The 114,761-nt window shown below is 42.4% G+C and overlaps 10 protein-coding genes across 11 annotated transcripts; 4 read left to right on the plus strand and 6 right to left on the minus strand.

The window, feature by feature from the left end:
* Nucleotides 1–7,815: 7,815 nt before the first annotated feature.
* On the plus strand, nucleotides 7,816–13,531 carry alx3 (ALX homeobox 3). Its single transcript, XM_076742026.1, has 4 exons — nucleotides 7,816–8,270; nucleotides 12,283–12,557; nucleotides 12,692–12,814; nucleotides 12,983–13,531. The coding sequence occupies exons 1-4, from the start codon at nucleotides 7,820–7,822 to the stop codon at nucleotides 13,328–13,330; spliced, it is 1,197 nt and encodes a 398-aa protein (XP_076598141.1). The 5' UTR covers nucleotides 7,816–7,819; the 3' UTR covers nucleotides 13,331–13,531.
* A 3,086-nt stretch (nucleotides 13,532–16,617) lies between these two features.
* Nucleotides 16,618–21,391, plus strand: rbm15 (RNA binding motif protein 15). Its single transcript, XM_076740406.1, has one exon. The coding sequence runs from the start codon at nucleotides 16,762–16,764 to the stop codon at nucleotides 19,309–19,311; it is 2,550 nt and encodes an 849-aa protein (XP_076596521.1). The 5' UTR covers nucleotides 16,618–16,761; the 3' UTR covers nucleotides 19,312–21,391.
* Nucleotides 21,392–25,822: 4,431 nt separating this feature from the next.
* On the minus strand, nucleotides 25,823–49,197 carry slc16a4 (solute carrier family 16 member 4). Its single transcript, XM_076740407.1, has 11 exons — nucleotides 48,941–49,197; nucleotides 48,548–48,698; nucleotides 47,013–47,149; nucleotides 39,700–39,832; nucleotides 39,214–39,346; nucleotides 38,816–38,959; nucleotides 38,445–38,606; nucleotides 37,639–38,289; nucleotides 33,115–33,326; nucleotides 30,834–30,927; nucleotides 25,823–28,588 (listed from the first exon to the last, which is right to left on the minus strand). The coding sequence occupies exons 4-11, from the start codon at nucleotides 39,814–39,816 to the stop codon at nucleotides 28,380–28,382; spliced, it is 1,722 nt and encodes a 573-aa protein (XP_076596522.1). The 5' UTR covers nucleotides 39,817–39,832; nucleotides 47,013–47,149; nucleotides 48,548–48,698; nucleotides 48,941–49,197; the 3' UTR covers nucleotides 25,823–28,379.
* Nucleotides 49,198–49,701: 504 nt separating this feature from the next.
* lamtor5 (late endosomal/lysosomal adaptor, MAPK and MTOR activator 5) lies at nucleotides 49,702–52,813 on the minus strand. Its single transcript, XM_076740010.1, has 4 exons — nucleotides 52,674–52,813; nucleotides 52,518–52,579; nucleotides 51,131–51,248; nucleotides 49,702–50,132 (listed from the first exon to the last, which is right to left on the minus strand). Exons 1-4 carry the CDS (start codon nucleotides 52,706–52,708, stop codon nucleotides 50,072–50,074), a joined length of 276 nt encoding a protein of 91 aa, XP_076596125.1. The 5' UTR covers nucleotides 52,709–52,813; the 3' UTR covers nucleotides 49,702–50,071.
* A 2,190-nt stretch (nucleotides 52,814–55,003) lies between these two features.
* prok1 (prokineticin 1) lies at nucleotides 55,004–57,346 on the plus strand. Its single transcript, XM_076742100.1, has 3 exons — nucleotides 55,004–55,186; nucleotides 56,215–56,340; nucleotides 57,227–57,346. The coding sequence occupies exons 1-3, from the start codon at nucleotides 55,004–55,006 to the stop codon at nucleotides 57,344–57,346; spliced, it is 429 nt and encodes a 142-aa protein (XP_076598215.1).
* A 1,946-nt stretch (nucleotides 57,347–59,292) lies between these two features.
* Nucleotides 59,293–61,984, plus strand: LOC143326897 (pepsin A-like). Its single transcript, XM_076740934.1, has 9 exons — nucleotides 59,293–59,391; nucleotides 59,663–59,801; nucleotides 60,022–60,139; nucleotides 60,570–60,688; nucleotides 60,792–60,988; nucleotides 61,078–61,194; nucleotides 61,287–61,431; nucleotides 61,647–61,745; nucleotides 61,847–61,984. The coding sequence occupies exons 1-9, from the start codon at nucleotides 59,333–59,335 to the stop codon at nucleotides 61,982–61,984; spliced, it is 1,131 nt and encodes a 376-aa protein (XP_076597049.1). The 5' UTR covers nucleotides 59,293–59,332.
* A 585-nt stretch (nucleotides 61,985–62,569) lies between these two features.
* On the minus strand, nucleotides 62,570–64,570 carry LOC143327579 (uncharacterized). The gene is made up of 6 exons (XM_076742014.1): nucleotides 64,521–64,570; nucleotides 64,126–64,437; nucleotides 63,768–63,894; nucleotides 63,542–63,660; nucleotides 63,407–63,453; nucleotides 62,570–63,279 (listed from the first exon to the last, which is right to left on the minus strand). Exons 1-6 carry the CDS (start codon nucleotides 64,552–64,554, stop codon nucleotides 63,109–63,111), a joined length of 810 nt encoding a protein of 269 aa, XP_076598129.1. The 5' UTR covers nucleotides 64,555–64,570; the 3' UTR covers nucleotides 62,570–63,108.
* A 634-nt stretch (nucleotides 64,571–65,204) lies between these two features.
* Nucleotides 65,205–77,353, minus strand: LOC143327576 (zinc finger protein 335-like). Its single transcript, XM_076742009.1, has 28 exons — nucleotides 77,224–77,353; nucleotides 75,293–75,486; nucleotides 74,852–75,128; nucleotides 74,656–74,733; nucleotides 73,234–74,358; nucleotides 72,939–73,121; nucleotides 72,675–72,839; nucleotides 72,290–72,548; nucleotides 72,023–72,200; nucleotides 71,814–71,926; nucleotides 71,678–71,696; nucleotides 71,385–71,501; nucleotides 70,887–70,963; nucleotides 70,547–70,707; nucleotides 70,217–70,437; nucleotides 70,023–70,122; nucleotides 69,829–69,917; nucleotides 69,476–69,732; nucleotides 69,224–69,338; nucleotides 68,935–69,132; nucleotides 67,883–68,025; nucleotides 67,600–67,739; nucleotides 67,333–67,430; nucleotides 67,139–67,225; nucleotides 66,920–67,003; nucleotides 66,766–66,825; nucleotides 66,543–66,648; nucleotides 65,205–65,944 (listed from the first exon to the last, which is right to left on the minus strand). Exons 2-28 carry the CDS (start codon nucleotides 75,482–75,484, stop codon nucleotides 65,823–65,825), a joined length of 4,764 nt encoding a protein of 1,587 aa, XP_076598124.1. The 5' UTR covers nucleotides 75,485–75,486; nucleotides 77,224–77,353; the 3' UTR covers nucleotides 65,205–65,822.
* A 430-nt stretch (nucleotides 77,354–77,783) lies between these two features.
* On the minus strand, nucleotides 77,784–82,160 carry mmp9 (matrix metallopeptidase 9). The gene is made up of 13 exons (XM_076742010.1): nucleotides 81,821–82,160; nucleotides 81,341–81,579; nucleotides 81,013–81,161; nucleotides 80,755–80,883; nucleotides 80,467–80,640; nucleotides 80,165–80,338; nucleotides 79,886–80,059; nucleotides 79,628–79,783; nucleotides 79,308–79,530; nucleotides 79,077–79,216; nucleotides 78,837–78,987; nucleotides 78,620–78,723; nucleotides 77,784–78,513 (listed from the first exon to the last, which is right to left on the minus strand). The coding sequence occupies exons 1-13, from the start codon at nucleotides 81,956–81,958 to the stop codon at nucleotides 78,392–78,394; spliced, it is 2,073 nt and encodes a 690-aa protein (XP_076598125.1). The 5' UTR covers nucleotides 81,959–82,160; the 3' UTR covers nucleotides 77,784–78,391.
* Nucleotides 82,161–91,519: 9,359 nt separating this feature from the next.
* Nucleotides 91,520–97,828, minus strand: adora1b (adenosine A1 receptor b). Of its 2 annotated transcripts, none has more exons than XM_076742012.1 (2): nucleotides 96,660–97,828; nucleotides 91,520–95,023 (listed from the first exon to the last, which is right to left on the minus strand). In XM_076742012.1, exons 1-2 carry the CDS (start codon nucleotides 96,998–97,000, stop codon nucleotides 94,222–94,224), a joined length of 1,143 nt encoding a protein of 380 aa, XP_076598127.1. In that variant the 5' UTR covers nucleotides 97,001–97,828; the 3' UTR covers nucleotides 91,520–94,221. The 2 variants fall into 2 exon arrangements, with proteins under 2 accessions (XP_076598127.1, XP_076598128.1); XM_076742013.1 differs by lacking the exon at nucleotides 96,660–97,828 and adding an exon at nucleotides 95,462–95,571.
* Between the last annotated feature and the right edge of the window lie 16,933 nt (nucleotides 97,829–114,761).

Below are 114,761 nucleotides of genomic sequence, written 5' to 3' on the forward strand. Positions count from 1 at the left end.
CCAAAATATGTGAGAAAGCTGGTCGGCTACCGGAGACCTCCTGTGCGTCAGGAGTTTTCTCATTTGATGCGCTGGAGACGGAGGCCGCTGCCAAAGCCGCAGGTCCTGTCTGGAGCCTCAGGATTACAGACCTGTGAGTGTCTGTCTGTCAGTATGTCTGTCTGTCACAATGCCAGAGCAATCAGACACACTGTCACACTCACCGATGGAAAGGCTGCGACCTTGAGTGGGAACAAGACAACTGATCACCAATATCAGTAGTCACTTGTGCTTTTAGAAAAGGCCGTCTTCCCCCGTCAGAGATCACCTTTGTAGTTTTATATAGTTAACTGTAAATTTATATTTAGGTAAAAAGTTGTTTCTATTTTTAAAGCTGTCTTTGCCTTGTCTATAATATTCCGTAAAATAAAAAAAATGAAGACAAAATAGTTTATTCCCATGCATTTTTAACCAGAGAGTAGTTTATTATACTGTTTTTATTTTTATTTTATTTTGCAATGTCGTCCGCTTTAACAACTTTTTGCGAACACAGAACAGAAGAATAATTTCACTTGTGTTGTATTTCGTTTAGTTATAGGTTTCTAATGAATAAATTAGAATTTATGTCACTGCAGGCCACTAAACGTTTCAGAGTGAATATCTCCTCTCCGTTCTTCGTCTTGAAATAATTAGCTGACAATAATCTGATTTTTTCCTCTGTGAAAATCACAGAACAGATCATTCAATTTTATATATGCGCCTATGAAAAATGTCATGTTAATCCGTTGTTCGTTGTCTTGCTTTAATCCATCATCACGCAATGGAAATGCAGCATGTTTGGCACAAAGCTTTGAGATGATATGTGAATTTCCGATCCCGCGGTCAAAAATCAGTAAAGAAACTCGTTTCCTTTAATCAACAATGAAAAACTGTCTTCACTTATCTCCAGAAAATAATGCCAAAATTGATCTATACTGGGGATGAAACAAAAGGGCAGAAAAAATGTGTTCTGCGTCCAACGTTCTGCTTTTGTTTTGCTGAGATAGAAACGATGGAAATAAAGAGAAACTGGTCAGTAACGCTTGTTAAAGTATCATTAAACCAAACTGATAACGAAGACGGACTCATTGAGTTTTTTTTTGCACACTTTAAATATCTATTTATTAGTTAGTCCATCATTGTGTATGTACTTATTTTGCAGAACACTCGAGATTTACTTAAGTGGAAAAAAAATCAGGAGTAAATTGGTTAAGTGATGCAGCTTAATTTAATTCAGTTTGGATATACTAAGTATGATAAATACATAAATAAATAGGTCTAAATGCTACAACGATGTTGATTTAAATTCTCCATTATTATACAATGATTAATTTATTTTTCTAGTTTTTTTTTTGTTTTTTTTTATTAAATAATTTGTGTTTAAATGTATTTTTGAACAGCCTACGTCTAAGCGTGCACTGTTCTTGTCTGACAGGTGGACGTCACCTGTTTCCGGGCAGTGCTTACCTTCCACATGCACACAGGTGCTGCGGACGGTCTGCTCACCGGAAACCCGCAGTGGCTGCAGGACACGCGGGCCCGGAGAGGAGAGCATCCTGTCCTGTCCCTCTGAGTAACCAAAGTCTCATGATCTTCACTGCGTGCGGTTTGTCACTAGTCGACCATCCCTAATTCAATCCCAGACCCCGGGTCACGGGCAAAACACGAAAACAGCATCAAAGATTAGAGCTGAAGTGACCCCACAGTTCAACCGACGTTTGGGCTTGCGTTAGCCCACTTTCCCCTCAATGTCTTGGCGGATATCAGTCAGAAATAGGCTCATTTATTACATCAACCTTAACCCTCGCCAATAATGGTCACGACAAACAAATAGGCGATGCTATAATGTTCCCAAAAATCCAGGTTCTACTTCCACCTGAAGGAAATATCCATTATTGACCATTTCTAATCTAATGTTAGTTTATTTTAACCTGCGTCATTAAAGATGATGATCACGAGCTAGCTTAAGTGACATCAATATCTTAGGTTACATAAAATAGAGCAGATGAGATCTAGGATAAGAGTGGGAGTTTGATGGGCCTATGGAGCTATAGAAATTAAATTTAACATTTAGCCACATATGCTAACAGTTAACAAAAGCAACGGCCTAAAATCGTTTTAACGGAAACTGCGGGCTGACGCATGCGTCACGGCGCGTCAGGGTCTCTTCGTCAACGGCTCTCCGTCCGCTCTGAACACATTTAGGGATTGTTTATTTTTAGCTCTGGCGTGTGTCTGCGTATCGGGGGCCGAGCTGATACATCCAGATGGTTTTGCTAAGGTGCGTGTTTACGGATTCCTGGAGATTGTGAGTAAGGAGCGAGGCTGCACTGGTCTGTCCTTCATTAAGAGCCAGTCAGAGCAGAGAGGCATTTATCACGACAGACCGGGCTTTCATAACCCGGTGTTCCCGCACACACAGAGCATTTCTTTGCCTGAGCTACTGTGCCGAGCAGGCCTGCTCGTTCAGCTCTCTGTAGCCAATATAAAAGAGGTTAAGTGCTACCTGTGCGGTGCCCTCAGCTTCCTGCCATGACAAGCCCAGTGAGTGCAGTGTGGCAGAGCAGTTCGCTGCTGGTATGTACAAAACCGGCCAACAGTTCTCACATCATAGCTGTGTTTAAGGTAAAATGTGCAACTAACAATTATTTTCATTCTAGATTCATCTGTCTGTTATTTCCTCGATTAATCCGTTCGTTGTTTGGTGGACAGAATGTCAGAAAATGGTGAGAAATGTCCATCAGTGTTTCCCAAAGCCCAGGATGACGTGCTGAGATGTTTTGTTTCGTCCGCAACCCAAGGATATTTAGCTTAGGTTTAAAGAAAACAATATACACCTTTAAGAAGCTGGAATCCGAGCATTTTCACCTTTTTTCCTGGACAAATTACTCAAAATGATTAATTGATTATCAGCCTAGTTGGTGACCATTTTCATAGCTGTCAGATAATCGATTACTTGTCGCAGCTGCAGTGCTGGCTAGTAAAACTGGCAGTTTTCATTTACTGCACTGTCTGTCCTGGGCCTTGTCAGCCTTTGTGGTTCTCCTGTCTTGGATTTGAAGTAAGTGCTCCCAATTTCTAGAACTGCAGTAAGAAAGTAACACGCAGCATGTGTTGCAGCAGAAAATCTTTCATGATAAATCAACCATAGGAGAGCTAAGTCCAAATTTAAATTAACAAAGGGTGCTGGACTTGTCATTGTTAGTTTGTCTACACTGTCAAACATCAAGGTCCTCTGGTTTGAAGAACCACCAGGGGGTTAATTGAGTAGCTTAATATGTCACGATCTTTCCAGCAGTGAAATGAATGGAAAAAACTTTTCCTTTTCAATCTTTAATGCTCTTGCAGAGCAGCGTGGAAAATAATATTATCATACAGTAAAGTTCTAAGCAAAACAAAACATGTACCATCTATTATGAGAAACTTTTTTTTTTTCCTCCAACAGATATGCGCCCAGCTCATCTCGTGTGTGTTGTGGCTGTGGATCCTGACTTGCAGCTAACACTCACTGGGCTCCAGTGTGCTCCGTGACGCCTCATACGAGGTCAGACAGAGGACAGCAACCCCACTTCCCATTTCCCTTCAAAACCTCAACCCCCATCGCCACAGCGGACCGGCTTAAGCTTCCCAGAATGCACCTCTTCCAGCCGACTGACCCTGGGGTCGGCAGCTGTCAATCACGTCCTCAGCTGGCTCTGCAGCTTCTGGACACAGACTGGAGGATGTGAAGGAGGCCTCTGAGAGGAGCCCTGGCTCTGCATATGGGATCATCTCTGTGCATTCATGGCGGGTAATTAAATTAGCTATCCTTCTCCTATTCTAATGCAAACCTCAGGTTGAATCGCCACCCTGTACGTGAGAGGAAAGGCCCCAGGCAGTGATAGCCAGACAAAGACAGCCAGCTTGTATGAAGCACAGAGTTGTACTTCATCCTAGCTGGCTGTCTACGTTCATGTGGCAGGTCGCTCTTAATAACTTCTCCATCTTTGTGCTGATCACACAGACAGTCACTGGAAAAGGTCAGATCTTTGTTTACTCTCTACACCCATGATCATTTGCTTTTAGAAAATCACTTATTATTATAGAAACTTTTATAGAAACTTTTAAAACTCTGATTTTGTGTTGTAAAGAAGATGAGTGCCCAGTTGCTTAATTCATTTGATCACGGATGCGTGCTCACATGCAAACCTGTGCTCATATGCCATTAAGTATACTTGTGTAAGACAGAGGATGTAAGGTGTAACTGGGTGTGACAAAGCCCTGCAGACTGACAGCCAGGCCGAGAGGATGTAGCGGAGGGAGGGGTGGAAGCGGCTCTCTAACTCGAGGGCCGCAGGGTGCGCGGTGAGAGTGCAGGGTCACCTTTATCCACGCTGTCTGTGCCCAGAGCCGGGGGGGCGGAGGGGGGAGACCTGGGACTCCCAACAGACTGAACTGATTTCCTGTGCAGGGTCATGCCCAGGACAGGCTTGGGGGGACAAGGGTTTAGGACCACGGGGAACAGCGAGGGGAGCTGGTCATGGTATGGACAGCGGGTTGTTGCTATTTTCTGCCATTTCCCTGCTTTTAACCACTGCCTCTTTCCCTGCGAGTGGATGAAGATAAAGCGCACACGTCTTTGTCCGAGGTAGGATTCAGTCTGACTTTTGGATAATGTGCTTATTTCATAAAGGACACTGCTCTGTTCTGTTTGATGTGGCAGAGATGTCAATGTCTATTTTACCCTGAAAGTTAGCCTTTTCAGTGCATGAATGGACTGCCCCCCCCCCCCCAAAGTATAATTAAGGAAGCCACAGCACCCAAACGTTCACATAGGAGACTTTGATTCCTCAGCAAAAAACATAACCCATAATCCTCCACATCTTCTGCTCTCTTGATGCAGTATTCATATAAACACTGTTACCTGCGGCGGCTCGGAGATCATAGCGCAGACGTTCTTCCTCTTGCCCACATTTCTGGAATGCATTTACTCAGCTGGGTTTGTGAATTCAAGAGTGCTCCGCTGCCTCGGGCCACAGAGGACATGCTTGTCACGAGATTTGAGAAACATATCCGTGTCCCCCCTGTGTGCACATCTTAAAACGCATGCTCCCCTCTAACAGAATTATAAGGTTTTTAATGGTGGTCAGCCAGACAGCTTGATAAATGCTGGCAGCTACACCTAGGCTGAAGTTTACGGGCTTGAATACGCTCAAGAGTGTGCGAGGGTAAAAGGTGGTCACTGTGGTTGTGATTAACATGACAGCGTGGTCTTTTTCAGCCCCTATGCTCTACTGACCCAAACATGTTAATCGAAGTCATGCTACTCATAAATGTCATTAGCTCTTATATCTCAGGTCACTAATCATTTTAAACTTGAAGGAGCTCTTCTTTTCCATGCAGGCAGCCTCGTCAGCCATGCAATTTGTGTGCAGATGAAGACTGGAATTTTCTTTTTGTTCATGACTGCACTTTTATGAGCCTCTTGGTAAAGAGAGGAATGTGGCGTCAGAGTATTAATCCGCACATTGGAGCGCCGAGAAGATCGCCATTAGAATTAAAAAATGTTGAATATTAAATTAACGGCCGTTTTTTGACAAGAACAGCTGTTTTCTCGCTTTTGCTGCTGTTTGTTATTTGAATTGGGATGTGAATCAGTCTTTGTGCAGATAACGCTGTGTGTTGGAGCTCACTTGGGGCCATCATTCATAACTCCACTTTTCTTTCTCCTTCCACTTGGATCTGAAACGTACGCTGTGGACACTTTGATACTTCAGAGCTCCAAATGGAATCAAATGGGGCTTATAAGGCCTCTAAGCCCAAATGGACCTCATGTTTACACACTTGTCCATCAGCTGAGCGGCGTGCAGCCTCAGGTATCCAGAGAGATGGTGAGATGTCCCCGAAGCCAGCGGTACCATGTCTGAACCTGGTAAGTGCACTGTGTTTAGACGAGGTTTGTCTAGATCGGAGATAACGTGTCAGTATCAAAAGCCTTCTATCTGACTCTTTCTGAGGACATTCAGTCAGTTTTCGAGCTGCATGGTAAAAGAATTAGTAACACATTTTGTGCTCTGTTCTATGGACAAAGCGTATTTTTTTCTGCTTTTGCTTTAGATATTTTTATTTTGACTCTTATCAAAATACTTGTCAAGTAAAAATCCCGCAAAGATTTAAGAATTATTGCATTAATTAAAACTGCATTTCACTGCAGGCAGAGACATGGTTTGACCTTCATAACTATTGTTAGGCCGTTTCCATCATTTCTGAAAGGCATTCAGTGTTGTTCAGTTCAACCGCAGGAAATGGGTTAGCATAGTTTAGAGCTGACCGACAGGGCGACATCAATCACTGCCGGGCGCAGCGTCGATAATCTGAAGTAACGAAGCGGGTTTGGATTTAATCTGTTCATCAGTATATTCATGATAACTTGTATTTCGGCATGTTATTGTTTTTCTGAGGTGTAAAGATTGCCGATCTAATGATCCTTAAAAAAAAAAAAAAAAAAAAGACGCTCCGACTCTGAGTTTAAAATTAATATAATTTGTAGAACAGTTTCCAAAATCCCCAAATTATAAAGTTAGCTGCACATCTAAATATGTTTTGATAAAATTCATTTTGATATATTTTTAGATACTTATTTGTTGAATGCGGCATTTTCAGCGAAAACTAGCAGAGGAAAAATCGCAGTGTGGACAGTGAAATGATGTTAATAAAGTTTCTTATTAGTTTATACTAATCAGCATGTTTGGTGATGAGGTTTGCTTATTGATTGGTGTGTAATTTATTATCCACATTGTTTGACCTCCGCATTGATTCCCATGCTTTGTGTTTGCAGGAGTATTTTTCATCTTTCATTTTTACACGAGCCTTTTCTTTCTTTCTTTCTTTCTTTCTTTCTTTCTTTGATGATCATTAATTCTCACCCAGCAGGGGAATTGGTATTTTTTCCGTAACATGTAGACTGAGCCTTCTCTGCTTTAGCGGCGGAAGGACGCGTGTTTATCCGCAGTAGAATAATGCATGAAAATCCAATCAGGAAAACAAATCTGAGTTATTTAAAAGGTTGAACACTTTATTGTGCACGCAAAGAAAAGTTCAGTAAATGAAGGAATTATCAGTCTGATTTGGCTGGCCTACAAGCACAGAAAAAAGGATTTAGGCCTGTTCGTTATATCCGACTGTGAGAAATAAAACAAATTCAAATCAAATCAAATGCTGCATGAAAAAGTTAAAAACAAACAGACAAAAATAACAGACATTGTCAGGATGGCTTTCAGTAAAGGTGTGCTTTTATTCGGCCTTTCTGAGCGTAAACGTGTGTGTGTGTGTGTGTGTGTGTGTGTGTGTGTGTGTGTGTGTGTGTGTGTGTGTGAGAGAGTGAGAGTGTGTGAGAGGGTGAGTGTGTGTGTGTGTGTGTGTGTGTGTGTGTGTGTGTGTGTGAGGGAGAGAGAGAGTGAGCGCGCGCGCCTGCTGTCTGCTTCTCCTGTCCTGCTTCATTTGCTGATTAGACCCATAACAGTATATGAAATAGGAATTAAATGGTTAATTGGACGGACAGAAACCACACGTGATTGAATTTTTGGCGGATTATATCAGACTGCTGCATGCTGTAATAGACATCCCGACACACACACACACACACACACACACACACACACACACACACACACACACAGAGCTTCTCTCACACAGACACACAGGCAGCCTCTCTCTCTCTCTCTCATTCACTCACACACACTCTCACACACACATCCTCACACAGTCCAGTCCCGGTTTCACGGGTCTTTGTTTCTGATCTGTTAAATCCCACCCACTTGACATGAACACACAGGAGAGGAAAAAAAAGCTCTCACTCCGGCGCCCACACCATCAGCGCCCAGTCGCTGTTGTCTCTGCTGCCTGCTGGACCCGTGAGATGGACACGGACAGTTGTTTGCCTTTCTCTTCGCAGACCAGCAGGAGGACACCGGAACACTCTCCGAGGCTGGAGCACGGCGGCTCCGGCTCCTTCCTCCCTTGCGATGAGCTGCAGAAACCCTCGCACCTTCCTCCTCCTCTCCCTCACCGCCTCAGCCTGCGCGGGGATCTGTACTCCGCCGCCGCCATGGGCAGGTTTGGGGATGCTGCGGCGGACTTCACGCACGGCGCTGCCGCGGCGAACCCGCCCGCCTCGCCCTCCAAACACAGCAAGTTCTTGGACAGTATAAACCAGGATCAGAAGGGGACGGCGATAAGCGGCAAGCCGGCGTTTTATGACAGCAACTCGGAAGGTAAGTTAGAAATGAAGCCTTTCATATATCTAAGAAATAACCGAGAAGTAAGTGAAGGAGCAACACAGCTCCATAAAAATATAACGATCTTTATGCTTGTTTTTATATTTTAATTACCCCTGTATGAAAACTAAGCACAACTGATTGACAATACACAGGACATTTATACTTAATGGGCATTAAAGTTAAAGTATTTTATGCAGACATTTCTCTAGTGTTGAAGACAATCCTTACATGAGCTTATTTAAAAAAAAAAAAAAAAAAAAAAAATGACATTTCAAAAATAATATTATGGCCTTCCTGCACAGGATAAGCCAGTGTAAAAATATATGTATATATATGGAGGAATAATATCTGAGAATAATCTTTATCCTTTCAACAAATGTCAATAATGGACTGACGAATCCAGATGATCATTTGAACAGTTTTTTTTTTTTTTTTTTCCAGTTTGCAAGCTTCATAAATGTGTCATTTCAACTAATAACTACACAGAAGTGTTACGTGGTTTTTACAGGCTATGCAAATGAAAGCGCCGCTGTGATAAAAATGTCAACAAGTTTTCTTTCACCTGACAGTCCTTGATGGAAAGTGAGGGAGGTTAAAGGTCAGCTTGGCAGCAAGTTGGGTGTGTCATTGGACTCGTAGTCAGCCGTCCACTTTGTAGGCCTGTATTCAACTCTATGTGTCTGTGTTTTAGCCCTGAACCTCTTTCTCAGTCGCTCCTTATTCTCCTGTTATGCACCTTTTTGTCACGTAAAACCTCAAAATCGATGTTGAATTTCACAAGCAGGCGTGTGCTCAAAGGCTGTCAGATATATTACCCTGGAAATGTCCGTCTTAGAAAAGTTACAGCTGAATGCGTTGACCCGAAGCCTGAGGAAATGATGTGGTCTTTCACTTTATTTATTGGTGTTGATGAATCTGCAAAGCAACAGAGGATATGAGCGCTGATAAGGTCTTTGAGATATCAGTGTCCAGAATAATATACAACAGCTTGATTCATGTTACTGCCAAAGACAGCCGATGGACTTTTTTCCACAATTAGTTATGATAATGATATCAGCTCTCCTGGCTGAAAGTGAACTTTCATTACTTTTCTTTTAAATTCTGTTTAAAGAAGCCAAGCGAGACATGTATGCTTTCCTCATTCCTCTGTAGCACACGCACGTACGCACACATGCACACACACAAATGCATGCTTGTGCACTGACAATTTTTCAGTGTTAGTTTATTTTGTAAATTACTGGCTTTATTGCTGTAAGTGAATAAGACTTTGCATGTATGCGTGTGCAGAATGGATACTCTGTGTGTGTGTATGTGTGTGTGTGTGTGTGTGTGTGTGTGTGTGTGTCCGTGTCCACCCATACTACTCAATTTGTGTGTTTTTAAATTTGGGTTTGTGCACCTTCAAAGGCAGACACGTCTTCCTGTTTTGTCGACAGTGGGAGGAAAGTTTAGTGACGGCCATGACAGGCCAACGCATTTCAAACCTTTCACTCACCTGTGCAGACTTTGAAGTTTTAAATTAGTTTTGCAATGTTTTCTTTTTTCTTTTCTTTTTTTTTTTGCAATAAATGTTAGCAGATTTACAGAATTACAATATTTTAATCAGCGGTTGAGCTGATTTCTGTAAAATCGTTTCTTTTTGTAATGCAGACTTCTATTTTTTCCAACGAATGGACCCAAAGGTTTCTCAGGTTTTTTTCCAAATGAAAGGGGGTCAGAATGTGAAAACACATCTTTTGTGTTTACTCACACTTGGATGACTTTGTTATGATGTTTCATGCTATTTTTGCTATATTGCCAAATTCTGGTTTATATGTATGATGTTCCCAGTGGGAGATTTGTTTTTTTATTTGTATATGTGTTTGCCAATATTTATCCCAGATAAAATGTATCCAAGGGTACAATACACGTCTTACATTATTCATATTTTCTGTTATATTTCTGATACACATTTCTTATTTCACCGTCAAAATAAAAAATCTCTCTTTTGTTTGTGAATTCAGCAGCATAAACTCTAGCTCAAACCTTGCTGTTAGGGGCTGAGATCACTTCATATTTAATTATCGTCACTTTTATTATTTGTCTTTATTAACTATAACACATGAATTTAAAACCAGGGAATATTCTACATCCATTTAAGAAACGAGATGAACATATGTTTGAAAGACTGAAGTGCCGTTTTGCTCAAATTGAATATGTTAATGTACAGAGCAACAGGCCTGGAAAAGACGCAGCTTAAGTTTCTACCACGACTATTTCAGTGTATTAGAATTGATCCCTGCGCTCACAGCATGACACTCCTACCTACACATTTTTTATTTATCCTCTATTTGCCTTTTCCCGTATTTCACATAGATCTCCAGTTACACTGGAGTGGAGGCAGAGCGGATGTGGGTGTTTGACAGGGTAAAAGCTATACAATGTCCTGCGGCCCCAGTTTGCGAGCTTACCGGAGAATATTTTCAGCATGAGCGGCGGTGTGAGGTGGGATCTAATGGACACGAGGAAATTAATGTTGCAATGAAAAGTGCTCTCTGTTGGGTCCCATATTGAATTAGGGGAATAGCAAAGTAGTGTCTCAGTTGTCCCCAGTGAGTGAGTTCCTGCAGATAGATGGAGAGTGAGTTTTGTTTTGGAGCTCTGGGTTAAATTTAATGAACATGGACAACAACATCAAAACACTGCAGGAGGGACCAGCCCTTTCCATGGTCTGTTAACAGGAAGGGGAAACCATGCTTTCAGATGTCTCCTTATAGCACAATGTAAAGGACACGATGTATATTATTAATTCAAACAATCTTGTGCTTTATTGGGTAGAAATATGTCAAATAGTTCAGCGCTGTGTTCTTGTTTTCTATGTAGGAATATTTGGACGTGGACAGTAGAATATGTTGATGTCAGTTTGGAAGGCGACACTTAACATTTCTGTTTTTCCAAATGAAACAAATCAGATCTTGTTTTTCACTTACTGCCTTGTGGGTTTAATTCAAGCCAAAACACTGAGAGTTCACGGCTTTAATATGGGTTGCCCGAAATAATCGAATTAAAATGCTGTTTGGTTGGATTAGTGTTGTGTGTTGCTTTTCTCAGGCGTCTCGCAGCTCAGCCTCTTATGGAGCTTTGAGTTTGGGAATCAAATTGAGAGGCACAGAAAAATAAGCACGAGGTGAGCGGTTTTCAGTGACACTTCACAAACAAAACGCTTGACGTGATCTCCTGTTTAAATTCATTCTGTGTGTAGAATTAGTATGTGTTGTTCTTAAAATCTGTCAGCAGAAACACATCCAGGTCAAAATGTGCTGGTTAAAAAAGGGACTGAAACTATTTCTCTGCTAGTGAAACTGGGAGTGGTTCATCGTTCTGTTGTTTGCTGAGCGCTGACCTTTTCTATCCAAGAGCTGCGCGTGTCTCATCCTCGTGTTTGAGATTTCCTCACAATTTGAAAAGATATTTGCGTTGGCTGTATTTATGACTGATTATCTATATTTATCCTTTAAAGGCGGCTGATCGTTCGTTGTGTCTCTTGGGGTCATGTCCAATCTTTCTGCAACCCTACAAAATAAATTAAGAAGGAGCAATTAAAAACAATTGTTATAAAATTTTAATTTTACTAAACCTTTAACCACAAAACATTCACTGACATCAAAAATATTTTTTTCTTTAAGTATTTTTTTTTTTGGTCAAGAGCGTCTGTCAGCGACCACAACACGCTCTCAACGAACAAAGTGAAACAGATTCCACAAAATTTTTCACAGATCAGACTTTAAACAGTGTGAAAATCTTAGTGGCTGAAAGAAAAATCTTAATCTTGTAGCTAATGATTGCAAAATCTTAAGTAAAGCCAACACCCTGGAAAAAGACAGTGTTGACAGCAGTCTAAACCCATCAAACAGTAAATAAACGCTGATGAATTGACAAGAAATAGCTAAAATTTGCATATGAATTTCTGTTCATTTTGAAATATATACAAGTGTCTACCTTTCTCTGTGTGCCCTCCACGCCTCAGTCAGAGAGAAAGGAGCTCCAAAGACCATGGGCTATCCTGGCATTGGCACAGACTGTTGTGGAAAGCTGAAAGAGCCAGGCGGCAGTTTACACGGGGACTCTATCGCCGACTCCATCGACCTATCAGGCAAGAACAAGAAGCGGCGCAATCGCACCACCTTCAGCACCTTTCAGCTGGAGGAGCTGGAGAAAGTGTTCCAAAAGACACACTACCCTGACGTGTACGCCCGGGAGCAGCTGGCCCTGAGGACCGAGCTCACCGAGGCGCGGGTTCAGGTGTGTGGTAGGGCGGCAACCTCGCATTTTACACCTTTCATTTTATAAGTATATGCAGAGGAGAGTTTATGACCTGAACAAGACCTGTTGTCTTCTGGAACTTTCCTGTTCAACGGTCTTTTTCTATTTGAAAGGTTTGGTTCCAGAATCGTAGAGCCAAGTGGAGGAAACGGGAACGCTATGGGAAAATCCAGGAGGTCCGCAACCACTTTGCTACATATGATATCTCTCTTCTCCCTCGCCATGACACGTACCAGGTAGGCCGCTGCAGATCTTCAATGACAGGTTGTTTTTTTTTTTTTTTTCAAGCGCAAGCAGACCTTTGCTGATATTATGTCTTGCTTTGGTGTTCACCGTATGAAGGATTTCCATATTTGCTCCATCAAATTCCAAATGTGTCCTGTCTGAAATCTCTCCTGGTCCAGATGCAGGGCAACCTGTGGCCGGGGGCAGCTTCAGGAGGAGGCGGAGGTTCAGGTGCCGGCTGCGTCCTAGGAGCTGACTCCATCCCCTCGTCCTGCATGAGTCCGTACCCTCACCCCCACAGCAATCTGCAGGGCTTCATGGGAATGCCCCCATCCTCCGGCCATCCCCATCACCACCACCCGCCTCACCATCCGGGCATCAACGGCCTCTACTCGCTCCACAGCTTCCCGGGAGGCCTCGGGTCCCCTTCCATCGAAGGGCCTGAGACCGAATACAAGCCAACGGGCCTGGTGGCGCTGCGGATGAAAGCCAAAGAGCCAGGCAGCATCCTCTCCTGGCCTACATGACCACAACAGTGCCAGCTCCCCATTATGCACTGACTGAGCCAAAGCATATTACATTCCTGACCCATAGACAGTCCCCGGTGTGCACACCCACCTCAGCATATGACTCAGATATTTCCTCTTAGCGTTTATATAAGCCAATTTGGAGACTTTTCACAGTTCACAAGATCCTGGAATTTCATGAACATCGAGAGCAACTCGAGCCTCTTGCACGAAAACCCAGCGTATTCATAGGAACTTTATTGTTTTCAGTTGTAGTTTGATGTCACAAAGCTGAGACCAAAGAGGAAAAATTATTTAAGCATGTAAAAATTGTAATTATCATATTAATCATTGTTTTTTGTCTGTTGTGCTTTATAGTGTGACCAGTAATAAAGGCCTCCATCTAAAGCATCTGTCTTATTCAGTAGGAAACTATTTTTTGGGGAAAGAAAGTAAGAAAATGGAGCAAAAGCAATCTCAGCCAGAATTATTTTAGCCCTAACGTGACTCTTTAAAAGAAAAAAATAAAAAAAAGAAGAGAAGAAACGACAAGCAAGAGAGTTAACCAAAAGTCTGTGTCGCAAATTTAACTGGGAATGTGGTCGTGAGGCAGAAATGCTTCGCAGACTGTGGTTGCCGTAAACACAAAGATTTCTGCTGTGCGGGAAGTGAGCTTCTTTGTATTCAGGAAGCGCGCTGAGAGACCGTGCATGTGCAGCCTGCTTGGCCTCGCTTCAAGAGGCCTTCAGGTGGCACCTCATGTATCAGGAGCAGTGGCAGGTTCATTAATGGAGAGCTAAGTGAGTGACCACACTTCACTATTGATGATAAAGCAGAGAGCCTCACATCTGGCATCAGGGCTAAACCTGACCAACTGGGTAATGGGTTTCGGTTTCATTGAAGAAGTCGGGGCTACCATGGCCCACAGCGTATTTGTTTGGTAATATTATTCACTGAAGCCAGTTCATCTGCTTTCTGTTTTTATTTACAAATATGTGTGTTCATTTATTATCTTTTTAAAGAAGAATATGATATAAATAAGCTGCTGTGGCATACTTGCTCTCACATGTATTCTGAATGCATTCCTAATAATTGTTTTCAGGAAATCTCCTTGTTGTGCTCTACCCCAAACAATTTACTTTATTGTCAAGGAAACACTGAATTGCATGGTACCATCCCATCTGGTGTAAATTACTAAATACCAACATATTCATGTCAGATGTGCAAACATTTCAATCTGTGTGAGACTGAAAATGCAACTTGAACAGAGGAAAAAAAAAAAGAGAGTTCCACTGGTGGACAAAGCCCTCCCAAGCTCCACTTACTCCCCAGGAGTGTACATGGCTTACGGCGGAATATATTGGCTCTCCTTTCCCCTTTGCTTGCTTCACCATGACAGCCATGCTGGGGTGGATTAGCTGCCATTCCCTCGGTCTGTGCCGGGGTTTTGTGCGAGCCACTAACATGTGGTTCCAATAGAGGAATGCACAAACCCATCAGAAACACTTTCCACACCCACAGCTTCAAATTCCAGCCAGGCCCTGGGAGACGGCAGCCCTTACTGCAGTTACATAGCCCCCCTGATTAAATCCCAGATTAAGTAGAGAAGATAAGAAGACCTGTCAGTAGGGATAAGGGATTGAGGCGATGGCCATCTTTAGGAAAGCTGAAGAAATAGCAGATGGTGGATCAGTGTTCAATTTTAATATTTATTTTCAGATAGGGAGCAGGTTACACGCAGATACATTTTATCTGTCCACATACAAAAGAGGAGTCGCAGTGGACTCACTTCATCTTAAATGCAAACTTTATTGCACTTAAAAAAGGACCAATTACCTTATTTGACAGTAGGCAGTACAAGCTTTGACCGTTATTAAAGTTACAGTGGTGTGGCAGAAGCTTTGATCTATATCGACTCAATATATCAGGCTACAGAGGCCTTATGTGATTTGTCAGAAAAGAAACGAAAAATGTTGAGTTGCCGGTTGTGCGATACTGGGGGCAGTTATTAACTCAGTATCACTGTGTGTGTCAGGGTCATTGGGTGAAGACTGTCACTGGAAATTACACTACCCCTTAGCCTCATTAATGGACACAAAAAATGATTTAATGCTCATTAAAATCTGCAAAGCTGCCTGCTGGCCACTGTTCTGAGCTTTGATCTCAACAAGATTTATCTTGGCCTTGAAGTGCAGCTATTGTGACACAACAGATCCGTGTATTTGAAGCAGTCGAACAGCATTAACATGTCCCACTAAGCTAAACAATGTGGTAGCACAGTCAAACAGTGGAGTGAGGCAAGTTCAACACAGTCTGTCGTGAAGTATTTGGCTGCTTCCAGACATTTATCGGTAGAACTTCATTTTGCAGTTCATCATCTGTAGGGAAAGAAAGAGAAAAACCCTGCCACACTGACTTTTTGGATTTAATTATACAATGTGCACAAAATGTTTGTACATTTCCACGTGCAAAAAGCTGTTGGAAGCTCAGTGTTATTGCTTCAAGCAGTTTGACTCAGGAAGAGGGAGAAAATAAATCTGACAAATGGCAGCCAGATAACACTGGTGTATTTTTCTTATTTTACTTTTGATTTATACCTCTAAAGGCAACCAGAGTATTCAGAAGTAATCTATTAAAAGACATGAATTAATATAGTGGCCTAAACTCTATCCAATTAACCTCCAGTACTTAACAAAGCTCATTAATTACTTATTAACTCAAAGGCTATTATTTCCATTTTCATCAGTAAACTACAGTCATGAGTGACGCTTGGCCTCTGTATACTTATTACAAAATACATACATACGGAGAAACACCGTGTGCCTGTCTTAAGTCATTTTTAAGGATTACTTCAGGGTTTATCGGCTACTGTAGGTTTATATAGCCTCTGTACAAATACTGCCATCTTGTGGTTTGGGTTGAGTTGTGTACAATGTTTCACCATCACTCCCTGCTGGGAAAAGATACAGTTACTGTCACGAAATCGGGTAATTTTACACATTTAGTGTGCGCACTGTCCATAATAGTAAAGTCACGTAACCAAATAAAACCAAAACCAAAAAAAATGCATTCACATAACCCTGCCATAAGTGTAAATGTCTAAATAAATAATACCTTGTCATGCTCATAATGTTTAATATTGTGACACCGTGGAAGATTTCGTCCACCGCCTTCATTTAGTTATAATTTGTGAAAAACACATAAATTATTTTCACGTAAATGTCTCAGTGGATGATTGACGTGCACTTTTAAGTTTCCCACCCACTTTTTTAACCAATCAGGTAGAAGGGGAGGACCTTGTCAGTAATCTTTACAAAATGGCGACTGTTGTTGTTTAGCCGCAGGGGCACTGAATAAATCCGTTTTTCATTTCAATAATTTTCTGCACTCAATTGCAGAAACAGCACCAAAAAAGCCCAGACGTCCCAGGGGTCGGCTCCGTGTGGACTGAAATGAAAGGTAAAGAGCGGTCGCCGATTAAAAAACGCTCCCGGGCCTTGGACGATATTCGAGACAGGGGAGGATGCCACCCGACCAGCAAGAAAATGGGGGCTATCTCCGTCTCCAGTGGGAGTAATAATGGAAATAGCTCTACCAAAAGCGACGGCGGTTCGGCGAGAAGGAGTCTGCTCGGCGAAAAAAGAGACCGAGATTTCGACGGTCACAGTCGGACAGGAAATAATCACAGTTTGTCTGCCGCCGCAACCTCCGTCGGCAAAAACCACAACCTGAGCCTGACGCTGGATTTAGCCTCACCGAGGACCGCTTCACGGGGGGAGCAGCGGGTTCAGCCGCCCGGCGCCGAGAGTGAGTACAAAACCCTAAAAATAAGCGACCTCGGCGCCCAATTGAGCGACGAAGACATAGAGGACGGACTCTTTCACGAATTTAAAAAATTTGGAGATGTGAGCGTGAAGATAAGCCGCAGCAACGACGAGCGGATAGCGTTCGTGAATTTCAGGAAGCCGGAGGACGCCAGAGCCGCGAAGCACGCCAGGGGCCGGCTGGTGCTGTACGACCGACCGCTGAAAATCGAGGCGGTGTACATCAACAGGAGGAGAAGCCGCTCCCCTGTGGAGAGAGACTTGTATGGTGCAGCTCAAAGCCACAGACATTTGCAGAGACCCCTCTCGCCCACCGGGCTCGGATACAGAGACTACCGGCTGCAGCAGCTGGCTTTGGGACGGCTCCCCCCTCCCCCGCCGCCCCCTTTACCCAGAGAGCTGGAGCGGGACAGAGAGTTTGCCCTGTTTGAAGCCAGGGCACGTCCAGCTTTCATTGCGGAGCGAGCAGCTTTTCGTGAGGAGGATTTTATATCTCCAGAAGATGACCAAAGAGCCAACAGGACGTTGTTTTTAGGCAATCTAGACATAACTGTTACAGAGGCGGACCTGCGGAGAGCTTTTGACAGGTTTGGGGTCATATCAGAAGTGGACATTAAAAGACCCACGAGGGGACAAATCAGCACATATGGATTTCTGAAATTTGAGAACCTTGACATGGCTCACCGCGCTAAGCTTAGTATGTCTGGAAAAGTAGTGGGCCGGAACCCTATAAAGATAGGTTATGGGAAAGCAACTCCCACCACGCGCCTGTGGGTGGGTGGACTTGGACCCTGGGTTCCTTTAGCTGCCCTGGCGAGAGAGTTTGATCGTTTTGGCACTATACGGACCATAGACTACAGAAAGGGGGACACTTGGGCTTACATTCAGTATGAAAGTTTGGACGCTGCACAAGCAGCATGCACACACATGAGGGGCTTCCCGCTGGGAGGTCCAGAGAGGAGACTGAGAGTTGACTTTGCTGACACTGAGCATCGTTACCAGCAGCAGTTCCTGCAGCCTCTCCCAATACCACCGTTTGACATGGTGGCAGAGTCGTTTGTCCACCGTGCCACTCCTGAACCTCTGAGGGTCAGGGAACGGACTCCACCGCCGCTTCACTTCAGGGAAAGAGAGCTCTTTCCTGGAACTGAGTGGCCCAACCCAGCGATTCGTGATCGGGTACGAGCCTCACCCTTTGAGCCCCTGGAGCACTTGGAGCGCGAGAGGCGGGCACGGGAGCCCTGGTCTTTGGAACGAGAGCTGCAGGGACGGGAAGCCGTACGCAAGCGGCGTGTAATGGAGGACGGGCGCCATATAGACCACTCTCCTGACAGCACTGAGAGGACAGTAAGGCGTAGGCGTGCTTCTCCAGATGCTAGTCCTGGAGGTAGCAGCAGAGATGGAGGACGCTTCAGTGACTCAGAGCGCCCTGTGCGGGGTGAGAGGCCTTCCCCCACACGAGAACATCACAGCGCACTGGAAAGAGGTGGGGCTGAACGGAGACTCAAAAATCAGAGCCTCTCTGACAAGGGACCTCCAAGCAGCAGTGTTTTGGCTGTTGGGGAGCGCAAGCGCAAAGCAGGTGATGGCGGCAAGGGGATGAACAAAAGAGAACGTTCTGAGGGCAGCGCCAAGGGAGGCCAGCCATCCAAACCAGACGGCACGAAACTCGGTTTGGCCTGGCACGGCATGCTGTTGCTCAAGAATAGCAACTTCCCAGCCAACATGCACCTGCTGGAGGGTGACCACAACGTGGCCAGCGACCTGCTTGTTGACGGCACAACGGGGAGGCAGGTGAGCGAGCTAAAGATCACCCAGCGTCTCCGTCTGGACCAGCCCAAGCTCGACGAGGTGTCCCGGCGCATCAAGGTGGCGGGTCCCGGCGGCTACGCCATCCTGCTGGCAGTTCCTGGTGCCACAGAGGATACATCTTCAACTGACCCTGCAGCCTCAACTCAGCGGCCGCTTCGCAACCTGGTGTCCTACCTCAACCAAAAACAAGCAGCTGGAGTCATCAGTCTGCCTGTGGGGGGGAGCAGAGATAAAGACAACACAGGGGTTCTTCATGCTTTCCCTCCCTGTGATTTCTCCCAGCAGTTCCTGGATTCCTCTGCCAAAGCTCTGGCTAAAAGTGAAGAGGACTATCTGGTCATGATTGTGGTTCGCGGAGCATCTTGAAAAAGTCAGAACACACTAAGTTCAAGTGGTGTTAAAAAAAAAAAAAAAGAAAAAAAGAAAAAGAAAGAAATGTCTGCTGTATGTCAGTAACTATTGCATGCTGTGTGTTCTGCATTATGGGGTACACTAGTATGGTTCTTGAGTACTTTGTATGTTGCCATGTAATCCACTCTAAGGACAAACGGTGCCCTCCCACAAAACTAAAAGGAAGTGTGTTTTTGAAATTCTTCTTTTAAGGGAGAATGACATGCTCTCCAGGTCATAAACCTGCAGTAATTCAGTACTGTAAAACAGTAAAATATGAGGAGCATTTGTTGAATAAATTTCAGTTTCATTTAAGAAACAGGTTTCACAGGTTTAAAATCTTAGCTTCCCAACTCGACTACAAGAAAACTGGCAAATTTAGAAATGCGGTGAGCAGACACAGTAACACCTCCACTACAATAAAATGGGCCTCACAAGCTATTAGTGCTGAAGCCACATCTCTCTGATGCAGTCTTAACAAAAGCTGAAAATTACAAGCTGAACAAAGGTCACGTTTGTTTCTGGGCTAATGTGCTGTATCACCTGAGACTGTGTCGGTGTTATTGTGTCTACCTGCTGCACAGGTATTTACTCAAGGGAAACAGAAAACATCCAATTTCAAAGCTTTGAATTGCAATGCAATAATATGTCTACTATAATCACTTTCTGATGGATGGAGACAAAGGTGTGCATGACATTTTCTGAGCTGGAGGTTTTGCTGAAGGTGTAGTGAAGGATTTGGTACTGCAGTTTCAAAGCTCATCTCTTTGGAGAAAGACTCCTGGTAACATTTTGAAGGTCAAAACATGTTGTACCACAACTCCACACCACACTCAATTCACCAGATGAGGGTTTTTTTTTGTTTTTTTTGCCCCTCTCGCCTTCCCCGGCTAACCACCTGATGACAACAATATGGCTGACAAAGCCTGGTGAATGGAGTGTGGTGCACTGAAGAAGAGTTGTGAGCTGCAGACTTTAAAACCTCTCTAGATAAACATGACACATTTCAGTTACTTGTGTTGTGACTTGTGTTTGAAGAATGACAAATTATGACCAGGATCATGATTTGAATTCGAGCAAATCTTCAATTAATGTGTTCCTCAACATCGGAATACCAAATTGCAGGATAGACAATGAAGCGGGTGTGTGTCCACTGGTAAAACTAAATTAAGTCACCTCGATGTGGAATGCCGAATACTAACAGATGTGAGATTTTTGCCCAGGGAACAGCCCATAACACGATACGCATAGCATAGTGAAGCAAATACTAACATGTTTTTCATATTTTTTACTTCGCATTTTACTTTGTGCATCCCTACCTTAGAAATGGTTGTGTAATGTGATCTATGAAAAACTACAGTAGTAATGGATAAAAAGCTTAGAGAGTTTTGTGTTGTTTCATTTATTTCTCTGAAACCAGTAGCTCCTCCGAGAATAATGACATTCAGTATCAGTAAAACGTTGGTTCAAAGCAACAGAACTCTGCTATTTGTTCAGTAGGTTCGGTTTGTGTCATTTTACAGTTTTAGAAACATTTTTACAGTTAATATTTAAAGTTAAAAGGTCTAAATTGGACAGTATTTTACTCATGCCTGCCAACATGTTCCCAAGGCCGACTTACCGTATTTTGTTCTGCCACTGTATGTTTGTCATGCAATAGTAACCCACCCTGAGTTATAATTTGCTGAGTTTTTTTTTAATATGTATTGAAAACAAATATGTCGAAAAATTGTCATGTGTGAACGTCGCACCCACTTCACCGCTGGACTCCAGAGGAGACGAGTGCAGAGCTGAGATGCTCTGCACAGAAGGCAACCTAGTGTTTGTGGGTCCTCACTAATGAGGCAACTTTTAAGTTGTGTGTCCCATCTGCACCTGTGATGACTTCTGTTTTAAATGGAAAATTGAGCAATGTACACTTTGATGTCATGGGAAAGGAAAATCCGTAGAGCCCATGCGAAGCTGTTCACATACCTGCAAGTGCATTTGGGCACTTAATGTGACCGATTATCAATAAATTGTTCATTTGAAGGGAATCATGTTTCTTCGATGGAAGTGAATTGAAGAAACAAGCTGCCATGCCTTATTGTGTTTCGAAGGAGTTGTCACTTGAAATTTTGTTTCTGCACACCAAAAAGGGAGACGATTTGCAGTTTGTTTAGCACCAGTGACGAGAGACCTCTGTGCTGCGCGAGGATCGCTGTTTGCTGACAGGCCTGTTCTGAGCTCCTAAGTTGGCCATCTTAAATTACTCCCCCACGAGCCACTGTTAAACCCTCAACTGTTCCTGTTGGCATGTGAACACCTGCTCAAGACGGAGGAGCCGCTGCCGCCGCCGCCGCCGACACCCCTTGTTTCCGGCCAGAAATCCAGTTTACAGTGTGAAATGGTGGCAGAGGCAGACGGCGGTGCAGTTCGGGGATCGAGGGCCGGAGCAAACAGCAGCACGCGGCGGTATCCTGTTGTCTTCCTCTGGTCAGTGCTCTAAAGGTTTCATGTGCATTGTTCCTGGTTCTGAGTAGGAGCTGAGGAAATCCCGCCACCACGCCACACACTCCACTCGGGAGATTGTGGGTGACACCGCTCTGAAATTTCCATAGCACCTACAGTTCAGGCTGTCTCGCTGCAGACGCCAACCTGAACCACTGGGCTGATTTGTCTTTATTATACTTTGCCCAGTTATGATTTGATTTGACTTAAAGTTTGGCTCAGGCAAGAGGATTGGCCCAAACCTCAGCTAGGAATATTGTTTGCTCCCATCTTTGTGTTCTCCTCTGAACCCTCTCCGAGGAGACGAGTGAAGACGCGTTTGCTGCGCTGAAGCTGTGTTCCATCGTCATCTGAGGTCTGCTGCAGCTTGGAAATGAAACCAACGGGGAAAAGTGTCCCTGTACCCTTTTTGACACCGCTGGAAGGAATCCACACTGCGGACCACACCCCTCCCCCAGATTCTTCTAGGAGACCTGTTTCATTTAAGTTTATGGCCACTTTACACAGGAAAGAAAGTTTCCATTTCCTCCTGCCATCCATTTTAGTCATATTAGTGTGAAAACAAATGCTGTGTTCTGTGCTGAGAAGGACCGCTCACTTCACTAGAGAAACATTGCCATCTTCAGGACCACGGAGCTCCTGCTTTCCTCTCTCACAGTCTACCTGACAAATCACACTCATGCACACCAGACAGCGAGGACAGAGCTGCTCTCACTGTACGGCTGCTGTGTAGAAACGGCGTGAGGGTGAGTAAAGAGGAAAAGTGCTGCCTGCCAGCTCTGTATCGGTGGCTGAAGCAGCAGTGGTAAGTATGAAGTGTCAACACCATGTTTTCAATAACATGCAGAACACTGTTTTCAGCCAAAGTCATTACTGACGTTATTACAGATGTTACTTCCACCTTATTGGCATCAGTGCAGTTGTGTAAGCTAATGCGTCGTTTACTGCCCACAGTAACCCATTGCAGCTTTGATCAGCAGTTATAAAATCAGCAGACCAAACTGATGAGCAGTTGTCTAAAACAGCAAACATTTTAATGTCCAGATTTAAACCTTTTGGTTAAGACACTCCTGCAGAAGCTTTTGTTTGCATTCACTGCAATTTTGATGTGAAGGGTTGAGTTATAATTTGGTGAGTTTTTATAGTTTACGTTTAAAAACACTGCACATTTAGCTGTTTTTGAAGCCGTAGTGGAGATGTGAAATCGAATGGGGATTATTATCATTCACTTAAAGATTGATCGTGTCTCTGTTGGAGAAGGATGCAGGCAAAGTTAATGTGATGTGGTCTGTGAGAAAAGTGGCCTAATTGCTTGACGGCCATCCAAACAGCAGCTTCAAACCACTGCAGTCTCTCTTTACACTCACATTCATGCTTAAGGTTGTCAGTAAGCCATTAATGGTCATAGATAATGTTATTGATTGGTTGTGCTAAAAGAAACCTTTATTAGATTAAAGCGTTATTATCAGTTCGCAGCTGGTCAGCTGTGATTTAAAGGAATCATGATGACATAAGAAAATGACTTCTGCCGCAGAACTGTCTTTGCATCAGGAGATGTTCATGATTACAGGCCACAAATGATGCTAACCTCCAGTTAATGAATGGACACTATTAAGGCAAGGTAGAAAGGAGGTCCGGCCTGCAGCCTATGCCTCGATCACATGCCCCCAGTATAGCTCGTGAAAATGAAATCAATATTTTCAATCTGGCTGCCAGCACTTTACTGATACCAGTATGGCTTTTACTGTGCTCCCACTATATTATACATGCTATTTGTTACACTGTGTCAAATAATCACAACCAGCTAAATATTTACTCATCAGTATGAGCAGAAATACACACTTGGCAAAGTGTTTTGTTCAAAAATGAGATATTCACAATTTAAGGTAAATATGTACATAAAAAGAAACTTTTAGTTTTTAATTGTTTTTAGTTCAACCGTCAGTTAATTTAGTCATCGACTTACAGGCTGACGTTTGGACAGCCTTTGTCTCCACACACAGTGTTAAGAAAAAAAGACCATTTTTATTGACTTAATGCAAGGAATTGGGTTGTTACCTATACCATAAGATATCGTAACATTTTACAAATGTACAATCCTGATTTCAAAAAGGTTTGACTGTGATCATTTGCTCATTCTTTTTGACATACTCAACTAAAAACAGTGCAAAGATAATATATTTAATGTTGAACCTCATCAGCTTCACTGATTATTGTAAATACCTGATTATTCTGAATTTGATGCAGCAACACATTTCAAACATGTTGGAACAGGAGCAACTAAAGACTGGGAAAGATGTTGAACGCTCCAAAAACACCTGTCTGGAACATTCCACAGGTAAACAGGTTGATTGGTAACAGGTGATAGTATCATGATCGGGGATGAAAGGGGCATCCTGGAAAGGCTCACAAGCGAGGATGGAGAGAGGTGCACCACTTTGTGAACACATGAGTGTATAAAGGAGATTATTACATGGACTCAAGAACACGTCAGAAATCTGTTGTCAGTAAACACAGTTTGTTTGTAAATGACTGCATTCTGTTTTTATTTGTTTCACACAGAGTCTCCACTTGTTTGGAATCTGGTTTGAAGATTGGTGTGCAGCGTGGTATTGTATAATCACCCCAGTTCAACATGACATAATATTTGCTGTGATGAAGATTATCTGATTTACTGGTCAACACACAGTTTAGTTTATAAAAGCCACAAATTACAATTTCACACTTGATTTGCTCCCCATGCTGATTTCAGTGCAGTCCATCGCAGTATAAAGCACTCACTTGGATATCATGTCAAACAGCATTTGAATTCCTAATAACAGGTTGCACAGAAACTTGTACTGACAAGCATTTTCAAACACTGTCAAGATGAAAATACATTTGTTTGTGTCTTTCGCAGAGTTCTGCTGGACAGGTGCATCCGTTTGTTTCCAGGCTGCCCGTAAACACACCGTCAGCCGTCATCTATTGTAAGTAACCTGTTTGCTTTGATTAACACTACATGAACAATCTCAAATGATGGAAATTGTTGAACCCTGTTTTGACAAAGTGAAATAATTGCAAGCATGTGTTGGGCCTACTTTTAAGCCTAAGATTAAAACGAATGTAATATATACAGTCGAATCATTATGTTTATTCATGTCGCCGTGTCTAAATAATGTATCAATAAAAGATGTTGAAGATGTTGAAAGTTGTGAGTGTTTTGTGCAGAGAGATAGAAATTGTTCTGGTATGAGTTCATTTATTGCTGAGTTGGCTGAATTACACAAGAACAGACTTGAGGCACATGTCAGTTTATTGCAGCTGACTGTGCACTGTTACAAGGCTTAAAAATGAACTCGACGGGCTCAGGACAGGACATCTATGATTGGTTAAGCATATTTTCTAAACTATCAGTTCGCAATCTAGGAGCCAGAGTTGTGACAAAACAGTGCTTTACCCATAAATGCATCTCCTGCAACAAAAACACAAGATCAGATGCCATCAAACAGAGCTCAGTTCCTTATCAGTGGTGTTTGAGACATCACCAAAAGGACATCGAAATTATTTCAAGATATTTCTCAAACATATAGTTCCTTAAAATATCCACATTACTAAGTAAAATAATCCCCAACCAAAATCTAAGTTTAAAGCGTTGAATACTTTTCATAAAAGATTTATTATGGTACAAAATATTCAGTGGTCCTCAATCACAAAAGCAAACGGGTGGTGAATGCAACTCGTGAGTCAAAAGAGCTTTTGTGCATGACTGTCGTTATTGAAACAATACAAAGAGCCTTGCTTAGTATTGTGAAAGTGAGCTGAGGGGGAATAATTTGGTACTAATTGAGACAGCATTCTTTGAGTAGAAGCGTTCCTCTGCCACAAGAGGGCAGCGTAACAAAATACATGTCCATCACTGGAGTCTGGGCTGTCCTCAAGACTTGGAGGCGACTGAATAACGGGTGGTTGAAATCACATAAACTGTTTTTTTTTTTTTTTTTTTTTTTTTTTTGTTACTAATGATAAGGTTCAAGTTGTAGGTAGGTTTGTAATGTGTCTTTGGCTGACATCACAGGAAAGTTAGTAAAGATACAATACAGTACCTTGTAAGGCAAACTGGTGAAAACACAAAAACCTCAATTACATAAAAAAAAAAAAAAGACTCCACAACCAACAGACTTCCACATAAAAACACAATATAATTCTAAGTTGCATTGCCATTAATTGGCCACTTGCAGGCACTGTAAAGGCTCGGCAACTGTTTCCTACCAGTCCAGTTGGGGCACTGTGTATCTACATACGAGGTCGACAACATGACAGTCAGGCAGAAATCCTTGCTATTCAGCGGAGCTCATCGGCTCCATCACCAGTTGCGATCAAAACATTTTGGAAACATACAAAGAAGCAGGCTACTTCTTTCCTTAGCTGGCATCTTTGCTACAGTTTGAATGACGTGCAAGTGAGCTGTTAATAACAGGAACATCTCTCTGTGTGCACTTGCATAGAACAGCTCACAAATGATGAGCTCGGCGCGAGCACTTTCTCATCTGAAGATGCTGATTGAACAGGTGTATTATCATTGTTGACCCACAAAAGAAGAAAGGCAGTTGTAGTATTTAAAAGGTCAAAACTGAAGATTTGAAGAAAAAAATTAAGCGTGCTCGCTTGCACTGAAAAGTGCAGGTGCAAACACTGTAAACAGGATAAAATGCCTTAAGATGTGATTAAAGTTAAAGACGAAGCATTGAAACCGTTTGAACTGTCATCTGAAGTGAAAGGAGCTGAAGCGTCAGTAGAAGAGCTGAAGGCGGTTTAAATCAGATGAAGTGTTGTGGCAGAAAGCGCGTCAAATTTCAACATTTGTTCCCGCTCAGGAGCTGTCCAGGCACTGAAGGTGGTTAAACTGTCAGCTGAAGCATACGAGATAAAAGTTACACTGTTAACGAATGAAGGAAAGAAGTACTCGTCCTACAAGTCAGAGAGAGAGCTGAAGTTTGTGAGGAGTGTCAGTTGGTGGAAATGTCAGTGAAAGCAGTTGAAGACTAAAAATCAGCTGAAGTGTAAGACATGAAAGTAGTTGGAATGTCAAAAGATGCCTTTACTGACTGAGAGTAGGTGAAGTGTCATCTGAAATTAAAGCAGCTGAAATTTGAAAGTGGAAATGCTGCAGACAGTTGAAGTGTGTTAACTGTAAGCAGTAGAAGTATCAGCTTGTTTAGGACAGGAGGTGAAAGCAGGTGAAGTGAGTTGACGTGAAAGAGTTTAAAAGGGTTCCTCTGTGTGAAATCAGTGAAAGCAGCTGAAGGGTCGGTTTATGTGCCAGTGCAGATCACAGCTGACACCTGAACTTCCCACTGCCCTTGAACGCTCCACTGCTAGAAGCCAGTGCCACCAGCACAATCCACACAGTTCACTCCTGAAAAGCTCCCAAAAAGTTTAAAGCTTCAACTGCGATTCCAGAGAAAATACAAGATGTGAAAAGATGGAAGTTAAGTCCTTAAGTACAAAGATACAAGTATGAATGAGTATGGAGGACTACAAAGGAAAAGAAAGTGTTCAAATTTTGAAGTCTGTCCACTCATTTCTATGGGGATAGATGCTGAAAGACAGATATCCACAAGTCTGTAAGGAAGCACAGATGTCCTAAATGAGCTGGACGTTTTGAAGTTTGAACGGTGAGCACAGAATATTAATAATAAAGTTATAAATACGAGAATATGAGTGCATCACCGAAAAATGTTAAAGTTTTTGCACGTTATACCTGGAAATGCTCGCACATGCCATACAATCTACAATAATCATGTTGGAGGAAGAGATACATTTTCTTCTGTTTAACTACTGAAGCAGTTGCTGCTTTTTGGCTTTAAAGAGCAGATTACACATTGTGTCATAGAAGCAGGCAGCAATTAAGTGGAGGCTCAGTATCTCAACAGTCTGCCAGTTAAAGGTCAGAGGAAACGTCATGCAGCATAATCACAACTTTGCCCAAAGTGTGAGTCAGTGAGTACAGGTTTACAGATACAGGTAAAGGCTTCCAGAGAAATCAGGTAAAAGTATCTCTTCATGGATATGTGCTTCCATTAATGTCACCACGGAAAGGGATAGTTGACAGGATTTCGAGCTCAACTGCAGAGCTGAGTTTGTAAAAATGATGTGCAATGACAAGTTACTGCAAAGAGAGCGCTCTGTTGTCGTATTGGCAAAAAGAAAGATTGAACAAGTTATAGGTGCAAAGCTGCTAATGTTAAAATGTGCAGTATGTCGGAGATTATCTTCGGTTTGGATGCATGTACCTCTGATAAGAACAAGAATAGGGGATAAAATATTTTGTAGAACGCTAAAATTTTGGCTTTTTAGTTCAACATAATCATGTATTCACCGTTGCCCAGACTACTGTATGTTCTCAGACGTCTCAGGCAGTTCTTCTCCTCGGCCCGTGTTCCGTTCCTGCTGAAATTAAGGGTCACTTGGGTCCCCACTTTAAGCTGGAGTCCAAGGTCCAAGGTATGCAGGCCTATGGCAAGTTATGAGCATGCTGGTTCAAGATCGAAGGCCTTCCCTGGGTGTCGCTCCTACACAGCGCCGTTCTGTAGGCGGTCAGGGGCGAAGCAGCCGTTGGTCTTACAGCTGCTTTCTGCTCTCTTGTCCCGGGTCAGCTTGTTCCTGGCCTTCCAGCGCTGAGCCAGTGGCTCCATGAACAGCGAGAGGGAGGAGAGCAGATAGCAGAGCCCAGCCAGGTAGAAAGAACAGTCGTAAGTCTGAGTGTAGTCGTACAGGAACCCTGCAAAACACAAACAGTTTGAAGAAGCATTGTGCAAAAATCGTTTTTTTCTTCAACAGTTCGGGGTACAATTCACTTCAACACCACCAGGACCTAGACCTGATCTGGATCATATTTTATGGAGAAAATAGTCTCTAGTTTTCCCTCTGTTGTCCTCTGGCTGCCCTGCCTCGACTCTCTGTGAGTTACAGAGTTTCCTGGTGGACAGACAGGTGGACAGTTCAGCTAGCGGTCCTATCAGCTGACTCATGACTGAATGCATAGAACGTTAGCAAAAATGAACCTGGACTCCAGAAGGTTAACACAGAAAAAAACTATGAAGAAAAATAAGGCACCACTTTATATTGAGGCACTCTTCATCAATTGTAAGTTGTAGCTTATTACAACAAAGTGATAACAACTTTTGGTTTGTTGAAAAATCAATGGAGTTGATGTTTGTCATTTTCTAGCAATTCCTTCATTTTTCATTTTTCTAGCTCTTTAGATGATGAGAAAAAGAACTGCAGAATGTCCGAAGCAAAAAGAATTTATGGACAGTGTATTGATTTATTTTTGAAAAAAAAACATCTTTATTAATCGCTTATGAACATGTATAACTGCCAATTTGATGGAAATGGAAACCCCACTAGTATATTAAGCATCAGTAAATGATCTAACCATTAATTAACTATTAAGAAAGCCACAAGTCACAACAAACGTCTGTATAAAGTTTGTCCTGTCAGAGGGTTGGACCAAAAATGACATGGACATTGGTTCATAAAACTGTTTTTGAGGACACTAACATTTTTTCAAATATCATACAATTAATTTCACCCTTTTTTTTTAAACCCATAATGGATATTTATCATGTAATATAAACTCTTTGTATTTCACATTTGACATATTCACATTACAGCATGGTGAGGGATCACATTTTGAACATTCGTGACCTCAGTGTAAACTATACTGCAGGTGACTCATAACTTCCTGTGTTTCTGTGTTTGTTTTCTTTTCATGATCCATGTTGACATTTCACGTCAGACATGTGAATTGGAGTGAGACACGAGCCCTCGAGCCAGATAAAAAGCGGCAGTGAAGCTGCTGCAGAGGCAGTGAACAGACACTTGCCGATCCTGAAGAGATGGACTGAAACAACAGGAATGTTATCACAACCTGTGGCGTGAAGGAGGGACCTCAGTTTGCCTAATGTCCGTTTCTCACTTGAACCGCAGGCAGGGATGTAAACAGAGCCACACGCTATTTCCGTATCACCCTAAAGGGGGTCATTAGTCACATTTCAACCCCGAAATCCATAAGCTCCTCTAAGGGGATTGCCCAACACAGTGTGCAGGGACCATGTCAATAGGTTCAAGGGAACCCCCCTCTGCTTCCACTGGGGCCAAATGTTAGCTATAAGGTTATTTTTCCTGGAAACATATTCTCAGAAAGGAAAGTGTGGTGAATATACATTGATCATGATGGGGCTGTATTGGCTGTGCCTCTATGAAAGACAAAAACTGGTTTGGTTTGGGAAGATGGTTGATATCTCCATGTTGTTTTTTTTTTGTTGTTTTCATAGCTGACCGAGAAAAGGTGTAGTTGATGTAACAAAAGAACACTGTAATAAAAAACGTATCCCAGATTAGAAACAGCTCTCTAAGACTAACAAAGGCAATCTGCCATCACTTAAAGGGAGTGAGTCAAACCCAGCCATGAACACAACAGTGTTATTCTAAGGGTTAGACTCGACTCACTTGTTGGCAGGATGAAATTTGACCCAGTGACCCCTGTATGCATTTTCGTCAAAGCAACCTGAAAATCTCAGTCTGCACAGAGGGCGGCACTTACTATAGGTTGTTTTTCTCCTGTGTGCTTCAGTTTTCACACTCCACAGTGACCGCAAGCACACAGACGGGCAAACGCACACTTGGAGGCACTGCAAAGAATTTAGGGCCCCATGGAAAAATGTGCCACAACACCCCCCCAAAAATATATGTCCATAAGAATGGCTTATCAGCCCCTTAGCTGGTCCCCCAACCCACTCAGTCTGTTTGAAGGTCTTCTGGACCCCCCCCCCCCCACACACACACACACACACATACAAACCTCACCTTGCCCTCTGTGCAACAAATCACTTTCGATCAGCAACGTCACAGCTACAATTCCGTTCATATGCAGCACACATGTAAGCGTTTGTTATGCATGTGGAAAAGTGGGTTAGCACATGTCTGAATCCTGAAGGTTTTCCATGACGTGATTCACTCACCTGCCAAAGGAGGCCCTGTGAGGCAACCCAGGCCGACAAAGAACATGGAGAAGCCCATGGAGTTATTGAGTTTCTCTGACCCCACCAGGTCTACCTGCAGAGCAAAACAACACATTCAGCCTGAAGCTCTTGACACACCGGGACATCCATCTTCTTTGTTACTTGCGCTCTGAAATGTACAGGTAAGAGTGTTTTGCATGCATTTCTGCACTGCACAAATCACATATACTTCACATTACTACCATATTATAACAAATGTTTTTCAAACCAAACAACACCTGTCAATCAATCTGGGAGTGACAGCAAGTTACGGGCCTGTGTTTTTAATGCTCTCTTGTTTAGTTTTATTGTACTTCTAATGCACATACAACAAAACACCAGTGAAAAGGTGACTTCCTCCTTTTCAAATTATCTAATCTTCTGAGCATGGTTTGACTGGTTCCTTGATTAAAAAATGATCCCAGTCAACATGTAGGCCCAGAGGCATGTCCTGACCTTTGAAAGCGCATCATCACACCACATACTGTATGTCCTCACGTTTTAGTTTTCAGCTGTGATATGACATGATGATACTGGATACTCGCTCCAGTTGGTTGTTCCACCCATAAAAGGCAGTTGGGAAACATCTCCAATGGTGTGCTTCAAGGATATTTTTCCCTTTCAGTGCGTGCCACAATGATGTAATCGAACCACCTTTGCATGATGCAAAAGTCCCAAAGTACAGATACAGTTAGTGTGAATTCACCGTCTTACAGTCTGATACTGAAGGGGTCTGCATGGTTAATGAACGACTGACTGATAATATCACAAGTCAAATGATACTGAGAGAGCGCACTGTGGCACTCTCTAAGGTTACTTCCTAATCTTTATTGATTTTCTAAAAGACAGTTTTCACTTGAAATTTGTTCAGAATTACTTTTACTATCTGCACTGTCCTGTGAGGTAATGTGGTAAAGAGGCCATGATGATATTTCATGCCAAACTGTGACATGTCTTAGACTTCTGAATTTGAAGTGAAAGTCAGGCAACACTCTATTTTATGGATCTGTAATTTTCCAATACCCTTATTGGAAAATTACCTTGAAAGGATTATGTAATTTGGCTGAGTCATGCACAACTGGGAGGCAGCGCAAAGTGAGCTGCTGGTATTTTGGTGGACAATGTGTCTTAAACTTTGTGACGAGAATAGATTTCATCAATCACAGCAATGTACAAAATACTTGGAGAAATAACACACTAATGCTTAAAAGGTAAATAAACTACTCTAATAAAACACTCCCCAGCCAGTAGATGTGTTAAATTTGGCTATAAAAATAATATTTAATGTGACAGAGCAGGAGAAGCTGGAAATCAGTCTGCATTTATTTACAAATGAAAATGAGTGACTCCTGCTGTATGTGTTACCCACAGCTGCTTTATATAGCTGCTGTGTCAGAATCTCTCCCTCAGTTTATTAAATCTCTGCAGTCATCTGAAGACAGAAGAACAGATTTGTAGATAAATTTGCAGCGTCGAGTTTGAGAAGTGCCACGTCGGAGTGCAGCGCCAGCACAGACAGCAGTCCACCATGTTTACCACACTTTCATTGAATCATGTGTCACCTGGCTGCTCCAAAATGACCGCACACACCTCTACGCACATCAGACAGGTCGATTATAACTCTGCATTGTGCTGCTTATGTGGGAGACATCGGATTGCCAGAGCTCATTGATCCTGTGCATCTGCAGGTCACGTTTCATTCTTGAAAAGCATTAGGAAACACATCATGCTGCCCTGCACCAACCAAACAGCATGTTCCTGGAGAAGCCTCTTTCCATTTGTTGAGCTGTTGTCGTCATGTGTTACTATGACTGGCAGAGCTGTTGCAGAGCAATGAGACCAGCGATGTGACTGGCTGAGAGCACATTTATTAATCAAGATAACTTTTGGTCTATATTCCACTTTAGCAAGCCCTTTTGCACTTTGCACTGTTGCACCTATGTGAACCTTATAGCAGGTGGGCTTAGAGACCACACGTGCTCAAAACCTATGGCTTTAAAATAGGGCCCTTAGTCTTTAGATATATTAAATGAATGCTGTCTCCTTTTTTCCTGCGATAAATACCAAATTAGCCCGCTCACTCCATTCCAGGAGCCCTCCAATGAATTTCAAGTTACATATCAGTGATTTTCTATGAAATTCTACAAAAGGAAACCTGTAAAGTGACGCATTACTAAAAATTACAACCCTACAAGCAATGGTACAAGTGCATAGGCATGTTCAGATAGGGTGGTCTCCTTACTAGAACGGGCAGCAGCAGAGCCATGTATCCACCACAGAAGATGGCAAAGAAGATGGCGTAAACCATCAGCAGGATGTAGGAGGTTGCCAGTGGGGAGAGCAGGTTGACGAGGCCGCAGAGGATCAGGTAGGCCTTGTGGTAGTGGTACTTATGGAACAGGTTCCTGTCTGTCACCCAGCCTGAGGCCAGCTGAGCGATGGTCTCTGTGATACCTGCAACAGAGGTGGACAGGTGAGGCTTATGAATGGGTGGAAGTAATATTGTAAGATGGAGATGAGTCTCGGAAGTGAGAGAGAAAGGATTAAACAAAGAGGCATCAAGCTGCAACCTTCAGCTTCCACAGTTCAGTGATTCGATATGGACCCTTAAAATACCCAATTAGAAGATGGATCATTTTGAGACACAGGCTGTTTGTGATAGCACACGTTTTTTCTTATGTGTTCTTGTCTTATTGTTTTTAAATGTATGTGCCCAGAATTCCCTGGAAAGCAGTATTGATACTGAGTGGATTATCCTACATTGTCTTTCAATCATGTAAGGTAAGATGCTCCAAACTGATTCTCAAAGGAAGGGATAAGAGAAGAGAGGCAGACTGTGGAACAAAGTACAATAAAATATTCAGGTAGTTACAGGAAGCTGCTCTTTGGTAATGCAGATTTTGATGGAATCCAAAAGACAACAAGAGCATCGCTGCTATCTTCACCTTCGGATAAAAATGTCTTCAGTGACCAAAAAGCTTCACATTGAACTTTTTTTTAAAAAAGTTTCTTCTATTGGCTTTGGTGGTTCCCTGTCTTTTCCTCTATTGCCACCACGATATTGACATCTCTCTTTTTTAGTTAAATGTCTTCACAACTATTGAATGGACTGAATTTGGTACACACAATCATGACCCCCTCAGGATGAATTACAGTAGTGTTCACAATCCCTTAACTCTTCATCTGGCACCATCATCATGTCAAAAAATCAATACTTTGGTTTATGACTGAGTTCCCATCAGCCTCAGTTGTGCTGAGTTTAGTGCTAATTAGCAAATGGTAGCCTTCCAAAATCCTCAACTAAGAAGGTAAACATTATACCTGCTAAACATCAGCCTGTTAGCATTATTCAGACCTTAGCATCTACCTCAAAGCACCACCATGCGCGCTCGAGTAAAGCCTCACAGCGCTTCTAGCGTAACTATAGACCCTTAGTCTTGCTGTAATGTAGGTGAACCCACTTCATTTCCATTCACCTGCCATGCCACCCACTCCCCTCCAGTCACTAAGACAATTACATGCATAATCCTGGTGGAGCTTCAGTACAAATGCTGATGCAGCAGACCACAGTGGCCAGGGACCGACAGTCCTGACTGCATTTTGAGGTGATGCCTAGTTAATTAGTTAAATGTCAAAGTCAGCCAAAACACTTCATAGTGTAGTTCAAGTGCTGCTAAAGTATTCTATGAAGGCATCACTGCAAAAGTTAGATGCAGGGATCTGTGAGTGTACCACAGATCTTTTATGCAGTAATTTTATGCTTAATAAAAACAAAGTCTGGAGGGAGTGGTCATGTGGATCTATATGTGTGTGTATGTGTGTGTGAAAGAGGGTGGGGCCAAAAAAAAAAAAAAAAAAGACGCCCTGCAGCAAAACACGGGTCTGCATTAGTATAAATGTGACGTCTAGACAAGCCTGTTTCAAGCTGTTCCTGTTGTCTGAAATGAGAACAGGGCAACACCTCCATTTGTTAACATCTGTATCACACTGGTAACAACCAAGCAAACTACTCATTATGCACTCCATCCCATCTGATTGATTGTTTGCTCTGGTCGGGTATGATGACTGGGCAGATATGTGCTGCTCTCTGCTGAGGTCAACTGGAACGCGATAGGCAGTGCGGAAACTGCAGTGGTGTATTGACCGTCGCAGGAATAGCTACAAGCAGGCAGTGCTGAGCCATTGATCAATGAAACAAACTGGTTCTATGCAGATCAGAGTTACCCCTCCTTTGCTCAGCCTCTGCACCACAACAGCTCAGGCTGCAGCCACTAAGACACTCAGCTTGAGCTCAAAACGGATGAAAAACTGCTGAATATGGATGAATTTGCACACAGTGTGTATTACTAAATATAGTGTGCATATATACTTTTACTGTGACTGAAGTTCACATTAATCTACATAAATTAACACACAATAACTGATGATCAGCTACATCTTCACTCTTCAAGGCTCTGAATGAACTTGAAATGAATAAACAATTAAATACCTTGTCAGTGAGCACCTCTGCTTTCCTTACATAACAGAATCTAGTTTCTCTCCTCCGAGGTTAGAGAGATGACATGAGGCAGCTGTGGTGTGTTTATGTGTCCTCCTCTAGCGACCCAAGACAGTGTCCTGGGGTGTCCCCTGCTTGCATACAGACGAGTTGTGAGTTTGTTTGTGTGTTTTAGCCTCAGCAGGTTGGTGCAGGCCTGCAGCTGTTCCTGTTCAAACTCAGCACAATGCAGTTTAAATTTGGCCTCTCCAAGTAGCACCTTCAGCCAACTGCATCAGGGACATTATTAGTTATGTCCATTTCTCTCTGTAGTGCTGACAGGTATCAAAGGTGTGTGTGCGTGCCTCTGGGCATTAGCGGACCACGGGGGGCTTTGCACGGCATGGAGAGATGCCATTTCCTTTGCTTCAAAGAGGAGCAATTTGTCACTATATTAAAGCAAAGGGCTATCAAAGGCATGTTGGTTTTCCCAGCTTCTCTGAGGTTGCAGTTGGCTTGTCTTGCCTCCCCTTTGTACGTATTGCTGCCTCAGTGCTCCTCCGCAAAGTATCAGCCACTTTAGAGCTGGACTCAAACAAAATTGGGAGCCCCTCTTGTCACGACGCCAGCAAATTTACTGTTAGCTGTTGCTTAGCGACTTCAGTTAGCTCCAGTGTTGGTGGCTGGGGGTTGACGAACAGGCTGACCCGGACGATAGTGGCCTCCCTCCCTCAGCCGAGTCAATGGGCCTCTATGACAAGCGCCAGGTCGGGGACAGAGGGACAGCGGGACTCTGGCATGGCGGCTTTGTGGTGTGGGTGGCACCCTGTCTCTCTAGCTCTGTCTTTTTCTCTCTCATTGGGTGCACGTGACCTCAGAATGTGACAGAGCAAACGTGTCTGAGTTGAAAGAATCTGTCAGCCTTGCTGCTTGCTGGCGCTGATCGCTGGCATGAAGCTCATAAATAACTTGACAGACCATCAGGAAAAATTAAGACACCTACAGCATTTCCTCTGGTTTTTGTTGCATCTCCGCAGAACCATTGGAAAGTACCGATACAGCATATTTATCAGTTAATTTGAGAGTATCCAGTGTAACTTTGTACAACAATGTTATTTAACCCCAGTTTTGGCTCAATCCATCAATGTTTCCTCCCAGCTGTGTTTCTTATGCAGGTGTGCATAGTGTTTTCTTCAGACCTCGTTCTTTAATTTTTCCCCATGTCCTCCAGCAGTGGTGCTGTCCAGCTGCTGCTGCACACCAGTGCTGACAAAGGAAATACAGAATTCTTCCAGGCCATCTACACACCGCATTTCAAAACTGCATTTTTTTTTCGAAAATGCATCACTGAACCAGTCCTTCAGGGATTCTAAAACCATTTCCTCAAAAGCCAGAGAACTGATGCATAATTCAAACAATTATTTCACATTGAAGATGAGAAATAATTGAGATGTGATGTAAAAAATGTACGAAATATGTTTAAAGTCAGGACTTGTGTTTGACAGCAGCTTCTCTCACACCCTCTCTCTTTATTACCTCTTTAAGAAAGTGATAACAGTTGTATTTCAGATCATGTAACTCTCATTAGCCTTATCTGAAAGACACCTTTCATCAAAGGTGATACAGTATCTATCTGCAGAGGACTGATTACCAGGGGAGGGATTACAAAACAGAAGCATGTAACTCACAAATGCACAACCCCATCTGGAATATTTTAATTATTCAAGAACTGTGTGAAGAACTCTTAAAGAATCATGTGCACATGTGGTCAGTGGTCAAAATGTTAATGCTGTTTCTGTTCATATGGAGCGACCTCATCAGTGGCATACTGCTGAACCCACCCGGCCTGGCCAGTGGACCAAAGTTCAGCTTTTATGTAAGCACATTCATTACGTAAGACTGCAGAGTCTGAGCAGCTCACAAATAATTAATGCCTAGAAGTTGACTGGGGACTTTTTTGCATTGCTTCTTAAACTCTTGCCTTAAAGAAACCAGGACCTCCCTCCTCTCAGTCACTGTGAAATCCCTGCTGGAAGCCACATTCAAAGACAAACAGCAGCAATCGACTGTGTATTCAGTCCGTAGTCAGATTTCTAAAGAGCGTCAGGTTTATTATTTTAATTTATGCTTTATCCAAATTTCAGACAGTCCAATCAAGATTGGTAGCAATCTTCTCATCTAACTTTTGTTATGAAAGTTAATACATTGTGTGCCCCAAAATGTCAAACTATTCCTTTAAAGTGCATCATTAAAAACGCAGTGGGAACTATTGGTCGATGTGTGCCTCACCTGCCACAGAGATGATAAAGGAAGCGTCCATGGCATCAATGCCCAGGGTTCTGGCACGGGCAGACAGGTGGAAATAGGGGATGAAGTAGGCCAGCTGGCTGAAGACCAAGGACCAAGTGTAGATGCAAAAGAATGGGTCCTTTAGCAGGGAGAAATCCAGTACTTTGGCTTTTCTGACGGGCACCTCACTCGGTGTGCTGGCATGTGAGGGAAATCCAACAATGGTGGACCCATTCATGCTGCCATTGAGCTCCGTGGAGCTGTCTGGAGTTGTGGGTTTACACTGGCTCACGTCATGGTGGGGCTCATGGCCATTCACACCATTCAGGACCAGTCTGGTCAGTTCAGGGTTCACTGACTGGTCCTGATGTCCCTGAGTACCTTGGCCTCCCAGGTTCTCAGTGTCCCCATGAGGGGCAGGAGGGGAAGAGCATGAGTCTGATTTGGAGATGCCATTAGACAGGTGAGAGGAGCCGTTCAAGCAGCTCTTGGTGTATTCCTTCTCTGAGGAACTCTTCAGGGAAACTGCAGGGCTCTTTTGGATGGGACAAGAGGTAGGGTTTGACACAGGAGGCTTCACATTGATGGGTCGCAGAAGCATCCCAGAGGCCACCAGATTCAGCATGAGACCGCCAAGAATTAGCATTGCCCCTGTTTCGGACAAAGAGAACTCAGGACCTGAAATGTTACCTTGCACTGTATGAGCCATATTTCTTCTATATTTTCTATTATGCAATGTGCACCAGATCACAGAAATGCATTAGGGTGTGACACTGTCTGCTCATTGACAGATATGTCCTGCCTACCTTGCCAAGCATACTGGTCCAGGAGCAGCTGAGTGAAGGGAGCAAGGGCAAAGGTCAAACCCATCCCGGAACGCCCGATCGCATATGCTGTCGCCAGCCTCTTTCGGAAGTACAGCGCCGTGACCACTGAGAAGGACTGGTATAGTAGTGCAAAACCCATTCCTAAGAGGATCAAAGAAGGTTATCTTTAACAAACACTCTATCTTTCAAAGGAATGTGAGCAGACAAGAATGAAAAGGAATTCACAGCTGACATAGATGCCCTCATGCAGAGGATGACCTTGGTTCTGTTTTGCAGTTTCAGAGTCATCAGGGATACAGCAGGTGTCAGTCTTATTGATATCTTTTGGCTTTCCACATATTTCTACTCACCAACTATCACTCCCATGCTGATGTAGAGGAACACCACATTGTTGGCAAAAATGCTCATGAGGAAGCCTCCACTAACCAGCACAGCACCGGCGATGGAGGTCACCCTGGTACCAAGTTTGGCACAGGCCACAGAGGCAATGGGTGCTATGAACGATGCAGAAGAGGAAGCACAAAGACAAAGAATCTCAGATTTTTGCATTTTCTACGGTTCAACATCAACATCACGCAGGGGATACGTGGCTCCAAATGGTGACATCTTTACTCTGGTTCTCAGAAATTGATCAGGGAAGATGCAATTACACGTAAGAAAAACCTCTGAGATATTATTGTCTAGTCTATGAACTCAGTGCAGAGCTGTGTAGGTGATACAGACAGAGCTGACTTTTCATGATGCAAACCTCCAGACAGACGTAGACTCGACATGATGGAACCGATCCAGCTGATGCTCTCTGCCGAGCCTCCAAACTCATCTTGAAATGCCACAAAGAAGATCCCAAAGCTCTTCAGTGTTCCCATCACAAGGACATTTACCTGTGGGCACACACACACACATGCAAATAAGAGAAAGAGATCAGTGCCAGCAGAGACTGTATGTGTGGTAAATCAGTAACATTTTTTCAGGCTTAATTAGTGTCCTTGTTACAGGATGAACTCAGTGAAACACGCATGAAGAGACCCAGAAAAAGAAACAGTGGCAAGCATTTTGCCGGTGTAAGTTTTATCTTTTCACCACTATCTAATGAGAACTTGTTGAAAAAGACCAGAAGCCACATCATTGCACACAATATATCTGCTTTTGATCACAGTACACAGGAAAACAAGCAGTTGAAGAACCATTGTTTGTTTGACAGATGAGGGATCATGAACAAAAGAGGAGGACCAACCAGGAAGCAATGCAGCACCACCATCCAGCCCCAACCTCCATCTGGAGGGTCCTCATACTGGATCTCTTTTTCCTTCTCTTTCTTTGTGGTCATGGCATCCTTCCTGAACAGGTTCATGGCTGCCTTGGTTTCACTAGGAGAAAAAAAAAAAAACATCAATAATTTAAAAATCATGCATGCACGACATGTTTTCATGTAGGTTATGTGGATACTAACGCTTAGCTTTTCTCTGTTGCATTAAAAGGAAGAAGATTCATTTGTATTCTGTGAGTGAATCTTCATCTCTTCATTTCAATGTAACAACAACATCAGCACAGCAGTATGGAGTATGTTTGTGAAGAAAAAGACAAGCAGGCTCTTTCTCAGAAAGAAAAGCTTGACTGTTTTCTAAATAAAACTAGCTGTGATATGATTTTCTTCTACCTTACAGTGCTTTTGTTTAAGCAACTTTATAGAAAATTGCCAACCAAAAAGTCCAATCACTTTGAACCAATCAGCCATCTGAGACAACATCTGTTTGACATTGTTATCATTATGTCGAGACACAGAGTGATCCTGTAAGGATAACGGACAGTAGACAGTGATGCTGCATGAACTTCTGAAGTCACTGAGCTGTGAAACAGGTCAGTTACAGTCCAACTAAACCTGGTTACTTTTCCACCTCTTTTGCTCTTATTACAACGGCTGCACCGGACTGAATGTCTCAACAGTGTTTACAGTGAGTCTTTCTATGTGGTAGCAGGTGCAAATATTGTGTATTTCGAAGCTCCCTGTCAGCATGTGACAGCATGTCCTCGGCATGATGGGCTAAAGTTTGCCGTGATGATGATGATGTTTTAACTTTGTCATGTTCCGGCCCAGAGGCCAGTGCCAGGATGCAGTTATGCTGAGTTATCTGGATGACTTTGCAGAGTAAAACCTGGAAGCCCAAAGTTATCAAGATATCTCAATTCTCTATGAATGTTTTAGTCATATTTGGGGTTTAATTATTTTGGATGCAATGACTGGAAGCTACAGTAGTAACTTTTCCTTTCATCCTTTGCTGTCACAGTAGCACTTTTCCTGTTTAAATCTTTGTCTTGCACATGTGATCTTGTAAAAAACCTATGTCAGAAACCCAGTGAAGAGCATTTATGGTCAAGAAATGTGGCTGTTTGAACCAGGTTTCTTCTCAGCTTTTTCCCTGAAGGTACCCTGTGGAGTTGAGGACCACTTAGAGAGCAACAGAGGAATGTTTTTAAGAGTGGGTCCCCATTTTGTTAGCATCTCCTGCGCACGCACCAAGATGCAAGTGCAGGCAGGCATGCACACTGCCGACCTCATACAGAGTCTTGCCAATGGTTTCACCCTGTTCCACAATTAGTAGATGTCACGAGTCAACGTACCAAGAAAGGGAGACTGTTAGCAAACGAACAGGGATATAAGTGTAGATTTTAAAATCTTCCAAAAAATCAGGTTTGCAAATGCATTATGAAGAAGGAAAGACATTATATATGTTCATTAGGTCACAAGACACACACTGGGTGTTCAGGGCAGAAACAGTCAGAATAATCTCAATAAATACAAAAGAAAAAAACTCAACAGGGTTCCTTCAAGGAAAGTTGGGTTACAAATCAGAAGAAGCAGGTTTGCAAGTAAACACACTGATGGTTTATATAAGATAATGCACATGTACCAGCACATGCAGACGTGGGTCAAAGAAGGTGATAATGGATTACTGAGTGCATTGATAATTAAATGTTTTTTTAAGTGAATGTCATGTCTGGCATGCTCAGTGTTCTGGTGCACATGTGTGTCCACACGTGTGTTGATTCCATATGGTATATGTGTAACTTATGAAGTTAAGACTTAAGCCGTAAGACCTCAGCTTTGTGAAATGAGCCTGTGCTCCTGCAGTGAGGGGATTCAGCAGCAACCTGTTCATGCCTGTGCCGTGAGCCAACTGTACTGCAGTTTGACTTGGCACCCCAACAGGCAACGTGTGAATTAACTGTGAGCCCTTCTTGCTTCCAAAGGGTGCTTATTGAATTTGTGTCAAGTACTGTATCGAATGAGCCTTTGTGTATCCATTATGAGCAACAACAGTGTCAGACTGGATAGTTTGGGATCATGTCTAATGAAACACAACGTCCAGAAAAACACGAGTCCGTGTTAAGACTTTAACTAGAGTTCAACATTGAAGAAAACTTTTGCAGCTCTCCACAGGGAGCTGTTAAGAAAGGGCATCCACAGCTGGATGTGAGGCCGGTGTTGTAGTTAGAGATGAATCAGAAGGGCAAACAGCAGCAGAGATTGCGTAATAGAGTAATAGAGTTTGATGCCTTTAACCACACTGGTGATGGCAATAAGCAAACTCAGCTATTTACTGTACACACATACAGTTTGTGCTGTGTACCAATCATCTGCACTTTAAAATCCTGCAACTGTTATTTTGCTATTCAAGAATGATTATTTACAAATGGCATAGTGTAAGTCAGTGGACTTGATAGAGCTTCTTCATTTGATAGTTTTCCTCTTGCATTAATAAATCCTAAATGACAGCACTTGCTTGTACTGCATTAAGCAGATTAATGCTGGTCTGTCCTGAATTCAGATGGTTTTACATCAGGTAACCTCTCCCTCTGGCACATTTTACCACTCTGTGGTTTTTCCTCTGTGATTGTCTGCCTTCTGTGGAGCTGAGATCTGAAATCAGCCAGTGCTCAAGTCTAAAGAAAAAACAACCTCTGTGTGCTGATGAAGATGTTGATGCTGATTCAGCAATAAATACACATCTTTTTAGTTAAGCTTAGTCATGCTTGAGCCCCACAAACTTCCACTGTGCAGATGGGACGTGTATCTATGAAGATGAAGCATCATGCAGGGAAATGAGCTCCATCAAACGGGAGTTTGAAAAAAAAAAAAAAAAACCCTACATGGTGTGAAACTAATTAATTCGTTATCTATTATCTATTCCATTATATATTATCTTCACTAAGCCGTGTAATTAATGCATGACAGCAATGCTGTGTAATATTTTACAAAATAAAGTGATGACACGCTACATTTCCAAACACAGTGCATCGTTGTTTCTGTTTACTGACAGACTCACAGGTCAGAGCTGAACAGTGAACTTGGACCTGCCGGGAGACCACACCGAGCAGGAAAGGCTTGAATTCCAACAGGAGGGACAGTGAATATTTGTAAGGTTAAAGTGTAATGTGACACATACAGACAGATAACTATTCACAGTTACATTCACACCAGTGGACAATTTAGAGTTTTCAATTCACTGCGCGAGGAAACAAACACAGTTCAAATCTATATGGGAGAACACGCAGCCTCACAGACTGGGCCATCCTCACATGGTCTTTCAACCCGTGCTAGCATTGACATATATGTGTGTTTTACTGAAATATTCCCTTGTTTGATACAAGGAATCAACATTAAACACGGGTAGCTGTGAATGTAGCTGTAGTTGCTTCTTTGATGCTCTGATCGAAGCCTAAGCTTGGTTTTACCTAATGTCCTATAAATGGGAATAATTGATTGATATGAACTGTCTCTGAGAAATAATACTTCAAAAAGGAATGTGGGCCAGGGGCATAAAGTAGAGGGGTCAATGGCCCCTTCCCTACGTCCTACCCTCCATCTTCAAACACTCCTGTGAGCTTCGCTACAGACATTATTGTGGTGACAAAATCACCGCAGGACAGCATTTTGCCAAGATGACACACACACAGACTCACAAGATGAAAACAATACCAGTCATGCTTTAGCAGCTGGTATTTAAGGTGTGACACATCTGTAACCAGTTCCCGAGACTGGGTGTGTCATCAAGCTTAATTAAAATGACTGAGAGGGTCAAAATAACCTGGATTGAATGTCTTTTAAAACCTGCCCTACTTGCAGCGACACATGGCGATCATGAAACGCAACCGAGCCTCAGATGCAAAGAGAGCCTGAACAAAGGAGAAGGAGAGGGCGTAGTAAACCTGTGTTTATCACCAGTCTTTTGTAGCCTCCATCACTAACTCAGCCTGACTTAGACATGTATAAGAAGCCGAGACCAAATTAGGCAGAGAGCACAGAGCGGATTAAAAGGGGAATGAATTGGGCCAGTGTACTGTGGGGAAAGTATTTCCCCCCATGTGCTGTTCACAAGTTGTCCTCAGAGTGTGCTTGAGTGCATGTTTGTGAATGTGCTGGGGGTCCGAGGGTTTTGAGCGATGGGGGATTGGAGATCAGCGTTTCGCAGTGCGGTATTAACTCAATGTTACTGCACACATCCACCAGGTGATTCTCTCTCAAATGTTTACATTGTGTGTCTGGTCTAAGTTTAAAAAGTATTTCCTGTGGAAACGTCTCACAACAGCCAATGAGATACTGTTCACAGACACTTTCACTTCCACCTTGTGAGAGCCTGATTTATGAGTCTGGACTGGACAAAGTGAAAGCAGAAGTCTTAAAGGGGTCCTGTGGAGCTTTCTTGTAAACAAACAAAAGTTTCTGTTTACATTCAGTGTTATTCACCAAAACACACTGTTTGTATCCTTGAGCTCTAACAAAAGTGTTGAGTGCATTTCCTCCTTCATGAAACATTTGCAAAGCCAATTCATTGAAGTATTTTGAATCCAGCATTGTTTACATTTACTAGCTTGCGGTCTCTCTTCCCTTTGCCCGCACATTGCAGCATATCTTGGTGTGTCAGCGCCAACCGCTGATCTGTGGAATTGTGTGAAATCGTTGGCAGAAATGTGTACTTGGCATTACCCGTGTGTATGTGCATCAAAACAAAACAAGGACTCACTTATAGAAAATAGCTCAATAGCTCCACTAGGGGTCAAAAACTCCACAGGGAACCTTTAAAAAAAAGTCTCCAGAATAGTTGCAGCATAATAACATGACCACAATCCTGCCCGCTGCTGTACTTGGACATTCATCACGATAAAAGAACTAGTGAAGCAGTTAAAAAGGCTATCATGTATTACACAAAGAATTTCACGTTTCCAATCGGACACAAACTAATTTTCATCAACCAATTGTTCACACTCCAACAAGCAATTTTCCTAATAATTAGGTCTGTAACATTCAAACAGGGGAAGCTTGGATGAATATTTTGATACATAATTTGTCTATAAGGTTGCAATTTCTGCAGAAAAAGAACCAAAAAAAATGAGTCTCATTTATATTGTCATCTATAAGTATCCAAAATCTCAATTTTCTGCTCACTACAGAGAAAACTACAGTGTTATTCTACAAGTCTATCATAGAGGGAGAACTGAATGAGTGAATGAGGGAAAGATTTCCTTTCACCTGCACTGACCTTCGCTGAAATGATGTAAGGAATGCAGAGGTTCACGCTATCTGCTCATGCTGAGTTGGTCTGCAACTGTTTGACCGTTGAATCAGTTTGGAGGTGAAGGCAGTTTCTAATCTTTGTTTTGAAAATTCATCATTCGCCCAGATAAGACTGTCTGAAAGCGATGAAGTGGAGAGGCGAGAAAGAGGGACAGCCGCAGGAAAGCAAGTAGGTCACAGAGCAGACAGGTTCGCAGCCAAAATTACAAATTCAACATCAAAAAACCCAAGATGTCAAACAGAAGCTACTCAACAGAACGCCTCCAGTCTGTCACACCAGTATTAAAAGAATCCATTTGTAAGATAAATTAAATAAAATGTGAGCTGATGTTTTTCCTATACTCTAATTTTGTCTGAGCACGCAGTCAGTCAAGAGCACAAAGGCTGGTTTCACTGAATTGCCCCATCGTGTTCAGTTAATTGAGCACAGATGAATTCACTTTCACACCATAAAGTATCAGGGAGCAGCTTAATCATCCTGGACAAAATTTCTGATCCACACACAGAAGATAGTGCTTTTATACAGGAGAAGCACAGAAATACATTACAGGCCATTACTAAAGAAGACATCTGCAACCAGACACAGAGGTGGAATATCACACTGACAACTTAGGAAGATATCTGCTTGATTTGTGGCTCCGCCCATGTCTGCAGCCAGACATGGGCGGAGCCACATATACCTGATGTTTTGCACCTCGGTAGGCGGGGCCTATTTCATCAGGCCTGAGCTGTGACACCAGGAGAAACAAGTAGAACATAGTGAGCTCAGAGCCTGCTGTTCTCCAGGATCCATGTCAGACTACAACGACGAGATCAGTGTGTCTTGTTTGGTCTCTGTGATTGCCATTCCCTACGGCGCGTGTGCACACACACACACACACACACACACACACACACACACACACAGCTTTGGAGATCAGGGGCAGCGTGTCATAGGTTTAGCCAGCAACACCATGTAGATGTTGTTCTTGTGTGAGTTCTTATTAATTTTTCATTTATTATTAGTTTTGTTCTAAGGTGAAATTTAAAGAATCTTTTACACAAAGCAAACCTTTGTGATTGTTGCCCTGCAACCAAGAATGTCGGATGATAATGTTTGATAGGAACGTCTTAAAAGTAATGGCCATTACAGAGACCAGCTTTTCATTAAGAACAGCAAAACTGCAACAAAACCTCAATAAAACCTCTCCTCACTATTCATTCAGCATAACTCAGGCAGGCTTGTTTATTGGTCAGGAGTCCTGCTACGTTACAGCTGCTCTGAACTGTAGGGATTCAGTTTTCTTGAAGGGGACACTCTGAGTGTCAGCATTGTGTGCAAAATACGTTTTAGGTGAACGATTTCATAAGTTGAACAAATTTGAAAAAGGATTACCAAAACGCCACAGAGGTAAGTGAATGAGTTGCACAGTGGATATTTCTCCAGCAGGATATTACAGTATGTACAATCCTGATTCTAAAGAAGTTGGGATGTTGTGTAAAATGTAAATAAAAACAGAATGCAGTCATGTGTTCACAAAGTGGTGAACCTCGCTCCATCCTCGCTTGTGAATGACTGAGTCTTTCCAGGATGCCCCTTTCATACCCAATCATGATACTATCAGCTGTTACCAATCAACCTGTTTACCTGTGGAATGTTCCAAACAGGTGTTTTTGGAGCATTCCACAACCTTCCCAGTCTTTAGTTGCTCCTGTCCCAACTTGCTTGAAACATGTTGCTGCATCAAATTCTGAATAATCATATATTTACAAAAATAAAAGGATTAGCAAATGATCACATTCTGTTTTATTCATGTTTCACACAAACTTCTTTGAATTGGGGTTGTAAAATAATGTTGGCAACAAATTAAAATGTGCAGTTACACACCAGAGTAATCATGCAAGAGAGGAATGAAACTGACAGGTGATCTCTGTGTGGCAAGGATTGAGCATCAGCAGCATAATTCAAAAGACAAACCAGCATGTTGAGTTACCTCTTAGACCGATTTGGTAGTTTGCCTGAAGGCTCTGGAGGTGACGAATAAACTCAGGAGTCCTATTCTCTGAGTGTCATTCTCAGGTTGGTTGAAGGGCACTTGTAACTATGGCGGCATCAAGATTAGTGTTGCACCTGCAACAAGAAGAGAACGACAAGTAACAAGTGACACAACCACATGAGGGTAAAAAAGAAGATAGAAATCAATGCAGGTGCACAATCACTCTGAAAGCAGAGACATAAGGAGCGCTCGGCAGACAACAGTGTGGATATTAGACAGGAACATTCTGTATTGACAATATTCTAAATCTATCCAGGAGTTGTTCAGACGTTTCACTCTTATACTAGAAGCTGAGCCTTGTTGTGGCATGAGCGGAAAAGTTATTAAGATTCATTGTCTGGGAACCTTCACAGAGATGACTGTAAACTTTGACCTGCTGCTGGCGCCAGAGGTAAAGGCAGGAGGTCACAATTATGTTTCATCCTCCGGCGATCAACCAGACAGTTGTTGAGATATTTCAGGCCAAACTGGTGGACTGACCCACTTGACTCAAAGCTTAGTTGCACAAGTTTGTCACATTTGCCCTCAAACTGACAAACTAGTGTTCCATACTCCTTAACCTCCAAGAATCTGGGATTCTGTAATTAACAGCACATTCAAAGTTTATGTACGACTTCCATTTTTTCTCTATTGCTTTTTTTTTAATTGAAGTGCATAAAGATAATATGCATTAGATGAGATATGTAGCAATAGCGCTTCAGTCAGCAGGCTGGCTTAACATATAGAGTGTGTAGTGCTGAGAAGAATATTGCATTGTGCTTCCTCCACAAATCAAATTAGCCAGATGCCCCCCTCAGTGATTTCCAAGCTCTCCCCACATCCTCACTGAAGAGGGTGCATCAACACCTGCAGAAATGAAGAGAAGTCTATACTGTGTAAAAGTCTGGAAAAAAAAAGGGGTAGTTTCAGAATACACACATATTATCTGCTGACGTCACTGTAATAGCTTCTTCATATACATGTATACACATGCACATAGCATGACTGCAGAGCAATGGTTGGTAAAATGATCTCCCCCTGCAGCGTTATTGTCTTTTAATTTAGCATGTAAAAGTTTCTTTTAAACTCTCTAAACACGATTGCAGAATGTAAAAGTTTGCTCACACAGTGCAGACCAGAGATGAAAAGTCCTGTTCAGACTATGTAAGTGTGTATTTTAATCCTACCAGGATGGGTTTTGTAGCGTTAAAAGGCTCAACAACATGTCACTCACTTAGTAAACTGTCAGGATTGTGGGCATGTTCCAACACTGCCTATTCTGTACTCTATTTGTTTCATCCACCAAGGTAATACAAATTCTGGACCCTCCAACTATGAGCACAGCACAGTTATGAGGGGAGCCAGTCGTCAGTCCTGAGGAATTGTGGGATTATGTAGTAAATGCAGAGTGTTGAGCTGCAAGCTTTTGGCTTAGTCCATGGAGGCATATGCAAAAACCGTATTACCATGGGGAGAAAACAGGGAGGTCTCACCGTGTGCAGCAGTGAACGACCTGTTATCTTCGCCTCACAGGCCTGTTGCATCGCGCCCCTCACTCAGACCAGCGCTCGATCAGGCAGATGCGAGAATCCAGGAGCACTGACACTTCAGCGGTGTTTTTCAAGATGTCATCTGCGTTGACAGCTGTCAAAAAGAGGCACGAATCTGCACTGACGCAATGTGGGTGAAAACTTTTACAGGCAAAGATAACTTTAGAGGATTTCTTGTCCTTGAAAAAGTTTGCAGTGACCAATATTTCACCAATAAAGAAAACGAATGACAATCTGAATGGAATGCTTTTGTTCAGTCATCTCATGTTTTAAAAGGATTACTGATTTATGTAAATGCGCAAAGAAATAATTAAAATAAGAAGAACAAGTCCATACCTGAAATCTCCTGCAGTCCTCGACGCGCTTCTGTCCTAATTTTCATTCAGTTTAATTTGACGCGTAATTTGGGGGTTTCTAGCTCCGGAGTTGTGCGTCCCAGAAAGGCGTGCGCGTCACCAGTGTGAGACTTTTTGGCACAGAGAAATTGCTGCGGGGCCTTTTTCTCCGATGATGAGCGTGCCATAACTTCGCCTCTATGAGCGAGTCCCTCCGAGCGGCATCTCACATTTCAGCCCCAACATCGCTGGCTGGCTGTGCTGAGGAGCCGCAGAGGGCAAAGCCTTCACTGAGGAGAGCCACGTGACCGAGACGTAGCAGCGAACCTCATCTAAGGGCTCAGAGGGAGGAAGAAAAAAAAAAAAAAAAAAAAGCTCTGCGGTCAGGACATCAGACACACCGCAGACGTTCCTCAGGTCCCAGTTAAAGGCAGTGCGCCACCAGGACGCACTGCGCCTCCATCTGCGCAGGTTTTCTCAACAAACCTGCAAGAATTCCTCTGATCATCCAGAGTGAAACCAGCATCCACCTGGTCCACTCCACCTCTTTCACGAACCTATAGTCTGTATATGATTGAGGTGACTTCAGTGTCTTCATAGCAGCTAAAATCAATGATTGCAAAGCTGTTTTTCTTTCTCTTTTTTTTTTTTTTTTTTTTTCCATTTCTGGGATGACTTTCATCCAGCTGCCAAAGAGAGTTAATTGGTTAACTACGAAACACTGAGCAAAGGAGAAAATAATGAATACTTAACGCGGAAGAGGGCAGCACAAAGTCAAGTTAAAGTTTATTAAAGGTTGTTATTCTGCACATGACTGCCTTGGATTTAAGAATATGGAACAAAATGAGACATGCACACATTAACAGGCCTACTTTGTACATGATATCAATAAAACAGCATCACTGACAGAATGGCGATACATATATTTTCTATAAAAGAACACGGCAAGCATCAGAAAGTTAGCGGTCATGTTCTGGTTTAAATATGCGATCTGAATATACAGAAAACACAACAGACACATGTGGAAAGTCCAGATTTCTCTTGCAAAGTGAAGATCTTCCTCAAAGGTCACTCGGGCTGTGACGTGTTAACATTTCTCTACAAGGAAACTCGTCTGTGAGGTGTGCTGTCTTCATGATGCTATCTTGTGAACTGCTACTGTGATGGTCCCATGACTCCTCACCAGAATGTTTCTAGAAAACAAGGAACGAGAAAACAACGCAGTGAGACAGACACGTACCTGATAACTGCACAGACAGCTGGGAGACAGACAAAAACTGAGAAACATGTTGCTTTGGTGTTATCTCTGGATGGCATGTATTGACGTTTGATAATCACATCAACCTGTCTGTCATTGACATTCAATCTTATGTACATGGTGCAGTTTGATGAGTTATTGCATGACCGAGCAGTACTACAGTCTTTAACCCAGTTCCCTCAGGATTACCATTGTTGGCGATGTTCTGATTATATAATTATTTCTCATCATTAGCATCATGCTGGGCATCAGCAGTAGAGTTAAACAGCTGCTTCACAGACTTTTTCAACCTGCCGCAAATACAAATTTTGCTATTTAAGAAGGAGAAATATCTAAAGATAGTGAATGTTGGCCTTTAAACTCTACTTAGGTCCAAACCCAAACTCAAATAACTTGCTCTGTCAGTCAATTTTAGACTGCACAGCCTGTCACATTTTGTTTTGGAATCTGATATCTGAACCAGTTATCAAGCCATTGATTTACACCTTGTTGACAAATCCGTAATCTTAGAAAGCAGCCTGCGAGTCACAACAGAGCAGCAGGCTCCTCTGCAGCGCGAACACAATCACTGTGAGGTCGAACATTTGAAATGGTTTCTTTCTATTAATAACTACTGGTGGGAGTTGAGGTCACTGACAGCCTTGCACCATGAAGTGTTTTGTCCAGAAGGTGGCAGCACAGCCGAGCAAATGAAAAGAAACCCCTCTGCCAAGTTTGGATCACAATCTGTGCTACAAGTAATGGACGCAAAATCAATCTTAGAGTTTGGATCTCTTTCAACTCTTTTTTTTTTTTTTCCTAGATCTATTGATCTCCCCAAGCATTTATCAAAACCACTATAGCCAGACCTCTTAAATCCACTGAGATGGAGGAAAAAAGGGGCAGATACAGGTCAGTCAAGCAAATAAGACAAAAGGTTGCGTCAGTGCTCACCCTGACTCAGACTCCAGGCACACGGTTGGAGAGTCTGTTGGGTCTCTGGTGAGAGCTGCAGCTTGTTTGGCCAAAACTGACACAACACCGCCGTGTTCATCAGACAGGGAGCCGCGGCCTGGCAAGTGGTACATATGAGAGGGTGTTACGGCACCGTATTGAAGAAAATGTCAAAGCGAGTGCTAATGATTCGTTTTCCAGAGGCAGCTGAAGAGCATCCATCCATCTATGGTATCTGGTATTGTCACAAAAACTGATAAACGACAAATATTTTCCATAAATTCAATTTCAGTCATCTTTCTTTTTGTTCTGCAGTTTATCACTTTGTTGTCAAACTTAGTTTACAGGTGCAAATCCTCAGATATAGTTTCTCAAACACGTTTAATAAGAACTTTACACTCAGATGGCGAAACCGGGTTTTATGTAAGTACCACAGTTAGCGGATACGGACCAGGCAGACGTCAGACAACAGGTAAGACATGAGTCTTCTCAGTTGTTATAGAGGATATTTTACTTTATTATTGGGTTACTGTGTGTAAGGCTCAATGAGAAATGGCAAATAAACTATTTGCTGTCTTCTGATCTTACTGACGCCGTCCTTTAAACATCTGACCACTGTGGCTTAAGCAGTGATAAAAGGACATTTGGAGTTAGATGTTGTGGGTCAGACTGCAACTAATGATTATTTTAATTATCAAATATTCTACAAATTATTTTCTCAATGTGTTGGTCTATAAAAAGTCAGTCAATAAATAACAAAAAATGCTCCCAGAGCCAGCGGTGACATGTTAAAATGTAATAAATTTGTTTGACAAATGTCCAAAAACTCAAAGATATTCAGTTTACTGTGAGAGAAATACCAGAAAATATTCACAGTTGAGAAGCTGGATCAAGTGAATTTGGGCCATGTTCGTGAAAAAGTACTTAAACAATTAACAGATTATCAAAATAGCTGCCAAGCATTTTTCTGTCCTCATCCATTAATCGACTTATGGTTTCAGCTCTAGTTTAGAGGCTGCGGCCTTTGACTAATGAAGTGTTGTGCTGCTCACTACAAGATGATGATGATGATGGTGATGATGGTGATGATGGTGATTGAACTCCATGTTTTCAGAGTTGTCCGTTCACCTTGAAGTTATTACATTTCAGACTAATTACAAGTCATGGTTGGTGAAAACACTGACAGTGCAATCAGTCTGTCATTTGTATTATTCGCGAGTAGAAACGTTTCTGTCGGAGGTAGTTTTTTAGGGCTAACTTAAAGGTCCGCCTGAGTCATTTCACTGACCGACACACAAACTCCGCCCTCAGTAAAAGGCCAATTTGTTAGGATTTGTTATTTTTCCTGAAAAACCTCTGACAAGACAAGAGAGTCGGTGTTTCTTACAGCCCAGGTTGTGTCCTTGTTGATCCGTGCACAGCACACCGACCACTGCTGGATTTTTCATGCTGCAAACAACACAACAAGGAAAGAGGCATCACTCGTCTGTAACGTCCCTGAATTTAAAACCCAAACAAAAAAAACAGGCTGGTATCAACTTACGTGTCATCGAGATGCTGTTCGAGGGTCGACTCCATTTTTAACAATCGAAATAACTGCAAAATTCAAGTTGTGTGTATGAAGTTTTGTTATTGTGGTTGTCTGCTTCCTACAAGCTTCCGGATGGTGTCAGCTGACCGTCACGTGCACTACGGGTCCCTGTGAGGACCAAGCAGCGAGAAGCGCGGTAAAATAATAAACCAAAACGTGTGATGCTGCTGTGTATGATACTCTAACATTGTTAAGCGTACGATGTGTGCTTATCTGTATAGCACACATGCAGTGGATAGATAGATAGATAGATAGATAGATAGATAGATAGATAGATAGATAGATAGATTTCCTTGTCAGGTTTATGTGAAGAAATATTGAAACAATATTTACTAACTTGGTAGTGTTTATGTTTATTTTTCCTGGCTTCTTCTATGTGGCGTGTTCCTCATCCACTAAAATCATTTTCTTCAACTAGATCAGCAATGTAATGAAAACCCTGCCTCTCTATATTTCATCATTCTTATGGCACTCTCTTCATCCCAGCCCCAGTGAGAAATTCATTTTCAGACGTGCATGAATAAATAATTGCATTACTTGAGTTATTTTTTTCCTCTGGAATATATAATGTATACTGTAATTGAATGCAGTTTCCAGTTTGTTCTCACGCGTTGCACAGGCAGTCACAATCAGATGACTCTCACAAATATCCTGAGGTCGCCTAAAACAGCTCCAGTGTCACATGCTGCTCAGTCATAAAACAGATATTTGGAGAAACATCACGTTTTTGTTTGACAGTCAAATCTAGAAACAAGATCATCTCCACCGTCCCAGTTACCATCCGATTAGTCATAAAAGAATGGTGCAAATATTATTCAACATTATAAACACTTACAACATAATGTGAACTTTACCAACTGCTCTTTGGTAAAGTGCTCTGCTTTTTATTGAACATAAAATATAGAGTTAATACTATGAGTATAAAGCAGGAGCCTTGTTCTCGCAGGCTTGTTCTTGTTGATGGATTTTGTTAATGTGTTTTCTTCAAAAGTTAGCTGGAGGCCACTGCCGGAGCTCACCTACCTGCATGATTTCTGCTGCCTGCTCCAAGACAGTGAGGCTTCAGTGCTGCTGCTGACAGGGCAGAAATGGGTGAATGTAATTATGTGGCCACCGCATTGGAGGAATCCATCACCTGTGAAGCAGCAGGGTAATGTCCTGCTGACTAACCCATGGGGTACGCTCCCTCTCTCTTCCTCTAATTCTATCTTTTCCTCTCCTCTTTGCTCACTCATATTTCTCTCCTCGCAGTTTAAATCAGATCCCGGGCGCTTCTGCTGACAACCTGCTGCCCATCACTGCCAGAGCATGCACGTAGGCAAACACACGAACAAGTTTATGGATGCAGAATAATTTATAAGATGTCACACACACACACACACACACACACACACACGCATGCACACATACACATTCAAAGAATCTTAGATCTTGAAGGAGGGATGGTTGCGTACAAACTAGATCCCATTATTTGCTACATACGGCCACTTTACAACCTCAGTAAATCTCCAAATGAGCTGAACCCAAAATAGAGATCTGACTCAGAGTCAGTGTATCATCACCCTGCCATGTACCACATAATGGCTAATGTAAGTCAGGGATTTCACTATCATTTATGTAATATAGTAGTTCACAAAGTAAATGAGCATTTTTCAGATTCTGTTATCCATTAAGTGACACTGTAGCTTCATAAGCAATGTCAGTGAGATGCAGTGAGAGGGACTCTCAAGCTTTAAGCATTGTGATGAAACTGCTTTCAAGTGAAGTAAATGCAAATAGTGAACAAATGAAAGAATATTTGAAGAAAATGGATATGTTTGAACACACACACCAAAGAAATACTCATCATCACACCAATTACAGAGTAGTTTATGTGGCATTGTTTTTAACCTTAGAGGCCTTATTCTCTCAGTGTGGAATACAGTTGGTGACAGCTGTCACAGTATGTGCCATCATAGCACACACACACCCCGTAATAGAATAAGGAAAGTTACTTTCCAGCTGATGAAAGGTTTACATAGCTTGAAGTACTTGAGTCATGGAAACTCTGTCCTCCTCTGCCTTGAGCAGACGTATGGTCAAACCCACACAATCTACAGGTAGAGTGTCCAGCTGTCATCCGGAGGAGTAAAATGACGAAGCCTCTGAGGAAACAGGCAGAGAGGGAGTTCTCAGACATGGGGAGGGAGAGAGGAAGGGAGGGAGTGTTGGGTGGGGGTCGGCAGGGGATAAAGAGAGGGAGAGAGTGTGGCTCCCCCCTCTGAGGAGTTCTGGGAACCTTCATGACTGACTGGAGAGGCGAGGATCCAGTGCGAGGTGCCGGAGAGAGCGTTAACAGCTGGTGTCCTGTGTTGAGGGTGCTGAGAGAGTCCACTTCTCCTGTTGCTGTCATGGGCTTCAGGGCGGTGCTGCTGTCCTTCCTCCTGCTGTCTCTGAGCTGGTCCAGAGGAGCCGTCATCACAGGGGTGAGTGAGATGCTTCTGGCTCTGCTGCTTAACTCATTTTTGCTCCGTTATTGTAGCAGTTGATTAGATTCATGTATGTACGTCATGAATTACTGTACTCTTGAGAAGTGCCAAATAAGAAATAACATTTTACACTGATATCATCTACGCTTTCTGTCATAGTATACTGGGACACTCTGCACAATTGTTTGGCTGGAAGAAGCACTTATTTTTGTTATCACGTAATTTTTCAGTCATGAATCACTTTAGTCTGCAACATGCAGTGAGAAGTATCCATCACGCATTTCCTGAGCCTAAGGTGACGCCTCCAAACAGCTTGTTTTTGTCTGACAAACAGTCCAAAATTCCCAAATGCTGAATTTACAACAATATAAAACAGAGAAAAGCAGCAAAACCCTGAGAGGCAGGAGCCACCAACTGTTTGTCATTTTTGCTCCATGACTTTAACAGTTCATTTAGTTGAAGAAAAATTGCAATTAATTCTCTTTTGATGAATTGATCGACTAATTATTTCAGCTTTAATTATGTCTGTGCTTTGTGAATCATGCTGCACATCCACTCAAACCTCCACATACAGTTTGTTTATAATACTACTAGCCCTTGACTTTTGATGTTTGTTTGATTTTCTCACATTGAATCTATAAATATGAAAAAATAACAAAAAACTCCAACAATCTATATATATATGCAAACAGCACAGTTCACTTTTCTGGATAATTTTCTAAAATTTGATTACACATGACTGACAGGAGACCACATCCTCCTCCGCTTCAACTCCACTGGAAAAACCAGAGGAAATCATCTCTGTCCTCTGATTGATATTCATTTGTAAATGGATTAAGGAGATGACGGGCAGTGGATAACATGGCTTTCATCGTGCGGACACGAGAAGGCATCTCTATTAGCATAAATGAAAATACAAGTGATTCACTGGCATTAAACAGACTCTCTTCGTCTGATCCTCTGCCTCTTTTATTCTTTCCTGTCTGTACCTCCGCCTCGTCGGCTCTCTGTCGTTCCACCTGCAGGCCTGTGAGAGAGACCTGCAGTGTGGTTTTGGTCTTTGCTGTGCCGTCAGTCTGTGGCTGAGGGGTCTGAGGATGTGCGTCCCAAGGGGTGTGGAAGGGGATGAATGCCACCCCTTTAGCCACAAGGTGGGGAGAAATGTGACGTCACTAATCTTCCTGCATCACACTGTCTGCTACCCATACATACACACACACACACACACACACACACACTGCTACACTTGTGAGGACCTTCATCGACATAATGCATTCTCTAGACCCTTACCCTAACCCGAACCATCACAACTTAATACCCAACCTCAACTTAAACCTAATTCTACACAAACCCTTAAAACCAAGTCTAGCAAACGGCAGGGTTAAGTCTGTAATATGTAGCAAAGTCAAGTTTTACAAATGCACAGTCATGTTTCCATCACCTCAGAGGACATTAAATTGACACATTCATTCCCTGAAGACTTACCATAACCATAACCACAACCTGCCCCAACAGTTAACCCAAGTCTTCATTCCAAGATTTAATGCTTTACCTTATGGAGACTTGTGTTTTGTCCCCATACGGAAGGCGAGTCCTCACAATGTGACTGTGCCAACCGGTTTACAGGTCCGCACAGCTTGAGCAATGCACACACACACACAGACACACAGACACACACAGACACACACACACACACAGTCATACTCTTATTCTCTCTCTCGCCCACACTTGATTTCTGCGTTCGTGGAAATCAGATTATATCAAGTGCTGGCAGGTTGGTTGAAGCTTTAGAAAACCTGCTGATAACTGCAGAAGTTATTGATCTTCTCCACAGTGAAGCAGGTAATCAGAGCCATACATCACTTTGACAATCTGGAGATGGGAACAATTAGTTCTGCTAACACCACATCCGTCCCTGAATTTAGACTTTTAAAGAGCAGCTTTTTAAGACCTGCAGCTCAACTTGTCAGCTGATGAAGGATTTAAACTGTCAGATTATCCCCCCCCCCCCCCCCCCCCCCCTTTTCCCACTTTCAGGTGCCCTATCCAGGCAAAAGGCAACATCACACCTGCCCCTGTCTCCCCCACTTGGTGTGCACCAGGTACGATGATAGCAAGTACAGATGTACAGACGACTTCAAAAACATGGACTTTTAAAAGGTGCCCAAACATTCAGATGAAGACGAGCACAACAGAAACAGCATTTCAGAGTGAAGAACAGGCCGTGGACAAGAAACACATATTTAATCTTCACTGACTGTGTTCTTCATTTGTGTACTCTATGCACTGTCATACATACTTTGGATTCTACTCATCCACACATCAAGGACAGAAAAAAGAAATGTCAAGACAGTGTAACCTGTTAACAAGAGCCACAGTAGACGTCAGACTCTTTTTATTTAATAAAATCAAAGACGGTCTTTGTGAACAATAGAAACACTTTCTGTTTTGTTTTCATGCTCATTTTATGTTAATTTATCAAGAAAAATGTATAAATATTGTTGTCAATAAAAGTATGATCACAACACTGTTGTTGTGTAAGTGCCTCGTGAAGGTGTTTCCCATATTCAGCTCATTTTGCTTGATTAAACAAAGTGTCAGACGGCTTTTATCGCGGTCTGATTATGATGAAGGTCACAAACAGCTCATGACTTTGCTATACATGAACTGACGACTGAGCACAATTAAAGGGAAATTCCACCAGAACATTTCCAACAGAAGTTTTAGTAAAACTGACATTTCTGACAGTTTTTTCAAAGACATTAGGACCTTTAACAACAAAACAAATCGATCTAATGGACTTAACTATAAAACAATAAATCACCAGAGATATTATGAGCTGTGATTTATTAGAGTTGCTTTGACAATGGTGGAATGTACCTGCATACATTTACTCAGGAGCTATGCTGTAGCAACTTGTAGCTTAAGTAAAAGCGGTAAATACTCTTTACTTTGTAGATCAAGTTATTATACACAAAACCTTTGATGAGCTTATAAAATAAATGGCTTCCCATAAATTAATGCCATGGACAAAATTAGCTTGACTTTAAGAGGCTGCAAAAAAGGCTGCTGACATATTAATGCATAACTAATGATAATAATGCAGTAATATGATGCATATCACACTGACAGGAACCATTAATCTGCACAACTTTTATTTTTGATATTTTAAGTACATTCTACTGTCAGTAAGTACATATGGTTAGTCACATTTTTAATGCAGGGCTTTTCTAATGAAGTATTTTTATGTTGTTTTAATGAAGTAAATACTTGTAATAGTTTGTGCTTTCATAAAGGTCACTTTTAGTGTTTCGTGGGATAAATTAATTGCAAAAACATGTTTCGAAACCAAATGCAACTCAAGGTGACGGCAGTCATTCTGGCAGACATGAAATCAGCTTGCTAAGCAAAAGTCCAACTGCTGTATGTGTACTGAGTGTTGAGTAAGCTTCTTAGGAGTCACCACACATTTTGATATTCTTTGTTCACAATTCCAGCCATTTCTCTGTGTCTTTGTTCTGTGTCTCTTATCAGACAACCCTGGCCACGTAACCTTAGGTCACACCCTTGGAAACACGTGGAAAATTTCCATATCAAAGTTACACATAGGCTGTGGACATCAAATCCCCTGATCGACATGGCAACACATTAAGTGCACATTGTGTCCTTTAAACACTTATCTTATGTATATACAAATGATCTGATGGATAATATAAGTTAAAGACTGATTTTTTGCTGTTTTTCATGACTTTTGCACATAAGATCTTTCTTCAGTAGTACAAAGAGTAAAACACAAAGATTTCAATAAGAATATATGACTGATATGAGCAGATTGTTTTAACAATATAAAACATAAAAACACACAAAATATCCATCCCAGTTTATAAATCAAGCTTTCTTTTCCAGTAAACTGTGGGTGCCAGATATTTTCATATTCAGTCACAGGTCTTCATTGTTCATTTGTTTAATCTTTAATTTGCTCCTCGATAAGAGACAATTTATCACCATATTGCATATTTCTTATCTCCAACTGATACACAATATTTAGACATGTGGAAGGGCATAACCTTGATATGTTGTATATAAGGGCTGGGCTCTGCGACTTGAGCTTCACTCTCAGAGTCCAACAGCAAAGTGACCAACATGATGAAGTGGCTCATTGTCCTGACAGCCCTCGTGGCCCTCTCCGAATGCCTGCATAGGTAAGTCTGACCTGGCTGGTTCAAAAGCAATCTGTGCCTTCATTTCTTTGACATTTTACACCTCAATAGGCTGAACTGTTGAAATACAACCCTCCTCATCGAATATTCCTGAGGGGAAATCTAAAGGCCACCCTGTGCTGAGCTATCACAGCTTTTAAACTTGCACAAAGCTCAAAGTCTGGAGCTTCATCTCTGATTTCTCCAGCTATACAATTCTGGTCATCTGTGCATTTTGCTGATTTTTTTTTTTTTATCCACCTTTGTGGTGTAGGATTCCCCTGATCAAGGGAAAGACTGCCAGGCAAGACCTGCAGGAGAAAGGATTATGGGACAAGTACAGGAAGCTGTATCCATACAACCCAATGACCAAGTTCCAGGCTGGTAGCGAGTCAATGACCAATGATGCTGATGTAAGTCCAGACCAGAGACGACAGATTTAGACTCAGTCCATCCTCTTGTTTGTCCTGTGTAGCCTTTGGTTAAAAGACATTGTATAGAGAGTTGTGTGTCTCTGAATGCACAAGGAGCAGGTATATAATGCTATGCTGGAAGAAAAACACAAAGACGTGCATATTTTATGCTTTGAATCAAGCTGTTCATCTGTTAATTTGTCTTGTTGTGTCCCTCTAGTTGTCCTACTATGGTGTGATCTCCATTGGTAACCCACCTCAGTCTTTCACTGTCATCTTTGACACTGGCTCCTCCAACCTGTGGGTCCCCTCAGTCTACTGCTCCAGCGAGGCCTGCGGTGAGTACTACTGAGTACTTAGACTACCACCTGTTATTCAGTCAGTTGTATCCTGGGGGTTAAAGAGCCTCAGACATTCGGATAGCGTTGTACACAGCGGTGGCAAGTAACTAACTACATTTACACAAGTACTGTCTATTATATTATCATTATTGATTATAGTGTTTTGCTTCTAATAAGTCTGCACCTCTACAAGGTAAAACTTTGATTTCTGGAAGATAAGTTATAATGTAGTATTTTTAGTTTGCTGTATGCTAATTTTGCCAGGAGAAGATCTAAACACTTGTTTAACAAATCCAGATTATTAAGTATGGGCAGTGGCACAACATTCAATGCAGTTACTCCAGGACAACAAGTGGTACAGGTTTTTGTTTTTTTTTTTGGAATATTCCTAATATGCACATTTGAGAAACATACCATTTCTCTACAGAGAACCACCATAAATTCAACCCACAGCAGTCCTCCACCTTCAAATGGGGTGACCGGTCTCTGTCCATCCAGTACGGCACTGGCAGCATGACTGGATATCTGGCCAGTGACACCGTTGAGGTAAGCAAAAGCCCTGGAAAAAATGCACAGTCTATTTAGACTTCAAACAGGCATATCTCCGTGCTCTGTTGAACTATGACTGACTGCTGTCTTGTGTATCCAGGTGGGCGGCATCTCTGTGGCCAACCAGGTCTTTGGACTTAGCCTGTCTGAGGCTCCCTTCATGGCTAGCATGGCGGCTGATGGCATCCTGGGTCTGGCCTTCCAGTCCCTGGCCTCTGACAATGTTGTGCCTGTCTTCTACAACATGATCAGTCAGAATCTGGTGTCCCAGCCCTTGTTCTCTGTCTACCTGAGCGGGTACTGAACAGGATGGAAATCTGTTTTTTGAGAGCATGCCATTTGACATTACATTTACATTTAATTTGTTTTGTTGTACTCTCTTATAGCAACAGTGAGCAGGGCAGTGAGGTGCTCTTTGGTGGCATTGACAACAGCTACTTCACTGGATCACTCACCTGGATCCCTCTGTCCTCTGCCACCTACTGGCAGATCACCATGGACAGGTATAAAGAAAGCACACACTAACAACAAAGCACAAGTTGCACAAAGCATCCTAGCTTGGCTGAAATCTACCTTCTGCTGTTCCTCCTCACAGCGTTACCATCAATGGACAGACTGTGGCCTGCTCTGGTGGCTGCCAGGCCATCATTGACACTGGTACCTCCCTGATCGTTGGCCCAACCAATGACATCAATAACATCAATTCCTGGGTGGGAGCCTCAACCAACCAGTACGGAGAGGTGAGTCATACCATCACACCATACCATTTGAAGTAAATTTTCCCCATTTTCTGAACCCAGAGTAAACATTTACAGCTCTGACGTCAAAACTCTCAAATGAAAATAATTAAGCAGGACTTGGTTACTTGCTTTAGCTGGAAACCTGTAAAATCCCAATAAATACAACTGCTGCTGTTACACGCTATTCAGCTGTGTGTGTGATGTTCTTCTCACAGGCCATGGTGAACTGCCAGAGCGTCCAGAGCATGCCTGATGTCACCTTCACTCTCGGCGGACACTCCTTTAGCGTTCCTTCATCTGCCTACGTCTCTCAGGTCAGTTCACCCCAACTGACTCCTCTCTGTAACAGAAATTTTTTTAACATTATAATGAAGATTTGGAGGAAGTAAATCTGGTTTCTCTTGTCTCTCCGCAGAGCTCCTCTGGTTGCAGCACTGGCTTTGGCCAGGGTGGCTACTCGCAGCTCTGGATCCTGGGAGATGTCTTCATCAGGGAGTACTACGTTGTCTTTGATATCGGAAATGAGCAGATTGGTCTGGCCAAGAACGTGTAATCAAATAAGACACCTGATGGATAATAAGTATGTACTGTTGAGAGAATGTATGTGAATGTGATGTAGCTGCATTTATATTAAATCGATTACAGCAACTAAAAACCTTCTGTGTCTTTTGGTGTGTGTGTGTCAGTCAGACTGTGGTGACTCCAACGGAGATCATTTATCAGTACAGCGAAAAGGTCGTCAGAAACGTCTTAACTCGCCTCAGTTTTGTGTTACGGTGCGGCACTGAAATGTCACAGGAATAAGGATCTCCAGTCTGTTCATTCATCTGCTCTTAAGAGAAACTTGACCTTTTATCGAGGATAGAAAAAGGATCACCAGCAGCTTTTTTTGAGCAGAGGAAGAACAGGCCAAGAATAGAGTATCGAGCAGCTCTCAGAATAGCGGAGGGCCAGGTTTCCTCTGGCCTGTAATAGAGAACAAACTGATAAGGACAAACATTGATATTACAAAAGATAGCTCGATGAGATGATCTGACAACTGTGCTGCTATCTGAACCTGTGAAAAGGTCCCAGATTTGACCAGATCATGTGCATTATCAAGACAGTGTTCATTTCTTTAATGCCATTGTCACTTCCTTTTCTCCAATTTATCATTCTCACAAACAACTCGTTATCGACACTTTAAGGGGCATTCAATGATTTAATATTGCACTTCCATAAAGTTGGGGGCCCCATGACAGTCGAAATAATGGTTAGAACCAACAGAGGCCAAAGATATCATGATTTTTAGTCAATAATGTGTGTCAAGCTCCAAAAATGCTGGATCCTACATTTCCCACAGTGCAACCAACTGTATCTTTTGGTTAGATCCTCCTTGACCAGAAAAACAGGAGCATAACACAAAATTCTGTACCCTGTACATAGGCCCTCTGTATCGGCCCCTCTCAACATCCACAGCTTTTCATTCTTGTATCGTTGTGGGCCCCTCTCACATGAGCGCTCTGTATACCCAGTCCCCCTTCCCCCCAGGTCCTGCCCCCCTGCTGGTAAATGTCTTTTGAACTCTACACAGGCTGATTACTACCAACCACAACTAGTTAACAGATTATGTTCCCCTTAAAAACACAGTGTTGTAACAAATATAATCAGTCCCAGAAATTGAACTTTCTCCTGAAGTCACTGGTGGATTGCCAGTGTGGAGTACTCCACCATCCCATCATGCTCTGTGCCACAGGTGGAGTTCAGGGCTCCCGCTTGTGTTTTGTACATCTTCAGGTTTGCATACACCTCTGTCGGCTTCTGGTGAGCTTTGAAGTCCACTGTTGTGTAGACTATGCCACTTGTTTCCTGGGGAAGACAAACTTTGTCAAGAGACAGTGATGCAGAGGAAGTCTGAAGCCTGAACATTCAATCTGCTTTTAAAAACAAGTGACAGTGAATCATAGGCGCTACATGTTCCCTGTTTTGCACTTACTAGAGGCTCCTGTTTCAGTGACTCATGCAGAGTTTCCCCATATTTGTCTACAAAGAAACAGAAATATTATATTCTATTTAAGAATAATGCCCTCTTTTTTTTCAGAAACGGTATCATAAATTTAAGGAAACTTACCCGACTGTGTACGTCTTGCCTTGGCTCTGCAGTAAACCACACCAATAACTGAAGTGATCAACATCATGCCTGTAATGGACACGATGACAGCAAGAGGCAGGCTAAAGCTCCAGGGAACTCTGGAAAGGAAGAAAATACACTGCATTCAGATTAACCTTTGTTTTTCTCCTGTCAGACAGCATTATGAGGCCAATGAGCAACAGAGGATGATCTGCAGAGCGAATACCTGGGATAGACACTGTGGTCCTCTGCCAGAACAGCCCCACTGGAGTCTGGGAGTGTCGTGGAGGTGTTGGGGGCTTTCATGGTTGTTGTCAGTGAAGGCTGAGACTTACTATGGTGATGGGAAACCTCTGTAAAATGCAGGAATGTCCAATAAGCTTCCACAGTTTCTGGCTATAATTAACCTTTGTTGTTTCCCTACTGTCCTAGGACACAAAACTACAGTAACATATTATTTTGCAAGTAAACATTTATCTTATGAAGCTGCAAAAATGCGATTTTGGTGTTATTATAAACACTATAGGCTATTACATAATGACTATTTATAACATCAGATTAATGAAGATTATAAGACTGCTTACCATACACCTCGACATAGTAATCACTGTAGATGTGGTTTTGAGTTCCCCGCACTGAACATCTGTAATAGCCTCCATCTTCAAACCGCACGTTCGATATCTTAAACTCTATCCAGCTGTCGTTCTCGGTTTTTGTAACTCTTCCTTTCAGCAAGTCACAGGTGTATCCTGTACTGTCCAGCAGCTTGTAACATCCTCCTGGATAGAGTTTACAGCAGGACTTGTTGTAATTACTGTAAAATGAAGGGAAGGTGAGTCTCAGCAGAATGTGTTCAAACTCCTCAATCCTCTGCTGCCCTTTCAGATAAGGGATATCTGGAAAACAAACATGTATTAATATGTCGTTACAGGCACCGAACAGAAAATGATCAAATATGACTTTTTTCCCCAAACCATACCCAGTAAAAGAAACAAGACAAATGAAAACTTCATCTTTAGTGTAATGCTCACTGAGGCTCCTTACTTTGTGACAGTTTTTCACTGTTTTTAGAGGATCTGATGCCCCTCCTTGCCAAAGAAAAGAGGAAGTTCATCAGCTGGATCTGGAGATGATGTGTCCCCCATGAGGCTGTTGGGTCTTTGTGTATTATTGTAGCACACGTCCAATATTTCATTTTTTAAATTCTTTTTTAAGTACATGTTATCTGTTTCCATGATGCAGATATACAGGGGGCGGACACAAGACCAGGACCAACTGTACGATATGACACAACCTAAGACAATAACAGTGTGTCAGTCATTTTTGAGTTCATACAATGTACTTTGTGGTGTGTCTGTATTGGTTTACACTACATTACTCAAGAGTTTCTGTCATCGCATCCTTCACTGTTGCAAAAAATGTTGACACATAATGGAATTGCCATTAGTACATTATAACGCAATACAGCACCACAAATTACAGCTGCACGACAAACTGCATCAAGTCATCTCTGACAAAGTGTGCAAACAGAGAAATACTTTGGCAATGGCTTTGCTTTTATTGTACCCACTCTATTAAAATGTAATGATGCTTTAAAGCAGATCTGAATATCTTTAAGACCAAAATGTGGACATATGTAGACACATTAAAGAATATACAAAAGTGTACACAAAGTGATTTATTTGGTGTCAGCTTTCAGCTTATCAAACAATTCATATTCACCAAATCAACACAAAGCCTCCATCACAGAACACAAAATGCAAAAGGTATGTACATATTATTAATCAGTAAACACAATGTTGTGGTGTTCTAACAATTATCAGATCTGATTACAGGTCAAAAATAAACTTCCTTCTCACAACTCCATTCAAAAATTAAAATAGTGACTTGGACGCTTGCTATATTTTCTGGAACATGAAATAAGCCATTTGATTTTCTCTGATAACATTGTCTTGCGAATGGAAGCAGTTGAGGCACGTAAACACGACTCATTTTTAATAATTACAGAACAGACCAACCTTGCTTAAATTAACTATTGAATGCACAGCCCCTATGATTAAGTTAGAAGCAATAAGAGTGCAAGAATTTGAATTTACAAAAAGCTGATCATCTTATTAAACAGTGCGACTGCCCCGAGGAGATGATTCTGTGGTGGAGATGGTGCTTTAGTTCACAGCCAGCTGAATGCATAAATAAGTTGAGGTCACTGGACTTCGCTCATAGTGGTTTGTGTTGGCCCTCCTCTGCACAGGTTTGTACCCCTGGAGGTTTACAAAGCTGTTTATTCATCTGTGAAGGTAATGACATCATAGTGGATGCCTTGCTGCTGCAGCTGCTCCAGCTGTTCGGGTGTAGCTTCAGTGTAGACTGTCTGCGTCTGCGCCATGGCTGCATCTGCCACGGCTACAAGAACAAAGATTGTACACTTAGTCTGATTTGCTATCAGGGTGCTGCAGTCACTCCTGGTGTTTATTTTAATAGTGATTTTTCATGTTTTCATCAAGCTTGTAACCATTCATCATTCTCATTTCATTAAATTCAACCTGCTGAGACCTTGGTGATTGCTGCTTCCTTGATGTTATGTTAAGGAGTGCACTGTCAGCAGTGTTTTAAGAGTTAGCTGCCAAAGAGCAACTTCTTTGGTTCCAAGAATGTGCAAAAATTCACATTAAAACTGGATATGAGTTCAATGCTTTTCAGCTGACTCTCAAATGTGCATTAAACACACCAACAGGGAGCATTCAAAGCAGTCCCTACTCTTACCTGTAATAGCATACTATAACAACGGAAGTGTGACAAATGATCAGTTCAGCAGATTACCAAATGAAATATAAAATCTCCACAAGCTCATTTTTATCTGATAGATTTTAAGAGTCAAGATTTATAAACCTAAAAACTCTACATGCAAGATCATAGCCATAGTCTTTAATGAATTTGGTAAATTAAACAGTGGAATGGAGGACTGACTATAAAACAAGTCAAGTGCAATTTGAGAGCCAACCTGTCACAGCAGAGTGGGCAGCAGCCTCCAGATCGTCAGGGTTCACTATCTGTTGGTCCGAGCTCACCGGTAAGTACTGGATGTGACCGTCATGACTTACAGCAATCTGAACACGTAAAGAACACAGAGCAGCGAGCTTTCGTCAAGAAAAACTCTCACTGGAAAGCATTTTAGGTTATCTGCCAACTCTGAGAGAGCTGTAGATTATCAATATCCGCCCCACCTGTTGCTCCTGCAGAAAGGCCGCATCATGCTCATACTGGATGATCTGTCCGTCTGGCATCTGAGCAACAGAGGAGCAGTTATAGAGAGACATGACCACCGTAAAACCCTGCATTTATCCATCAGTGACGGTGACTTCTCCTGAGATAACACACCTGTATGTGGTTGCCATCAGCTACTACGACATACTCCTGAGGGATCAAGTGCTGCACTCCATCCTGTGAGATGATATACTGAACCTGGAACATGTGACAAATGAGTTCAGATGAAAGGATATAATAAGGGCTTTGTCATAAAGATATATTTATTTCTGATTTTCCATTATTATCATGTACTTTAAAACAGGAAGAGGCAAAATCTAAAACGGCTCTGACCTCAGTCACCTGGTTGTCTCCTGTCATCAGGTGTTGAACTGTCTGTCCATCTATGGTGGTGATCTGCTGGATGTATGTGCCCTCCTCCTGATGGATGCATGTAGTTAGAAAACTAGTGGCTATACAGTATGTGCAAAAAGAGCCTATATGAGAGAATTATGTTCAGGTATGAATGTCCAGCATAGTCTACATACCTGGTCTGACAGCGCTTGTTCTTGTGCTACGATGATGTGCTCCTGTCCCAGAGCCTGCAACCGCTCTGGAGTGATCACTGTCTGATGTGCCTGCAGGGCTGTTAGACAGACAGACAGACAGACAGACAGACAGACAGACAGACAGACAGACTTTTAAGTTAGAGAGTTTGTGTGACTTTATTTCTTCCTGCATAAGCCGTCTGTTTATAACCTTTAACCGTCATTCATTTGTATTTTTTCAGCCTTGCGTTGTGTTGTGTTCCTTACACTGTAGTGTGGCCAGGGCCTCCTCATCATTGTTGACGATGATAGTTTGCTGAGATGTGGCAGTACGGTTCTTGCGAGTGGGATGATCCTGATTGTGGAGACGCTCCATGTGAAACTTCAGATGGCCATTGCGGTTAAACCTGAGATATTGGGTAAAAAACATCAACACTGACAGCTGTTCATTACCACGTTGCGGTCTAATGCATACAGATATGCTGTATAAGGGTTACTAATGTTAACTAAACACAAGCTTTGTGATGATACAAAGGATTTGTGCTCCCACCTTTGTCCACAGAGTTTGCAAGAGAACGGTTTCTCATTGGTGTGTGTCATCATGTGTCTGCGCAAGTCTTTCTTGTTCTTGGAGGCAAAGCTACAGTTTGGACACTTGTGAGGGCGTAGATAGGAATGCAGCTCCATGTGAGTCTAAAAAACAGGATATCACACTCAGAGAGTAGTATGCCGATTTCGTAACTGAGACCGGGGTCACGTTCTGTCATGACATGGATTTAGCAATACTGTAAGTACAGTGACAAATGTTTTAGCATATTAAAAACAATGTGGTTTTCTGTGACTGTAATAACATGCAGATAGATGGCTATGCATGCACTCGCAGAACTGGAGTTATATCCAGTAACTATTATTTTCCTCATTAAAACGCAGATTCTGATAACATGAAAATGTGGAAGGTATCATCATGAGCAGCACATGCAAATTTGCAATGCAAAAAAGTCTTCATCTAATCCCACCATCTGAGGGAGTGAAGACCACTGGATTAACTTGATGGAAATGTCCCCACACAAAACAACAGCAACAACAGCAACAACAGCAACAACAACAACAACAACAACAACAACAACAACTGGGAAACTCTTAGGTTATAAATGTGTGTGGTAACCATTTTACTTTGAACTGCTTTGAGAGCCAATACAAAGCAGGATTCACTACAAAACTGAAGTTCGAGGATCGATACTGTTTATTTTGCTGGCTAGCCTGTTGAATTTTGAATTAGCACATTTTATGGCTAATGTGGCTAGTAGCATCTACTGTAGACTGACACACTGGAGCAATGTTGGCATATTTCAGTGTCAGTATGTGTGTCAGTTGCTGCCGGATGTTAATGTACTTGTTAGACATGTCCTGTGGTACACGGACTGTTGTACTTATATACTATACTTTGGATTTTCTGCCAAATAAATGCTGTTCAGATGCCTAATCCTATCCCTTGTCTAACTCTGAGAATTAACCACATGACCTTTACTGAGGCTACACTCGCTGGTGATTATTGTTTGTTTGTGAGCTGAAAACAGCGCTGCACAATTCAGAGAGACTCACCTTGACCTCGGGCCAGGAGGTGGAGGTAAAGTCACAATCAGGACACTTGAAGGTGCTGGGATCCAAGTGCGCCCTCTTGTGGTTCTCCATGTCAGAGCGTCCGTGGAAAGACTCCATGCATATTCGACAAGAAAACCTCTTGGTGCTCAGGCTGGGAGAGCTCACAGCGGAGGGAGAGGCTGGAGCCTCACTGCTCAGCTGACAGAAAACAAAGACCACAGTCAGAGAGGAGGGATACTCAGTGCAGACATATCTTTACACACCAAAACAACTGATCTCTCACAGTTACCTCCACTTGTTGCAAAACACCATCAGACAGTGCTGAAGTGAGGTAGTACTTGTCACTTTTCAGGCTCTCTGATCCAGAGACTTCTACAGTCTGAGAAGGACTGCTCTCACTATTACTGCAAAGACAACAGTTTTATGACATTATAGACTGTTGTGACATCATAAAGGTCATTAAAAGAAGTTATGTCCCTGTGCTTTCCAGTCTAACAACATCTGTTCTGCCTTATCAGAGAAAATCAGTGTGTCATGTCACCTGTATTCAGGGCTGTGGGGCTCTTCAGCCGCTTGTTCCACCACACTGAAGTCGCCTCCGCCTTCGTAGGCTTCCATGGTGATCTGGGTGAGCTCTCCTGTTTCAGAGGTCGCTGCCCCATAGGCCTCTTGCAGGACTGTCTCACCATTCTCAGACACATGGAAGGTCACAACCTTTTGGGCCTGTCCCTGCCCTGCAGTCACCGTACTCCACGTGCCCTTTTCCAAAGCTTTGCCGTCTGACTTCAGCACTGCCACCTGAGGAGTTGATTTTTTACACCGCTTTGCTTATTTCTATATAAATGTAGAGTTACTTATGTAAACTGACATTTTCTGATGAGCCACAGAACCAACCTGCAAGGCGTTTCCAACCAATTCCCTCGCGTTGCTCATATTCAGCAGCAGGTCAAGGGCATTCTGGGCGGATAGATCACTGGTTTCAGCTGAGGAGATGGATGAAGATGGAGAAAAACATCAGCATTCGTCTTTACCATGAGATGCATCACCATAAATACTCAAAAAGTCTTTTGAATGACAAGAGGACTGACCTTGTTCATAGATGATGGTGGTGTTTCCCAATGCATCCTGGGACACTGAGGCATTTTCCATACCCTGCATGGCTTGCAGCGTTGCAGAATCCACTGCCACCTAATGAAGGAGGGTGAATAAAAAACAGTCAAAACACATGCTAAAATCAAAAATCAGACCTGAGATAAATAACAAACATGTCTGGGAGACTAACGATTGTGTTCTGCAAGCCCTGGGTGTCTTCATGTTGTTGTTTGAGCTCCTCTATTTGCTGCAGGGTGAAGAAGGGTCTGCGTCGCCTCCTCACAGGCTCCTCAGGGTGAGACACAGACCACTCCTCAAACGCCTCAGGGTGGCGACACTGCACATGTAGACGCAAGTTCTTCCTGTGCTTGGTCATGAAGTGACACATCTCACAGGAGAAAGGCTTCTCTCCTGCAGAGAACACATTTTTATAAACACAGTGTTTCTACAGTATTACATTCATGAGGTGAAACACGCTCAGTTTCATTGAACTTTATGAAAGCTTTTCTGCCACACTGACCTGTGTGTTTGATGGCCAGATGGGAGACCAGGAACTCCTCTTTAGAAGTGGAGTATTTACAGTAGTCACACTTGAAGGGCCGGTCATTGGTGTGGGACAGCTGATGGTTGAGCAGCAGCTTCTTATTGTCACAGGTGTAATCGCAAAATTCACACTTGAACCTGGCACATGCACATCCATATGTTATTCTTGGTGATGATGCCATTATAACAAACGTCAAACAAAATGACCAGTGTTGATTCATGAACGCATATTCTAGCACAACCTGCTAATCAGACAATTCGGTTACATCCATGTCTCTGAAATACAGGCTGATGACATAAAAGCTTTCAATACTGACTTGTTTTCTCCGAGACTCTGGATGTGGGTCAGCAAGTGCATTTTGAACGTGTACCGTTTCTTGAAGGATTTGCCACACTGCAAAGACAAAAAGGTATCTTCAGCAAGAGTTTTGGAGTAGATAAAAAAACTCCATAAAATCATTTGTGCACTGTACAGATTGTCACGGTAATGCACAACATTGTCACACAATAAAATTGTTCTACTGGGCAGGTAAACCATGCATTCAAAGTGGAAAAGGGGGCAAAACCAGCATCTTACAGGAGTAACAAACTTGCCTGATAACCATATAACTATGTATTGAAAGTGTAAGAGAGAGTTTATGGAAAGTTGCTAAACTGTTTGTCAGGGAAGAGCAGGTGATAACATCCCTCCTGTAGTTGTCACTTCTCAGACACAGGGACAGGTCACTTGTTGGTAACTACTTAAGATATTCTGTGACTTTTTTCATATTAGTGTTCGAAAAACCTTCTTGAATTGTACAATCTTGTCTCCTGACCTTGTCACACATGTGTGGTTTCTCTGAGCTGTGGGTCTTCATGTGCTGGGTCAGTCTCTTTTGCATGGGGTAAATCCTGTGACACACAGGGCAGACGAACTCGGACACCTTTGGTGCCTGCAAGATCGAGCACAACGTTGACCAGTTCAGTGGCCAAAAAGAGGGCAACAACCACCCAAACAGAAATTAACTGCATTACTTCTGCTACGACACCAAGAATTCCTAATATTATTGTTATATCATGAGCATGCTAATTAGCATTTAACAATCGTTAAATAAGGGAAATGTCTTACCAACTCTGTCTTTCTTTTCCTGTTGGATGGGGGGAAAAAAAATGAGCAACAGTATGAAAAACCTGTGAAACGTGTTGTGTATTAGGAATCACTTATTGGGCATATGCTGCATGTTGTTACTGTATGAGTTACTGACTTGTCTTTGTTGTGGACTGCTGAATGGCGAATGACATCTTTCCTGTAGACACTTGTGTAATCACACTCTTCGCACTTGAATGGCTTGGTGCCCTCATGATTGAACATGTGTTCCTGCAAAACAGCCCGCAAGAGATTTAGGACACTGTGCAAATATCCTGGTAAATGGAGGTCAACCTGAATGCCATGGCCTGTTTTATTGCAACTGACCTTGAGTGAGGACCAGCGCTTGCAGCGATAGTTGCACTGGAGGCACTTGAAGAGCTCTGGGTCATTGCCTTCATGAGAGTCCACATGGAAGCGCAAATCTTCCTGAGTGAGGAAGCGTGAGCCACAGATCCAGCAGTTGTGAGGTCTCAGGAGCGGTTTGAGGGATTTATAGTACCGACTGGAAGACAATGAAGCAATTAGCTTCTTCTAAAGCTAAAGCGTCTTGTAATACTATTTGCAAGACAACTTTAATAATTTGACACTTACTTTCGATTTATATACTTCTTATATTTCTTGCGAAGAAAATGCTTGGAGGGTCGGCCCCGCTTCCTTTGGAAGAACTCCTCCTCTGGCTGTGTGTTGGATGAAGGGTCTTTGTTCTCAGAGTCTGATTGGCTTATTGCTGCCTCAGCTGTGTCTCCATCGCTCACCACAGCAGGGCCATTGTTTAACCCAGAAGAGCTTGCCTCTTCCGGTGCATTAGCATCCCCACTAATCCTGGGCTTCTTTGCAATGCTCTCCGCTTCTGTAACAAATGTGAGAAAGAAGGATGAAAATGTGTGAGCTTTGTGGTGTAGGCTCTCCTGTGTAGTGACTGGCTGTTTTTTTTGTTTTTTTTTTGTGTTTTGCTCTGTCAAAACTGAAAACTGACCTTTGCCATTGTAGCCTTCTTCTAAAAAGCTGTACTTCCTTGGACGGCCAACTTTACGTCGAGGACGCCCATGAGAGGAGGAAGAGATAGGAGGAGCGGGCTTCCTCACAACGGCAGGTGGTCTTCCATTGCAATCCTCATCTGCTGGGTTGTAGTCACTGTCCTCTGAGGATAAACAAAGAAGCAGGGAGGGGGATACGTGAATCCTCTGACTTATTCACTAACTCAGTAAAGTATGTATGTTTATGAATCTTCCTCACTGACCATCAGGATCATCGATAGCACCAGCATCCACAATATCATCCTCCTCTTCTTCCGCTTGTTGGGGCTCAGCAGCCTTCACCTTTGCTGCCTTCTTTCCCTCAGCTTCCTCCCTCTCTGCCTGGCGACGGGCCAGTGTCTCACTTTTAGGAGGCCGTCCACGTTTACGCTTCTTTGGCATGTCCCCTGAAAACCGGAGATTACACAAACACAAACAAATTTAAACAAAAAAATAAAAATGAACAACTTCAAGTCAATTTCTTTGTGATACATAATCAGACATACTACTGTACCTTACCTGCAGGTTTGAAGTGTTTGTCTCTCATGTGGTTAATCAGTGTGTCTTTAGAGGCACTCTTGTATGGACACATCTTACACTTGAACTGCTGTACAATCACGACTTCCATCATCTCCTCCAGCTCAGCCAGATTTGGTGGTCTGTCTCCAGAGCCCTCTGCCACGGTTGATGTCTCCATCTCCCTGACCAGCCCAGCTTCATCCTGGGGCCCCTGGGACCCTTGGGGCTCCTCTTGGCTGGGTGAGCACTGTTGGGCCCGCTCAGGCTCTGGATTGGAGGTGTACGTCCCACTGCTGCTGATGTAAGGCCCAGGCTGGCTCTCGCTGCACTCCAATGCCTCAGGAAGCCCGCCTGAACCTGCCGTATCTGCCAGAGGGTGGTCTGATGAGGAGCTGTCATCGGCATAGAGAGAGGCCTCTGGGCCATTGCTCCTCTCCATGTAGCATGAGTGCTGGGGCTGCTGCTGGGAGTGCTGCGGCTGATCTGGATCCTGGTTCTGCTCATCATCTTCATCATCGTCCCTTGCTTGGTACCTAGAACAACCTGGCTGCTCAGAGTCTGCAGCAGCAACACACTCCCCTCCATACTCAGCCCCATACTGCCGACTAGTCTGGGTCCGGTGGTCTGCGCTACTGTCAATGTAACTGCGGGAATGGTGTGGTCGCTCGCCATCATCCACTGCACACTCCAGATACCCAGCGCTGCACTCCACCACATAGTGACCTTGGCTGGTTGGGTTTGAGTCAGCCCCACTGCATTCCACATATCCAGGCAGGTCCTGGTCACTGTTATCCCCGCTATAGTCAGGGAAACCTGACTGGGAGCGAGTCTGATCTGGTTCTTCACTTGAACACTCCACATACGAAGATGAGGACTCCCCTGTCTGGTCTGGACCATCTGCACTGCAGTCCATGTACTGGGAGGGATGGGAGTGCTGGGGCTGGTCGGGCTGACTGTCTTCTGGGTAACCTGAGTGACCTGGTTGATCGTCGGGCTGGTCAGGTTCAAGGTTGCTCTGCAGGTCTCCCTGGTCCAGACAGGTGGATGTGGGGCCTTCTGCAAGACCTTCTATGGCTATACGATCAGAGAGGGCTGAAGATGACATCTGGGCTACCATAGGAGCACCTATGGCAGACAAAGATAGAATTGTAGAATGAATTGTACAATAGTTTGTCATCAACATAAGTGAATTTTAAATTGCTTACTTTAAACAAACTTGTTGGAGGACTAAAATGAAGTTGACATAGAAAGATTAAATATTTTTTCCACTCTCTAAATAAATACTGAGTAAAATTCCACCAGAATATTCAGAGTGTTGTTTCTATTGTGCAGAAACATGGTGATAATTTTCTCATCCAGTTTAAGAATGTTTTGACATGGGTTGAAGAATTAATGACTTAGCAGTAATAATAGCACGCATACCATCATCTGGTCCTTGTAATATCAGATACTGGGTTGTTTCTGCACCTCCATCTTCTGCACTGGTCACTGCTATGCATCCTAAGAACAGTAGACAGCATCATATATATGCTACTTTATGGTAAACTAATCAAACTGACGCAATGTTAAAGCTCCTCAGTCTATGATATAAAGTAAAGTGGAGTATCATTGGAAATACCATTCATGATGTCAGGACCAATGGTGGACTCTATGATCTTGTCAATGGCTGACCCCAAATCTGACGAGGTAGAAGCCGTTGAGTCAGAAACCATCATGGCTCCTTCAGACACAGCACTGGAGTGGACCAGCATATGGGCTGACTCAGACACCAGCACTGACTGAGTCACAGTGGAGACACTGGACACGCTGGTAGACTGGGCCACTGAGGAGGAGTCAGGGAGGTGGACTGATGAAACTCTGACATCTGTACTGGAGCTGGTTTCTGGGATGAACACCTTGACAGGGAGGAACAAGAACATGGCAACGATATCAAGGACGTTTTCGTGAAGTCAAAAAGTCTAATCGCTAAAAGTGGTTGTGTTGCCTTTAGTATTTGGTCGTTCTCACCCACATATGTACACAAAATCTTGCATTTTTTTTTTAAATCAAACAAGCTTACCACAAGTCCCTCTGAGCTCTGTCCCACATGGCAGTCAGACTCTGGCGCCTGTGCATGAGAGGCAGCAGCATCACTGCTGTCTGCAGACATTGCCTCTGAGGACTCCATGCCCATGCCACTTTCAGACGGCTCCTCCATCCCTGAGGGACCTGCATCACTGCTGCTCTCCACCTCATTCTCCTCCGAATCCATACCTACACAAAAATGAAACGCATATCAAATTTGAATTTTCATGCATTTTTCAAGCATGCCCTAAGTTACCTGCAAGTGCATAGTGTTACGTTCAACTCAAGTCATGCCTAGTTCCTTAGTTACATCTCATCAGACAACTCTGTTGGTGAGTGTTTGTACAACTGAAGATATTTTAAAATTCCAGCTGATTTGACACTAGATAAAAAGTATAGTCCGGAAATAAAAATTGAAGAGCTGCATACATCCTGAATGGAAAAACAGAAGCAGTTTGTCAAACTTTCTCAACTCTGAGGAAGTAAGGATGTGTAATGTTGGAAAAGGTAACTTAAGTAAGAGTGAACATGTTTCTTTCACAGTTTGAAGAAGCAAATTGAGCAAACTCACTACCCAGAAAGTAACAAAGTACATCTAGTCAGGTACACAGTTACGATGTCCTAACACTTCATAATTTTACTGCACAACAGTTGAGGGCTGAGTTATTTTTGCGGGAAATTTTTCGTTATGTGAATCGAGGGTCTAAGGACAGAGATTGTAAAGGTCTTTGGCTGCAACTAATGATTATTTTCTCAATTAATCAGTGACTTGTTTTGCCTATAAAATATCAGAAAATGGTGAAAAATGTTCAGCAGTGTTTCCCAAAGCCCAAGATAACATCCTCCAATATCTTTTGTCCATTATCCATAAATATTCATTTTACGGTCATAGAGAAGCAGAGAAACCAGAAAATATTCACATTTGCGGAGCTGGAATCAGAGAATTTTGACTTTGAATCCATCATCAAAATAGTGGGTGACTAATAGGTGACATCTAATCAATTAATCATTGCAGCTCTTTAATGACAATTTCTGATTTTGGATTATACAAACTAACAGTGTCTTGTAATACTATGAACAATTTAGTAACATGTCTAGACTTAAATCCTTGAATGTCTTCTCCAGAATATTTCATACATGACCATTTCCTACATTGGTTTTAGTGTAGGATGTTGAGTTTACTGATGTTTACGCATCACGTAGTATTTAGTGATAGGCGGCCGGAAACTTGTTTAATAAAGAAGATATAGCACTAAACTGCTTCTGGAGTTTTTAAGTAACATAGCATTTACCATAGCCAGTGGCTGTCATGTCTGTCTACATTAGCTTTATAAAATGTTTACACCAAGGACGTCAAAATTAGTATGACTGAAAGGCCTTTACTTATGAAGTTTAAGTTTAGGCTTGCTAAGTATGACTTTACTTAGAAAATGACATCAGCCCTTGTCAGCTATCATTTGCGAACTTGGAAGTTAGTCGAAACTAATGTTAGCTCACGGTGAACCAGAGCAGCTAACGTTAGCTTTTAGTTGGCTAACTAGCATTGTTGTCATTGTTGCTCTGTATCTTGTTTGGTAAGGAACAAATCACTGACAAATGTCTCACACTTTTACAATTATCATTTGGATAGTTTAACGGGACAAAGCTATTGAACGAGGGACGTGTCATTGCCCCAACCACGGCGAGTGTAACAGCGTCCAACACAACGTGTGTTAGCCGTTTTAAAATGGGCCTAGCTGCCCTTCATCCTGCCTGCTCCGCGTCGCCATTTTACACCAGGCAACACGCTTTTACACTCAGGCATTCTGAAAGCTCTACTAGGGACCTCGAGGGCCTCAACCGCGGCAGACCGCCCAAATGCTCCCCCTGAAGAAAATTAAAATGTTTGCCATCTCCAGCACTAGAATCTCTACGCTTTTTTCTTACCGTATATTTTTGTGTAAGAAGGTATCCCGTAGTGTAACGTTAGATGCGCTGAATCCAACAAAAATAGTAACCGATAATTGTTGCTTCATTCTAGTCGGGCGCCATGAGACTCTCCTTGCTTCCTGTCCGTGCAACCGGATCTTATTTATTATTTTTGTTGAAAAGCAGCTCGTTGTTTTATCAAACATTGATTCATTCAGTGATTTCGATTATTTGTGTTTATGTTAGAGTGGTCGTTGTATGTTGCTTCACATACGGTAAATGTGTTTATAATCACTTATTGGACTATTGTTTTTAGAGGAAGGCGCATTACGCAATTCGATGCGGAGTAATACGTCGCCACTTAGGACCGTTGTTTCTTGAGACGGTCGGTAATCGATGCATTAGAAAGTAAAAAGATGGCATTTGTTGCTCAGACTGTGCCTCATACGTTTATGTTTATACTGTAAGGGTCGAGTTATATGTGATGTGGGCATGATAGTGTCGTCAGATAATTTATGTTACTGTCAGTTTATCCAGTGCTTCAGTGAACGTTTGAGACAGAGGACACTGGTAGGTTGTTCTCATGGAATGTTTATTGCATTGAAAGTTAGAATTTTTAATACAAAACAAATCATAAATACTTTCAGTGAAGGAGACATGCATTGTCTTCCAGTGCAAGTAATTGGCCTTGAAGCCATTTTCAGAAATACAGAATTATACAAAACAGACAAGCTTTAGGACACAAAAAAATAATATTAGATATTGTTATAAATACCAAAATAATCCATAAATGTTAAGAATCTGAACCCGTCAGATGCAATGCAATTATTTAGCAAATCTGGAATCTGGTCCAGATAGCTTTGGATAATATTTAAAATGTTTGTGGGTCCTAAATTTTAGACCACCATCAGTTCACAGATGATCGGACTGAGGGCAGGCTGCTAAGGATTGCAATTTGACTTGCTTTCCTTTGGGCCCTTGGCTTATTCTAGGCCAATGCTGTATGTTTGAGAATTTGCCAGCAACAGCGATGGCCAATAATTCACATCCCAGAAAGCACACACACATCACACAACAGGTGCTCTACACAAAAACTGCATCTCATTCTCCCAGGCACCTGCACAGAAGAGATAAATAGGTGCTACCACATTACAGACGATTTCCAGCTCATCCCTGTGTGTTCATTTTAGTAGCGAGTGCTTGAATCTGAGCACTTGAGGAGGTCATATTTCACATAGCCAACACGATCCACCTGCCTGCGGGAGTTCATGCGCCAGTAGAAGCGGTCCCGGCAGAAGTAGAAGTGACCTAAAGAGGAAATATTTCAGTTAAATCATTAGAACGCAAAATGAGGATTCTGAACATCCAGTGATCTGCTGTTAATTACTAATTTTTTGTAAAATTGACTGTTTACCTTTGTACTGAAATACATCATGAGCATCATTGGGGACACCACCAAAGACGGCATCTGTGTATCTGGGGTATCCTCTGTCGATTTTCTGGGCCTTCACATCAAGCCTGTGTTCATCATACCAGAGAATGTCATCAAAAATTGCAGACTTTGTTGTAAAACAAAAAAACCTAACCTGATTCCCAGATTTCAATATGCTGAAGGCACAATTTTAACTCACCTCCAGAAGTTCTCCCCACTGAAGAGCAGCACCTTGCCTTTCCCCCTCTGCAGGGCTCCCTCCACCTTCTGGATGCTGCTGGGGAGGCCGAGCTTCTCTATGCTGCGGGGACCCAGAACACTCTGCCCTGTGTACACCCAGAATCTGGTCCCTGTAGAAAGAAAATGATCATTATGAAAATTATCTGCACTTTTGGCTAAATTGCCATTGGTCCCTTAACATTGTAAGAAGCTTTATTACCTGAGAAGAAGTACAGTTTCCTGGTCAGAAGGTCCTCAAAGGCAGAGTCAATGACTGCTGGCAGAGCCGGCCACTTCTCAGAGACAGCAAATGGTCCCTTGGGTCCTGTATCGCTGCTACTGGACATCTTCCAATAATTTCTGTTGATTAACGTGAAATTAAAAACACTTTCTGTTTTTGTTTATGTCGCTGCTTTTACTTTTTTCCACAAAGAAGAATATATTTGCACACCCGTCCTTGAAGAAATGCAGTTCTCCATCAATCACAGTAATGGTGTCAAATCTGGTCATCTTGCAGGCATCTTTGGTTGGATCCACAGGTCGTGTGGTGGTAGTGGTAGTGGGTTCAGTGGGTTCAGGTTCTTCTGTAGCATCGGTCTCGTCAGTGTCTGGGTAGGTATCAGTGGTAGGTGTGTCAGGCTGAGGGGGTGTGGGATCAGGGCCTGTTCTGCTTCCTGAAAAAAAAGTGTCAGTTGAGAGATTGTTGAGAAGCTTGAAATGTAAACATTTTGATGAGATTTTGCGTGATAAAGCAGTTTGTCTTGGCCTTACCATAGAGATATTGAATGCCTTCAATGTCATCTTGATGCAGGGAGAAGTTTTCCACATAGGTGTACATGGGATACATGAGGGCCTCTCTTATGTTGGAGTGATCCAGGCCAAGGGCATGTCCAAACTCATGGGCTGCTACCAGGAACAGACTGTAACCTGGAACACAGACACACACAGTTAGGAATATAAGGGACAAGGGTAAATATATATCTATAGCATTTTACCCACTCTACTTTCTCCTATATATTTGTTGCTCACCCTGGTCAGGACAGAAGCCCCATTTCTTGTCGTCATCATAGCTGTCAGTGGTACCACACCACAGCTTTCCATCACTTCGTCCCTCACTAGTGCAGGAGTTGTACTCTTTACCCAGGAACACAAACGGGAAGTGGCAGAGCTCTCCCTCAGAATTTCCACCGATTGTAGTGGTGTCTGGCCAAAAAAAAAAGACATAACAACATCAGTGAAAAAAAAAAAACCCCAAGCCATTGTGGCAACACTCCACAGTATTTATGCATTGTGGTTCTTGTCACTCACCACGACTGGGACAGAATCCATATGTCTTGTCATTGTCAAAGTTGTTTGTGGTGGCACACCAGCGGTAGCCATCGCTGCGGCCCTCTGTGGTACAGCTGTCATATTCCTCCCCCAGAAAGATGAAGGGGAAGACGCACTCAGCTCCGTTGGCGTTTCCTCCAAATGTGTACAGAACTGTCAGGATGAGAATTGGGGGCAAGGATGAGCAAGTGAAGCGAATCAGCATTCCAGAAAAGCAAACACCCTCATCTGGCTGACCTCTGGCCTATGATTTTCCTTGTAAAGTAAACTGTCAAGCTTACGTTCACTTGGGCAGAAGCCGTATTTCTTGTCTCTGCTGTAGTCAGCTGTGGTGGCACACCATGGCAGGTTGTCAGAACGGCCATCAGTAGTACAGGTGGTGTAGGATTTGCCCTCGAAAGTGAAGGGGAAGTGGCACATGGCACCATCCGCATTCCCATAGCGAGTCTTCACAGCTGAGGTGACAGAGAAATTCATACATTTAATGCAATGTTGAAAGTGAACACTAGAGGGAGACAACATCAAAACTATTGCTAATGGTGGAGTTCTATCTCTTTGAGTGTGATTACCTGGTCCTGTTCCCAATGTCCAGTACTCATCATCGTCAAAGTGGGCATCTCCCTGCACACCCTCACCAGGAGGATAAGCATGGGCCAGGAGGCCATCCTTACCATCAAATGGGTATGGGTCTCCATGGTCTGAAAAGAAAATTAAATTACACATCAGTCTTTTAGATTTTAGACTTGGGTTGAGTCCAAAATTACAATTCAACTATGTAACATCAATACAAACAACACTGATGAAATGACCACCATGCAAACACGTACCGGCTTTTCCAAATGATATCATGATGTCAGCTGTGCCTTCAAAGAGGCGGGTAAAAGTCAGAGGCGTCACATCACTCCACACCTTGAAGGCTCTGGCAAAGGCATCATCAATCAGAGAGCTCTCCATGTCTGGAGTATAGTTAATGATCCTGTGGACAAGTGCAGAATGACACTGTCATTCATTTCATTGTCATCATAATGGACAACGTAAGTGAAGGTGTTTGGTGATATATCCCCATCACAGACTTTGTATCTGGTGCATTGCATTACAAAGCACAAGCATTAGAATGTCCTTATCTCTAGTTATAGATTCTTTCTCTCTACTCACCTGTAAGTGACATCGTGATGGTCCCATTTGAGGTCTCCATCAAATGTTTTGTAATTAGCCACATCAGGAACCCCACAGCGAGGCTGTTTCATGGCCTCTAGGGTTTGCTTGTCCAGCTCTCCAGTCTCATCCAGCCCCATCTGCCTCTGCATCCTCTTCAAAGCCTTGGAGGTGGACACCATAGACTGGAAGCCACTGCGGTGCAGCGCGTCCATGTAGCCAAACTTCTTCAGATAACCCTGACAGGAGAGCATGAGAAGCCACATTAATGACTGGGTCCTTATGAAGTAAACTTAAGCTTGCAACAAAAAATTCTATCCCAGCATTTTTGTCTCTCTTTGAATTTAGAAGAAAGTGCTTTCCCTTTCATTAACATTATGAATGGGATCTCTTCAGGTAATTACCTCCCTGCACAGCTTGATTGCATACAGTTTTGGGAATTTCACTCCATCAAGACAAAATGAACCATCTGCTACTCACTTCTGCCAGCTCCGTATCAGTCATGTTTTTGACGATGTCTCCAGGGAAGGTGACAAAGACAGACTTGAGGGGAAGGCTCCATCCGTCCTGAATGCTTATCCCCAAAACTAAACACAAGGCTAAAGCACAGTATCTCATGATGAGATCTTCTGTAGACTGCTGCAAAAAGTAAGAAACACTATAGAGAGCCTTGCAATGAACCAGTACTCAGTTTGATGAAAAAATGAAAACGCTTCTCTGCTGAAAATCAACAGTCTCTCTCCGTCAGTGTTTGCGTCCCTCTTCCTTTTGACTGGTGGCTCTTGTTGTTGTCTCTGCCTTGTGCCCTTGGTTGGGGTTGTGGACCTTGTTTTTATGCAATGTAACGTCTTAGTCACTTAACCTCGCTCCCGCCTACTACCTAACCTCAACCCCTCCCACCTACATCTTGACAGACTGTATCAGTTGAATGGACATGGGGAATTTCCAAAATATCCACATTTAGCTTTACCTAACAGCTAATGAGTGGTTAAGTAATTGTTCTTTTTGGAGATATTTCAAGCTGGAAGTGGGTGGTATTCAGTGTACAATGGCAGTGGTGGAGGAATTATAGTGGCAAATTATTATGATTGCATTCATATTATTGTAAATAACTAATGAATGTTGCCTGAAAACCCACACAAATTATGAACCAAATGACCAATGACTTTGAAAGCTCTTAAAGTAGCTGTGATCTTAAGAACATGCATCATAAAAACTGGTGTAAAAAACTCTCAGGAAAGAACCTACAGAGAGCATGGACGCAGTGTTGAGATGCTCATTGTCATTGTCATGCTTTCATCCTTTCCTGACACAACACCTTCATCATGGGACCCAGCCAGACACTTCTGTTATTTCAGTGCTTAAAGTAATGATATAAAAGTGTTGCTTCCACTTTTTTTTCAAAAATAGACGTTTGTTTCCTCTTGATCTATAGTTGGATAAAATGTCAAACTAAGTGAAGCCAAAAGTAGATTTCTTTCTGAAAAACGGAAAAAAAAAACTGTTGTCTGTTTGATGATGGCAAACCTTTTATGGTTTGTATCTCTTGTATTGCATGTTTTTTATTTTCGATGACGAATGATTGAGATGATGAAGAAATCCACGTGTGCTTAAATTTGACTCTTTGTTGTTGGCCAGAGTTTTGGGAACTACCTTCATCATCACTATGCTCTATTGCTGATGCAACATCCCCAAAATGAGCCAATTCATTAGCAATGATTTACACGCCTCATTTAGCAATGACTGTTTCTGTATTTTCCATGACAAAGATCTTACTTCTCTATCTCAAATGCATCTCTGTTCCATAACAGTTGGTTGAGTGATTTTTTTTATTCTAAAGAACTTGTGTGTTGGCTAATCTGCAGTCTTAAGAGCACCAGCTCTGTGCAGTAGTGTGTGTATGCTGAGTATATGTTGATATTTTGGGTATGTGGATATCAAGGTGTTGTGGGCAAGGATGTGTCTCAGCCAGCATATCATGACTCACTGCGTTCCCACATGAATGGCCAAAGCTGCCGATGAGGGGCTTTTTTCAGTGAGCATACTGCTGACATACTTTCTTCCCGTGCAAACATGTTTACTTTGCTCTGCTGCATTTTCAGATACAGGAAAATAAACAACTCCCTTTAACTGATGTGCCAAATCAAAATAGTCCATGTAAAAGGAGAGAGGGTAGTTCCCGCCTCAGCTCCCAGTGGAATAATGGATACAAAAACATTTACTGCAACTGAGACAGACTTTATTAATTTGGAGGAAGAATTAAGTGCTCATCCACTGTCACAGCTTCTCTTCTAACACGCCTTTTATGGTAAAGGAAATCTTGGACCACTAACATCCTAATAAGGAGGAGGTGTGAAGTCTCTGGCTGGTTTGATGAGAAAGATATCCTTCCTCATCTCTGAAACTATGGTTTCCTGATATGGTTGATCTTCACACAGACATCACACATCCCTCCACCTTTAAGGTTATTATTGACATGTCAAAGAAATGTTGTCATATTCAAATTGTTTCTCACTGAGTACTTCTTCTTTGTTTGAATGATACTTCTGTTATTCATTGTAATTTTCCAGCACAAAGCCCGAAATTCATGATAACAGTTTGCATATTTAGATCAGTACGCCAACACAGCTGCCACAAAGTTAAAATCTGTTGTTCACAGTCCTGATAAAACACATACCTCTTCAGATTTTGACAATGATACTGACAGGTCAAAACACAGTTCTTCATTAGGAGCATTCAAAAGTGTTCATTTCCTTTATTTTATGATGCTTGTTGCCCTTTGCTGACTTTATATGCATATTAACATGTATATGAAACACATCCAACACATTGCTGGAAGAGCGTAAATTCTCTGCATGAACTGAAAAATGTCCTTTGTTTTCACATTTAAAACAGACGTTTACAGCTACAGCGCAGTTACATTACACACATTCATGTTGTACACCTATTTTTGGTCACATGGATTAAATTTCATTCACACTAAAGCAGCTCTATCCAGCTGTACAAGCCCTCTTTCATGAGATGCAGTTTTTATGCTCATTCAGACACAATCATAAGGTTATTTCTGTTTATATGTGGCTCCCCGGGCCTGCTTTGAAAACATCTGTCACTGATTTTACATGGCGTCAAAGGCTTAATGAATACGGCTCCATGCATTTTAACAAATGCCACATTTCATTTGGTTTCGCCACTTTGCTTCTAAAAAGACGCCTGGCACCGAACCTCAAAAAATACACATTTTTGTGTGGCATTCTTCCCAAAATTGCCCTCAATCACAGCACAGCCTGTTGGCACACACCATATAGTTGTATGAGGTGGCCATCTGCGTCATCAGAGAGCTGGATAATATCATAGTAGAGCAGCAAGACCCTCACAGCTCGCGTGGGCGGGATCTTTATGATTAGGTTAACCATGCAACGTCAGAGTCATGTCATATCACACAGTCATCATTTATAACCTCTCTCTATTTTTCCTGGGGCTGCGAAAACACAGCGAGGCAGAAAACAACAAAATGCTCTGCTGTTGGCATTTTCAGACCAGTAACAGCTCAAGGTGAATAATGTGTGGAGCTTCACACATGAAGCTCTTACCTCCCACCAAATCATAGCATGTTTTATATCCTGATTTTCTTGAACTGGCTTCAGATTCTTCGGTGTTTACTGTTCAGCTTTACAGCAAGTTTTGCAACTTTGAGCTTAATTGTCACAGGCCCTGTTTAGTTTCCAACTGTCTTGTTAAAGCAAACTGTTTATGTCTTATGGTATGTTTCTAGCAGGCAGTTATAAATACAGAAATCACTTCCTGTCTGCCCCGGTTGATGTGGTTTCTTGGCCAGCTTCCTCGTTCAGCTGCGCTGTGTTTTATGATGGCTGGTTTGTTGACTTTGTGGTGGGACACAACGACTGTGCAACACACAGGAGCGTCACTGTGTTTGATGTGGGGGGAGTGTTACCCCATCACCACGTCCAGGTACTTTACCCAGCCCTGCTGAGTCTGCTGTGCCTTGCAGTTCTTCTGGGAAAAGTTTTGTTTTTATACCCCACTAAACTCTCACAACAGTTTATTTTGGCTCTCCAAGAAGTTCGCCCGTGCGTTTCCTTCGTCCTATTTTGATCATTCTGTGTTGTTCGCTTCATTATTACAACAACAATGAAACTAAAACAGCAATGAACATGTCTAATGTGTTGTCTCTGAATATTTGTAATCCTTTTTAATTTGTCGAGATACTATGCATGCTTGTGGGTCAAATTGGCACACAGAGATCCGTAGAGCACAACAAACAAAACAAATGACCCCACCAAAACAAATACTGATCAAAACAAGCAATCGGCTGGGCGGAAACCACGCTGTGCCCTCTAAGTGTCACTCATATAACAGCTTGTCTGCAGTGAGTCATAAGTCAGCATGCTAAGTTTGACAGAAATAATTCCATGAACAAACTTAAAACAGTTGCCATAAAGCTGTGTACAGTCATATGAATGGGACCGTAGGAGCACAAGAGCCCACAGCTTTGACTCATGTCTCCCTGGAGCAGCAGACAGGAGTGTTACTTATGCTTCGCCAAACACTTTATCAAAATCTAGACTATTAGTCACCTTTGGGAATATTTCTTGCTTACTGTGCCAACACTTTTTCATACAACACTAGAGTGTAACAACCTATAATCAGATGTAAAGATTATGAGAATCTGATTCAAAGGCAGCCAAAATGAAAGAGTACAGTAGTCAGAGTACAAAAAACACACAAATGTAAATATTTTCAAGATTTTTAGGTGTATGATAGTACTTTCAGATGCTGAAACAGCAGTAATAGTGATGATCCTCAGTGATGAGTCATCCGTGTCGCAGCTCGGGATGAACGATATGAAATGTTAGGTTAGGTTGAAGTAGGTCATTCCAAGATGACTTCTTGATGCTGTGACAAAGCTAAATAAACAATCGGAACATAATAGTCGTCTTAATTTGATGCCCTTGCGACATCAGCTTTTCTTAATCTGATATGGGGAAATTAAGTTCCGTCACACCGCTGGGGATCAAAGCACAGCGCCATGTTAAGCCAATCAAAGCTGTTAAAAATGCATGTCATATAAACCACTATTGCTTATCACTGTTTTCTTTCCCATTGCTCTGCTCTGCTGGTCAGCGGTAACCACAGAGCAGCAGTGCACACTTCCTCTGCTTCCACTCAGGTACTCTACAGGATTGGGACACATTGATAGAGATGATTGAAACAGGATATGACAGAGTCCTCTAACCAAAGAGATGTATGTGTACTGATGTTTTGCAACGATTTGTATGGATACATACACGATTATAACATTTGTGGCACTTTGTTGAGAAACTTGTGGCCTTATGAGAACCAAACATATCATCTAAGTTGTGTACATGGTTACCTGCGTGAGAATGGGAAATTATTATGACAGAAGTAATTGAGGGATATATATACAGTATATATATCTATATATATATACACACAGAGTTGGGACACTGTAAAACGTAAATAATAACAATGCAATCATTTGCTGTTTACCGACAATGGTTTCACAAAGTGTTCTCGAGCCCATGTAGTAATATCCTTTATACAATCATGTGTTCACGAAGCGGTGCACCTCTCTCCATCCTCGCTTGTGAGTGACTGAGTCTTTCCAGGATGCCCCTTTCATACCCAATCATGATACAATCACCTGTTAATCAACCTGTTTACCTGTGGAATGTTCCAAACAGGTGTTTTTGGAGCATTCCACAACTTTCCCAGTCCTTAGCTGCTCCTGTCCCAACTTGTTTGAAACATGTTGCTGCATCAAATTCAGAATAAGCTGATATTTACAAAAATCAATCAAGTTGATTCAGTTGAGTCTATGTCAAAAAGAATCAGCAAATGATCACATTCTGTTTTATTCATGTTTTACACAGCATTCCAATTTTTTTGGGGAATCGAGGTATATATACTGTATGTATATGTGCATTTTCTACTTTATTAGATAGTGATAGAAGAGAGGTGACAGGAAATGGAGAAGAGTGTGAGATGGCGAATGACATTCAACAGAGGTTCCCTGCCGGAAATGAACCAGGGACGTTGTGGTTCGTGGTTGGCGCCTTAACCCCGAGGCCACCAGGCCGCCCCAGGGAGATACTGTAGACATTTTGTATGAGTTCATGTAATTATATAATATCACTAAAAAGGGTTGGCTGAGAGCCATGACTGAGGGTAGACTGCGTCTGCTGAGGCGTGGGCTACCACTGCGGAGTTGTGTTGGCTTTATGGACAGCCATCTTTCACCACCACCGTTAAAAGCTAATTACTGCCAGTCATAAGCAGTGGCCTTTATGGGCGTTCCATCCTCTGCCATCCAGAGAACAGCCACAGGGAGTGACAGCATGGGCCACGATGGGAGCTCTGATTGCACCGAATATTATTATTGCTTGTTTAACTGCAGATGGAGCAACGCCTCCATAACTTTTTAAAGAGTTGTTTTCAAAATCTGCCACAAGGAACAGAGAGCCTGTTAACCAAAACAAAGAAGTGCTCTGTTACAGATAGGCATTTTGTGAGCCGTCAACCCCCCCCCAAAAAAATTTAGTATAATGAGGTCATGTATTGTAAAGTCCATTCAACGGGTTTTTAAAAGCACCGTTTCATGAAATGGGAAAAGGGATGGGAATTTCCCCTTCCTGAGAGAGGCCAAGCAGCTGATAGCAGGCAGGAAGTGAGTCAGGTTCAGCACTTCAGCTGCCTCTGCACACTTTGGTTCGGACTTGTTGAGGCAGGCAATTATGCTTGCTTTTGATGTGTGTTTGCTGGGGTTTGAGCTCTCTGTTACCATATGTGGGGTTGCCGGAGTTTGAACTTGTGTGGCCTAAAATAAATGCAGCTTTTCCCTCCAGGACAAAAACCTCGATGGTTGTGCACACTCTGTGTCATTTTTCCAGTAACACAGCAAAACAACTTGAACTCTGACACTACTTTTAGTGGTTATATACTTGCTGATGACTCTGCCTGTGTCACTAAAGTGAACTGCAGTACATTTAGAATAACATTATCTCAAGCCAAACATTTTAACGGTAAGTTCCCTGTTTAAAATGCTGGAGGGATGAAGAAATAAAATACCCCAAAGTTCAAACGTGGGTCTCTTGACAGCAGAAGCAGCATTTTGGCACAATGACAGAACGTGGGTGATCTTATGATGTGAATGTGGGAACATTTTCTGGATCATACCTCTAGTATCTCTGTGAGATAATCAACAACTTCAATCAACTTCATTCTCAAATCTAGAATGATACAAAAAAAAATGTTGTTTATGATAAAAAGACATCATGTACTATCTTGCAAATTCTACTCTAAATTCTTTTGAACTGCATTGCCTTGTTTAAGTTTTTACCCAACAGCAATAAAACAGAGTAAGTTGTGGATTTGTGTTGTTTCTGAGCACAATGTGCCACATGACTAAATTGTGTATTGAATCCAATGTGCAAATGCACATAGAGAGTTTTTTGTTCTGGCTCTTTTATCTCAACTCCATGATCTAATTCTAGTGTCTTGAGGATATTAATTAACCAAGCCGGTCTTTGGAACTGCCATCAGAAGATTTTAAATAAAAGTCTGTGGATGCCAAAGTTGCCATCCGGACCTGTAGGAGAAGCTTAATGAAGGAACCAGATGGGACCTTAGTACCCTCCATCAGAGAAACAGATCAACACTGAGTCCTCCTGGCACTGCTCAGTTTAAATTAAACATACCAAATTATTCTTTACCAGCAGGTGGCAGTCTGCCATAAGGACAGTCAACGAGGCCAAAAGAGAGAAATAGAGCTCTGGTACAGGGAATTAGTGTCAGGAAGAAAATGCAGCATCAAGCTTAGACAGCCATGGGCTGACTGTATGGGGAAAATCTCTCATATACACAAGCAACTGAATTATGCTACTAAACAAAGCATGTAACCATCTCTGCCCGATCTGCTCCATAAAAAACATTTTAAATGAAATCCTGTGAGACACTTATACCATCTTAAGAGCTGGTTCACACAGGAGGCAATCTTCCTTTACATTTTACAACATTGCTTCAAGGCTGAGTTCTCAAAACACCTCCTGAGGCAGAGATTTGATAAAAGAAAAGAATGGAGATAAAATATTGATGTTGTTCTAATTTTGTAAGCCTGTTTGGTGAATAATTGATTATAAGGAAAATGAGTTTGTGTTATTTGCAGCACCCTAATGCTGTTTTATTGAAGGGTTTTCACACATGCTGTGATCCCTTATTGCTGTTTCTCGGAGGCTCGGTGAGTGGGATGAAACACGGTGACAATTGATGGCACAGTGTTTTCTGCTACAGCACCTTTTGGTTTAAATTCACAGCTAAAGGTTTGTGTAACTGCTTTGCAGCTAACAGCTAAATTATAAAATATATTACAAATCATCTTAATATGCTGTGTTCAGTTGTTACTGGATGCAAATTATCCATCTGCTGCAAATTTTCATCCACTTTTTTTTTTTTTAACTTCTCATTTTTATGCACATCAGTTCGGACGCAGCCAACTAAGAATTGGTGTTCTCACACTGCTGTAGGTAAACACAGATGAGTCTGACACAGATGCTCTTTCAACAGAGGCAGAATTGGTGGCCTTGTTTTTATGACTGATTGCGTTTCAGTCAAATAACACATACACAACACTGTCAACAACACACTGTATGTGATGGTGGATACTGTTCTGAGCTTTACTGTATCACACCATCATACTGTCATTGCTGGTGTCATTGGATAATAGAGCCTCTTTTATGGGTTGTTATCAAGCCTTCATCCTTCAAAGGCCCACGTCAGAGCTGTGTTACAGCTGTTCCCTAAGACAGATGTTGTGATGATATACAAAAGTGTTCTGACAAGGAGCCTTGTTTCCTGTTGTGCAGCAGCACCAGGGGCACAACATGCTTGGTTATTTATGACACCTGATCAGAGCCCAGGTGGATCAAACCGCTACTCCATTTTTAATGAAAAAAGCTCTTCACTGGGACATAAATATTAAGCTATGCATTTTCCCCTCAGCCTGCCCTCATGGAGGTACAGGGAGTCTTCTGGGGATTGGAAGGTCAGTGTCAGTTAGAGCTTCAGCTAATGTACAGAGCTGAGTATTGACCTGAAATATCGTTAAAACAAACCATCCAGTGGAAATACTGACCTGGTGCATTTCACCAAAGGGGACAAGGGCAGGTGCTAAGGAGTAGAGGTCACTTGCACTGTTATTATTATCATCATCATTACAATGCTCTGATGTGGACTTAATTCCAACATGATTACCACATATCATGTTTCTGAAGAATTCCCCTTGTAAATGTGCACCAAAGCATTTACTGAATCGAATAAGCCAATGTGTTATGATGTCTGTGGTTTCATAAGATACAAGGTTGGTACACCCTGAACCTGAGCTGATTTTGCTGCACAATGTGAACATGAAGTGGCGGAAAGGGAGTGCGCTCTCCTTCTCTCAGGATCTGAGGTTAACACCCACATTAGCCCCAAGGACAGCAGGTCGCTGCAGGGAAAGGTCATCTCTGCTGTTCTATTGGAATTGCAAAAACTACAGTATTTCCTTTCCTTTATGAATAATTCTTATCTGAAGTTTTCTTCGACTTGATATTCAGTCCTTCCCTGAAACCCGGCATCTATGGTCCATAAACCAAACTAAAATAACAACAGTCTCCAAGGCTGAGTTATTACTGTTGTAATGCAGGTAAAATATTCCTAATATTAACCCAGATTACCAAAACATTAAAATGTGTGCACTTGTTTAGTGTATCTTCTGCTGTATGGATTCTGGACAAGTTCTAGTGCAGACCTTGCATACACAGCAAGCAGTCCTCACTAGATTACGCTGTTTTTCCAGGAACTTTATATGTCGGCAAATATCAAAGGAATTCATATACTGAGTGGAGAAATGGGTTGTCAGAGCCGTGACAACTCTCGACTGTTATCTAAGAGCCCCTTCACTGCATTATTGCACAGCAGTAATGAGAATTCTGACAGCACTGCTGAGCTGCAGCAAGGTAACAATGGAATGTTGAGATATCCGGGGCCTGAAGTGTCGATTGTTGGTGAGTAATTACAACTCAGGAAGTGCTGACTCATTGAGAGGACTGAATAGGCAGAAAATAACTTATTTATCATTCTTTTAAAAAAAAAAAAAAAAAAAAAAACAGGCTACATGAGAAGATGCACAGGGTGGATGGCTAATTGAGCGTATCCTCAAGTAGCACAGAGGAAGTGCTGACTTTATGCAAAGAGGGAACAGACTGATGTGAACTACCGGCGCCTATCTTTAAAGCTGCATTAAGATTTTTTTGACTACTTGCGAGCAGCAGAAGCAAGCTGTATACACTGATATATTATCATTTTAAGGTGACATGGTGAAATTGTCAGCAAACAGCTACTTATTTACACAGCGACCAGATATGTAACATTAGCATAAATTTGGAGTCGTGTCTACGGCCACCCGATGATAATATTCCGTCTTTTTCATCTCTGTTTTGGTTTGGCTAACTCCTGGGGAAAATATCGGCCTCCTTAGCTGCTAAATGCTCAATTTTCATCGCCACACTGAACCTCTGAGTCTGAAGACCAAAACAACGAGATGAGTCGTCATGTGATGTATTGTTAGTACAAAAGTATTGATTGTAGCCACTTTAAAATGGTTGAATGAGCGCAGCAGGAATTTGTATTTGGCTGTGTAACCCTGCACCCTAGAAATTATGTTGTGGTGACAAACTTAATCACGACCTGGATTACATTCAGAGGCAATGTTTTTTGTTTTTAGAACATGAAGTTCTCCACTTATCTACCGCATAGGAGACATGGATTATGGTTGAGACGAGGATTATGGTTGAGGTGGATGGTGGGCGTTCAAAGCTCAGGACTTTGACACCAAAGTCTGTGGTTTGCATCCAGATTTCTGTGTCTGTCTGTGGTTCTAGGTTTAGGCAACAAAACCACTTTGGCTTAGGTTAGAGGAAGGCTGTGGTTTTGGTTAGATGTTATAATCCCGCTGTGTCTCGAGCTTAAATTCACTGCACACTCCATCAGCCAAAGAACTTTTGCTGCCTAAAAATAACCATAAAAAGTGTAATAATGCATGACTATTTCATTATTACACTTTGGGTGGATATTGTATTGCTGCATTGGCTATTTTGGCAGAAAACATATGAGACACGCTCTCAGAGAACATTTTTCTGATATGTTCAGTATTAACACTTTTGCAACTAACCAGATATGCTAACTAACAACACGTCCTCATTACATTAATAGAAGATGTAACGCATTTGCTGTTGGACCAGACATCATTCATCAAACTATGAAATAACATAAAATAATGTCACAAACATGTGTGTTTCACCATCCTGTTGGAATCAAAACTGTAAACCTGGGTTGTAAAGCATTATCTATCAAAAGCACATCATGTTATACATTTATTCATCCACTTTTTTCCTCAAGTTTGTGTTATGTACAGTCCACCTGGCCTATACACTTGTAGGTGGTGTGGATTAGTGTTTCTTCTCAGCCATCCAGACTGTTCACTGCCTGCTCCTGCCTGAGAGATGCTTGTCAAGACTGCAATAAAAATGTCTTAACCTTATTTAAGAGATTGTCACCCACTTAAGAGAACATCAGTGCACTGTCTTGTCCACAGCTCTGAGTCTTTTCAAGAGACAGAACAGAATTACTTTACATTCTCATACAGTGTTTTTTTTTATATGTATATGTCAGTGGCATTGAACATTGTTTAACTACGAATCGACGGATGCCCCAGTTTGGGATTATGCAAAAAAATTGAGTTTACAGTATAGTAAAGGTATTCACAATCTTCAGGTTGTCTTTTCTTGTCCAGTCTACACTATTTAAAACACTGAATAAGGCCATGGAAATGGAAGCCACTGTGTCTAGTGGTAAGTTGTGATAAGGTTATTATCAGTCCACATAGGGGGAAAAAAAGAAAACCCTTCCTCTCACACCATCAGCTGGCATGGAGGCTGGATAAACATGAGCTTTAAGTGCGTCTTGTCTTCCTCCCCCCTGAGTAGCTGTCATCCTGCGGCCAGGAGTCTCCTGAACACAGCTTCTAAAGAGGTTAAAATCTCCCATCCCCTCCAGCTGTTTGTTTCTTATCCCTGTCCATCTCCTCTGTAATGGATCAGTGCTGCTGGATCACTGAGGGACTCACCTCCAGTGGATAGGCGTTAAGGGATTACAAAACCCTTCTATCAGCACACACACACCTCCTTGCTGAAAAAAATCTCGCCCAGAGTGCTACTCCACCACTGCTGTGCCATTAAGATCCTGAAGAAGAGGTGAGCATTCACAGCCGTGCTGCTACAGTCCCTTATTTACAGTATCATTACATTCATATTCTTCAGCCACTGTCAGTTTAAACATACACACAGTATTACAGAAGTAAGATAAACCTGCTTCTATTTGAACTTTCATTCTAAAGCAAGTTATGACATTTGATAATCTGATACTGACCAACCACAATAACTTATATTGCACATTGTAATGTTTCACACCACCTGTTTGACCATAATGAACAAAACATTAAAGCTTAATGTCTTCAGTCTGTTACTAAGATAGATAGTTGCTGTGAAAAAGATTTCCATTATTGCAAGTTCATAGGTACCTTTTGTTTCCTTTTTTTTCTATGACCAAACTTTAAGTAAATCCACTCCTCCTGAGTAACAATAAACGATCTTCCAGTGTTTGAGATTTATCATCCAAGTCACCTCAGTCACGACAGCATCGTAGCACTTCGTGCCCTTCATTAGACTACATTCAAATGAGGACAGAACCAGTGTTTGTGCACTGATCATTACCTTCCCAGCCAGCAATCAGCTCTGCTCCTTGGCTTAGACTGCGTTCTGCTCCAGCAAGGGCGGATGTTCTTTGGGTTGTTGCGGTGGTTCAGTACTCTGGTCCTGTTGCTGCTCAGGTGGAGGCGGCTGCTCTTGCACTGGATCGGAATTTAGAATTTTCTTGTGAGGGGGCTGCGGGGTTGTCGCCTGCTGTGGCTCTGGATTGGGCATCTCTTTCCTGTCGCTGGGCTGAATCTCCAGAGCTGGTGTGTCCTTGCAGCAGAAGTATTGTTGCCAGATTTTCCTGAAGGCCGTGCGGAACTTCTTAATGCGGAAAGCATAGACAATTGGGTTGACAGCAGAGTTGCCGTGGGTGAGCAGGATGGCGATGTAGAGGAGGACAATGGGCTTCTGGCACTCAGGGCAGAAGAGTGTGATGCAGTTGATGATGTGGAGTGGTAGCCAGCTGATGGCAAAGAGAAAAAGGACCAGAGCCAGCGATTTAGCAAGATTCAGCTCCTTGTCATAGTACTTGTTGGGGTCTGTGTGACTGGTGGTGAACTTCTTATTGTTGAGTTGCTTGTGGATCATGTAGAAGATCTCCGCATAGATGACCAGCATGAGCAGCAGTGGCGGCAGCACCCAACCAAAGAAGTTGAAATAGACCATGTAGTCCATGCTGATGACGTTTTCGAACTGGCAGGTGATGATGAGGTCGGAGCTGATGGAGCCGTTCTGCTGGAGGCGCCCCAGATTGTTCCAGCCTAACATGGGTGTGAGTCCCACGATGAAAGCCACCATCCAGCATATCACCACTGCAAGCCCCGCTCGCCGAGGGGTCACCACCCGCTTGTATCTGCAGGAGCAAACACAGAATGGTGTCAGCATTTTCTCTCACAGCGCTCATGCAAGCTTTCTTACTTTCTTTCATTTGTCATTGTGGCAGTGCCCTCAGACGCAAAAAGATACAATTCATGAGAAAGTGTTATTGTTGAAAACACAAAGCCCCATGTGTAACGACACTTTACACTTTACACATGCTTCCTTGCAGCACATATTCCCACTTGAACAAGACGGTCTATAAAACAGTTGCCTTTTGCAGTGCTGCTGCTTTTGTCAGGGCAAAACTGAATTATACTTCTGACAACTGGCTCAATATTACCTGCTAATTTATCACAGAGGTACAGTGGACAGAAGCTGCAGTACTTGACATGCTACATCACGTTTTACAGGTTTGGCTTTTTCATTGTTATGGTGTTTCATGGATAAGAAGCCAGAGCTGGAAAAAGTTTACCTTTTTTCTAGGTGCGGAGGCTCTAACATTATATCACTACTGTCCTGTGACAAAGAAAGGACACAGAAAGACGCATCGTGATACTTAATGAAAGAGGAAGGGATGAAAACAGTTATCTGATCCAGCTCATGCTTGGAAAGTGTATAGAGCAACAACTCATCCCTTTTGGATTACTAAGAGTTGATATATACTGGCGTTGTAATTGTGAGGGAAACAGAAGCATTACAAGAGCCTGGTCTTTGCTTAAGTGCAGCCAGAGGCTAAACAAAACACAGCAATTTAGCCCAGCTGTCACAGGTGCCACATCTTGGGTTACTATCGATTAGGGATGTATGTTCTAACTTCAGCCTGTGTCTGAAGCACAGCAAGAAGATTGTTATTTTTTACACAGTAAGCCTGGGAGCTGATCAGAGATCAGATACTGGGGGGGATCAGCACTTTATCCCTGTGTGTAAGAAGCACAGTGTTAGATCAATCATAAACTAAAAATATTCTAGTTTCTGGGAAATGTTGTATTCATGTTTGGAGCCACCCCCACCCCCTACCCCCATTAAGCTTGGGTGGCTTAACTTAACAAGGTTAAGCAATCAAAAGGTCAAATTCCTGATAAACTGCTATCATAAGCCTGGAAGACTTAGCACAGTCTTAGACAGAAGATTTGAGTTTGAAACTATCACAGCCAATATTCTCAGACAATAAATTCCCATCTTCTGTGAAGCTTATCTTTTCAGCCTTTCAGCACCACATCTCAGTCCTTTGTTTCAGCCTGGCATGGTGGTCCCGCGCACCAAATACAAAGAGACTGAACATCGCTGACAGTAAAACTGACCTTTTCTGTGCCCTCCAGAGACACAGAAAACATGATTCTCCTGAAGACAACCCCACAGCCAAATGCACTAATTCTGTCATGTGCTCCTTCAAACACTTATCAATCTTGAAGGCAGAGGGACTAATTAATGCTGCTGGTTTACCAGCCATGTTCTAGTGAGCTGTCATGTCTGCACTGGTGAGCCAGATCTATATGCATATAAAGGGACAGGCGTGATGGAATGACTACCAAGGGACACGGATTCTGGACTGTCTTCTCCTGTGTGTGAGGAGGCTTCTCTGGGAAATAAAACAGTGCCATTACCATCACCTTTCCTCGTGGCTCAGGTAGTGCAAGTGAATCTTATTTTCATGGTGAAAACCTCATTACCTGGTGGGGATCTTGACCCTGAGATAGCGGTCAATTGCAATAGCCAGGAGGGCCAGGATTGAACTTTGAGTCAGAACCAGCACCGTGCACGCCACGAGCAGGCAGCTGTAAAAGTGAGTTTGGAGTCCGATGCTGATAGTGATGGCCAGAGGGATGACGAGGGCTCCCACTGCAATGTCCGCCAGAGCTAAGGAGACGATGAAGCAAAACGTGGTATCTCGCAACGATTTGTTAATTTTCACCGCCCAAACCACCATCACATTCCCGATCACAGACGCGAGTGCAATCACCACCTCCATTGCTATGTAGAGCGACTCCGCTGATAAAAGTGCTCCGGGCATTCTTGCAGATGATTATGTCCTCGATAAGAACGAGATTGATTTCAGAGAAACAGCCTAGTGGGAAGCCAACACAGCAGTCCTCGATTTTTCCCTCTTTTGTGTCACTACAGTGTTTTTCAAATGAGCTGCGCGTCCACCAGTTTCATGGCCACGTTCTCCTGCTTTCCACATATAACTTCCATGAAAAAAAAATCCAGTTATTTGGAAAGGGTTGAGCAGCAGCAAGCAAGCAGCGCGCAAGGATGAGAGGTTTTCCCGTGGAGCAGGTGTTGTGGTCCGGCCGCTCTTGTGCGTCGCTCCTGCTCTGTGCCCTGCGCCTCCGCTTGGCTGAGTACACCTGCTCCTAGTGAGAGCAGCATCCTTCCCGTGCGCTTCGATTTACCCAAGAGGGCGCTTCATCAGTGTGCGTTTTTTCTTAATTCAACAAAGCCAGTTTTGAAAATGCAAATAAGAAAGTAGCTTTCTCCTGGATGAAAGCGCGCACGGCTGAGGCTCCTGCGCAGGCGGGCGCCTCTGTCTGTCTCCCTCGCTGTGCTATCAGTGAGAGCAATAACACACTTGCCGAAAATAGCAGTGTGATTTCCTCCTCTGTTTTTTCGCCATCCATTTAGATGTGCTGTCGTTTCTGTGAAATATACAATCCTTGTTTCACTTTGAGTTCTAGTATTTCCTTCGGTTGGTGCGACTGTTTCATTTTTCATGCAGAGATAGGTAAATGCCGCTGCAGCCTTCTGCGGGACCGTCCCAAGGAAGTCAGGTGAAGTCGGGCAGAGGTGATTTGAGCACACTCTTATTTTCTGTGTTTCTGCGCCATTCACGCCTTTCTCCGACGCCCTTTCAAATGCTGATGGACCTTGCTCGGTTGGGCATTGTTCTGATAAGAAGTGAGGCAATGAGCTGCCACAGCTCACAGAAAACCAACACAGATAAAGCCAATGAAAATGGCGTTGTGGCTTAGGAACAGGACTGAGTTACAGGACTGAGTAAAAAGGAGCACAATTATGGAAGAACACAATATGAATTCCAGCTCTTGTGTTTTCCTTCTTAACCAACATACACCGCATTTAATTCAAAACACCCCAGAGATGCATAAATCTGTAATACAAATAGATATTGAGGTCATTCTAAAAATATTCATATGATTCAGACATTAAAGACCTCAATGCTGAGCCTCAGGCCAGCCCCATCTCCAAATTAATAGGAACAACAGAACTGGAAACCTTATGACTGATTCAGATCTATTGATCAGCTTTTCATTAAATGAAAAGGATATTTCCTGCTTCTGAATTTTGGCTATTGTGGAGCAGGTTCCCAGTGACACAGTAATCCATCCAGTGGTTTTCTGAGAAACACTCAATGAACTTTGAGTTGCAAATGTACAAGAGTGAACCACATCGCTGACATCTTACACTCATTTGCTGTGGTTCAAAGGTCAACAGCAGGCTTGAGCTCCCTGATTATAGTAGGATCTCTATTTTCACATCCAAGCAGGGATGACTGTAGACAGGATGTGAATACATCCCAAATGGTGCTCTGCGCTCACTCACTGTATAATGGAATATGGAGGAGAGCAGGGTGGAAGTCCTGGGTTTCAGCTGACAGTTGGCACGTGATTCAGAATGAAACAAAAACAAAAGGCAAAGCATGGTTGCACTGTGGTCAACATTCACACTGGGTGACCGTGTGTGATGGCAGGACAGCCAAGAGACAGCAGGAGCCCCGCTGAAGACAGTCTCCATCTGTAACCAGCATCACGGTCACAGATTTCAGTATGAGGTCTCGAGGTCAGCCAATATACACTGAGGAAGGAAACCGCCATATGGCCTGCTCGCGGTGATTGGCATCGGATCTGCTGACATTTTAATGAGCGTGAATACGGTGGTAATGCATGAGAAATCAATCATTATAGAGCAAATGGTGTGAGCTGACACACTTAGGCCGATATAGCTGACAATTAAGAGACATTCTGAATGTTTTCAGTTTCACTCACCGTCAAGGGTGTATTACCTTCCTTCCTTGCACTTTTTCAATTAGTTATCAATTGTACAAATCCCACTGTTATATTTCATCTGGCTTCAGCTGAGAGTAGCACTCCATCATTTCAGGCTGCTGTGTTTCTCCCTTTAGCAGCTTAGAGATAATCATGCTCAACGTGGCCGACAGACACCCCATAATGTTTTTTAAGCTTGTTCACAGTTAGTGTTTTCACTGAGGACACCACTGCAGTCTGACAATGTGTGAGATGCAAAACACCCCGTGTATCTCATACAGGCTTCCGAAAATAGCTTAACTTTGCATACTATCAAGGTCTTTCAGGGGTGAATTTTACCAACCCTGAAGTGCTTCTATGACTAACAATTCAGTGACACTATCTTCCACGTCCACAGAGAAGCGAAATGAGGAAATGCTTCAGTAAACGTTTGTCAGATTTTGCCATTTGGGGATGTGCGACCAGTGAAGTGCGGAGAGCTTCAGTTTTATGAGACAGATTCTGCTCTTCAGGGCTCTTTTCTGCTGAGTCCAGAATCAAATATACCTCAGCAGTTACAAATGTTCACAGTTTATATGTGGCCTTCAAAAACCCAGTGCAACAGTTTTTTGGGCTGGCGAAAAAGAAGCTGTTCATTTCTGAGGTTGACTGCTCTTAACAGCACCGCTTCAATAAACCTACGTAATTCTGATAGATGACAGACAGACCCTCTAATGGGCACAGGCACAGTGTGACGCCCTCACAGCTTGTAAAACGCATCAACCTTTTTGCTCTGACATACAGCGCAATTTATATGGACGCTTCTCTTGCATGGCTGAAAAACCCAGCCGTGAACCATGTCCGTATTGAAATGAGAAAAGATCACATAGCGACTTCCTCCCCAGTGTCTTTTATACTGAAGTGGGTTCAAAAACAATATTGCTCAGTCGTTAAAAAAAAAAAAAAAAAAGCCCTGCATGAACTGCAGTGGCGTTCTCAGCGGACTGGTGAACCAGACAGCTACAACGTTATTAAAACTGCCAAAGACTTGGGACCTCATTCTATTAACCAGGACTCCCTCCACGAAAACAGTTTAGGTATTTCAAACAAGACATGGGGCCATCGAGGAATACAATTGCAGCGTTACTACAAGGGATACTCCAGGAAAAACAACACAAGATGGATGGTTCTGGCTCAGCTCTCGCTAACAAGATCTTCAATGAATCTCAGACAGGAGGCAACATGGGAACACTCAAGCACTCACATGTATCCCCTGGACGATTGAACAAGCCTCTAAACTATTATAGCTGCAGGGAATGAATGTGGCCGATCTCTAATCTCCACTGAAATTCTGCAAAAATAATAAAAGTGTCCAAATCTTTTACACTGAAACTCTTTGTTTTCACACAAACAGCCATTAACTTGTCTTGTTTCTTCTACACAATTAATAACCATTTTGTATTTCTAAGTGCTTTACAAAGGAGTACCATGACCTGACCTGGATGAATGAGAAGCTGCACAGATATGCATGTGATAAAATTAAAAAAAAAAAAAAAACTTTACACAACAGAGAGTGACAACATCTACAGAATTTATTTCCTCTGGAATAATGGACTTAATGGCATTGCAGAGGTGACTTTATGGATAGAAACACTGCACATTTGACTGCAGGACAAATGCATTTGTCATGATTAAATTTGATGTTATCCATGTGACCCAGATTATGGGTTACATTTCATAAAAATACAGTCCAGCTAGTTGGAATCCTGACTGTTGAGTCTCATTGTGGCTCATCCGGAGTACATAATCATATAGTGTACATGAAAAGTACTTCACTCACAGAAAACAACCTTGCGGACAGACTGATTTTGGTGTAAGACTTCCTCTCAGAGCTGCCAGCGGGCTGACCCACATCATCATCGCCTGCTGGAGACCCACAGTATGCCTGGGAAATTAACCACCACATCCACTCGAAGCTTGAGCTGACAGAGCGAAAATGAAAAATGTCAACAGCTAATCCAGCAGCTCGCTGTCTGCTGCTGTACGAAAAGCCCTCCAATGATCAAAACTGGGATTTTTTGATGTGTGAGTCTTTCAATTTGGCCAGCTGATAAGGTTTTCTCAGAACTGGAGAAACATTATTATCATGAGCCTTCTCAGAAATGTTGGACTACCCCCATAAGAGTCAGCAAAATATTCTGGTTATTTAAATTATTTCAAATTCAGTATAGTATAGTTTTTGCAAAATGTTATCTCCCTACTTGATGGCTGAAGTTTTGTCTCCCGTCCTGACCCTGCCCGGAATATAGAAAAGAAAAAAAATATATATATATGAGGAAAGGGAGGTCAAGGAGGACATGGCAATATACTTATTTGCTCATCATGTCTGTATGTTAAGTATAAGTTCATCATAAAGACTGGAGGGAGAGGAAAACAGCTAGCCTGGCTCTGTGCAAAGCTAATAAATCCACCTACCAGCACCTCTACAGCTCAGTAATCAGCACTCATTTATACAAACACAGATGTGTAAAAACAGCACAATGCGGCTTTGTACGAGTTAAACAAACAAGATAAAACATGCTAGTTAGTGAGCTTTAAAGGTGCTGGTAGGTGGATTGTGTTACCTTTGGACAGGGCCAGGCTAGCTGTTTCCAGTCATAATGCTAAGGTAAACCAACCAGGTGCTGGCTGTAGCTTGAGCATGCAGACATGAGAGCGGTGATGTATCAATCTTATCATCTAACTCTCTGCAAGAAAATAAATCAGAATATTCTGCAAAATGTCAGCATATTTCTTTAATAACATCTTCATCCTTAGATATTTACAGGGAAAAGTAGGCTTCTATGCAGTAGAATCATGACGCTGTGTTGTTCTCCGATTATAGTTTCTCTCTCTTAGGTTGTTCCCCAATCATTGGCGCATAACGGGATTCCCCAGTGTGGTTTTGTCTCTGTGTGTTTTCGCTGAAATGTGAAGAGGAGGTCCACTCCAACACAAAAGCTAAACCCAAAGCACGGGTGCTCAATGCAGCTTTGTGGGGAGAGCGCCTTCATGTCATCCGACGCCAGCCCCAAATAAGATTACCGTGCAGAAAAATACTGCATCTCTCACAGCTCTTCACTCCTCAGCAGCAAGTGCCACTCTCTACCTCTCACAGAATATTAAGGTTAAATATATAATTCACACCTTGCATGTTGACATTTTCACTCTTCGGTCACCATCGCCCACCGTGCTCACTGATGAGCAGCTGATTGGGCGAAAACATCTCAGCCGCTCCCACAGACAGCTTAACAGTAAAATGCTCCACAGCAGCCTACACACCACTCATAGAATTACATACAGAGCTATTTGTAGATCTATTGAGTCAAAAAAGAAGTGAGGAACCCACATCCTGGTTTCCTGCGGCTGGGTGAACAGCTATTTTTGGTATCACCTAAATTGGCCCCCATGAGCCCGCTATAGCCGATGCTAACAATGTAGAAAAGATTCATGATTAGTCAGAATTTCTCCTTGCGCTTGCATCATATCAAAAGTCCTCTGGATAATAAGAGAGAATATTCATTGTCTTTTTCCCAACATATGCTCCTATTACTGCTGCATAACAATAATTGGAGGCACTTTGACAGCAGTATGTACAGTAACATGCCTGCCATGATCACAGCTTGCAAATAAAATATTGATGCTATGTATTATATCAGCCGATGATCTCTAATTTCTAATCTCAAGAAACAAAGAAGATAATTAGGGTACAATGTGGAATGGCATGTTATGCGTATGTTCTTATTACTGCATAAACAAGTCTCACACTATACAATTAGATAACTCTGTATTCAGAGGAAGTGAGAGGGATAGAGCCACACCTGAATAATTACGGCGTTCATAACACATGTTAGCACTTCTCTTTGAAATCAGGCTCCTGTTCTCGTTCGCCTCAACAGTGCTGAGCTCTCTCTGCTCATCGTATAAAGGCAACACAGAGGAAACTGGTGGAGAATCAGTGAAAAAGAGAAAGAATATAATTAGATAGAGGGGTAGGAGAGAGACATCAGTTAGAGCTCTGTGCAGCGACGAGCTAGATGAGAGAGGAGATGAAAGGGAAGGGAGGGAGAGGTGGAAAAATGTGTGGGTTAATGACAAAACTCTGAATCTAATGTATTTAAGAGGTGTGGTCAATCCCAAATCAAAGGACTTGATGTGGCCTCTCGTGCATTTATCACTTCAGAATGTGTCTTTTAACTGGTGGCTGTTGTCGGCCCACTTGGCTGTGATGTTCCTTTGAAAAGCCGCTTTCGAAAACCGACTCCTGACGAGTAAAAGAAAACTGGGTCAAACATGCAGTTTTGGTTCTCTGTGGAAAAGGACGTCGTGCCGCAGCCTCGGCTTCTTTGATGTTGGCTCTGTGATTTTGGAGGCTGTCAGGATCCAGTGTTGTAAAAGAAAGAATTAATCATCAAGTCTAATTCTATAGCAGGATACACCAAGATGCTCCAATATTCGGTGTGCAGTGTCTGCATACTAAAGACTATGTTTGAATTCTGGATGCTCATCCATCACTGTGCCTATCAATAAAGTTGCGTAGGGACTGTGGATCTTGCATGCTGCTAATCAGACCCTGACATACTTTGGGGATGATGCAGCATACACAAACAAATTCTAGATGCTGCTGATTAGATGGGTGGGACGCATTTCATCTCCTAATTTATTCTGATTTCTCCAACGTGTGTTCCTCAGTGTTTATCTGATTGTCCTGTGTCATGCATAATATAGTGACTGCCCATGTTCTATTAATTCTGAAAACTCCACTGATTGATCGAAGGCAGGCAATGCAGTGTTTGTTAAATGAGCTCTTGTGAGGAGATTATATTGCCGCCTAAGTGCATGCATTTATTTTGCTGTGCAGAAAACTGATGGTACCTCCAAAGTACCCACTGCCCATGCAAGACATTTGTTGTGCAGATTCACACAAAATCATATTGTTTAGTGCTTCTGTCGTGCCACACTTTCCTGTATTTTAAAATTGTATTTTCTCACCATTTAGGCACCAAGTTACAATATTTTGTACATTCACACTCCCAGAAAGGAAAAAAAAAAAAACGATTTTGGTGACACTGTGGCCTCCAAAAACTAAATGTTTTCTATCCTTTTTACTTTTACGCATACTGATTAAAGTCAGAGGATTATTATTCCTTTGCTTCTGTGCATCAAAATCTTGGATTGATTCGTCCTTTCCCTCTTTCAATAACATGTACAACATGTTTTCTACTTATGCTCTTTAATCCACTACAACGCTGCATAATGTGTGTGTGGAGATGGTATGTGTGTTATTTAATTGTTTTTTCCTGCATTTTTTTATGTTCTCACATTTGTGTGGGTTTTTCCTCCCACAGTCCAAAAGCATTAGTTTAGGTTAATTGGCAACACTACAATGGCCGTAGGTGTGAATGTGGGTGTGAATAGTTGTTTGTCTATGGGGGTTTTCACACTGCATATTCTTAGCCAAGGACTGTCCTTAGCTGTGAGCTAAGCGCAGTGTGAAAAGCCCTTCTACCTATTTGTGTCCAGGGTGAACTGCACCACCTGCCAGTGTTAGCTGGGGTCAGCTCCAGCCCCCCTCAAACCTCTAGAGGCAAAGCAGGTATAGCTAATGGATGGATGGTTGAATTTGTCTCACAGCAGCGCATGAGGAAGATATGTTGCCCAGTCTCCATGAAACAAAGCCCACCACCACCAACGTTTTGATGATTTGTTGGTGTATGAAAGACCAACCTTAAAGCTGTGGTAGGCAGTTCATGTTAGGCGTGATTGGGCCAAAAAATTCCATAATAACCTTTCAGTATATTGTAATTCAAATGGTCTCTACCTCTCTGTTTTCAGGATTTAGAAAGACCAGGTCATCTGACATTGATGGCGTTCCTATTCCTTTATTCCACAGATGGTGAAAGTCTAGTCTCGCATAGCCAGACCTATCTACACACTTCATTTTAGCTCTGTGCAGGTGCTGGAGACAGGGAAAGCGAAAGAATGTCGAAAAAATCTGCAGAATATCCTGCAACCGGTGATACATTTCCAGTAACTCCTTTGTCTACAGCAGCGTATCGTACAAAACGTGTGTGAACTCACAGAGCTTCAGGCTCATTATCATCAATGCCATGGTTCTCTTATCGAATAGTGGGAAGGAGGAATGCTGACTAACAGTGGGGAATAGGTTTTGAGCCTGGAGTGCACTCTTTGCTAGCCTCTCAATCTGCTGTTAGATGGCACCAAAGCTGCCTCTGAATCCCAGAGTGCTCAGCGCTGGAGTCACGAAACGCCAGGAGAGGTGTCTTTGAGGAGACTAATTGCGGTGAGGCTCACCCTGTGCAGAATCGGCCCTGTGATACATAAGGTTTCACAGGACAACTGACTTTCTGCTGCCATTTGACATTGTGGGTTTGGTGGGAGGGGCTTAAAGGAGTGATGCACAGCAGCAGAAAGAGAGGTTTCTGCTTTGTGTATGTTCAGTTGTTGTCTATGCCAGCTTTAAAGACAACATCTGCTTCGCCCACAGAATTAATGAGGCATAATACTTTTGCTTCAATGGATGTGTGACTGCACATTGCATGGCAGTCTTCATGACTTGCTACAGCATTTTTCCTGCTCAACATCTCTCAGTGGTGAGAATCCCAACAAAAAAGTGGAGTGATAGATATGTAAAACTGAGTCATGTGGGTCCTCTGAAGCTTTTGAAATACCCAGCACATGACAGCATCCGCTTACCTTTACTGTCTCCAGCAATGACAAATCTCTTTGCATAAGCCATTGTGTTTTAATGTAAAAAGCAGTGTAACTGTCTGGTTTCGCTGTTCTTGTTATCCAGATAAAAATAAATAAGTCCTAGTTTATATGAAGGCACTTCAGAAAACAATCCTCTCTTTGGCCACCGTATGAAAATTGGAAAGCCTCAGGGAAAAATATATTACTAAGTGTAACACTTGAAAACAAACAACCACTCGAGTCAGACGGAAGGCAGGAGGAGAGGTTTATGCAAATTGTTTTACCTAAAGACACATTTCTTCCCTGTCAATTTTTTATAGCGTGTTCACCCTTTGCCTTGAACAAGAAACTGAAAATTGATCTTAAAAGGCACTCTGCCTCTTGCCACTGTGACTTTCTTTTAAAACCATCTAAGACCCGAGAGGAGGCATAATAGTTTATTAATGAGATAAATCTATGCACTCTATGGCCACTTGCCATTTCAATTTAGAGCAATATTGCAAATGAAGGAAATTGTCGTCAGATCCGGGATTATAAAACACCATTTGAGGAGTGGTGTGTGTGTGTGTGTGTGTGTGTGTGTGTGTGTGTGTGTGTGTGTAAGAGAGGGAGAGTCACAAATGAGAGGACTAAATATTGGAGCAAAGACAGGAAATAATTAGAGCACTGTGAAATGCATTATTCGTCCTTATGTGTGGATGCTGAAAATGGCATAGAAACACTTCTGCAATGTGAGCACCTCTGTCAGTGAGGATGCATTATTAACATTCACAACATAATGAGCATAGGCACCATTTTAGTCTATCATTTGGAATAGTCATGATTAAATTATCAAGGCAGTCATCAGTGTAGTGCACTGTGCCATGGACCTTTAAACTGAAACAGACCTCACTGGGCTGAGCTTTGATTGATTTCATGTAAGCGGGTTTTCATGAGCCTTACGTCACAGAGGGTGATTGACAGTGAACGAGTAAGAGACCTGAGTGGATGTAAACATTCATGCAATTGATCATCTTGCCTCTCCTTTCACTGAGTTCAACGTTGATTTACTCACCATTCACCCATCCGTCCATCCATCCATCCATCCATCTTTTCAAACAGTCAGTCTATCCATCCATTCAATCAAACCATCCATCCATCCACCATTCATCCTTTCGAAAAAATAATCACAGTAATAATCAATCAATCCATCATCATCCATCCATGTATCCATCCTTTCAAACAGTCAGTCAGTCAATCATCCATCCATCCATCCATTAATCTATCCATCTATCCATCCAACCATCTATCATCATCCATCACCCATCCATCCTTTCAACAAGTCTTGCTGATTGACTCTTGAATGATATTGATTCTGGCTGATTTGTTCACAGATTGGGACATTCTTACTGGCAGTTCTGATATTACTCCCATCCTAAGTGTATCAGCTACCATGAATATTAACCAACACGTAGGACACCAGGATAGATTGATGGGACTGTGCTCCCCACTCAGGGCTTCCAGTATACATACAGTATGTGTTGTCCTTTTAGTTTGTTCAATATGCAAATTGGTTCATGGCTTTGCATGTTCATAGGAAATTCTCTCTGATTGCTTCTTGACCCAGTGACCCTCACAGTGCATGTGACAGCCATGCAAAAGCTCTTGATTAAATTCTTTGTTCGGAGCCAAATGCATTCCCTACGCACTCATGTATGCCCCTTCCATCATCCACCATCCTCCATATGGGAATTCGTGTTTGTTTCTATAGCAACAGATATCAGTGTGGGACTTAATGCATTCTAAAATATTTGGTGGAGAGAACATTTGCAGTGTTTAGTGATAATATCATGCATCCAAACTCATATAAACATACACACAGTAAGCTCTTATTAATTGCAGTGAAGTCAAGCTGAATGTTTTAGTTTAGAGTGGAAAGGGCCAGGAGAGGTTGTACACCTAGAAAAACAGATGGGACTGCTTTTGCAAAACCACCCAGTGAGCATTTTCCCCTCATTTGCCCCAAATCTGTTTAACCCACTCATCTGGACCATGGCTGCAAACAACTTAAATGTTTTACACGTGGAGTGGAGGGACTGAACAATCCTTGTGAAAATAAAGTGAAGCAGTGAGGTAGTCCTCCGGGATCAAGACCTCCTATTTGCAGGTATATATGGAACCCTTAAGGACCAGATGGGCCGTGGGTGTAAAATGCCATGCCAATAGGGTCATATGAGCACTGGGTTTTGTGTGGGTTTTCTTTTTTGTGTGTTATTTTACAGAGAAAAACAAGAGGTGAGACGAAACAAGACAAGCGAGAAAACAACGAAGAACATAGAAATACAGATAAGCTCCAGTAATTGGAAGAGACTTCAGTAAAAGTGAAAACTTACATTTTGAGTTCTTAATGTACTGCACACATGTGTGGGTGTATGTGTGTCAGGACACAAGGGGACAAGAGAGAAAGGGAGAGAGGGAGAGAAAAAAATCTCTCTCTTTGGTCAAGTCTGGGATGAGCATGGACAGCTGGGTCAGGACAGAGTATTATTTATTTATCCATTTGTGATTTATTCCCCCTTTCTTTTCATTTATCTCTCTATTGTGGTTTTACTTTGTTTCAATTTGCCCCCCCCCCCCTTCTTCCTTTGCCTTGCTGTCTTTGTTTTCTCTTGCTTTAGATCTTGACCAGTAGAAGGTGTGTGTGGCCCGTTGCAGGTCAAATCCCAAGGAAGGGACCTGTTCATTTGGGCCTGATGAGAGACTTTATAGTTGAAAAGGGACTCAGCCCCTCTCTCACCATACTGTCCCATGTAACAGGTATTACCAAAATCCAAAAGCAGTGCTGGCTGAACCTGGAAGTTTGGGAGTCTCTGTTCAGAGCGAGCACAGGCTTCAGGGGTGGTTTGGTTTACAAACCAGCAAACTGTGTCACTGATGATCAGGTTCAGAGAGGGTAAGATGAAAGACTTGGTCAGGGTCACAAAACAGACTTCTTTACCAGGAGGTAAGGAGAGCAGGCTGGGTCAAAACTGAGAAATCTGTCCGAGAATAATAGCTGGAGACTTTTGCATCAGGGCTAAGAACAATCTGGCAATGAGTGAGTGAGTGAGAGCCGCTTAAGTATAGTGGTGATTAGTGATGAGCCCCAGGTGTGTGTCAGGTGATTGAGTAGATTGGCGTGGCGAACAGGTGAAGAGTGCTGGCAGAGCAGGTGAGCAGATGAGGGAGAGTGGCAGCAGGAAAGGAGTTGACAGATGTATCAGTCCCATACTAGTCCATTGCCCCAAACCATCTTCAGCCATATACTATATATAAAAAAAAGAGAGTTGCCACAAAAATCAGATCGCGCTGCAATCTAACTCAGGACCTGGTTATGGAAGTGGAAGATGAATAATATATAATAGAAGATAAATAGGTATGCAAACAAATTAGTACACAAGTAAATAAATAGACGAGGCAATAAATAATTACATGAGCAAATAAATAAATGAGCTGATGAGCATGAAGGTTATATATAGCCTTATGTTGCATGCCTATGTGTAGTATGCACATGAAAATAACTGTATTGCCGTGCTTGCAGTGTGGTGGAAATGGGAATAAACTCTGTTGGCTTCTGGGTTAAAAAAGAATTGCAGAATTAGTCTCTAAACATCAACGAATGTTGAAAGAAATTTAAGTGTCACAGTGTAGCATCACTGCCAAAATGACTGTACTGAAGAATTACACTGGCAGTTCTTGGCCCATGCTTCATTAGACAAAGCTGGTGAGAGCAAGTTTATCAGTCACTACAAAGATCTGCTGGGATGCATTAAAGACACTCCTGAACTCAACACCAATCACTGTCAATGCTGGCAGCAGACAAACTGCTGACTGACTTAGTGTTCCTGAAGCTGAGGTGTAATGAGACTGTGAAACAGCCAGTGGCATCTTCCTGCTACATTAGCATATTCATGTGCAAGAATTGATTCTGTTTGACACAACTTGAACACACACAAGATGCAGCTGTAACCTGAGGCTTTGTGCTACCTTATATGATATTTTCAATTATTAAACAGGGAGAAATGCTATATCCACTGGCACAGACGTGCTGAAATACACCTTTATACACTGACTATGACAACTTCTGCTTTGCCTCAGTGTAAATGTTAAGTGATAATGGCCATGGCAATGAAAAAAAAGTCTGGTATTACCCTGTTGAACTTGTTTCCTAGGTGCCAATGTAAAATTTCCTCTATTAATTGGTTCACCTCTGGAACACTACTTTGAGCAATTAAATATCCACTGCTAGAGTAGCTTTCATCAAGATAAAGACTCTGCTGGCTTAAACTGGCCCCCTCAATCACAGGCTATCCAGGCCACCACACATTAATTATAGCTCAGGGCAGAGTGATGGACAGCCTTGCAATAATTTTGAATTCTTGTCGGTCTGTTGGCTATTAGCACTCTGTGCACAAACATAGGCGTGTGAAAATAAGCTTTACTTGAAGCACCTTACAAAACAAAGTCACATAATTATTTCCACAAAAACAGCAACGAAACCTCATTAGAAGAGGTGAGTGGTCTCAGAGACCAATCTGTAAATTACAAAATAAAAATTTTAGCACATTTTAGTTTCAGTCTACAACTGGGAACAGTCACAAAAGCTTTGTCTGTAGATCTGAGATTATATCTTTGTTCACAGTGACTGATCAGCTAAGCGATACAAGCTTTTTTCTTTGCTGCAATGTTATTAAAATCTGAAAAGTTACCTCTAAAATCAGTTGTAAATCAGTGTAAGGTAGTAAATCAGAAGCTTTGCTGCATTCAGAACTAAATGTGGGTACGAAAGGGTTTTTTTTTCTCTGAGATCAGAGTACAGAGGGTTAAAATAGTCAATGAGAGATGAAAGAAAAGCATTTTTTTCCCATGGAGAGCAACTTTCATAGTAACTTTCAGGGATTTATGGCTGCTTGAGAATGAGATGGTCACTAATTTCCTTCTGGGCCCAGCATCATACAGAGCGCAGTTTGGACCGTGGACCAATAATCATTTGCTTTGGTTTCATTATTAGAGGTTACCATATGTTTACACAAGCTGTTGTCATTTCCCTTTAACTTGGCACCAAGCCTCCTCAATGGAAAAAAAAGTTAGATTAGGAGTTTCTTTTATGAATCCAATGAAATAATATACGTTTTCTGTCCAGAAAAGGAAGTTTGTTCAAAAACATTGACTTCTAAAGTCCATGACTGTCCTGGATTGCTACAAATCCTGTGTTTTAATGTTGCACTAATGTCATTAGTCATGCATGACCAGAACTTAGATATTCTTGGACAACCCCCGATGGCAATATCCATATGTCCCAGTTGTAAAATTACATGTAAGACACAATGATGATCTAGAAGGATGTATTTTGTACATAACATGAGGTGTCCTGTGCCGTTTGTGAAATACGCTATAATATATTTCCTTGAATTTATTACTCAGGAATAAAGAGTGGCTGGCCCAAATCCACCCTCCCCAAGAGTCTTCATCATAGATACTGAAGGACTTCTTCCCATCATTTAACAAGCCTACCTTGGTCTAATGTGGAATTAATGATGAACTTCTCAGTTGGTCTCAGTAGGATTGTGTCTTCTGTTAGCTTGACATTTATATTAATAAAGTCGCAGACTTGGAGATGAGCAAAAATGAATTTTTGTTGAGGTCTAAAAGTGTTTTGAACTTGTGGAAAGGACATGAGAACATTGCTATCATCAAACAAGTTATGACTCTCTCTCCTTCTTCATGCCAGGAATGAAATACAGCACTGATAATGCCAACTGAGAAGTCCCCATTAACCATGAGTGGGGTCAGGTATGAAAAAGTATCCTCTCTACCAATAGATCTATTCGTATCTCACCAGGTCTTGATAGATTTCAAAGTACTGGGTTACCCCTTGAATTAGAATGAGATTTCTTTTTCCTAGTGAGCTTCACAGGTAATCCAAAAAGAATGCCACCCTGCAACTGAAGTGGGTGCTCTCTTCCTTTTGTACAGTATTGACCCCACTCATGGAAAGGTCTACTGTGGCAGGCCTACTTATCAAATATAATGCTGAACCTCCTCTGTCTTTTGATAACTGTAAGATTTTCATTATTAATGCAGGGTTTTTCCCATGCCAAATGAACTGTGAAAAGTCTTTTTTAATCTGTTTTGCTATTTTCTTGCAGATATTAACTGATAACATCTGCATATGATAGAGCAAGGTGACACATTAAGATTTATTAAATATTTCTACCCATCCATGAAATCAGCAAATCCATCCTGCTGATAAGATCGTTTCTGATGCCTTTATGTACTTTGTGATAATTTAGTCTCAATAAATTCTAATATCTATCTAATATTTAGATTTATGGTAATCCCTAAATAGATACATAAAAAGATACCTGAAGTAGACCAGGAAAATGAAAGGTCACATTCTTACCATATCCAACTGGCAAAGCCATTGATTTATCAAAGCTCCTTATATCCCGAGAGGGACCCAAATATTTGTATACATGACATTAAGGACAGTATGGATTCCTTTGTGTTGGTGATAAGCAGCAAAACATCATCCGCATATAATGCAACCTTAAATGTGGTAGATCTTATTTGGAAACCTGCTTCACTGCTGTGATTTCCAATGGCCCCTGCTGGCTGTTCAGTGGCCACTGCAAAAACAAACCGTGGCATAGGGTCCCTCTGACAAATAGATCTCTCCAACTTGAACCCTGACAACTTAACACCATTTACAAGTACACTGGCCCTGGGTGAAAAATACATGAGCTTCATGTCATTAAAAAAAACCCTCCCCAAGGCCAAATCTATCATGATAAAGAAATGAGGCCACGCAATCAAAGACCTTCTCAGTATCGAGTGAGATGATAAGACATTGTGTCTGATTAGTGTTCATGTGCTGGATGACGCTGAGCAATTTCCTCATGTTGGTATTTTTTAATAAAAGCTGTCTAATTAAGAGAGACAGGAAACCCTTGAGTCTTTTTGCTAACAGTTTAAAGAGAATTCTGTGATCTACAGTTATTGGCTTGGATACATCTGTCGGGATTTGTCTTAAGAGTTAACGATATATTTGCTGTCTACAGGGAGCATGGAAGAGAACCTTTCTCCAGTGTAGGGACATATTTAACAAAGGACCCTGTAATGAATCCTGGAATATTTTATAAAACTCAGGGCCATATCCATCTGGTCCGAGGGCTTTTCCACTCTGCAGGAAATTAATTGCATTTATGATCTCCTCACTGGTTACTGGTCTTCCAAGAGCGGTCTTATCTGGAAGGAAGTTTAAGCTTTTCCAAGAAATCCTCATACACAGTTCAGGGGCGCAGTGAACTCCGACGTACAGAATATTTTATGAAAGTTTTTCATTATCTCTTCTCTGCTAACATTTCTCATAATGGTTTCTTCCAGCTTCATCCTGGAGTGAGGGTTGTTCTGGCTTGTGTCCCGTACTTGCAGTTCAGGAGTTAGATCAGAGCTGAATGGTTTCGCTGTCTTGAGCAGAGTTGCTGAGGGATTATTGGCTACTTGTTTGTCAAGATCAACTAAGTGGTTTTCTAAATTGAGTTCTTCTCTTTACTGTGATGTTTCAAATCCATAATACATTTCCATTCACATGTGGTAGCTTCAGGAAAGCAGATATGGGAGCTGGGCAGTATTCTTTCAAATAATGTGAATATGCAGTGAAATAAATGACTATTATATCTTCATTTTCCCTTTTTTCCGTCTTGCTGGACTGACTTGCATTAAGCCAACAGAAATGAATTCCAGGGGATTTTGCGAACATTGACACATTATAATAACTTACATGTTTAAGAAGTGTATTTTCTGAATAGGAATATCTGTGTGCAATACAGTGAAAAGTATCTCTTTGTGTTGAGTCTTAAGACTTGGTCTTTTAGCCTTTTAACTGAGTTTGAGAGTTGGACTTTTAGCCTTTCTTAGCTCTTTAATTTTTAAGTCTTGGGCACTTTAACTGTTTTTAGTGTTAGGCCGGACAAGAGAACTTTTCCTGGCATACAACCTTATCCCACATATCAAAAATAAAACAAAAATGGGCTTCTATCATCTTAAGAACATAGCCAGAGTCCGCCCGTTTCTCTCTCAGGCCAGCACAGAGGTGCTAATGCATGCTTTTATTTCCTGTCGTTTAGATTACGGTAATGCCTCTGGTCTTCCCAAAATGAGTATTGCAAACCTCCAATTACTGCAAAACTCAGCCGCACACGTGCTGATGAAGACCAGAAGGCGAGCCCACATTACACCAGTTTTAGAGTCACTGAATTGGCTCCCTGTCGGCTTCAGGATCGATTTTAAGGTTCTTTTACTAGTTTTCAAATGTCTTAACAGCCTTGCGCCCTCTTACTTATCTGACCTGCTTTTACTGTATCAGCCCTCGCGGACCCTGAGGTCCTCCCTGAGGCCCGGGTGCCGGCCCCCCCGTGGTCATAGTCTGCAATGACTCCTCTCAGTGTGGAGAGCCCCAAAGGTGGCATTTTCCTCAACCATCAGTGCCTTGCCATGTCGCGCTACTGTCTGTGGTGAGAATGTCTGTGTGTGTGTGTATGCATATGCGTATGTGTGTGCGTGTGTGTGCGTGTGTGTGTGTGTGTGTGTGTGTATGCATGTAGTTGTGGGTGTGTATAAGTACATACAAAGGGTGGGAGGGATGAGTTTTCTCTGTTGTTCTGTTTTCGTTTATAATGTTTTTAACTGCTGTAAAGCACTTTGTGTTGCATTTTATTATGTATGAAAAGTGCTACATAAATAAAGTCACTCATCATTCGGGGATAATGTTCACATGATGACTTCCATACAATCTCAAAAGGACTCATTTATCTCATTTCCAATTATACATTACTACAAATGACTTTACTACCAGAAACTCCACAGTAATACACAATATTACAATGAATAGCTTTGTGTAATTATTAATGTTCATTTCTTGTGTGTCAGACAAGTGTTGGCTCAACTCTGAGGCCATAGTTTGTGTTGTACTTGTTGTCTTGGACTGCATTACGTGCAGGGTTCTAAATTAACTTTTTT

This window comes from Chaetodon auriga, chromosome 10, assembly GCF_051107435.1.
Source record: "Chaetodon auriga isolate fChaAug3 chromosome 10, fChaAug3.hap1, whole genome shotgun sequence".
NCBI lineage: Eukaryota > Metazoa > Chordata > Actinopteri > Chaetodontiformes > Chaetodontidae > Chaetodon > Chaetodon auriga.

Bases quoted from the DNA above. Each gene is read 5' to 3' on its own strand.
- lamtor5 (XM_076740010.1), bottom strand. From the start codon at position 52,708: ATGGAGTCGACCCTCGAACAGCATCTCGATGACAC. The intron at 51,249-52,517 runs GTAAGAAACACC...ACCACTTGCCAG, and splicing joins ACAAGGACACAACCTGGGCT to GCCGCGGCTCCCTGTCTGAT. The intron at 50,133-51,130 runs GTGAGCACTGAC...CTTGTTTTCTAG, and splicing joins TGCCTGGAGTCTGAGTCAGG to AAACATTCTGGTGAGGAGTC.
- alx3 (XM_076742026.1), top strand. From the start codon at position 7,820: ATGAACACACAGGAGAGGAAAAAAAAGCTCTCACTCCGGCGCCCACAC. The intron at 8,271-12,282 runs GTAAGTTAGAAA...TCCACGCCTCAG, and splicing joins TTATGACAGCAACTCGGAAG to TCAGAGAGAAAGGAGCTCCA. The intron at 12,815-12,982 runs GTAGGCCGCTGC...CTCCTGGTCCAG, and splicing joins CTCGCCATGACACGTACCAG to ATGCAGGGCAACCTGTGGCC.
- LOC143326897 (XM_076740934.1), top strand. From the start codon at position 59,333: ATGATGAAGTGGCTCATTGTCCTGACAGCCCTCGTGGCCCTCTCCGAA. The intron at 60,689-60,791 runs GTAAGCAAAAGC...TTGTGTATCCAG, and splicing joins TGGCCAGTGACACCGTTGAG to GTGGGCGGCATCTCTGTGGC. The intron at 61,432-61,646 runs GTGAGTCATACC...TTCTTCTCACAG, and splicing joins CAACCAACCAGTACGGAGAG to GCCATGGTGAACTGCCAGAG.
- mmp9 (XM_076742010.1), bottom strand. From the start codon at position 81,958: ATGAGATACTGTGCTTTAGCCTTGTGTTTAGTTTTGGGGATAAGCATT. The intron at 81,162-81,340 runs GTGAGTAGAGAG...ACTTGTCCACAG, and splicing joins CATCACGATGTCACTTACAG to GATCATTAACTATACTCCAG. The intron at 80,060-80,164 runs GTGAGTGACAAG...TTTTTTGGCCAG, and splicing joins TGGATTCTGTCCCAGTCGTG to ACACCACTACAATCGGTGGA.
- adora1b (XM_076742012.1), bottom strand. From the start codon at position 97,000: ATGCCCGGAGCACTTTTATCAGCGGAGTCGCTCTACATAGCAATGGAG. The intron at 95,024-96,659 runs GTAATGAGGTTT...TTGCTCCTGCAG, and splicing joins AGGGTCAAGATCCCCACCAG to ATACAAGCGGGTGGTGACCC.
- rbm15 (XM_076740406.1), top strand. From the start codon at position 16,762: ATGAAAGGTAAAGAGCGGTCGCCGATTAAAAAACGCTCCCGGGCCTTG.
- LOC143327576 (XM_076742009.1), bottom strand. From the start codon at position 75,484: ATGGATTCGGAGGAGAATGAGGTGGAGAGCAGCAGTGATGCAGGTCCC. The intron at 67,004-67,138 runs GTCAGAGCCGTT...CACATGTTCCAG, and splicing joins GAGACAACCAGGTGACTGAG to GTTCAGTATATCATCTCACA. The intron at 66,826-66,919 runs GTGTGTTATCTC...TCTGTTGCTCAG, and splicing joins CTGATGGCAACCACATACAG to ATGCCAGACGGACAGATCAT.
- LOC143327579 (XM_076742014.1), bottom strand. From the start codon at position 64,554: ATGAAGTTTTCATTTGTCTTGTTTCTTTTACTGG. The intron at 64,438-64,520 runs GTATGGTTTGGG...TTTGTTTTCCAG, and splicing joins TGTCTTGTTTCTTTTACTGG to ATATCCCTTATCTGAAAGGG. The intron at 63,454-63,541 runs GTAAGTTTCCTT...GTTTCTTTGTAG, and splicing joins GGCAAGACGTACACAGTCGG to ACAAATATGGGGAAACTCTG.
- prok1 (XM_076742100.1), top strand. From the start codon at position 55,004: ATGACTGACTGGAGAGGCGAGGATCCAGTGCGAGGTGCCGGAGAGAGC. The intron at 55,187-56,214 runs GTGAGTGAGATG...TTCCACCTGCAG, and splicing joins GAGGAGCCGTCATCACAGGG to GCCTGTGAGAGAGACCTGCA. The intron at 56,341-57,226 runs GTGGGGAGAAAT...TCCCACTTTCAG, and splicing joins GCCACCCCTTTAGCCACAAG to GTGCCCTATCCAGGCAAAAG.
- slc16a4 (XM_076740407.1), bottom strand. From the start codon at position 39,816: ATGAACCTGTTCAGGAAGGATGCCATGACCACAAAGAAAGAGAAGGAA. The intron at 39,347-39,699 runs GTTGGTCCTCCT...GTGTGCCCACAG, and splicing joins TGGTGCTGCATTGCTTCCTG to GTAAATGTCCTTGTGATGGG. The intron at 38,290-38,444 runs GTAGGCAGGACA...TGTCCGAAACAG, and splicing joins GGACCAGTATGCTTGGCAAG to GGGCAATGCTAATTCTTGGC.